This window comes from Anoplopoma fimbria, chromosome 8, assembly GCF_027596085.1.
Source record: "Anoplopoma fimbria isolate UVic2021 breed Golden Eagle Sablefish chromosome 8, Afim_UVic_2022, whole genome shotgun sequence".
NCBI classification, from domain to species: domain Eukaryota; kingdom Metazoa; phylum Chordata; class Actinopteri; order Perciformes; family Anoplopomatidae; genus Anoplopoma; species Anoplopoma fimbria.
In genome coordinates, this window is record NC_072456.1 from 12377551 (window position 1) to 12499155 (window position 121605).

Here is a 121605-nt window from a genome sequence, read left to right on the forward strand (position 1 = left end):
CTTGGTAACCAGGCGTGACAAGTGTAATAAAAATTGTTCTGCAGCCTGGAGCAAGCGTGTGCTTTCACTTCATGTGTTCGTGCTATCAGTCATTTTTCTTATAGAAGTATCACCTTGGTTATGAATCAATAAAGCACTGAGGTATTTTGAACAGGTCCAGGCAGGGTCTAAATACCTATCGGGTATATGTCACTAGGGGCACAGTTAATAAATGACTGAAACTGAAACTGTAAGAGCAATTAACACTCACATATAATATTTCAACTTAAGTTTGTCAACCTAACTAAAACTACAAAGTTGCTTTACTCATTAAAACATGTTTTATGAATTCACTCTTCAAGAACCTCTTAGGAATTTCCAAAAGAATACATTTTTATATGGTCTGCTGTTACTGCCTTGAATTTTACCAAAACGCACTTTTTAATAATCTATTATGTGGCATATGAAATCCTGTTATGTACTGCATTAACTTTGTGTATGAAGCTCTGAAGGGGATGAAGACAAGTTCAGTTACTTTAAATCCCTTTAATGACAAAATTAGCACTGGGGTGGTGAGAATGTATAGCATGTTGTTAAGATTTAAAAATACTGAGGTGAGTAGTCCAAATCTTTTTTTTTTGACAAAATAAATATCAGAACTGTTAAAAGAAAAACCTCTACGTGTAGTATATTTGTAATGTAGAACATAAACTCTTCTTATTATCATTACAACCCACAAATCCCCACAAAAAATCTCAGGGACATGGCCTCTGTGTTTTCAGAGCACTGGATGGTTTCTTATATCTTCAATATCATCAATATCCTGATTCCTGACCTTCTTAATGACATCGCAGTAAATGCTGCCGTGCCCCTTGCTGTTTTGTATTATATCATTTTGCACCTTATTCTAATAAAAATGGAATAAGTCAGAGGTCAGTCTGCTTGGTCATCTCTGGATTTCCCAGGATCCCAACATCCTTTGCTGAATTACATCCTGCTTCTAAGTGACACACACACTTCATGTGCGCTTGCACACGTTCAACTTTCTTTAAGTATGTGTTGGCTCCATCTGCTGACGGTCTTTAACTAAGGATTACACCAGTCAACACAGAGGACAAAATCCACATTACTATTTAACTATTAATTTACGATGTAAAAAAAAAAAGTGATTACAATTGATTCCATCCTGTAAAATGATCTGTAGAAGAAATGCATTGATTAAACGTCAATTACTCACCTTGGAAACAGTACTACAACCAACAAATATGAAATCCACTTAAACTTACTAGCTTTTATTTTTATATAATAAGAACTTGAAGGTAAGTGAACCCATAATTTCATACTTAGGTCAGGGGTTGACCACAGAGCTGTCTCAATGACAACTGAGCAAACTGAGATTTTAAAAGTCAGAGGAAAAAGCTAGTAAGTGGGCCTTGAGTTAAACTGTAGTCTTGAGATGAACTTCAATTTAAATACTGTGTGGATATTTTATGCAACATGCAAGAAAGTCCCTCGGGAATATGTTTCAGTTGTGATGGAGGCAAGTAGGAATAATACTTTGCAGGTATTTGCTTTTATTTTATTGTTACCATCGTTTCTTATAAATACAACTCCCATAATGCTCCAGGAGCAAGGACAGACTCAAATGTCAAACTGCGCATGCGCGTAACTTTGTCGTAAAAATGGCGGCACTGCTGCTGCAGGAGTTGGAAGGTTTCGAGATATCTAAACTACCAAAAGCAGTTCAAAACAAACTCGAGAGGGTCTTTTCGGATCAGCAGTATGAAATCGATTGTTTAAAAGCACAACAGGAACAGTTTCGGGTTGACAGCGGTAAGATATTGCCTGGTATTGTGTTAGCCATCGGTGCTAAATGCTAAATGTTTTGCTCTGCTCGTCATCATGCACGCTGGCCGGTTAACGGAACAAAGTGGCTAAAAGTCCATAACTTTGCTATGAGCTTACTGGCAGATTTACCTCACATTGTTAATCGCTGTACACGTGTATCAAAGGCTATGGGCTATTGGACAGAAGCTAACGCTAGCTAACCCTGCAGGTTATCTGTGACCACGACTTGACGCTAATGCTAGCATTAGTTAGCATACCCCCTGAGCTAACGACAACAAGATGACATTAAACAGTTACTAAATAACGGTGTAACTTATGAATGCCAGTCAAGTCATCATCCTGACGTTTCGTGCCGACCATCTTCTTGCAGAACAACAATTCTTTGAAAAAGTGAAACAACTTGCTCAGTGTCAAGAAGACTTTCTGTCCCAGACTCAAGAACACCTTAAACTCAAAGAGGGCTTTAAAAAGCAAGGTAAGAGTTAACTCATTGCAATATTATGTACGGTTTTAATTTGACTTAGTTTCTCTGCATTGCATTACTTAATGATTTGATTTCCTTTTAATAGAGGAGGATCTTAAACTTCTACGTGAGAAGAACGATGAATATGAATCCTTACAAGCAAGGCTGTCATCTGATCAGGTAAGAAAGACAACATTACATTACATTACAGTCATTTAGCAGACGCTTTTATCCAAAGCGACTTACAGTCAGTAGTATATTACATATCATTCACCCATTCACACACTGATGACAGGCTACCATCAAGGTGCCACCATCAGACTCTAACTAACATTCATACAACATCCAGTCCACACCGATGGCAAGCCTTCAGGAGCAACTTGGGGTTAAGTGTCTTGCCCAAGGACACATCGACTGCCGAAGCCAAGAACTACCTTGCTCTCCACTACGCCACAGCCGCCCGTGCAATAATATAGCTCACTAAATCAAATCAGTCATATTACTGTTTGGTTAGACTATGTGTCTGCGTTTGGATTTGTTAACAGTTAACAAAAACTATGTGAAATGTAGTGATGCTTGACAGAAGTAGTGCTTTGTAAAGGATACAGTTTGGGATGATGTCAACACTATGTTACACCCTAAAGTGTCGAGAAACCATGTAAATGGTAAATGGACTTGTACTATTTAGTGTCCCTACCACTAAAAGCGCTCTTTACACTACGTCATTCCCCCATTCACAGACATTTATACACGGATGGCAGGGGCTGCTTTGAAAGCTGCCACCTGCCCATTAGGAATTTCTAACCATCCGCACATTCACACTATGCGGCCACAGCCGATGGTAGCAATTTGTCTTGCCCATGGAAACATTGACATGACCACCAAACTTCTGGTTGAAGGACGACCCGTTTGCTACTGAGCCACAGCCGCCCTTATGTATTGTTGCTTTTTGTGAAAGTAAAAGCATGATAAGCAACATGTCAGGGGTTTGCAAGAGATATATCTCGTTGCGGTGTCTGTGTTTGAATTGCGTATGGGCTTGCATGCAGAGGACAATATTTGGGAAAATGCAAAATAACCAGATATGTTCAAGAGGTGGAGAATGGACCAAGTTTTTTAATTGAAAAGTTAGTTTAACTAACGGGTTGTATTGATGTCACCAAAATTCCAGATACAATCTGCAAGTTGCGTTTAATTTGTAAGCAATAACAGCAATTAATATGCTTAAATAATGCTCCTTGTTTTTAAGACTTTGCTGGCAAAGGCCAAAGAGGAACTGGAGGCAGAAAAGAGAGAACTTGTGCGAACACTGGAGAGGAGATCCTTGGAAGTGGAGCATTTAAATGGTATGTACAGATGAATTTAGTCAGGAGACCTTTGTCAAAATGTTTTATTTCTGTTAGTACACTAACCACCATTTGGACATGGCACTTGTGATATCTCTGTTGCTTCCCCAGATGACTTCAGGCAACTCAATGACAAGTTGGTTGAGGTTAACACCTCTAAGATGGCCCTGCAGATGAAGTTGGATGAACTCGAATCAGCTGAAGTCAACATTAAAGTGAGCTATATTATTGCATTGATTGAATAATATCTTTATCAGATCTGTTCGTGTTGGAAATTACTTTGTAGACAGCTATTGCCTAATACGATACTGCAAACTTTTGTTTTACCCGTAAGCAAGTAACTGAATAAAGTTGTGGTGGTTTGCTGTTACAGTACAAGGAGAGGCGTATGGAACAAGAAAAGGAGCTGCTGAATGGCCAAACATCTTGGCTGAACGAGGAATTGAAGGCTAAGAGTGAGGAACTGCTGTCCCTGTCCCGACAGAAGGGAAACGAGATACTGGAACTGAAATGCAACCTGGAGAACAAGGAAGATGAGGTATGCCTCTTTATTTACATTAAGGTGTTTTATACAGCTAATTGACAAGGAGAAAAATGCTATTATGGCAGTAGCAACAAATACAATGACAAGAATAGCATGTCAATATTATTATTTGTCAAATTACATCACATTAAATGTAGAGCTGGGTGTGATGCACCAACCATAGACCAACAGCTATGTACCTACGGTAAATAAATATGGTACTTGTGGATACTTTGTAAACAGTCACTTCCTGCCGATGCTCTGAACATACTATGGTTGTAAGCAGTTTCTCTTTGTATTGAGTTCATTGAAGCATTTTTTCCAGTTATGAATGATAACCATCATCTCCAATAGTAATTACTTAATACATTTTTTTTCCTTTGTGACTTTAAGTTGAACAGACTCCAAGACCAAGTGGCCAGTTTGAAGACTTCAAATGAGCACCATCAGAAACAGAATGAGGACATGATCAGCAAACTGAAAGAAGTATGTTTTTGGTATTTCTTACAGCCTATCCCAAGTCTTTTTGTAGTCTTGTAATACTATATTTATATTCTCCAAGAAAGTGGTCAGTATTGTAGCACTCAGTGAAGTGTGTGACCGCATCTTTGCTCATTTTAGGCCAAGGAACAACAAGCCACCATGGAGGAAAAGTTCAGAAACGAGCTGAATGCCAACATTAAGCTTTCCAATCTATACAAGGTAAGTAAATGTATGACAGATGACAAGCTGATGGGGTGCTCTACTGCGTACCACCAAAGCATTTAATCCCAGTGATTACTTCAAGTTTACGTCCATGAAGTATCACAGTTTCACATTTTTAGAATATGCCAGCGCAACTCAAATGTTTTGGCTTATTTATTTAGCTGAAATGTTTAAACAGTCTTGAAGAAAAAATAAATGCCACATGTTTCTTTCATCTGTGCTTTTATTAGCAGTTTTTATATATATATATATATATATATGTAAATGATGAAAGGATTACCTGTATGTCATAGTTAAATTGCCATCATTTTACCAGCCCTAACCCTGTTATTGTGGTTGCAGGGAGCATCAGCGGATTCTGAGGCAAAAAGTGAAGAGCTGGGTCAGGCAGTGGAGGAGCTGCATAAGCTGCTGAAAGATGCTGGAGAAGGTGCGAGGCTGTGACAGTGACAACAACTACCATTTTCTTTATTTGTACTTTACTTTTTCCTAGAAGGAGAGCGTCTGAATATGCTTGTTTGTTTATCTGAGTGGCTTGGCTTATAATTTAGTCTCCTGTTGTTAGTATTACCTGACGTTTGCTCTGTTTACTCTTTTACGCCACAGCCAACAAGGCCCTTGAGGAGAAGTTGCAAGAGATGAATGGTGCCACAGACAAGAGTGTTGCTGAGCTAAAGGAGAGGATCCAGAGTCTTGAGAAAGAGTTGGACAATGCCAATGAGCTGCTAACAAGTTCTAAACTTAGAGGTCAGTTGGGTTGATTCTGGTACAATATCAAGCCTGGTAGGGATTTTTATATAAATAACCATTGATATCTCTACTTCTTTCTGAATATCCAGGCCCTATTGGTACAACATCTATGATCACAGAAGAGCAAATGACAACAATGTCTCCAACAGCAGCAGCTGTATCTAAGATAAAGCCCGGCATGAAGCTGACAGAGGTATGTACAGCTGAATTTGAACACCAAATGACTCTATTATAAACCTTATGGGAATTTGGTCTGAGGGAATGCATTGTGGAAATTAGTTTTAGTGATGATGAGGTACAATAGACTGCCACATCGGATTTTGATTATTACTTGATTTGCAGGATATATATTCTTACTAGTTGTTGTTGAATGAACCACAGTACAGTTTTGAACAAACAGTGAGCAGAGATGTCCTCTCTGCTCATTTTCCCTTCTTTTAGCTATCTTAATTTCATATGAGATGTCATCTGCATTTTTAGTTGTACAGCGCATATTTGGAGAGCCAGGAGCAGCTGCAGTTGGAGCGATTGGAGAATAAGCGAGTCAACAAGTACCTTGATGACATTGTGCAGGAAGTGGAAGCCAAAGCCCCGATCCTCAAACGGCAGAGGGACGAACATGAGCGCATGCTGAAGTCAGTAGCCAGTCTTTCTGCCAAGCTGGAGCAGGCTGTTAAGGTGGGTTATACAGACAAGTTCTATGTATGTTCAGTGGAATGGGATTTTCCATTAGATTACATTTAATTAGTTTGTTATGGTATTACATGTGTTTTATGGTTCACACAATGAATAAATAAATAAATGCACTTCTCAGTGATGGAATATGGGTACAATTATTTTGTTAATTTGGAAACTGGTTTGTTAAGACTATATTCTACATTTCAGAATATCTTCTGCCTAACATTCTACAAATGTCAATGTTTTTTATCTACAGGAGGTGCACCGTCTGCAGAAGGAAGCTGATGAAGCCAACAAGCGCTCCTCTGTTCTGGAAAGGGACAACCAGAGGTGTGAACTACAGCTGGGAGACATGGGTCAACAGGTGGGTGCTCACTCCACATCCAGTTAAATAATACTGGTTATTTTTTATACAATATGTATAATCATATTTCTCCAAATTCTTATTTTTTATGCCATCTTTGGTGTTTCATCACAGGTTCGTGTGCTGCTGATCGAGCTGGAAGAGGCTCGTGGAAACCATGTGCTTCATGAGGAGGATGTGAGCTCAGCTGACGTTAGCAGCACATCAGAGGTGATCAGCCAACACTTGGTGACCTTCCGTGGTGTAGAGGAGCTACAGAAGCAGAACCAGCGTCTCCTGGTGGCCCTCAGGGAGCTCAGTGATGCCCAGGAGAAAGAGGAGTTTGAGGCCACTGGCAATAAGTACGTTAAAATGAGTGCTTATTTATTTTTGTTTCCCCTTTGTTTGTTTTTTGGGTTCCTTGCGGTAAACAAACAGAACTCTAAGTAGGGTTACTGTTTGTGATGTCTCGCTATCCAAAAAGAGTGATTGGTCTTAAAATTGGGGAAAAGGAATGCTAAAGAACAAGAGTGGCAAGCATAAAAACACCCAAATAAATGTTTTGGATTCATAAATCTCTTATCACTCGAAACCGAAGATGTCAAACTGGGCTAAGGCTAAGAAAGATGATCTGTTACAGGCGTGGTGAACTGGAGCAGAGTTTGGACAAAGCCCAGCTTGAGCTGGAGTCCCTGAAGGAGCAACGCAGCCAGCAAGTCAAGATGTCTGAGTCCATCGTGAGACAGAGGGACATGTATCGTATGCTGCTGGCTCAGGCAACAGGAGTCAGCTTCCCTCAGCAAGGTAACAGACAAGAGATAAACCAAGTCATAATCCGTTAGGGCAAGACAGGGTATCCTGTACAAGCACATTTAACTGCATCTATTATGGCATCAAGCAATTTAAAGTGGCAGTTTCAGTCAAATGGCAAAGGCTTGATACAGTGTTGCAGGGATTTCTTTTATTTGGCTGAACTTTTCAGTGTTTTTCCTTAAGGTACACCAACCGAGGAGTTCTCCCTAACCTCCACCCCCCGACGCTCACCTTCAGCCATTCCCACCGCAGGAACGCCCACTGCACTCGTCTCCATGTCAACAGATTCTGCCGAAGCCTTGGAGGCCAAGGCAGCTTTGAAACAGGTGAGAAAACATCAAAATAAAGCATCTCCAGGTGTATTAATCTCAGCCATTCAACAATCTGTACACCCTGTGGTTCATGTCAAGCAGTGCCCAACACGAGTTCCATGGGAATGGCTCACTTTCGTTTTCAGGCATGGTTTTATTTGATGGTTAGTTTACGGCAAAGCTCTCTCATATCTGCAGCTGTCCAGATTACCGTTTATTACTGAGTATAGCAAGGCTATCTGTGGATCAGTATTTATGGATATTGTCAACACTACAACCACTGATGAGCTTGGCTCACTTGTTTTCAATGTCTGCCACTAGATGGCAATGTGGTTAGATTGACAGATCAGCGTTTACTTAAATTATGTGCCCAAAATATTCTGACCTTTTTTGCTAATGATGCTAGAGAATGAATTGGAATGAAATGAAGAAAATGTGCAACAGTGCCAAGTGGGCAAACAAGAATGATACTAAACTGAAAACAAATTATTATTTTATTGAAAGGTCATCAGAAAATGTAATGAAGTGGTCCAGTAGTGATGTGTATGATCTACAGTTGCAGATTTAGGTTTCACTGAAAACCAGTGATTAACCTTTAGAAAGCAATCTCGTATGAATCGGTCAAAGGCCAGTATGACCTGTGTTTTCTGTCCCTCATTAAATAGTATTTCTCAGACAACAATAACTTAGCTCTGTTGACACTAAATGAAAATGTCTGGTTGCAGTTGCAGGAGGTGTTTTCCACCTACAAGAAGGAGCGTATGGAGTCGAACAAGGCCATGACAGAGCAAAACGAGAAGCTCCAGGAGCAGCTCTCTGACCTCCACTCCCAGAATGCTAAGATATCGACCCAGCTAGAGTTTGCCTCTAAGAGGTAAGTTATTTTGAAAACCCTTTTTCTGATTCACTCCACACTTAATGTTTTAAAAAAAATATTCAGGAGAGATCATAGGCCACTAAAAATGTCTCAACAATAACAGGTATGAGATGCTTCAGGACAATGTTGAGCGCTACAGGAAAGAGATTGCGTCCCTCAGAGAGAAAGGACAGAAGATGGCCGCTGACACACAGAAGCATGAGCACACCATCCACGCTTTGAATGAGGATCTGAGAGCTGCCAAAGAGAAACTCAGCATGGCTGAGGTTTGTCTTCGTTACAGCATCCTTTAGTATTTCACAGTCATGTTTGTGGACGAGTTTGTTTCTTTGCATTTTATCATCATCATGATGGAGGAATTGCAGTGGGGCTTGATTTGGATTTGGTAGTGTCCAAGGAATTGTAGATCCATCTAGACTTCTCTCCACTTAGGGCCATGCTGAGAGCCTACGTCAGGAGAGAGACATGCTGAAGGTGGTGGAGTCCCAGCTGAACCAGGAGAAAGAGTCGATCCAGAGCCAACAGCAGAGCCAGAACTTGCTGCTGACCAACCTCCAGGCTATACAGGTAACCTAGAAGTATTACATTTGTCACTCATTGGATCTCTCACACACACACACACACACACACACACACACACACACACACACACACACACACACACACACACACACACACAAATATAGTTCAAAATTATATCTGGTGTGTTCTTCTAGGCCACTCTTGAACGTTCAGAGACTGAGACACATCAGCGTCTAAATGGCCAGTTGGAGAAGCAGGAACGAGAGATCTCCCAGCTGCAGAAGAGGCTGGAGCACGAGGTGGAACAGCGCCACCTGCTCAGCAGAAACCAGGAAGTAAGCACAACATTGGATAGTTGCCCATTTGTTTTCCAGTGTACAAGATTGTTCCACCTCAATCATGTTTGACTTAGTAATGTTCAAAGGTGTTGTGGTGTACTGATAAATCAGTACTGGTTAAACTTAAAGCCCGGTTTAATCTTGAACACCCCCCCCCCAAATGAAACAAAATGGATTCAAACCAAGACACGGAAATACAGAGGATTCAACAGTTTGCTTACTTCTCAATGTCACAGATCCAGTTAATGGAGGCAAAGAGGCAGCTGGAGCTACAGGTACCAATACACCAGAGGACCAAGGAGCTGCTGAATGCTGCCGAGATGGAGCTCAACACCCTCAGGCAGCAGCTAGGCAGTGGCGAAGTGCGTCACACCCTGACCTCCCCCACCACGCCCATTTTCAGAGGTTGGCATAAACACACATACAGGCAGAAAGATGCACGTAATACAACAGAACAATACACAGAGGAATCTATAAATGTACACATCTAAATGTATAGCATTTCCACTGGTTGTGGTTAACGTCATTTGAAGTGAAATTTTTAATGGCTTCTTGTAAAGTCTCGGTCTGTTATGAAATGTCTGAGCCACACTCTTTCAAAAGATTTGGGGTTTTAAGCACAGACTCCTAACAATGTTATTAGTCCAAAACCACTCTCCCTTCCTAAAAGCGCATACTAATTGTACTGTTTTCAAATTTCATCTCTCCTTTCTGCCACTGATTCTTCTGCTTTCAGGCCTGCCGGGGTCAGATCAAGACAGAGAGGACTTGCAGGGCCGCCTGCGGCTGGCTGAATCCCGGGCTGAGGAGCTGGCAGAGAGCCTCAGGGTAGCCACCTCCAGCATGGAGCAGTACAGATCCATGGCCCAGAGCCTGGAGGAGTCCCTAGACAAAGAGAAACAGGTGCAAAACAAACCCAAACTGCCTGTCAGTGTTCTCTTAAAACCAACGATCACAACCAAAAATACATTAAAGATTAAATGCGTATATTTAAAAAAAGCAAATTTTTCAATAAACTAAGTTCTTACATGTGCATACATTTATTAACATTACTTTATATTGCATTGTTTAATTTTCTGTGCACCTTTACCATTAAAAAATGCAGAGTTTGACAAAAATTGTTAGAATGTCTTTTGCTAATGAAACAAATTTAATGGCTATTTGTAAAAATAAAAAAAATGCATCAATTTGTATTTTTGAATTAAAACATACCAAACAGACATTGGGAACTTTTTGACATTTTGATGAAGATTATGGTTGTATAAAATCCTATATTTGCAAATGCCTAATGACCAGGTAACGGAGCAGGCACGCTCATCCATTGAAGCTCGTATGAAGGAGGCAGAGAAGCAGCACCGCAGGCTGGAGGAGAAGCTTCTGCAAGCAGAGAAAGACAAACAAAATTCAGAGGAGCAGAATAGGAGAGACCTGGCCTCACTGGATGAACAGGTATATTACATTTTCTTTAAGAAAAAGCAGTTCCCTGCGGTCTTTCCCCTCACCACATTTGATCTTTTGAGCACTATATTGCTGTTCAGTTTTATACAACATCATACAAAGAAAGAAAACTCTTTTTGTTGTGTATCTGTTAGATGAGCAGTCTGAAGAGAAGCCTCAGCAGCGCTCAGGCAGATCACCAGTCAGTGCTACAGCGAGTGGCAGTGGCTGAAGCCCAGCAACAGCAAGCTCTACAAGACAGCCAGGAGCAGGTAAGCACCTATTATATCATTTATTGTAAAGGAATTAGGTTTGCTAAATTAGATTCTTCAGATTTTCAGTACCTTGTTAGCTTATCATTTACTGTTAACTGACTACATTAGTTAGCCTTGGATGCCAGGGTGCTGTGGTTCAAATGCACCAACAAGCCGCCCAGCTGCAACATTAAGGGATGCTTAAACGCCTGCTGCAGTGTAAAGTGCTAAACAGGCAACTCTCCCGAGTTCACCCGTCCAGGAGAATTAGCAGCCATATTGTTGCGGACACATGTAGCCACTCTACCCTAAAGTCTGCACTGGATCAATTCATCTAGCTGTGAGGTAGTCAGCTGGCATACTCTGTCAGAGTCTGCTCCAGTGTATTGCAACCCAGGGTAAAGTAAGTGAGTGTCTGGTCGAGGAAAAGAGAGCTTGTGTGTGACTGAGTATGAAGTCAGCTGTTACGGTATCGCCTTGTTATATCATGTCAAGCAAATATAAGTGTCCCATCTCTGCATACCTCTCTGAGTGATCACAAAGCATGTTGAAACATCAAATAAAAACCTGCCATTTCTATATCTCTTATACATCTACAATAATAATGAATGAACTGTTTTTTTTATCAGGTTTTCCAACTAGCAAGTTTCAGGACCACCCATTCATTTTTATCAGTATAAGTTTCTTCCAATTAATTAGTGCAGTATCAGTAATTAATACTCTATTGAAACTAAATTGCTACTGCACTTTTATGATGAAAATGCAATGATTGTGACAAATCTTCTTTCCCTTTTCCTAGGCTAAGCTGGCAGCTGAAGCGCAAGACAAGTATGAGCGGGAGATGATTCTGCATGCTGCAGACGTGGAGGCCCTGCAGGCCGCTAAGGGTCAGGCGCTGCAGGCCGTGGAGCTCAGACACCAGCTGGATGAAAGAGCCCAGAGAGTCAGCGCTGAGCTAATGGAGGCCAGGATCTCCTGGGAGGAGCAAGAAAAGATCCTCAAGGTGATTTGATAGAAGTACAGATGATGACGAGACACAATTAGATATAATCAAATGGAGTTGGAGACAAAAGCCCAACAAAAAAAAAAGTCAGGTCCATATGATTTCATTTTTTTGGGTTTTATGGTTTTGTCAAACAACTTATGATATTTACCCAATCAATCTTAATTTCTTTGCTTACATTATAGGAGGAGATGTCTAAGATGGAGATCCGCCATGAGGAGTTGCAGAGGCAGAACACCCTTCTGCATGAGCAGATCCAGACAATGAGCAGCAAGATGGCTGACAAGTTGCAACGTGCTGCCAATGAGAGTCCAATGAACATCTCCCTGACTGAGGAGGGAAAATCTCAGGACCAGGTCCTGGAAATTCTCAGGTAATGCATGTTAATGCCAAATCAAAAAAATCCTTTTGTGATGTCGAGGAGCCTTGCAATCATGCTGCTCAGCTGTGGTCTAGTTTCCGTCCTTCCACATTCTCCACTATCTTTGATGCCCTTGTTTGTTTTCCACCAAAGGTTTGTGCGTCGGGAGAAGGAGATTTCAGAGTCTCGTTTTGAGGTTGCCCAAGGTGAGAGTTTGCGTTACCGTCTGAGGGTGGAGCATCTGGAACGAGAGTTGAAGGAGGTGCAGGACAGCTTAAGTGCTGCAAAGGAGAGGATGCAGGTGTGTTTTTGTACTTCCATTTTTTTTTTTTCTCCTGTCCACTGAAAAATCTTCAATCATTCAATTGAGTTGAAAGATTGAGAATCTCTTTTCCTGGACATTTCATTGTTTAGTGTGCTAAGAAAATCCTCTTTTTGCTCACTTTCTTCAAAGTGTGGTCAAGAACCGTTTACTTAATGAAATACACAAGAAATGAGTCTAACCTGGTAATAAAACCTAGAGATACTCCATGTGACTAAAAGCCCAATGCTAATCCTACTCAGGTGACAGCGAAGACTCTGGCTCAGCATGATGAACTGATGAAGAAGACTGAAACAATGAGCATCCTGATGGAGACCAACAAGATGCTGCGAGAGGAGAAGGACAAGATGGAGCAAGAACTGCAGCAAACCCAAGCTAAGGTATCGGTTGCAGAAAATGTTTGTGGTTGTGTGGAATGTAATGTGCCCTCCTGTGATGCGATATGCTCCAATAATGAACTTTATTTTGGGGTTATTGTACACTCTTACTTAATTTACTACAAAATGCGCTACATTATCCTGGTATTACAACCTGTTTCACTTTCAAGAAGTATTCCTGAGTGAACCTCCAAATCCAGATGTTTCAGCACATCGTCGTGTGTATTTCAGGTACAAAAGCTGGAGTCAGACATCATGCCACTGCAACAGGCCAACTCTGAGCTGAGTGAGAAGAGCGGCATGCTCCAGGCGGAGAAGAAGATACTCGAAGAGGAGATCAAGCGCTGGAAAGCTCGGACCCAGGTGAGTGAATAATGCTGCTTCTCAGACGGGGAGGAATAAATCTGTCATCAGAAAAGCAGATTGTCATGTGATGACTATTTTATTCCAAATGTTTTATCATTTCACATCAGTAACGCACAACCTTTTCTCACATTCTTTTAGCATTTGGTGAGCCAGCAAAAGGATTCAGACCCAGAAGAGTTTAAGCGTCTGCACTCTGAGAAGGAGGCACATGTCAAACGCATTTTGCAGCTCACTGAGGAGAGCACCAGACTTAAAGCAGAGGTGGCTAGGTGAGGCAATATAAATGATATTACTATTACATTTTTATTGAGCAGGATATTAACTGTTAACCTTTTTCCTATATTTAATACAACCAGTTATTTTTCTGCCGCTCAAGCATTCATTTTCCCAATCCTTTGATTTATCTCTATAGGTCCAATAATTTAACAACATCTCTGCAAAGCCAGATACAGAACTTGCGTGACAATATGAGTAAGATAACTGAGGAGAGGAAAAGGCTGTGTAAGGACATGGAAACCAAGAACCAGGATCTCCTGGAGAAAGGGCGAACTATCACCCAGGTCAAGAAGATTGGCCGTCGTTACAAGACTCAGTATGATGACCTCAAGGTGGAACATGACAAGGTGAGAGCTCAGTAGCTGTAAGTGTCACTGCTTTAGTCTTGATTCCACATTTAAAAAACAAAATGTGTATGGCTGTATTGTTCGATTAAATTCATTTTTGAACAGTTGCCCAAAGCCACCTTTGTTTTTGGTTTTTTTCCTATTGCGTTTTCTCTAGTTGGTAGCGGAGGCTGCAGCAGCTCCATCCCAAGAAGAGGAGGCTCGTCAAGCCTCAGTTCAGGAGCTGCAGAGCCTCAAAGATTCTCTGAACCAGGCAGAAGCCAAGACCAAAGAGTTGGAAGGACAGCTGGAGAACATCAACAAGGTCAAACCTCAAGTCACAAAAGTTTAAGCCAAGACCTTTGACTGATCTGTCCATTTTAGAGTGAGACTAGTGTTCATGGCCTTCTATCAGGGAGGTAGTCCATGTACACTGATTGTTGTTATATCATCAATTATTATATAAATATTCATTAGTATCATGTCTTCCTGGCCTGTGACAGGTGGTTACAGAGCGTGAGACTGAAGGGCGTAATGCCCAGGAACAGTCGTCAAGGCTGCAGACAGAGCTGACCAGGCTAAGGCAGGAGCTGCAGGATAAAGCTTCTCAGGAGGACACGCTGAAAAAGCAGATGACTGACAAAGAGGAAAAGACCAGGAAGGCCCTCGTCAATGCCAGGCAGAAGATCAACCAGCTCATCAGTGAGATTGTGTCCCTCATATTGCAACTAAAAGACTAATGATAAAGCACTTGTTTATAGATGCCTCTTCGATTTGCCCCTATTGTACTGTTGCTTATTTGTTTTATTTGAATCTCAGACCTTAATGATTTATGTCCAGGCACCAAAGACCAGCTGCAGAAGGAGAAAGAGGAGCTAAAGCAACAGCGTGAGGAGCTGGAGGTGCGAGTGAGCGCTCTCAAGTCTCAATACGAAGGGCGCCTGAGTCGACAGGAGAGAGAACTGAGAGACCTGCGAGGACAACAGGAGAGGCAAGAGCAGAGAGACGAGCCACCTGAGGCAGGTCCCTCCAAGGTGAAAGACTGCTTTAAAGTTTTTACAAGCCAGACATCTATATTTTTGTTCAATTTTATACTCTTTTCAGCCAAAGTTTAACATATTACAATTGATAATATGCAGTGCAATAAATAGAGTAGATACTATTGAGCTTCACATGCAAAATTTGCAGTTGCATAAATGTTTTGCTCATGAGTACCAGTGATACCTTCAGTCATCTATTGTTGCAGGTTTTTAAAACAGACACAGAAACGATCTGTTAACTAAAAACATGACATTTAACGTCTGTTTTCTCTGAACATGCTAAAAACAGGATGTCAGGAAAAGAGGTGGAACTTTTATACCAACAGTGTTATTGTTTACAAATTATCTGTAAATGTCAGTTTTGTTGGTAACCTTGACATCAACTTTTCATCACTGTAAAAATGATCTAAACTCTCCAGGTTTTGTTAGCAGAGCCAGAGATCCTTTGTGAAAAGTTTGCTGCTTCTGTATCCTCATATGGAACAATGGCTCCTTAGGGGGCAATGTCTTAAGAAAGACATTTGATAAGTTCATTAGATTGGATCAGGCAATGGCAACTTCCTGTGTCTGAAAAGGGATTTCGAGTGACATTGTTGCAAGTCTGATGAAACTACAGTATCATGACTCTGCATCTTGTTTGGTTCCCAGCGTGACTCAAGTCTTTCTGTCCTGATTTTCAGACCCAGGAGCAGCAGAGGAGCACAGAACAGAGGCAGATCAGTCTGAAGACAACCCCAGCTGCAGACAGGGGCAGGTATGATATACAAAACCACTTAACTAGTTTATAAGTTTCCACTGCAGTGCAACACACGTAAATAGTATAAGTGAACACGTCATACTTTTTCCTGTAGTTCTGGGGTCCTCTTTAGGATGCTTGCTGGGACTTGTTCAAACCTTTCTTATATTAAATGTACATTAAAATGATCAGCATTCATGTCCTGATCGTTGTCTCAATCAGTGCCAGCACATCTGAGCCTCCAACTGCCAACATTAAGCCGACACCTGTGGCTGCAGCCAGCAAGCAGCCTGTCAATCCGGGAAACAAACCCACTCCAAGAGCAAGCATCAGGCCCATGATTACCCCAGCTACTGTACCCACCCCAACACCCACGGCTACGGTCATGCCCACCACACAGGTGGAGACCCAGGAAGGTAAGTTTCCCTTTAGAGTCTCACATTGAAAGCTTTAGTCTAAAGTTTAGACTAAAGCTTTCAATGTGAGAAACCAGCCAAAGGATTATTTTCCCTAAAGATGAATGTAAATAGTTATTCTAGTAAAGGTATGGCTTAACAAAGAACTTTTCCCTCTGTGTTTATTTGTGTGTGTTAAGTGATATTAATGCAGCTGCAGTCTTAATGAAAAGCTTAATCTGTTTTCCACTAACTTAAACTACCCTACAGCCATGCAGTCTGAAGGCCCACCAGTGGAGCATGTGACTGTGTACGGCAGTGCCAGCGGCTCGGTGCGCTCTGCCAGCCCCAACGTCCAGACCACGTTAGCTAGCCCCATGCTTACTGTGCAACAGACCCAGACCCAGACACAGGCCACAGCATTTGTCCAACCGACTCAACAGCAGAGCATGACCCATGCAGAGCCGGCCAACCAGGAGCCACCACCCATGGTCATTGAGGCAACACCTAGCTCGCAGATGGAATGGCCTTCAGCATCTTCCACCTCCTCTGTGTTTGGGACTTGTAAGAAACTAACCTTTGTAAAATTGAGATGATTGTTTGTTTATATGGAATTGCAATGCCTGTTTTAAATAATGTATATTTCATTTAATTTATGTAATTGTGTCATAAATTAGGAATACAGTCCATTTTGCATGCTTGGTGCTACGGATTAAACAATGATAGACATCCAGTACGAGCTACACTGAGTTTCCCTTTTATTTATGTTTTGCCACCATTTTACATGGTGTGGTTTTAAATGTCTCATTGTACCCTCAGGGGGAAGTCTAAACAATATTCATTCCTTATCTTTTAGTTTCAGCAACACCAGGAACCTCTTCCATGTCAAAGAGGCCTCGTGAGGAGGAGGAGAGTGCAAGCGTGGTCACTGACACCGAGTCCACCCAGGAGGATACCTCCAGGGCTCCTATCCCTAAGAAGCTGCGTATCATCCAGAGAGTGGGTCCAGAGGTGAGGAGGGGCAGTGCATAGAAATCTTAAGAGGTGTTTTTAATTACTCGAAAACTGGTACAGTGTTGTCTTGGCCGTCATGCAGGTGTTATGTGTTCTCCTCAGGAGGAGGTGCTGGTGGAAGACAGTGCTGAAGCTGAGGGGGTGGTGCTAACAGACAGTCAAGACGGTGCAGAAGCAAGCCAGGTAGGCCATCACCTAATATGAAAATTGATAAATTGTAAATTGTTCCTTCAGAGAGGAAAAATATACTGCAAGTGTTTAACATTTCCTACCATTGCACACAAAAGGAAACTAAATGCTCTTTTTCTAACAGTTCTGGCCTGCTGCATGTTTTTACCATCAAGAAACGATCTTATAACTAGGCTATAAGCTTACCATTAAATACTATCTCTTGGGAAACAAAGGGCTGGTAAATATAGCGTATTATTTGTAACGCACAGGATTATTTGTGTAGTTATTACTTCTTTGTACTGCATGTATCACACATTTTTGTGGAAGTTATTAATTTTTCATAAAAAGTGTACACGAGTAGAATGCATGTTGTTCATCGTGTCCATTGTTCCGCCCTGCAGACGGAGGAGTTTCCCGTACTGGAGGAGGGAGATGAGAGTGCAACCTCCCAGTCCATCCTGATTGACCAAGAGGTTACCCTGACCCAAAGTGACGCTCCTCACCAGCTACAGCAGGAAGTAATTGTCATAGTAACGGACACAGAGAGTGATGATGACCAGGAAGAAGAGGATGAAGAGGAAGAGGAGCAGGTAAGGACTTTATGTCAAGCATTTAAAAAGGCAGTGTGTAAAGTGGTGGTATACAAGGCCCAGAATTTGTATTTTTAAAAGATGTCTCTGGTTCCTGCCACTAATAATTGAATCACTGCTCAACGTAGGACTACGATGAGGATGAGGAAGAGGAGGAGGAAGAAGAGGAGGAGGAGGAGGAAGAAGAAGAGGATGAGGAGGAAGACGACGGAGAGATGGGCGAGGAAGGAGAAGACAGTAACGAGGGGAGCGGAGACGGGAACGAGGCTTACGAAGGAGACGACACAGAGGTTCGATTACCCATGACTCATAATGTTGTCACAGTTACAACATAGACCTTTGCACGCACGCACGCACACAACTGTCTCATCTTGTACACAGTTAACCCTTCCCACGCTTTCAGTGAGAGATTTATGTTTTTTTTCCGGCGCACACACACACACACACACTCAGTTTTTCCACAAAGTCTGACTTCAAAGTCATTTGCATTTTGTCCCTGTGTTGTAACTTTCTGTTTTTATGAAAGCTGCTTGTGTTGACTTTAGATGTTTACCTTTTTACTCTAGTCTTGGTTGCACATGTTCAGAAGGATGAGTCAGTGTCTACAAAGTGACAGCTAACGGTCTTTCAAATGTAATCCACATGTGGGGAATCTGTGAACCACTGTCCTGTGAGAGGGTGCTTTTGACATAACTAATACAAACATTTTCTTTGAGGGCAGTTGTTAGAAGAAAAAGGTCAAGCTGCAATAATGACCAAAGTTTATTAACATTCAATTGAAATATAAACTGTAGATGTCGTCATGACACATTTTAGACACAACAGAGAGGTTATCCTCAGCCAAACAACAAGTTTTTATAACATTTCCAAGTTATATTTTAAGATTTTTCTAGTTTTTGGTAATCTGAATCCTGTGAACCTTGATGGAAAGTAAAAAATGATACAAATCAGAGATGATCACTGAATAATGAAAAAAGCTTTCTTTTAATGAACATATTTATTAAACTATGAAAAAAAGCTTATAACACATTAAATTATGCTGAAATAATACTCACATTATTGGGCTACTCCTATTGTTGAATTTAAAACTAACTGTATCAAGAAGAACTGCTGAGACACACTGAGTCCTGAGTATAATAAAAAGGCATGTAAAAAGTAATTTCAGGTTTCCAGCTTATCCTTAAAATGTCTTCTAAAAGTAGTCTTCTAAAGGCTTAAAGATGCATGGAAGTAGAATTTCTCATATAACGCTTTTGTAAACAGTAAAACAAAGCGTTATAATTGTCTGATTTGAAATTGGTTGTGCTTGTTGTCTGTATGGGTCCTGAACATTTTTAACTAGTACATATGGATGTACATGAGTTGTTTGACTTGTAATTCCTGGCATTTTCTAAAGGGCATCTTTGTTCCATATTGGGAAAAATTGTATCATAATCTATATGTGGTTTTCTGCCAGTATATCCTGGCATTTATAGTGTGTGGGAACTTTCCCATAACTTGCTCTTCCCCTCTTCTTTTCACTTAACTTTTTTTTTTTTTTTTTTGCCCCTGTTGAACTTAAAATCACCTTTATGGTTCCCTTCTCTCTTACCACCTATCCTCCTTAAGATTTCCTTTTGTTTTTTCATTTCTCAGGGAGCTGACGTAACAGACCCGGGCACGGAGACAGAAGAGAGTTTGGGGGCGTCCGACTCCACCCAGAGGCCAGCAGATTCCCAGACACCCAGCTGTAAGATCCAGGAAACCCTTTCACATACGTAGATCCACCTCAGACTCTGTACATGCGCTCATAAACTGTCCCGCCACCCAATTAGATATCAGACACTTGGCGATGATGGAGAAAGATGTAATATGTTGTTGTCTGTTTGAAGGAAAGAGTGGTGGATGTGTCTGCCAAAATAAAGGTCATTTCCAACAAGGTTTGCTTTACTTTCAAAATGATTCAAATAACTCAAGTTGTTTTGTGGCCCCATATCACTGGGGGAACAACTTAAATTCAACTTTAGTACATTTGACGGACCGTTATCCCATGATTAGAGAAACATACAATAATGGTTTCATTATGTTACCAGCCAGATTCTCAAGTGTAAGTTTATTTTTTTCTAATTTGAAACAAAAACAATTTAGTGTTTAGTGTGTCCCACACATTTACATTTCCTCCCTTCAACTTTTTTATATTCACCTTTTGAACAGAAGTACAATGACACTTAACATTTGTCCTAACCAACCTGTTTCTTGAATATGCATAATCCGATTCAATCAACTTCTGGATGCTCTCAAACAATAATTTGTTGTTGACCTTTAAGTCTATTAATTTTAGATAGAATAAATAACAATAACCAGTGGATTGGTTTGCTTTTGATAAGTAGTTTTTATTTTTTTAATATAATTTGTTCTGCTCTGAAGTTATTTCAAATTAAATGGACCTCTGTTTATTTGAGTATAATGTACTGTTGTTTCAGTTGAGGGCAGTACAATGGAGACATACTCTACAGAACAACCTATCACAAGTTCTGGTACGCGGATGCCCCAGTCGCCGCGGAGACCAACACATCAGCTGCCCCCTCGCCATAACATTGCCCCGACATCAGAACTGGGACCACCTGCTCAGGTTCAGGTATGAAGGAAAAGTAATCTGACCCTCAGTAAAGAAAAAAGAATTAAAAATGAACATTGTTTTCAGTTATTGTTTATTTTTTATGGCATAATACAGGCATTGCTTTTCTGAAAATGTGCTTGTTCTCTGGTATTCACATTATTTATCTTTTAATGTCCTCTCAATGTTTAGATCACAAGCTCTGCTAATCAATTCTGTAAAATATAACTTCACAGCGTAACCCTGTTCGTCGTCAGTCAGTGGGCAGGGTACCACAGCTCACTGCCGGGGTGCCAGGCAGTTCTGTAAGTCCGTTACATAATTTATACAAATGTCAGTGGGGAAACTTTTACTCCACTGTGTCTCTGTGTGTGTTTGTATTCAATACTTCCTGTCATCCCTTCCCCTGCAGCAGCACTTCTTTGATGATGATGACAGGATGGTTCCCAGCAATCCCACTCTGGTGTGGCCACAGCGCCCCGATGTTTTTGACCAGGCGATCCAGTAAGTCTCCCAGACCAGGAAGTCAGAATGCCTGTGAAACATTTGAATTATGTATAAGTAACAAAATCATTGGTGATACGGTACATGATGAGACATTATTGATCTATTATGTTTTTTGATTATATTACACATTTTTAGATGACATGTTTTACTTCTATACTTTGTTTGAAAATGTTGTTTTCTCTTTTTTTAATGTTTATATTTGATTGTATTACTTTAGTTTACATTTTGACAGAAAACTGGAACTTAAAACTTCTGTATCATCTACGTTATAATCTTTAACATGTACCTTTTTTAATTTTACAGAGTCAGAGGCTTGAGTGACTATTTAGATATTATTTAACTAAAAGAAAACAGTGAGGGGGAAGGCACCTAAAACACCTTGAACTGCCCTCACTCTGTTGTGTTAAGGCCCTGAATGACTGTTTATTGTTTGTCAGTTCTCCCCAAGTAGCCGGTGTGCCTCGCTTCAGGTTTGGTCCTTCAGACGACGTACCACAGACCAGCTCCTCCTCGCACTCAGACCTGGGACAGCTCGCCTCACAAGGAGGTACACCACCACCACATGCTATGCAGAGTTACAGTTTTTGTAAAACTGCATTAAACACCCCACCAGCTAACTAACAGAAAGTTGATTTTTATTTCCCACAGAATCTTAAAGTTTGCTTTTTTCTTCTTGGCTTTAGGTCTTGGGATGTATGAAAACTCCTTGTTCCTAGCAACTCATGAAGAGGAGTCTGGTGGACGCAGCGTTCCCACCACACCGTCACAAGTTGCACCACCAGGTATCAGTCTCTTTTTCTCTGTCAGTCTGATATGAAGGTATCACTTCTGTTTTTCCTACAGACCCACCCATTTCATCTACATTCTTAACTCAGTTTACAGTTTCTGAAATAGGCAGTATTCTGAATGAAAACTTGACAGATTTCAGGGTGCTAACAGTGACAATATCAGTGAGAGTATCTTGTTCTTCTCTTCCAGTAACAATCTTCTCAGAGGTTGCTCAGTCGGACACCACCAGTGAGCACGCCTCCCAGTCGGTTCCCATGGTGAGCACGTCCACACCAGGCCTGGTTGTGTCAGGAGCAGCCGGCACAGGGGAGGACAGAGACGATGTCTTCCTGGAGCCAGACACTGATAGGTGAGGCTCACTCCCTTCTGCTTTTTGTCAATCTGTTCATTAGTGTCTTATTTGACTGCTGTTGGAATTCAGATGTCGAGCAGTCTGCGAATTCTCTCCTGCCCGTCAACTCCAACATATTTATAAATGTGACCATTTCTTTATTTACTGAAAGTGTGTTGTTCACTCATTAGTTAGTATCCATAGCTGAGTCAGAAAAGTTAGCAGGTTTATAATCAGTGTATCTTGTGCTTTTTTTTTTTAATTTTCCTGCATTCATGGTTTATACAGATGATTTTAAGACTTCATGGCTGTATAATTTCATCAGATCCAATGCATGTTGTTTTGTTGGTCTGTTTATTCCAGGCCCAGTGCAGAAGTTTCGGTAGATACAGGGATCTCGCAGGGAGAGTTGGAGGAGCCAGGCCAGCAATCTGACAAGGCCTGCCTCCCCTCCACCAGCCAGGAGCCCTCCTCCAGCTCTGCAGGTACACTGTAGCCACGTGACTGTGCAGACCCTGGCTGTGAATGACAATTTATCTCCCTATGTATCTTAATTAGTGTTCAGTTCTGATTGCTGTGTTTGTTTGTTTGTTTCTAGATACAAGCAGTGCTCCACCTAAACCCTCCAGACCTGGAACCAGCAGGCCGCTGCAGCGCTGGCCAGAACACCGCGGTGGTCGCATGAAGAGAGGAGGTAAAGTTTGCAAGCACACACACACACAGAATGGGTGGTTTATGGAGCTAATACTCAGTTTTCAAATACAGTTTTGTGGTTTATGATGCTCTCTGTACTTTGATAGAGAGAATGTTGATCAGCTTGTCGAATCGAACCAAACCAGTCTTGTTTGACAATGCCAATAAGCTTGGTTCCAAACAGACAGCATAATGTGATGCGGTTTAACAAAATCAGTTATTTTTGGTGCCAAGGTGGCCTAGGGGCTAAAGGCGCTGAACTACAACGTCCTTTGTTCCAAGTCCAGTCAGGGACTATTCTTGCATGTCATTTCACATGTCTCATTTTATCTCATCTCTGTACTGTCTAAAAGAGACAGTACAGAGATGAGCAGCATAAACCCGGTGGTGTGATACGGCAGGCTTCTACACATTTTTCTAAAACCATACTGCCATTTATTATAAATCAGATCTAAAATTACAGATCTCCAGTTTAATGTTTCCTTTTCTGAATTAATAAAATATATTATTCATCCTCTCAAATAATGTATTTTTTTAGCAAAATGTCGCATGCCTGAAAATTAATACTACATCAACCTAAACTGATCTTTGTCTCTTTAGTCACACAAATCCTGGTTTCCAGCATGTTTCATTTGAATTACCAGTCATAGCATTTAATACATTTTGGTGTGTTATAATTCACTTTAATGTTGATTAGAATAACAGAGGAAACACGATCATTGTTTTACATTTCATACAGATTTTAAACAGCCACAGTAAAAAAACAAATTACATTGGTATAGCAGGCTGCTGAGATGGGGTGGAATGGGGCTGTGGCAGCGGCTACTCCCAAACAAGCTCCGAGGAGGAGATGGAAAAACAATAATATTTTATCTCTCAACAGGTCAGGGATTTCCTTCTCGGGGTATACATGGGAGACGATTCCTAAGATGAAGCACCAGTCAGAAAACTTGGAACAGTGACCGAAGAAATTGCCATTACCATCAGAAACACATTACATATTTTCCAATCAGTGTTTTCAGATTCTGTATTCAGCCATCATAATGTTCACTTATTCTGAAGCCTGTTGATTTTAGTTTTGCTTTTGTTTGTTTTTATGTACTTGTAAAGTACCTTTTTTTTTTTTTAAATCAGTCAATGCTGAAGCAGTGTGTTTTATCAGAAATGTAATAAACTTTAAAACTGTAAGAAAAAACACTGTATATGAGACATCTTTCTTTCATCAAACTCTCGCTGGGCATTTTAAGAAGTCGTTGCTCTGAGGTGACGCATTGGCTGTAGGAGCAGAAATGATGGGACGTTCACTATCCATCCTCACGTTGTAGGATTTGGCTGCAAAAGAAACAGAATGGTTCCATAAGCATTTTTGATTTATGCATGGTATTCAGGATGTATTCTTTTTTTCTTTTTTTTTTATCCATGTACATGCCAGTTTCCATTTTAAGTTGAAAGTTGATGAATTTCATGAACAGAATCTCATTCATCTTTAAACAGTCATGACCTCAGAGTTTTAAGGACATTCACTTTGACAGCTTCTGGCTTGAGTCTTAAGAGCTTTAGTGTTTTTTGAATAACATCAACGACTAGACACTAAACCCAGCGTGATGATTAAACCGTGAAATGTTTTTCTCAAGAGGAATTACAGTATTCTTTAGATGGTAGGTATCATCATTAAAATGGAATAATTTACTGTGGTTGCTCCATTTGAGCTCTAGGTGAAAGGACCCCACCCTTAATGACCTTTACATCTGCCTAATATCCCGACCCACCCTGACACACATGGTCCTCGTTAGGCATCACAGACATGTGAATGAGGCTTACAAAATTCTTTGGGCAGACAGACAAGTTAAGGACGTTTTGTTCTTTTGAAGAGGAGCAATTAAATATTGTGAATAAAGAGGATTTACTACTTCACGACCTCTTCAACTTTTATTTCAGCAACAAGTGGTAGGAGCTAATCCAAAATAAGGCAAGGAGTTTCTCTAATCCTTAACTAAATAACAATCAGGCACTTGATGTGCAGAACACAGAGCTTGAACTTAATTTTGTTCTCCAACACATTTCCTTACTACTAGACCCATTTTAGAGGAAATATCTTAAAACACAAATCAATGACTTACTTCTTGAGAAGACGTAGTATTTGTATTTCTCTGGTACTCTGATGCTCGGGACGGACACAGCAGCTGTGATGGTGGAGGGGAAACCTCTCCAAGATGTCCGGATGTTGACTACTGGCCCTAGGACAGACACTGGAAACAAAATAGTTGAAAGTAAAATGAATGAATTTATGTACTTGTTTATCAATATTTATGTAATTTAAAATGCATTTTTGGATTTTTTCTCTTTAACATCCGACCCTTAAACAGTTGCAGTCCAATAAATGGTACACAGGCAACTTATTTTCCACTTGCTAAATATTTACAAGATGGACCTCGCTGCCCTTCTCACCGTCACAAAAGAATGACTCACTTTTTCAGAGACCTCATGTGTTGGAACTCATATTAAACGTGAGTTTACGTGAGTCTAAGTAAATCTGTTAAAATGCTCTGCAGACACACGGTACACTCATCACGTTTACATTGATAAAGTAATCTATGTCATTGTTAAAGTTAAAACATGTTGAAATAGTTCTTCTCCTGTATACATTTTTAATTCTTAGAGTACCTGCTTGTCGAACCATTCTGTTGCGGACGGTGTAAACGGGGTATTGGACTTTCCTGCCACACGATGGACTGGTGCCAAACTGGTATGAATATTTCTGGACCAATCCACCTAGAAGATCCACCCAAGAGTCATTTTCAGAATGTATTCGCTCGTTTACATGAGTTGCATGATATACACAGTATTTAATTAATACAAATTTTGTTTTACACAGTAGAAAAAATTACAATAACACAAAATCAATAAAGAAACTGAAAGATATTAGTAAGCTTGACTATGTAACAGCAGTGCATCACCTCTCTTAAAGAAGTAAACTGACTCTCCCCTCCTCTGGTACTGAGGCACAGACAGAGCAGCTGTGATTTGGCCCCGAAGTCCACCAAAGCCTGCTTCAATGGCCTTTGGATAGTTAGGATCCAACACATCATTTTCAAATCTCCAGAACTTGGATCCCTGCAAAGATCACAATCCAAACATTAACACTAAGGCAACAAAATAAATCTTTCCAGCAATTTACAGAGGTAAGTAAATGGCCAAGAGGGCTCAAGAGGGAGATCAAAGAACAGCCAAGGTTGTGTATTTAGCAGCAAAAATGCATCCTGATACAGTGCAAAGGCTCTCAGCCATGAAATCCTCCAAATTCAGATTTGTCAAATGCACTAATTGGTTTCAGATGGGATGGATAAATATACCTTGAAAATGTATGTTTTGCCTTGGCAGTTGCAGCGGGTGAACGCAGTGTCGATGGGGGAAGGGACACCCCACACTTGTGTGATGCCACGAGCCGGACCAGGCACCATGAATCTGTCCAGAGACCAGAAGTAGTGCCCTGAAAATTTTCCAAAAATTAAAAAAAATAATCTCTGTAGGTATATAAAGATTTATAGGTACTTAAGTCTGGTGGTTTTCCAACCTAGGGGCTGGGCCCCATAAACAGATTTTTAAATTATTTTTTATAAGCAACTGCTCACAACTTTATTTCAAAAGTACTTCTATCTATACATGTCAGAGAAATGTTGTGAAGTAAAAGTAGTATTAAAAAAAATAGTATAGTTCTTCACAAAATATCTACCGTTAATTGACTGGTATTTGGCTGAACGCATGTTACAGTTCTCAGATCTAATGATCAGCTGCCTGGCTGGCACTAACCTCTGAAAACCACCATTGTGCCGTTCCTCAGCGTGGTGACTGCACCGACCGGCCGCCCACTACACAGATTGGTATCGTTGCTGTCATCTGTGAAAGAGGACACAATTTGTCAGAAAAAAATACATGTTTGGATAAACAAGCAACAAGACAAAAAAAAAAGCTGCAATCACAGAGGTGTTACTGGGTGTTAATTGTTACGTTGCGCTCCAGGAGCTGTTATCATTGTTTTCAATTCTTTAAAATATTTAAGCATTATTTTAAAGCTTTTAATTATTTACAGAGTGGAAAAACAGCCACTTCTGTCACTTAATATAGTGTAGCTACGCTTTGAAGAGCATAATGACAAAACAACCAAGCTCATAAAGCAGGCTGAGAGCAGTAATAAGCAGTAATTTGTTTTCTATGATGTGCTGCGTTGAGAATCTGGGCCAAGAACATTTCCTACCTGCTTGGTAGTCTCTAGAATTGTCTATGTTGAGAGTTTGTGCAGTGTCCAGAGGCTTAGTCTCAGGTTTGGAGCTGGGTTTAGCCAGAGTCGGTTTAGCTGGCGATGGTTTGTAGGGGTCAGGTTGGTCCTGGGGTTTGGACGTGACTTCGGATGGTGCAGGTTTGGTTGGATCTGGTGTGACATTTTGTGGATGAGCAGTGGTTGTTCCTGGTGTGACTTCATCTGTAGAATCATGTTGCACTGCATCTGTTGAAGGAGGAATGAGGGTCGTCGGAGGTGTGTTGGAGGTTGATTCGGATAGGGTTGTTACCTCTGGTTCATCAGAGGGAGCTACAGTTGGATCCTCTGGTTCATCAGAGGGAGCTACAGTTGGATCCTCTGGTTCATCAGAGGGAGCTACATTCGGATCCTCTGGTTCATCAGAGGGAGCTACAGTCGGATCCTCTGGTTCATCAGAGGGAGCTACAGTCGGATCCTCTGGTTCATCAGAGGGAGCTACAGTCGGATCCTCTGGTTCATCAGAGGGAGCTACAGTCGGATCCTCTGGTTCATCAGAGGGCTAGCCTCTGGTTCATCAGAGGGATCCGGATCCTCTGGTTCATCAGAGGGAGCTACAGTCGGATCCTCTGGTTCATCAGAGGGAGCTACAGTCGGATCCTCTAGAAGAAGGCCATCCTCAGGCTGTAATTCTTTCGGCCCTGCCGTCTGGAGCTCTGTGGGAGGATACTCTGTTTGGGGTACTGAGGTTGGAGTAGGCTTGCTGGAGACATTGTCAGCTGCTGTTGTGGGCTGGGGGAGAGTTGTTCCTGGGACGGATGAGCTGGTTGAATCCCTGGCATCTGGAGGATGACAGCATGTCAAGAAATGTTTCCACACAAACATGGAGCAGGAAAAACTTTATGATTTAAAATCTTAAAACATCCCTCTAGTGGAAATATAAATAGCAGAAATCAATGACAAGTATATGACATTAGTCACTTGATGTGAAAACTTCTGCATTGAAGTGGTTTTAAATGTTTTTGAACAAAGATTTTGATGAAGAATGAAAGTATTTTATGTTAAAACTACAAAAATAAATAAATATGGTGAATATGGTATTGCCTTTCTTGTCATAAGAATTAGACATCTATGTAGGATTTTGGATCAACATGTTAAGCAGCGCTCTCTGCCACCATCATCAGGAAGACTGGTCTGCATCTTCCAGTAGAGTAAAAAGACTGTGAAGCTATTTTGCTAGCTGGTGGTGTAACAACATCTTACTTGGGTTCTTCATGTTGTTTTTTCTTTTAACTTGTCACCTATCTATTTGTGCCTGCCAGGTAATCCCTGGATATCACGTACCTGTTCTCTCAGTGGGGACTTCAATGGTGGGGTAAAGTGTGTAGGGGCCGTCATAAGCCTGCGTTGGTTCGTTGTCTGAGACAGTTGTTTGTGTCTGTGAGAAGACTGTAAATGTCTCTGTACTGAACTCCAGAGTATCTGGATCCTGGATGGGTTCAGTAGAAATTTCTTCCAGCAGGTTAGCTGTAGACAATCCGTAGCCACTGGTGCTCTCTGGGACTGGACTTGCCTCCAGATCCTCCACTTCATTGTTGGGATACTCATCATTGGGAAAAATCTGGCTGTTCATATCTAGAGGAATTTTTACAAGTGGGAAAAGATGCACGCCTGGATGTCACACTCATGAAACTTCACTGGGGAAAACATCTTAGATAAATAGTAAGATAAATTGGAATTGTTAAAACCGTTTTTTAATCAGTACTATCTCTAGTTTTCTAACATCTGTTTTCTTGAGCATCTACTTGACGGACTCTAAATGTCTTGACATTACAGATGGAAATGTCACATGATGTCTTCCTCCTGAGAGAGAAGTAACACGGATGCAAGAGTATAACCAACTATAACACTATTCCAAGCCAACCACTAAAAAAAATCCTTCTAGAATATGTTCCGTCATCATTTCTTGGCTTCATTTTGTGATTTCCTCTCTTGTGACTGAGCCTGTGCCCGTTACCCTCCTACACACTCATGACAACATTGCTGCCTTGTGTTTCTTTTGGCTAGTGGGGCTTGTACTCTTGGCTTGTTCTGGTGAGACTTGGCCCCGAAAGCCAAACCACAGCAACAGAGCCACAGTGTGGCGGTCAACCGTAAACATCTTTCTGCCATCTACCTGCCATATGCCTCATTAAAAAACACTGATCATTTGAGTAAACTAAAACAAATGATCATTGGTGTCTCTCTTTGGAATCAAAATGCATTTGTTTGAGAAATTAAGTTTGTGTGGCTTCCCACAGTCAAAGGCATAGTCACCTGCATTGTTTTCCTCGCTGAATGTAGAAGGCTCCGTTGCATCATTCAGAGTCGGCTCTGTGGGAATGTTTATGAATAAGTCATAAGAAATAAGTTTAAAAGTTGAGCCTGGGAAAAACAATTTGCCTTAAATCCTAAATGACTGAACATTGAGAAATAAATAAACCTTTTAGCCAAGTCACATATACCTTTGGGTTTGTTATCATTTACATTATGGCATGAATTAGTCTTCACTGGTGCTGCTGCACTGGCCACTCCACTGATTTCTTCTGTTGTAATTAACCGAGACAGAAAGTATTGTCAAATTTAGCCTGAAGATGCGGTGCAGATTACTGCATGCATTTCATGCTACTCCACATGCTGGTGGACATGCCATGCCAGATTAATCCTGGCGTCTTTGCACTTCACCATTCATACACATGTACTAATCTGAAATTATAATTGATGCATGTCAGTACAACAGAGTAGGGTGAGGACCCACTTTAACATGCAGCCATGCTATCACACCACCTTCACTGTATTTGCTGATCATGTGTATCAAATGATGAGCACATTTCAAAAGAAGACACCGAAGATGTAAAACCACCTTTAACTTAATCGGGACACCAAATATCATGGTGATACTAGAGCGAACAAAACTGTGAGGGAATTCTGTCAGGTTCAACATGCAGAAAATATACACATGTACAATCATGCTGTCTTTGCGGGACAAAGCTTACCCTCTGCATCACAGTAGGTTTCGCGATCTGGACAACACTGTTTGTATTCAGCGCAATTAGAGTCGCAGCTACACAGTCGGCCTCTTTTGAAGCTTTCTCCACACCGTCCTTTACATGAGTTTTCTGTTGCACACAAACACAACAGACTTGTACAACATGACTACACAGTGCTGATTAGAGTGATATGATTATTTTATGGTACTCATATGGAACATTCTGACAGTATATGAAATGTTGCTCTCTTCGGGTATGGGGATTGGTAAAAAAAATAGTGCAAACTTGGAAAATTAGTCAGAAATTAGCATGAAACCACATTTGATGAGTGTAAAACATTGTGATGAGTGACTGACATTTTTTGGATATCAGTGTTGTTACAATCTCTGGTATTGATAGTATGTCAGAAGGGAAAACTCTCACTTGTCGTGCATTCGGATTCAAAGTCTTTGCAGCACTCTCCATAAGACAGGCAGTTGTAGTCACACTGACACATGTAGCCCCTGTAGTACTCAGCACCACATTGACCTTTACAGCTTGCTGTTCATTAGATATGAAAACAGAAAAAACAATATGTCAGAGAGGGATATAATGACATATGTGCCTCAAATGTGCATTAACTTCTGTCCAATAACTTGTACTCTAGGACATAGTGCATGTTAATAAACCAACTGTGCCAGAAATTGATTTCTGAAGTAGTGACAAATACACACATACGTTCCCCCTCTGGTAAATGATTATAAACAAAATAAACAGCACAAGAACAGAAAACATCCTGGATACATTCCAGGAAAGTCCTTCATTAAAATACCCATTCCTGGCATTCAGAATACTGAAAAATACATTTTGGTTAGATGTTTCTCTATGCTGTACAAAGTTCACACAAATTGTACTCACTCTGAGCAGTATTTAATGTCAAGGCACACACCAGCAAAATAACAGCACAAAGTACAGTGGAAGACATCCTTCTGTAAATATGAAACAAAGCAGGAGACAAACAAAGAATAAATACATCAGAGCAGAAATAGCATTTATTAGAGATAAAAGAGGAAATAAAAGGTAACCCACCTTGTTTGAGCCTCCGTCAGAATCCTGCTGGATGTTTGACTCGGCAGCTTTTAAAAGGCTGAGAGAGACCGGCTGACTTCACGTTAATTGGTGGATCCAGTCTAATTAAATCTGTGATGATCTCACAGGCTGAAGGGAGGATCCTCCAGGCCAGACCAGACCAGACCATTGGTCCAGACATCATGAGTCCCCACAAACGGCTGGAAGCACATCAACAACATCTGCGCCAGGCAGACGGCTGACTTCACACACATTGAGCAACAGGGCGAAAAAATGGTTGTGAATGCTATTCAGTCACACTATGGGTGAACTGGACACTTTTACATCCACCCAGACTGGGCTGGTCAAATCAATACCACATGGAAAGTCAAGTTGTTTCTTTAACTGCGAATTACATGAGTGCCATCATTGTTAGAAAAAGTATTCAGATGATTTACATAAGTAAAATGAGCAATACCACTCTATAAAGATATACAATTACAAGCAAAAGTCTCACATAAAAAAAAATGTACCCAATTAAAGTACATATTTTCATCTAAATGTACTTAAGGTAACAAAAGTATGATATATTAATTAGGGAAAATTAGCCCTTTTTGTATTATGTTATTTTATCATCTGATCATTATTATTAATCCATGGACATTAAAGAAGAACCTTTATCTCATTTTTACTGCTTACGTATATACAGTTTAATCAAAAACGATTATTATATTTTAAAACTGATCTCTTTTTTGTATGTAAAATCTCAATCTGAAAAGTATATGCCTAGCTGTTTGTAATGGAGTAATGAAATGTGACAGAATAGAAGTTTAAAGTAGCATACAATTGAAATACTCAAGAAAAGTACATGTACTTTAAGAGTGTCCTCTAGAACAGTACTTGAGTAAATTTGCTTAGTTACTTTTCCCCTGCTGAGTGGGGCATTGTACGTAATGAAGGATGGTTATGGTATAGTCAGTGAGTTTATAGACATTTAAGTAGCCTGGTTACCATTTGGCTTGGATTGGTAACCCTCCGGTGCAGTGACCAATTTAACCTTAGGGCAACCTGTTGGATGACCCTGTTTGTCCCTGAATATATTCACCACTGCGATTATGTTATTTTTCTGCACATTGTAGTTTTTATTCTGTAGCTAGCTAATGTAAAATTATTACTTTTCCTGTCAATACGCATGTTAGCTGTTTAAGGCTAAAAACAACTATAAGTTTGTGTTAAGGTGCAGCAATAAAGTTACTCCTTAAAGCAAAGCAATGTGTTCTCGCGACTCCTCATCAGTGTGCCTGTGATGTGACCATTTCAGCCAAGGATATATATATACAGTATATATATATATATATATATATATATATATATATATATATATATAATAGATGTAGATTTTTCACCTGTAGATTGTGTTTCGTTCGAACGTTTACAGAATTATCTAAGGGCTTTTTTTATTACACGGGGACAACAGGCAGAATCTCTCTAACTATGCAAGACTTTTTAATTTAGGGCTGGTCTGCTCTGTGGGTATTTTGTGGTTGGAAGTGCTGATGTACAATATCATGCCTGTGTTATTTTCCCATCATGTCATGTTCCAATTAAAGGAAAAGCGCTCATTAGTGTACTTGTGTCAAGGCAATAATGATAACAGGATCTGGTTTAAGTGACTGGGCCGACCAAACATTCAGGTAAACACAGACACTAAGGGTCAACAATTCCCCCACTATCACACCATGAAAAGAGGAAGTATCAAGCCCTTCAGAGTTTATTATAAAAAAATCCCTGACAGTGCTGCACTGACAAGTTGGCTGCTCCAGTCTGAAAGTTCTGAAAGTAGAGGCAGTGCTCCCCCTTGTGTTTGCAAGGTTGTCTGAATTTCCTGGACACACCTTCTCATTCAATGTTTTTCTTTATTTTTTTTAAAAAAAATTCTACATTGTAGATTAATATTGAAGACATCCAAACTACGAAGGAACACATATGGAATTATGTGGTAAACAAACAAATGCCAAACAAACCAGAATATGTTTTAGATTTTAGATTCTTCAAAGTAGTTGAATGAGAAGGTGTGTCCAAACTTTTGACTGGTACTGTATATATATTTGTTTTTGCCTTTTTTGCTTTATTTTATATCATATATATAATTCATGATTATCTAGATAATCATTTAAATTTTTGACATTATTATTTCAGCTGATTGATGCTGCATAACCCTGTCTATGTTATATTCCTTTAGTTTATTTTACATATTTTTCCCAATTTATGTTTTTTATATTAGTTATTTATTCTTAATTTAGGGGGGGAAAGCTAATGTGTTATTGATCTTTCCTGTCACATCTTATGCCTTTGTTATTGTACTTTCTGCTGTTTTACATGCGTGAAAAATAAATAAACTAATGTTCAAATTGTACACTATACTTTGAGTTAATAAAAAGTCATTGTTGAGGCACTGGACAATATCAGTCTAATGAGACAAGAAGAAGAAAGTGCATATGGATGCTAAACAAGGAATACAATAAATAATGCATACTGTAAGTAAAATACATACATATGGAAAATTATATGACAATACAAGAAATATAAAGTTATGATTGATCATGGGTGCTACTTTAAAAATGGTCCTGATGGTTTCGTAGACATGAGCAGCAGTATCCCTGTTCACCTCCTTGCAGGCCAAAAACCCCACTGAGAGGAAGAGCCCTGACACAGAGGGACAGCCAGCAAAAGGCAGTACTATCACTCAGATGAGGCACAAAGCACTTATTATCACAGAAGAATTTTGTACACACTGGCTCTCCTGGGGAGATGAGAGGTCCCCTAACGGCACAGTCAGCTTCTTTTTCTGGATCCAAATGGCTTTGTCAGCAACAGAGGCCATCTTCTGTCTTGGCAGCTTTAATCAGTCAGCCTGTTCAAAACACTTGATGCAAGGCAGACACACAGAGACACTCAGGAGGAAAGGTTATTTAGAGCATGTGGGTGTGCATTTGACCTCATTCAAACGATGCTCTTGCCATCTTCCGAGTTGAATAGAGACTCAGTAACTTTCTGGCTGTGTGTTAATTTAAAACTGGAAATAACACAACAATCTTCTATCATCACTGGACAAGCCCAACATTTTGTCTGGAAAAGCTTTAGTCTTTTTCAGATTGATTCCTGTTAAATTTATATAGATTTGAACTTAACATTCTTAATTTTTCAGTAAAAAACATGACGGCTAGTGGTCACACAGCTATGGAAGCGGAGCCGTTGAAGGCCCTTCATCTGCTTTCTGCAAAATCTACATGAAATACTGAAAATGCTGTCAAACTAAATTGTTTACAGTGTATTAATATAATAATAATAATAATAATAATAATCAATCCTTTATTAGTCCCACAATGGGGAAATTATTTCTCTGCATTTAACCCATCCCGGAGGAGCAGTGGGCTGCAATGAAGCGCCCGGGGAGCAACTTGGGGTTAGGTGTCTTGCTCAAGGACACCTCGGCATGTTGCCGGTAGAGGGGTTTGAACCACTGACCTTGTGGTTACGGGACAAGCGCTCTACCTTATGTGCCACAGCCACCCCATATGATGAATGAAACATGATAACAAATGACCTTTAGAGGGAGACAAATGAGAGACAGCTGGTGAAAGAAGCAAAGAACATGAACACCACCAGGTGACAGCCACTGATAATATATTATTAAATTCGACAGCTCATTTCATTATATTTGGAAGTTTATCTTTGAATTAAAGGCTTGTTCTCTCTTCCATTTCCATAAGCAGATGGAAACAAGGGACAGTGCTAACAGAGAGAAAGACATAGTTTGTATATAACCACGCAACTTGTATTTTACCTTCCTGTATGCCATCTTACACTTAACTTGGATGGATGGATAAGTAATACTCTTCATGATCTTAAGCTTACTTTGTTTATGTGTTAGTTCAAACCCTCTGATATATCTTATATATCTCGCCTTGTGACTTTGCTGTATTGTTGCAGCTCAATGTAAGTCTGAAGGAGGAGGTGATGATAAATTTATATAACCACAGGAACTGCATTCTAACTATAAACCTGTGTGCTGTGCTACCCCACCGTCTTTGACATTATGATCCGTTGCTTCCTGTCTAGCTTTTAATATTGCCTCACTAAGCATCACGTCAAGCATCAACACCTCCAGCTGAGGCCTCTCACCGCTCATGTCTTTGATGTGCCAGAGCACCTGAAAGGACATGTAATGTTGAAGGAATGAGTCATAACAGCTGTCAAGACGCCAGTTGCATGTGCATTAGATAGAAAATGGCCACATTTATACGTATTAAATATCATCAAAAATAGTGAATAGTGAGCTGCAACGTTGTTCTAAAATACTTACTGTAGTCTGTGAGTTTTTGCACAGATATTAGCACCAACCCCTTTATCTAAGTCCACAATCAGGTTGTTGGTTAGTTTGTTGGGTGCAGGTATTCAACAAGTCCAAAATATCATAAACACATGCAGCTTTAGAGTGCTGCCCTTATTTGACTGAACCTCTATCAACTAGTCTTTGCATAACTTGCTGATGTTAAAATATATATGACTTTGCAAACCAGTCACCTTTTTCAGACCAATAGTCAATCTTCAGTTTTTCTCCTGTTACAAAGTCATTATGTAAGGGCTCCATGTGTGAAGGACAGTACTAAGAGTCGCTAAAATTCAGTTAGATTTGCATTAAGGTTATCATTGGAGATGCAGCCATGCTCCATGTGTCCTGAGTCATTTAAGAGTGACCCAGTATAGACTCGGCTGTTGATGGCAAGGTGATGACATCCTGCTTGTTTGCAAGAATTTGTCATACACTCATGAGGATCAGAGCTTCAGGGGTTTATTTCTACCTCCAATCATCCACAGCAAGCTTTACATTGAGAGCAAAAATAACTGCACCATGTGTAACAGGAAACGTTAAACGTTACTTCCTCACTATCAATCAACATGCACTCACCAGTGTTGCTGCTATAGCCTCCTCTAACACGACTGCCAGCAACTTAGCCATCTTATCTGATTTTGATAAGGAGGTTGACCTGGAGGTATTTTACCAACTCTAACCCCCTAAAATATATCCTGTGCAAGTATGATGGACATGTTGTCTTAGTATCCTTCAAGCTGCTATTCTATCACATGTACATTTGGGGATTTACAAGTCAAAGCCATTATTACTGGGTAATATGTCTTTTGACCTGCAAATCACTGAATCAATGCTAACTAGGTTGTGTATAAATTACATTTAATTTGCTTGTATGGTCATGGTCATCATTAGCTGTACTATAACTATGATTATTTGGACTGACAGTGATATTATAAGAGAAATCAATACTGCAGCTTCTTTTGATAACTTTTAAGAGCCATGTTAGAGGGGCACATTTCTTGGTTATCACACTGGTACTGTGGATACCCTGGAGCTTTAAGTGTGACTGAAGGACAAGTATGTCTCAAAGATACAAAACATCCTGTTGTGGTTATAGGTTACACCTGTTTTCACTGTATGCAAAAGGTAATGTGCATGCCTGTCTTTCTGTATTGGTGGTAAATAACAGGGTCTATTTAGTGTCCCAAGACACCTGACTGCATGAATATACAGAAGTCAATAGCATAGATGAGCATTGATTTAGGATGAATACAAAGATCTGTTCCCTATATTCTTCCGAAGCTGCCTTTTTAACCCCTAAAACCTCACTTAACAACCAGCAGGTTAGTAATTATAAACTCATGATGTAAAGCTTAACGTTGTTCAAACCCACAGAGTTTAATTTTAATAAATGGACATCCTAAAGGATCCAATCATACCAAATATAGTATACCAGGTTACATTTTGGGAAAATGTACAGAATGATGCGCAAGACATGAATAGTATTTAAATTGGATGGAATGGTGCAGCCATGAAAAAAAAAAAGCATAAGCATAGAGTCTAATGCTTGAATAATGTTACGCAAAATATTTATTTGTTGGTTTATTTAACTTGAAAGACAATACAGCTTAACATTGTTACATGGGAAGATTTCAACAGTGTCAGGATAAAAACAACCAACCAGCATGTGAATAAGATAAAATAAGATAATCCTTTATTAGTCCCGCAGTGGGGAAATTTGCAATATGCATGTGCCTAGGTGTTGTAAATGACATGCACTGACATAAGTCTGTGAGTGAGTGTGAGTATATGCTATATGAATATGTGGGGGTGATGATATGTATGTGAAGTGTATCCTTTTAAAACCCATTCAATCATCATTAAATAGCTTCTCTGTGGGGCTGGAACAAGATGATACATAATACACATAATGCTGTCAAACAGTGTGAAGTTAAAACATTGGTAAACAAGTTATTAAATGACTAAACTTTCTCACTCGTTGCTTCATCTTGTTCCAGAAAGGCAGAATACAGAAAGCCACGTCCTTCGGGTCCCTTTCATTTCATTTCTACGTTCTGTATTTTGTGGGCGTTGCCCTGGAAAGAAATACCCAATGGGCTGCCAGTATACTCTGTTAGACCCGCCTTTTCACATGGTTGCTATGCCTACTACGCGTTACTCTCTGATGGACGGATGGGGCGGCCAATCTGGGCGGGAGTTTGCGCGCACACTGAAAACTGCCTGGTTGAATTTCTACTACTATGATCAAACCGCTCGGGGTGCACACAAGTGTCGGACCGTGGCTGCCGAAAAGACCGGGGATGGGAAATGTACTATAAACGCAGTGGGGGAAAGTCCATACAGGTATTGAACTATTCATTTTATTTTTTTTATTTTATATATATACTGGATGAATATAATGCAGACATTGGATTGCAAGACTGAGCTAATGCTAGGCTATTTAAAACAGAGGTGGTCATGCAGGGCTGTGACATGTTGCATTGAGACCCGCGGCACTAGTGCACACGTTTGTTTGACACATGTAAGACATGGAGCTCGTTGGACGAAACACTTAACGAGAGACATGCAAATGTATGAGCTTAAAAAGGAATTTAAAATATCACGTACAACTTGGCAGGTAATTTCCACTCTCACAAACCGCAATAATTAAGAATTTGCATCATCTGTCAAGGTAGGACAGGGTGGACTCTTATATATTCATTTACCACTCTGGCTTCCGCTAAGAAGACATTTCTGTCCTCTGGTGCTACGTTTGATCTGGTCATATGGTCCTCCTGCATCCTCAGACAGCTTGTCTTTTGTATTGGGGATTTTTTTTTACTATGACGTTTATACAAATCATGTGAATCTATGACTTGATTCCTACCAATACTGTGGCTGAGAGTTTAAAAAACCTGCAAAATATATTTTTGACTGGACATATTACAGGTGACAAAAAAAAATGTATTAGTGCTTTCCTGTGAACTGCTTATAAATGACCTCAAATATCTCTTTTGCATTTCTGTACTTGTACATGTATTGATATTCAACTAATCTAAGCTGAATTGGCTGATAATGATGCCTTGGGGTATAACATGGAGAGGAAAAGTGAAACCACTGTCTATTCATCCACCTTATAAACTGAATCAGAAACCAGTTTTCGGTTTACTGTTGGGGATCACACATCAGAGAGTCATCTTGGGGTTTCTGGGTTACATGGGGAGGGAGCTGTTCATGCCTGCAAATATTAACCGGCCTGTCCTGGATGAATGCGAATTCTAGAGGTATGGTTGGTATTTATTTATTTGCTTCTATTGGAAATTAGTACTCAACTTGGAGACACTCATGGTCCAGCTCGTTTTAACAAACTTCTTCGCAGAAAGGATCAAACATAGCTTTTGATAAGAAGTGGCATAACTCTTTGGATCATAGTTTCATGATTCAGTTTGATATTGTCTTTTTGAACCGACAACACTTCAGTGGTGCCGTTGTAATGCATTATGGGCATAACTTTACCAAATGGACCCTTTTTAGGTTTTTTTTATCTTAAAAGACACAATTTGTAATCTGAAAATTTTGACCAACGCCTGAAAATCAAATACAGTAATGGAGCCTTCCATCACTCTAAAATTGACCTATAGGTCTTTTAATATGCCACTAAACAACTATTTACATGGTTAATGTTTTTAGATATCAGTAAAGCTTGTAAATTTGTGTAAAACTAGATTTTGAATAGACAACCTTCATGGTAAAACTGTATATATTGGGGGGTTTCACTCTGGTTTCACTTGTCTATGACCACAACATCCCTGATTTCCTCTCTCTCAACATTTCCTGTCATGCTGGCTCTACTGTATGTATGCTATCAAATGCAGTAAAAATCTGATTAAAAACAATCTTTAAAATACAGATTATCTATAAATTCTCAGCAAGTAGTATGATCCCACTTGATTCTACCGATATTGTTTTTTATTTGTATATAAAATATCTCAGCAGAGAAAGTAGGAATGATCATTTTGCTAAGTTTAGGGTTTTGAGGTAGGCACACGCTTAAGTGCATCACTCTCAGGAGGTTGCACCAAAACAACCAGACTGGAATTCCCCTTTAACTGCCTGATAAATGTTTAATTTTTAGACCGCTGTAACATACGCCACAGTTGCATCTTCACACTGCAGCACATCTGTTTTCTTGTGCTTCAACGGTCTGTCTGCCAGTGTTGCTGCACCTCTTTTTATTCATTAAATAAAAAGAGGTGCAGCAGTGTTGGGAGGAAGAGTTTTTTTTCTCTCACATCTCCTCAGTTTACAGGCCAAATCTTGGCAAGTCATTTTTGGCGATGCATAGTTCTCTACGATCGATGTTCATTCACTGACCAAAGGCTGTTTTCTAGCTCCTGTCTGTTGAGGCTTGTTAGTGATGTGTATCTAAAGGAATGCTTTTACTTAGACCTGAAGTTAGATCTCGACCTCTCAGGACATGTATTTTAGCTTGAATAAGAGATACTTGGTCTTATTTTGCGAATTCTTATCTCCGGAGGAGGAAGCTTGATGATTTTGGCGATGTTTCCTCCAGCAGAGTGAAATATCTCAACCACTGTTGGATGGATGACCTTTCAGTTTGTTGTAGACATTTGTGGTTTTTGTAAATGTTGCTATCCTCTTTTCATAGTGCCAGTATCAACTTAAAGTTCATACTCATCACAGCCCAATAAATATAACCAGAAACTCAGTTTTGTTTCAAATAACCATCATTGAATCATACTGTGTTGCAGAGAGTGAGTGAACTCCAGGCTAGATCCTAACCTAGTCACTATCCCAGATATTATGATAAATATCACAACAGTTATCCAAAACTGTGCGACAGGTTTACTGGATTCATAATAGTGAATCCACTCTACATTTTTACATTATTACCAGTGTCTTACTGGTAATAATGTAAAAATGTAGAGTGTAGTAAGGGTAAAAGCACTTAACATCCAATTTAAAGCTTGGATATTTTCAGTTCCCAGTGTTAACACTTTTTAATGTTGGTGTCTTCAATATGGAGGTCATTATTTAATTTAAAACCCTGGAATTGACGATGTCAGGCTGACTGTTGTGTAGATATTTATACTACGATTCACTGGTGTGCGTTTTGTAGTCATTTTGTGAAATTGAACACAGACAGAAGGGACACTTGGGATTCGCTCCAGAATGTAGTTACAGTTTGTCATTTAGGCGGTCACAGAAAGTGAGGAGTCTGGCCACCTGAGAACATGTTAGAAAAGTGTCCAACCCTCTGGTGACAACAGCTTTTGTTGACTGGCTGCTTCCTCACAGCCATGCAGCATGCAACCAATCACTAAAACCACAAACACCTCTGTAAAGCCTGGTCCTTTTTGAGGAGTTTTACATCTCCAGACATCGAAAACTGACAGAAAGAGAGGAGAGAAAAAAGAAGCAGGCGAATAAGAAGAGTGTTATTTGTGCACAAAATTGCAGCCATGCAAAGTTAATCAGCCGGACTCTTCACCTTCCACAATGACTCCTCTTTCCCTCTCTTTGACCCATAGGGATCTTCTTACTATTACTTATTGTGATCCTCCCACCCCCCATTGGCTCTCCTACAACACATTATATGGTGCCAATGACAAATATGAATTATACATGTGAAACCCGTCAAATGTAGGCTACAGTGCTGCAAGGCCTTCCCTCTGCTTTGCCAAGCAGGGCAGAACCCAGAGGCAGGAAATATGAGGCAGGAAACAGTGATGCTAACCTGTTACATAATGACAACACAAACAAAACTCTTAGTACTTTCAATTCAGAGCTTTTGATTAACAAAGCGATGCATTCAGAGTGCAATTATAATAAATGGTTAGAAGTTCACCCTGCTGTGAATCGTGTACCTTCGTGTAAAACCATGATCAGAGCACCCAGCCAAGGTCTCCTCATGGCAGATGGGAGGATCCTGGGGCAGAAAAGGTCCTGGATCTATATCTGGGTTACTGGTCCGTTTTATCTGTGATCAAAACAGCAAGACCGAAAATGAGCGGTGAAAGAAAATGATTTTGTTGATATGCTTAACAGTGCAATGGAGGGTGATTTTCAATTTGAGATTATTTTAATTAAGAATGAATCAGCCAGCCCAGAGGAGGGAAACCTTGAACATAATGACGAGTTAAAGATGTGTATTTGATTACAGTTTGACTGCATAATGATGTTCATTATCGTTTGTTTCAAAATTTAGTTTGATCTTTTTACTGTTCATTATTCATACAGATGGCAGTTTATAAATGGAAAGAAAATGAATCTCTCCACAACTATCAGGCTACCCACGTTACAATGAATGGGAAGACTGGCTTTTGTGTGTTTACTTAAGTTGTCTTTTTTACAATTATTTAACAAACATCAGATGAACTGTGTGTAGTTTGTCAAGTATACAAATGTATTGGTTGATTAGATAAGTTTCACTAAGAATACTTTTCTAAGAATTGAAGATAATACAACTTAGAGCTGTAAATTTGTCCTCAGTCTCTCCTCAGATACAATAAACCGCAGTGTTAGACTTGTCTCTGTCTTCATTCGCAGCTGCACTGCTGCAAACATGCTCATCTCTAGCCGTGTAGGACGTCAACGTGTATTGTGAGAGTGTCTGCTGTCACGCTGTGCGCTCTCTCTCTCTCTCTCTCTCAGCCGGTCATGCCAAGGCTTGGTAGTGATGCCCGCCTGGCACGTTGACATAGACTGGACTGGACTGGACTGGTGCTATATGATGCTGTGACAAAAGCACATTCAGGCCAGGACAATGGGGAGCTGACAGCCTGGGCTGTGTTTATCCCCTTCTCACTCTCTCTCTCTCTCTCTCTCTCTCTCTCCCTCTCTCTCACTGCCTCCTGTGTATTGTGTTTGCCGTCTCACTGTTCCTCTCGTTCGGTCTCAGTCACTGAAGGCCCGGGCACACGCTCACCCGGCAGCCGTTTTATCGCTTTAAGAGAATAAGCTCTACGCAGTGTTGCCGAAGCTGCTTTAGTCATTAAATACAGGGTGTAATTCTGTCATGAAGTTGGCGGTGATGTGATTGTTGGTTCCAGTGTGTCATTGTTAAAGTGCAGGCTCTGGTTTTTAGTCCTCTAGTGTTTTTGTTGACGCATTTGGCTTTGTGGGCTGTGATGATAATTTAGGGGTGCTGAATATGTTGTTGATGATGGTCATCTTTCTTTTCATAATAGACACACAATGAATCATAGATTGAATCAATAGATCAATTATGATCAGGGTCTGATGCAGGCAGGTCATTAGTTCTCTATTTCATCTTCATACATAAGATTGTTGACTGACTTCTCTGTTTTTCTTTTGTTAGATTTTTCTATTGATAAATCAATTCAACTATTTGTCTATAAGATGTCAGAATTTTCCCAGAGTGCAAGCTGACATGTTCAAGTTCCCAAATATATTCACCGATATAAAACAGAGAAAAGCTCATCCGTTCAGAGAATGTTTGGCTTTATAGCTTGATAAATGACTTGAATGATTAGTTGACTGTTAAAAATGTTTAGAACTAAAACAATTTGTCAATTGTAAGACAAAAAAATTGATGATTGATTAATCGCTTCACTCGTTTTTCAAGTAAAAATGATAAACATGAGTGTCTGACCTCTCAAATCTCAATATTTGCTGATGTTTTTGGTCATAATATGATTAGTATGCTAAGTAAACTGGATTGTTGTGGTGTTTGGACTAAAAGATAGAATTTAAAAAAGAAATTTGAAAATGCCAACTTGTGAGCTGGAATTTTATAAAGGCCATTTCTCTATATTTTCTTAGATTTTATAAACATGAAAATAAACTGTTTGATCAAGAAAATAATCCAGTGATCAATGGTTAAAGAAGTAATTGTTAGTTTGAGCCCTAAAATTGTTCTTCTTTCTCAGACAAGGGTTTATGGTTTATGGTCTCTCAAGCCAGCTCCGTTCACAGCATGAAGACCGTGGGATTCACTGAAAGCTCTGAATCGTTTGTACGTTGACCTTTTGAGCTTCACCATATGTTGTCCCCAAATGTCAAGCGTTTTGCTACTTCCAATCCCCCTGGAGATCATGTAATTGTCCTCACAGGCAAAAGTGACCATGCACACATGTGAATATAGTTGGTCGGAGAGATAAGAGGATAAAATGCTGAAATTATGTTTTTGTTGTGCTCTTCTTACAAATGGAAAGAGAAACCATTGAATGTCATCAGTAGAGATCAACTGAAAGATTATATGGAGCTTGACTGATCATATCAACCCACATAGGTTTTATGTTTATGCAAGAAACATCCTAAATGTCCACAGTGAAGTCTTGCTCTAAATTACCAGCAACAGCAGTGAGTCATCACATGCTGGTAGATGTGGCAGAGGAGTGCAGAGAGCTGTCTGGTGGCAGTGAAAGGGAAATTAGGCCTGACATGAAATGATCTTTTCTCCACGGTTCGCCAAATCAGGTTTTAAACTAATACTGAGGGACAGACGAGACGATCCTCAGTGCAGTAGACCTCTCTATAATCCTCCAGCTGCTCCATGAATTCAGCTTGTCCTTGTCTTGCCTCTCAGTGCCACACACCTGCACTTTAGAACTAGAAATCTGACTGCTTTGCTGCTATCTCAATTAGTAATGACCGTCAATTATTTAAAAGGAAATGTGTGGAGACACTCAGGATGCAACGAACCATTATTTTTATAACAGATTAATATGTTGATGGTTTTTTGTGATTAATTGAATTAATTAGTTAAAGACATTTGTTTCCAAACGATGTGTGTGTCAAATCCAAAAATAAATACAATGGGCAAATCCTCATAATTTTGAATTGGATGAATATAATCATTTAGTTGATTCCTTAACTTTTCATTTAGCGCTGTCATCAGATAAAATGTTGAATGTGTCCAGTGCTTTATGATCAAAAAACTAATGACATTCACATCACTCTTAGCTGTACTTTGTGTTTAGTGCTAATTAGCAAATGTTAGTATGCTAACAGGCTAAACTAAGATGGCGGACATTATAAATATTATAACATCAGCATGTTAGCATTGTCATTGTGATGCATTTTAGCATGCCGATGTTAGCATTTGGTTGAAGAACAGCTTCACAGAGCCACTTGTATGTCTGTAAATGTATGTATGTGAATGATTGGGACACAGCTATTGTCTTGTTTCTTCAAGGTGCTAGCTTAAATATTTAGAGCATTGGTTGCGAGACGCCTGCTCTCATAGAAATGATCCCGGTCCTGTATATAGCACCTTTTAATAAATTACTTGATCAATGATTAGATAGTTGACTTTTTTTTCTTCTGATGATTGAGTAATTAACTAATTGTTTCAACACTCATGAAAACGTGCTGTTTTAAGATTAAATAGATTACATATACAGATTTTAGCAAATAAAATACACCATATTGTGATCATCCCTCTGTCCTACCTCTCTTTAACCTCGCTACAAGTCTTATGCTGCATGTTTTGGGAAATACTTTTTATCCGTCTTACTTATGCCACCATGTCCCCTCACTTTTCGTCTCATCTTTTCATCTCGTCCTTCACCTGTTTTAGAGGCTTGTTTATGATTCTGCAAGACTGCTGTGTTAGTTTTTTCTCTTTGAGCCTCACCGCCCGCCCACCTCGCCTCACTCCTCTATTTTTCACCTCTAACTGTCCTTTTCCTCTATTGCTCCATTCCTTTGTGTCTTTTTTCTATCTCCCTCCTGCTTTGCTGCCTGAGCTTGTGACAAATGTGCCTGTTCGGAGGTTAGTGAAGCATCTTTATTCCACACTCAGCTGTGTCATTACATTTAACCCAGTTCCATTTTTATTTTGCTCTTTAAGCCAGAGGAGGAGGTTGTATTCTGGCTCTTTCTCCAACAGTGGGAGGAGAGACACGGGGTGTAATTCCTGTACAATCTCTCTCACCTCATCTCTCACCCAGAGGAGGGAGAAGGGCAGGTGGAGGTAGTGAGGAGGCGGGAGTTTGTGTTGACCTACCCTTCCTCTCTTTTTTCAGCGAGGCATCTGTTAGTAGTTCGCTCTCTGGCAAAAGAAAGAGGAAAGGGAAATAAAAACAGAATTGCTTAGTGTGGGTGGAGGGGATGCACTGTAGGAAATAAATGGATTGTGGATAGTGTTTGTCTCTGTAAAATACTTTCTTTCACTCTGCCCCATCTGCTTTCCTTATGTCCTAATTTTTCATGGCAGCCATCTGTGTGTTGTCAGGCAGTGTGAGGGCGGCAGAGAGCAGGAGAGATCAGTGTGTCTCCTTAGATAAGGCTGGTGTCCTTGTGTCTCTGTGACTGACCTACTGTTTGTTCGTTGATGATATGAAGCTCCCCTCAAACCTTGCGTAGTTTTGTTTTCACTTTCTTTTCTTACTTTACACTAGCCTGACATGTTGCCATGTAATGTGTGGCAGAAGGGATGGCACTGCTGGTCTGTCATTCCAGATCCTCTAACTTTTCCTCCAGCACCATCATGAGCTTCACATTTGTAGTCTCAACAACTATGGGAGGGATTGCCATGAAAATGTTACAGACATTCTTGACCCAGTGAGGATAAATTGTTAAAACACTTTGGTGATCGCTTAACTTTTCTAAATTAATAACTCAATACCTCATTTATCTTCAAGCATGACTGTAGAGTCTTAGTCTTGTTTATTATTTCTCCCTGTGGAAGATCCTATTGGGTCAAAACCATTTGACGATTTAAATGATATATATAAGACTAACTAAAGGCCTTTGTTTTACCCTCTCCTCGCTCCTTGCCTCAGAGTGCCTGAAGACCGCTCTTTTCTTTGACCATTTTTGTACCCTTGCTACATAAAAAGTAAAATATAATTTAGAAAGCTAACCTTTATATAATGAGTAAATAAATTTGGATAAGCTGCTACAGATGTAGAAGTCTGTTACTTGTGGGTTCCCAGTTTACTGCATCGATGACCACACTGGTTTTTCTAATAATCGTGGTTCACCACCGCTACATTCCATTATTTTTAATTTATTCATATTGAAGTAAATTAAGTTTTTGGATTGACCAGTTTGTTTTTCCACTCTCGGTGCAATGTTTGTTAACAAACCGTAGTTGACAGGAAAAAAAGGCAAGTTCTTACTGATATTCTACTTTGACTTTTTCTCGCATTGAAACTATTGAATGAAACTATTCTATATTAATATGTCTGTCTGTGCCCTGATTACACATGCGGTGTTCATTTGCACTTGCAGGAGATGAGCAGCTACAATCAAAGGGCCCAAGTTGTTGGGCTAAAGTATCGGCTGAAATTCCATTATTGGAACAATTACATTTTCTCATTTATCAGCCACAGATTTATGAAGACGAAGAGCTTCCCTAATGCCTGTCTTTTGTAGCAGACACTGTGTCACTGAGAGCGATGCCCTGCTGCAGCTGAGAATCATCCCATATATTTATATTTATTTATATATCTAGGTCTCGTCTTTTTCTCACAGTTTTGGAACTGTCTGCAGTAGGTTGCAATTTGCTGCAGTGATTAAGCCATATTTTCATTGGAGACACATAGAGCAAGACCAACATTTGTGCCGGCATTTAATTTCTGAATAAAAAATGATCTTGAGTTTGAGAAATCAAGGTCACACTGTGTCCTACTTCTTCGTCTGGGCTTTGTTTGCCTCAGAGCTGATTTCAGCTGAATGTTTAGTTGGAACCATATGGAGAATGCTGGATGTCAGCTACTTCTATACATCCCACCGTGGCTGCTATCCACATGGGGTCCCAGCGCACACCTCTCTCTGTCTTTGTGTTTCTGGATTGTGCTCTGTCAAAACAATCAGGATTAAAACAAAATGGCTAATTAGCTCAGTTCTACACTATGTTTCAATATGGTGCACCAGGCTGTCACAAGAAGGAAACAAGAGGATTCTGTCTCACCTTCATGGTGTATCTGTTTTATCTGTTGTCCTCCCTCCATCCCCTGAAATCCATCTGGTGGTTTGGTCAGGATCACTGTCCCCCTGCATGGGTATTTATTTTGCCATGGAGATCAGCCCAGAGGGCATTTATTGGCAGGTGACTGGTGATCTTAAGAAATCTCATTTCACTGATTGGCTGTGTTTAAGTTCCTCTTTAGTTTGTTTCATTTACGGCCTACATTTTCTTTAGGTCTAGGCACTATATAGACTATATCAATATCGGCATTAATCAAATTAGATATGATGTAGAATTTTGGTATTACAGTATTTATCAAGATATAGCATATGTTTTGACTTTTACTCGTCTAGGATGCTTCATTACATTTAAGTTTAGGACTTATCATTCTGTTATGTAAAAATTTACAATGAATCAATGAACTGTCATGTTTGCTTGCCCCGCATTTTACTTTGAGAAAAATTAAAATATAAAATTAAAAAAAGTTAACAATATTGTATAAATATTACAGATGGGCAGTAAATTGAATTTATTGACATTATGTATATCTTACCCATTGACTTCATTAAATGAATGGTCTGAATTCCATATAATTGAAAATGACTTCAATAACCAGTGATAAATAACCAGAAGGTCAATCAGCCCATACTTCAGTCCAAAGATCAAGAATCTTTTGGTGTTAACACTGTATTAATCAGGAGATTAAAACAGTGTTAACGTGTAAAACAAAAACTTCAATTTTGTTAGTTTTGGATTGATTTAAACTATGAAAGGATATCATCTCTAATATTTCGCTAAAAATCAATAAACTGTAAAGAATTATCTCCGAACTCTGCTCTATAATATTTCTGTCCTTCTGTATCTTTCTCCTCTGTTGAGCTGCTCTGCCAAACAGAATGGTGTCTGCAGGGACCTCCAGTCCCACTGCTGAGCTAATTAACAAGGTGTGAGTGGTGTGTGTGTGTGTGTGTGTGTGTGTGTGTGTGTGTGTGTGTGTGTGTGTGTGTGTGTGTGTGTGTGTGTGTGTGTGTGTGTGTGTGTGTGTGTGTGTGTGTGTGTGTGTGTGTGTGTGCGTGTGTGCGTGTAGCAGGTCTTGCTGTGTTTGTTTCTGTGTGTATTGCTGCTGCCAGGTCACCAGTTCAGGCTTGAGTCTCTGCCAATGCAGGAAAAGGGCTGTTGTCAGCACACACATACACACACACACACAGGAATGTGGTCCTGCCAGGGAATCCATAATGCAAGCGTATCCCCAGGGCTGCCCTCATACAGGGTTTCTGTTATGGGTTATTCTGCTGACTGACTGACTGTGTGTGCGTGTGCGTGTGCGTGTGCGTGCGTGCGTGTGTGTGTGTGTCTGTGAATATGTGTGTGTAGAGGTGGGCAGAAGGTGTCAGCTATGCTCAGAAGGTGTATGCTCAGCTGCTGCTAGAGTGTATTCCCTCCTGAACATCAGCCAATTAAAAAGTGTCTGTCATGAAAATGCTGAAACTCCAGTCATGACTTTAGTTAAGGAGACACGTATTCTTCCCCAAGTTATTTTTTTTATTTATCTCTGAGACTTAGTAGTTTAGAATAAGACTTTTGAGTCTGAACTTCAACGTAATGTCCTATGTAGTCAATTCAATTCTATCAAATAATGAGATTACTAAATCCGTGTGTGCGACTAAAAATGTATGTTTGTGGTAAAAGAGGAACTAGCTTGAACGGCCTAAAGGTTCCTAACGGTAGTACCAACATGTCCAACCCTTTCTTTAATAACTATTCATACAACAAAAAGGCATGAATTTGTTGTTCTTAACAATAAATAGATAAATAATAATACTAGTGCAGTGTCCGATCAGAGGGGGCCGGTTGCTTTCCACCTGAACTGCTGCTTGCAGCTCTTTGAGTACTGACAAAGAGTTTAGTTGTAATGTTAGTATATTCTGCATTCAGCAGCAAAAGTGAAATGCAGTCCGCACACGTTGCAAATGACATGCTGGACTCAGTCTGCAGATCCCTGAAGCCCCGCCTCCGCTGCTGCAGTTGAAACTGAAACACTGCATGTCCTTAGGTCCCCAGTAACACAGCCGTGAAGTGTGAAGAAAATCAGGTGAACAGTTCTAGAGATATGCGACGGACAAACCCACCGACAGACAGAGATGCCATTCGATAAAAATAATAAGTGGTTGCTAGACAGAAACTAGTATGAGTACTAATCAGTCAGCTGATATGAAAATGTGGTCTCAGAGATGAGCTGATCAACCGCAGCATGGGGCAGAAAGTGTCTTAGCCAATCAGAGTAGACTGCTCCAACCTCCCGTTTCACAAGCTTTGATCGTCTCCTCGGTGGCTACCTCCCTCGTTCCCTCCATCGATTTATCTCTCCTCTCCTGTATTCCCTCACTGTCCTCCCCCATCTCCCCTTGCACTACTCCTACCTGCTTCCTTCCTCAGCTCCCTCCATCCTCAGCGTTTATCCATTGAAGTCATTTGGTAAGCTCTCCTCTGTTGTCCCTCAGGACCCTCCTCTCTGCATGGAAGGTGTCCAGGGAGTTTTTTTATGAAGTCAGCTCTCTCTGGAAACTTGTTTATATGTCATTTTCAGAGACTTTAATGCTGTGAGTTATTGTCAGAAGGAAGGGAAAAGGCTGAACATAAACATTTTACAGATTGAACCAAAAAGGCATCCCTCCAGGTTTTTCTCCCAGGCACTCACACAAAACACACACAAAATGGAGGTCAGGATCATCGAAAAAGGAAAGGTATTAATGTCACCTCCTGTCCTAATACTTCTTTTTTCTCCACCTCCTTAACAGATTTCTGTGAATCTCTGAGTGAAGATGGCCCTCTTTAAGAACAACTTCTGGGTAAGTGTCTGGATAACACCTGGAAATGAGTCAATATGATGATGGAGATTATGCAGAAGGACACCTGCCTATGATGGCTCTCAGTATTTTACAGCTTGATCCACATATCACTCATTCACCTGTTAATAACTGAATATCAACTGTAAGTGACTAAGCTTTTCATTGATTATTCTCAGTCAAGCAGCCCTGCTGCTCATCAGGTACGCTCAGGAACCCTTCACCGCTCACTTGCAAATAAAATTCATTTATTTTTGTATTCAGCTACATGGAGAGCTCCTTGAGTTTGAAGGCAGATAGAGTGTTTTCATCTGCAATGTTATTAATGTAAAAGGTTATTTTCTGAAGCCGTTTCCGAGGCTTCAACTTGCTATCGGTATCTGTTACTTATTTCTGGGAAAGTCTTTACACTTGTTTGATATAACTGTGTGGTTCCTAATATGTGCAACATTGCTTTGTCATGAGTGCCAATAGTATACCTGATTTTAAGTACTAATACCGTAACAATACTGAGCATCTTATGCTCAGGTTGAAACAGTTTCAACTCCCGAGGATCTGGGTGAATTTGCTTCTAATCATGTCTTTCCGTATTCTTTGTATGATGCCTGTAAAATGTGCTTCCCAGTCTGTATGAACACACAGTATGACTCTTAATGATGCATTCAATTTCAATTTACCAATAGGCCCACATGACACTTTTTGATACTCAAGGCTAAGGACAATACCCTAACAAGTACTCATAAAGTACTTGAAAGGTTTGATAACAAGCTCTACTCTCTGTTTGAAGAATTCTGTAATCACAAAAATGTCATGCGACTTGATACTAGCATCAGGTGTTCCCATGTATCCCTCCCCAGGCTTTATGTAAACTTATACTAACTGTATAATAACAAATTAACAGAGTGGATTCAACACCTATGTAATGCAGTCAACACGAAGCTTATCATGAGTAGCCTCACAAAGTCAGGATCTATAATAGTATTACAATTTTTAGATTCTACAAGTGTACCTAATAAACTGGTAACTCAATATAGCAATACTGGTTAATTATGGGCTGCACGGTGGTGTAGTGGTTAGCACTGTCGCCTCACAGCAAGAGGGGCCCGGGTTCAATTCCCGGGCTGGACAACCCTTCTGTGTGGAGTTTGCATGTTCTCCCTGTGTCAGCGTGGGTTCTCTCCGGGTTCTCCGGCTTCCTCCCACAGTCCAAAGACATGCAGCTCAGGTGCATTGAAGACTCTAAATTGCCCGTAGGTGTGGATGTGAGTGTGAATGGTTGTTTGTCTCTATATGTCTGCCCTGTGATAGGCTGGCGACCTGTCCAGGGTGAACCCTGCCTTCGCCCATTGACAGCTGAGATCGGCTCCAGCACCCCTGCGACCCTTAACTGGATAAGCAGGTTACGGAAAATGGATGGATGGATGGATGGTTAATTATGGCATTATTAGCTTAATTTGTGCGGTAATTAACAGAGTCATTAGCAACTCTCCACAGATGTGTGAAGTGGAGAGGGAAATCTCTCTTTCATCCCCCGCCAACACCACCCTCATACCCCAGTGACTTTATCAGCTGTTACAAGGTTTCTTTCTCTCCCTCATTTTCTTCTCCATCTTCACGTTCTCCTCTCCGCTCCGTCTTTGCACACCTGGTACTTCTATTTCAGGTGTGCCCTACTTTTTCTTCTTTGCCTCATCACACTTAGAAAAGTCCCCAGTGATATTTTAGCAGCTGAACTAATATTCAGATAGGACATTTATAGTGCCGGGAGGGGCTTTTAAGGGTCTATTATAAGATTATTTCCCCATGCAACGTGATTCAATAGCAATACGAGAAATGACCAGGATTTCTTAACAGCGCGTAATGTTGTGGTGGCACCTCTTGTGTTAAAATTGGGTGCAGCCACCACAGAAACAATTTAACGTTAGGTTTAGGCAACAAAAACACATAGTTAGGTCTAGGAAAAACATCGTCTTTGGGATTTAAAATTAGTAAAAGACGTAAACACTTCACAAACATACATTTACAATAACTCCACAACATTTTGGGAACAAAGGTCTCAAACACCAGTCTCTTGGTCGAAAATCAAGGTATGCATGTGTGTTTTTAATGGATGAATAATATTGTGAGCATAGTTTTTTAGCCTGCTAAACATATATCTATGATCCAGTCTTTGTGCTATGGGCAGAGTAGCAGACAGGCAGAATATAAGAGCAAACTTGCTGGAGGGATCAAGCAGACGGATAGTCATGCAGCAGAATTTCAGCCAGCAACTGCCGTGCTGTTTCCGTATCAAAGAGAAGATTCAATTTAATGTTTTGTCAAAATTCTTACCCCTGAAATACAGCTACATTTTCTTGGTCATTTAAGTCTAATATGTGTGATTTGTGTGCCTGCATTGTTTTACATATTAATAACTGCATTCCCCACCCAGCATGCCTTCAGACACAAATAGCTGTGTAATACAAATCAACCCTTCAGATAATTAGACAACACAGCCACTCGGGAACGAGTCGCACACACAGAGCCTCGTCTTGTTTGGCTCAAGAACATTCACAGCCGCTCACAAAGCCTCCTCATTCAAAGCACGCTGTCCTTCCCCATTAACTACATAAGAGCTGTGGTCATGGCCCACAGGGGGACCACCGGCTGTAATTAAGTGCATCCTTAGTAATTTAAGGCACCATTAAGTCTTGGGAATATAATTTCTTAAAGGATTGATGCGGCTTAGTGGTTCTTGGAATTTAGATTTTTCATATTATGACAGATTTTATGCAACACATCAGAATTTCCTTGTAAGAGATGACGTAAATAGTTGGTTTCTTCTTTTTCATAATGGGAACTGTCTTTTGGAAGGCTCCGTAATACTTACTGCTGTTGTCTCTGTTGCTTAAAATAGTTCGCCTCAAGAAGGGATAACCAACTATTAAAGCAGTGTCCAGGGCCCCAGACTTTTATGGCTTCCAAAGGCCTGAAGTTTACTGTGGGGTAATTTGACTGGCTGTTCGCCTGATTTTGTACCTCTGAGTCGGATTTGTTCAGCCATTCAAATGTCGTTGATAACGTAGACAGAAGAATGGTCTCAAAAATGGCGTGAGAATGTGGATTGGATTGATGGAGCTGAACAAGTTTTTGTTTGCCGACATACAGACATGAGAACTCTTAAATTGACTAGGTCAACTGCTTTTAGCAAACGCGACTCATATTCTGTGTCGACTGAAACTGCTGTTGCCGAGACAAATTGGTCACTTGCTACTGAATGGTTTGAGCAAAACAAAAATAAAACAAAACCCTACCCTATTAGAATGTGTCTCACATGAGCTCAGTGACAAAAACAGAAACGTTATGGTCAGTCTTATCATTGTCCCAGCAGTATTTGAACTGGTTGTGTTGAGTCATTAAACCCAATAGGACATACAGTATACACAATGCAAACAAGCTATTTTTACAACAAATATAAAATAAGGTCACTAGCGGGCGGCCCACAACTCAGATATGTCCTGAGGATTTGGCCCTGTTTCTAGTTATGTCATTTATGTATCAGTATTCTGCAGAGTACTGTTGATTTAGTTTTATCATGCACTTATTTTGGCAACCAAAGATGATGATCCCACCTAGAATTACAAATGCTTTGTCCCAATTTCATACTCCATTCTATGAACTAATCTGTATCAGGTTTTGCAGTTGGTTAACAATCATTCATACTTACAACAATACTTAACCATTTAAAACAAGAAAGTATACAATACTTGTACCATCATGTTATTTAAACTGCAACTTTAGTATGTTGAGGCATCTAAACTTTATAAAGAGACAGCAAAATGTTTTTTCAAAAATCTTTGTCCGTCCTGATATATATATATATATATATATATATATATATCTATATATATATCTATATATATATATATATATATATATATATATATATATATATATCTCTATCTATCTATCTATCAGGGATGGCACAATGGTCCCCATGAACATGAAGCTCACTCATCCACAGAAATAAAATGAGATTTTTTTTGATGATCATTTTGCTTTAAATAAGAGGGAATACTTGATTATTTTCAGTTGGGACTCCATTGTGCCTTTTGAGCCTGAATAGTTTCACTACAGTAGCAGTAGTAGGAAATGAACGTCACAACTGAAAAATGCTTGTATTCATTATTAAGGGGACCTGTAGATGGATCTTTAACAATATTCCCATCTCTCCTCTCAGTGCAGACTGTGTATTCTCTCTCTGTAGTGGTAAATAGACCATAATATGGCCTTGTTATGAGTCTGCATGATATCTCTGGGGATTTAAATAAACTATTTTAAATAATAACAGTACAGGTCAGCAAGCTGTTCTGCTTTGAGGCAGTACAGTTTACAGTATTGTTTTCTATTTATTTACTTCTTAGAAACATCTCTTTTCTTTGCCAGCGGATACAACAGTGTCGGCATAGAAACACACACAAACAACGGCCAGTGTGTTTTTATTAAACACACAGTAGGAAACTTTTTTTCTCCTTCCCAAGTGTCCCTCCCTCTCTTGCCTCTGCATCTTCTGTTTCTCACCACCAATCCTCTGTTCTTAACCGCCACCCTTTTTCCTTTTTTCTCAATCGTTCCTCGTGGATCTGTTCCTTGCATAGTTGGATTAAGAACCAAGATAGAAATCAGTAAAAGAGTTACTCTATTTGTGTTCATATCCCTATGTGCGTAGCAGTAAATGGGGTGTATAACAAGTGAAATCGGATACTCTCAGCACAAAATGATTGTGAACAAGTCGGAGTTAGTGACAATTTGTCAACCATGAGAGATTTTACAAAATGTGATGAATTACCTTTTAAAATATTTAATTAATTTGATCAGCTGGATTTCATGTGTTTGTTTGATCTACAATGTAACTACGTTACTTACATTTTCTGGAAATAAACTATATTATTTTAATATCAATATCAGTGAAATGATCAGCGACCATGACAGAAGATTGGTGAATCGCTTCAGGAACCATTCATTTAGCCTCTACCTCCTCCTCTGAAACACAGCAGGCAAAATAAAAGCCTCTTAGACCAGCTGAGGTGAATTTCTCAGACAGGCCAACACAGCAAATTAGTCTAAATCCATCAATGATGACGGGTTGCTGCTACCTGCTCCTGATGTTATTGACACCTCTCTGCTGTGGGACTGTTTGTGCTGCTCGACCTGCCCAGTCAGCGAGAAAAAGTTTCTGTGAGTCAGCGAAACTCACAGCAGTCGGCTTGCTCGATGTCTCGGTGATATGATGTCTTATGCAGGGGTGGAATGTTTTCAGATTAACTTTTGACAGCGGCCTGATATATTGCAGCTACATTGTGTGGCATACAGAGCTGGATCATATGTAATCTGTATTTTGATCCATTCGCAGCTTGTCAAAAGTTGCTGTGACAAAAAGTAAATTGACCTGTGAAAATTTTGGCCCTACTGCAACTTCATAAGAATAACAAAATAAAAATAATTTAAGGTATATAGGGTGATGTTTAAAACCAGTAAAGTACAAACAAATTTCATGACTAAATGCAAAGTTTTTATGACTCCACGGGGACAGCCGGAGCTGGAGGCATCATGTTTTGGTTCTTCCTTTGGTGGTCAAAGGTCACTGTGACCTCACAAAACACGATTTTGGCCACAACTCAAAAATATGCTAATTTTGACAATTTAACACAAATGTCTAACATTATAAAATGATCAAGTCACACCATTTTGGACAGGACGTAAACGGCAACAACCAGAAGGCGTTACTTCTAGTTATATTTCAATATTTATTGCACACCTGAAATGGACACAGAAAAAAGTCACACACATTTGTGCAGCCCCAAGAAGCATAATTGTCTTTTCTCTTTTGTTCTGCTCAGTACCTAAATTTCATCTGACTGAAGAGCCATGTTACCCAGCAGGAATATCCTCAGACACTTGATCCAGTCACAGACAGACTGTTAGGGCAGTTTTGACAAATAGCCAGAACTAAAGACACTGCTCTGCCAGAGAATGAAGCACTGTAACGTAAAGCCGGAGCCAAGCTGAGCAACACTTCACTTTCCTGGTCACACATATTTCGAAATTAGAAGAAATAAATCATCAAAGAAAAAAAACAGAAGTCTAGATGAAGCAACGTTTTCCTCTGGGACTGGGCAGTGATGGAATAAGTACTCTGATATTTTACCTAAGTAAAAGTAGCACACAGTACACACTGTAGAAATACTCTAATACAAGTCTTGCATTTAAAATTTTACTTTACATTAACATTTACTTAAAGTACCACAAGTAAAAGTAGTCATCATGCAGAATGACCCATTTCAGAATAATGTACGTCACATTATTAAATTACAATTATTGATGCATTAATGTGTAAATTATTATCAGTCAGTTGATTTACTGGTGCACATACTGTTGTGTTTACAGGTTGTGCAAGTTTTCTTGAATATCCAACGGTCATTTCCTCAGGATGTGGGAAAGGAGATCTGCCAACTGTTTCCTAATTTGATTCGGATATATATTTATGCTTGTTTCACCCTGGTCTACACCTCGCTTTGTGTGTGTTCTCAGAATTAGAAGGTACATACTGTCCAAATCCATCAGGTAAAGGTTTTCTATCACAGTCTGTTTGTTGTACTCACAGCACCCCTTTTAGAGCATTCTTTTTTTGTAGTAAGATTTGTGTTTTTTCCATTTATGCATGGCTGATAATGTATTTAAAATTTTGTGGATATTTTATGAGAAATTAGATTTTTCTGTAAACAAAATTCAGACATCTCAGTGAGTATTGTCCTCATCCAGTCAGCTGTAGGAGGGGTTCATGCTGAGTGTCAATCATCTATAATTCAGTCTATTTGAAAGCAAATTCCCATTGTGTTCTGAAGACAATAAGGAAAGCAATATTGTGGGCTGATGTTGGGGTCAAAAGGACCTTCGTGACCTTAAGTTTCAGTTTAACTGAGCCAGTTTTGGTTGCTGTGAACCATTTTTTTGTGGATGAAAGTTTGTTGCATTACAGCACATTTAGTTATTGAGAAATCTTCAGCTGAGATCCATTGTCTCCTTCCAGTTCCTCACTCACACATATTTAGGCAAACATGCAGATAAAATATATTTTATTTGTTGTAGGAAGCAGGCCCCCAGCACCGAGTTCACCTCAGCCCAGGTTTACTCACCGACTGTAGTTAGTTTCGTTCAAGCCTGAGAGGAAGTCTGAAGATTAGGTGTCTAATTAGAATCAAGTGAGAACAGTTAGAAAGATAAAACTCTGGAGAGGCATTAAACACATAGGCACTCACACACACACACACACACACACACACACACACACACACACACACACACACACACACACACACACACACACACACACACACACACACACACACACACACACACACATTGAGGTGGAAAATTGTGTAATTTCTCTCAAATAGTATAGTAAAGTAAGCACTTTTGATCATTTATCTAAAATATTGTATGCCAAAAATGCTGTACAATAGCAGCATACATCTTTGGAGAGTTTAGGCTCTTTTTACACGACCCTACAGTTAAGCTTTGAGAACCCTTGCCTTATGACATGGAGCACGTTACCCTTTATAACAGCAATGCTGAACCTCTGAGACCTTCTTTGAGCAGCAAGTTGATGCTGACGATCAACAAATGGTGGCTTGTTGGCCAAATGTGGCCTTTGATGCAAATTATTAAGCTTGTTATGAAAACAAGAAATGCTCCTTCATTGAGCTGCAGCTAAACTTTTAGGCATGATTTGGAAAATGACTTTAGATAAAACAATATAAATACAAATTCCACTTCACCTAAGGTCCAATAAGCATTACTGGTGAAATATAAACCCACTTTTTCAGAATCACACAGTACGCATTTTTTTCATTGTCCCATACTTTTTTTTTCTTATAATTTTCTAACAAAAATAAAACTGCATCTTAGACACAACTGACATTTGGCTTTTATTATTTTCAAATAACATTGTTGTTGCAAAACAACACAGTGGCTTTGCATGGACAAATTATAAAATCCCGGTTATACTTTTCTATCTATTCCTTTGTTCAGCATTTTGCATGATTTTGAGAGCAGCAGGTCACAATATGGAGACAGCACGTCTTTAACTAACCGATGGCTAAACAGAAGGCCTCATTGACTGATCAGACATATAGTGTCCAATTTGTCAGTGGCCAACTTTGCACTGAAGCTAGAGCAAAATTAATTCAAACGTAAGTCTTGGTTTCTTAATCAAGAGGTGTTTATTTGATTTTAGTTTTTTTTTTGCAGAAATATAAATAATAAACGTTTATTCTTTACCAAAGAATGGTAAATATTTAGGCCTGTGTCTCCACAGCACACATAAGCCTAGAATGCTTGCAGTGTCCTAAAAGACCTGACCCTTGGCTGAACCTAGCTGTCCAAATGTCTTTTGATTTTATTTGAGATTGAGATTGAAGATCAGCACACCCAAAGCTCAAAGATTTGAATAGCTCTGACCACCTTATAATAAACTATTTGAGGAAGTGAGGGAAAACCAGGGGTCCTAACCTCTTAACAGAGCAATGTTGGCGTTTGATTTACTGAGATAAAATGATAATTTCCCTGCTACTTACCATCCCCCTTAACAAATTTCAACAGATCCCCTACAGCCTCTCAGTCGTCTTCAGAAGTCTTCATGAGAATGTTGCCCCTGTACAGATTTTACACGTCCCCGTGCACCCCCCTCCACTCCTCTCTTCTCCCATCATTCCCCTCATTGTTATGGTAATAGACTCCATCCATGCATGAACAAAACGGTCAACTTAATTGATGAAAAAGAGATCACCAAGAGGGGAGAGAAGAGGGGGCCTGCATACATCAGACATGAAGCATTCCTATTCACTGAAGGCTTAAGGAATATATTAAAGCACTTGAGAACACTTGAAGAAGACCCTCTGTGGATTGGCCGCTCTCATGTTGCGTGCCATCAGATTGCTTGGCATGACTCAACATCCACAAGTACTGACTCGTAGATGTCTGCACAATCAGGAACATGCACACTTAAACATGCAGGAATGTAGTTTTGTATCTGAGAAGAGAGAAGAAGGACTTGTGATCATTTCATTTTTGTTGCACCTGCCAGTCTGAGACAGGTGTTCCCATACAATGAGCCTTATTATAAAAGCTGGTTGAGCTATATTTTAATATGAGGCATTCATTCATCTATAACCAGCATAGTCATTGATGTTTAAAGAATAGGAAGGCTGTTATTCTAAAGATGTGTAATTCTATACTTTCTGAATTTCCAACAAAGTCTGTGGAACCATTTATTACAACTGAACACACAAATCTGTAAAACCATGTCACAAATATATAAAAACATTATCATTATCAGCTGGGGGCTGTAATCTTCAGCAAATATGACCAAAACTGGAATAAATCGTGCATTTGTTGGAGGCTTTTTTCAGCTGCAGAGTGATAAACATTTGGTGCTCTAGAGTGTTTACAGCAGCAGAGATCATAGTCAGTAAGTGATAGTTATATTTATTTCAGGGAAGAAAATGAATGATGCAAGTCATGTGAGAGTAGTGGCACCATCAGCAAATGCCATGGATCACATAGTTCAGAACAAAAAAAACAACTGAGCGAGCATTGAATATTGTTATTCTCAGCCAACACTTCTCAGCCAACATGCCCGATAATTGACCAATCTGAAATTGTTTACGACAGAATGACAGGAGTTGTGGGAATTTCTCTACCTCAACAATATGTTTCTCCCTGAAATATGCTGCTGTTTAGGGATGGTTTGTACGAGAAGTGGTTCATACAATGTGTTGATTCAGTTGGAAATCAAAAGTGTTTATATTCGAACCAAAGGGACACACTAGAGGGATGGTGAAAAGCCAAGCCGTCTGTTAGTGAGAAGGGTGGTGTGATATTGTTTACATATGGTGAAAATAACAGCTCACAGTCTCTAATCATAATTTTGCACTTGGTTGTACACAGGAAAGTGACAGAAATAGACGTGTAACAAATAAATCAAAATAGATGGTGAGAATGTTGGACCTGACAAACACTTCTGATGACATATACTAGCAGCTTCGGTGGTGTCAAAACCAGAAACTTGACCGTGGCCTAAAAGGGTAATGTGATGCCGACAATTAGAAACTACTTCATGTGAAGTCATGATGATGATAATGAAAGAGTCTTTGTTAGCAGTTTTCCTGACAAGATCATAAGTAAATATAAGGGCATTTGCAAAGGTTGATATAATATGCTAAGCAGCTCAAATGCTGCTGCAATAAAGTTACAGCATATCGCTCAGAGCATAGACTGCTCTTATTTGCGTGTTCAAATATTCCACATGACTTCTTACTGACTCATCGTTATCAAATACTGTTTGCAAAACCATTAAAGCACTAAAATATTCTTTGATCTGTGGACATACAGCCTACAGCCTAGCCTGGTAGCAGTGGTGGACAGGTGCTGTGTGTGTGTGTGTGTGTGTGTGTGTGTGTGTGTGTGTGTGTGTGTGTGTGTGTGTGTGTGTGTGTGTGTGTGTGTGTGTGTGTGTGTGTGTGTGTGTGTGTGTGTGTGTGTGTGTGTGTGTGTGTGTGTGTGTGTGTGTGTGTGTGTGTGTGTGTGTGTGTGTGTGTGTGTTAAGGGCTTAGACTGTCAGCTCACCTTTCTGTGGAAGGGTGGAGTTTCAACAAAAGGCGTCTGCCAACTGCCCCTGCCGATGAACAGCACTATACTGCTGCAGAACGCCCATTGTTTATAAAATCCTCATGTCAAAGTATTCAAATACAATGTAATAATAAAAAACCTTATTCCTTTGTTAAGAGGAGGAGAACATCAGACTGAACATTGACGACAAAGAAAACAGCTGAAATTGGTTGTTTTATGCTGTGTTTAGTGTTGTTCTGGTTAACAATATCTTGTAAATCAAACTTAAAGCAGTGGGAAACGTCTTGTTATACATAATGGTAAATAGGAGCCATTATTTTTAAATCTAATTAATTTTGTGATTTACATTGAGTTACAAAAAAAAAGACATTAACTTGTGGTGCTCACAACACTGAAAAACTAAATTCCAACAAAGAAAACAGTGTCCGAATAAATCCAAAGGATAACACAACATCCTTCATTAAAAATGTATAATGTCTTTTTGTGTTTTGGGGGAACTGACATTTTGAAAACAGCAGATTTGACATTTGTCTCAGAAGATGCAAATATTACCCTAACCTTGTTATTTGCTTTTTTATTATGGAAACAAGATTCAGAAAGGCAGTTGTGTGCACACTCGCCCAATATGACATTTTCAGATTGCTTGTTTTGTCTGAAGAACAACCCAAAGCTGAAAGATATTCAGTTTTTTATCACATGAGTAAAAGACAAGAAGAAAATCCTCACAATTGAGAAGCTGGATCTTAAGGTACCATGGCCTTATTGCTTGAAGCAGTTTATTGACTAATTCATTAGTCAACTGATTCCAGGTGTAATCTGCACACAGGAGTAAAAACTGAATGAAGGCAATGTTTCTACCCCATCTTTACACTATGAGATAATGCTCAGGGAAAGTGACCATTTGATGACCGAAGCTGATATCACTTCCTGTAAGTCGCTTTGGATAAAAGCGTCTGCTAAATGACTGTAATGTAATGTAATGTAATGTAATATCAGCAGTGATGCTTCACTGGCTGAGCTCGCTTTGTGTTTTCTGTAAAGTGTTGTGTCTGAAACGGCTCCTGTTTCTCTTCCTGACCGCTGGGAATCTAAAGTCCAGTGACTATGTCTCTGCTTTGCATGCTCACTGAGCAGGTAGTCAGTCAGTGTGTGTGTGTGTGTGTGTGTGGTTTTGGGTGACCCTTGGCATTCCAGCCATTCCCCTGGTACCTGGGAACTGGTCTGTTCTCCTCCGACAGGGTATTTTTAGGTCCTAAGAAGCAGCTGTCTGTGTCTCTGTCTGCACAGACGTCCCGGCTGTCTCTCGACTGAAAAATGTGGCGAGGCTCAAGAAGAAACTACACACTCTATTTGTAATAGCGCCGCCTTAGTCCTGCTCTTTTTCGCTTAATAGTGAAACATCAGCAAAAAAAACATGGCCCCCATGGTTTTGTCCCTCTAAATTTCATAACAGCCATTGTTAAACCAAAAGCAACAAAAATGCCAAATGCATATGAGATATGACCATGATTGGTCCTTTGGTTTTGTGATATTTATCAACATTTAGACTGTCCCGTTTTACATTTAGAGTGCCGGTTAATGTTAATGCATCAGAAGTTACAAAGCAAGCATTGAATAAATATGACGGCTGACCCAAACATTGGAAAGATTTCTAATTGTATAAAATCACCAAAATGACTGTATTCCCTACAAGATGGTCAAGTATATATTAGCACAGATAAACAGTGTCAATATCTAAACAAAACTGGTATTGTATGATATACTTATGAGCACTTCTGATTTAATGTTAGAGGCCACCAGTTTCTTATTATGAGCATTCACTATTTTCAGACAAACAATTTTGGTTTTCACATGAGAGATGTCTTTATTGTCCTCAGTCACAAGCCAACTCTCTAAACGGAATAATAAATAGGTTGTATATGCGAAAATTAAATGATCAAATTTGTTTTCAAAAGATGGTCATAAAACTCAATGTGTGTAATGTTGGTGAATAAAATGAGTTTCTCTGTTTGTGTCAACAGTTGCACTAATACATTCTCCACCTACCGGGAGAAACAAATACACAAGCACAGGATGATGTAGAGCTCTTAATAAATAATAACAAATCATGTTTTATCTTTATTTTCACTCTTCCTTCCCCACACATAAATATGCTGTGAAATCAAGTTGTAAAATGACAACACCATAGAAGGCTGAGAGAAAAAAGAGAGTGAACAAGAGAGAGAGATTGAGAGAGCATAAAAAATTAACTCAACAGAAACTGAAATGTAACTTTATTTGGTTTGTGTTTGTAAAGTAGTGATGATGGAACGGTAACCTCAAGTATTGATGACCTACTTAACCTAAAATCTGTATATTGTTGTGTGATGTGTGACAGCGAGTGATGAGGAAAAATGTAACACAGACTGTGCCAAATAACCTGTAAAGTTAAATAATAATTATGCAGCTTTTTCTGGCCAAATCATATCAGAGCACAACGGCCTTGAGAGGTTTCTTTAAAACAAGCATTCATATATATTCTGATCAGCTCTGAAAAAAAAACATCATTATTTTTGATCTTAAGTAAAACTTTCTTGACATATTTAGTTTCCATATATTACATTATCAGCTATATAATATCAAAGATGGACACACATCTTGAAGGTCTATTGATGTAAATGTGGTTTTCAAATCTAAACAGAATCCAAAGCTGGTTTCATATGAATGTTTGCAGAGACCTAAATGTTTATTTCCTGGGATGAGTCTGACTGTCTTTAGAGGAACATCAGTGGCAAAAAATATAATAAGGCAAAGTTTAAACAAATGTGATATTGCTGCACTGAAGCACCAACTGACATCACTCTCTAACTTTCTAGTGCTGGTTTGATGTTCCTCGTTTGGGTGCTAACAGACGGTGTGTTTTATATTTCTCCCTTGGCAGGGGGAGAAAAATGCCGGCTTTGACGTGCTCTACCACAACATGAAGCATGGCCAGCTGGCAACCAAGGAGCTAGCCGAGTTTGTCCGTGAGAGGTAAGGTTTGTGTGTATTTGTGAATATCTGTGTGGGATGTGGCGCTCGTGATGGGATCCGGGTGGAGAAATTTCACATTCTTGAACTTTATATATACTTGGATGGAAAGATGAGAAACTGTGGCAAGGTTGGGTGAAATGCACAGAGATGATAAAATACCTGTTTTGGATTTCATCTCTCGCTGTATCTATCAAGGTGTTTGATAGTCCTGTCGGAGAAAAAAACACGTTTTTTCTTTGTTAAAACAGCTTCAGTCTCTCTACTCTGATCTCTGGCCCTTGTCCTCACTACTGTGCTACTTTTGGAGCTCACTTTCTCTCAAACTCTCACACACACACACAAGCCTGAAAAGATGGATTATCCCTCAACGTCAGAGGTTTATATTTTATCCATGTTGGCAAATGCTGGGTTTAAATAAAAATATTTTTATTTATTTTTTGCATTTTATTTTACAGAGGACTATGTGGAGTGTAGAAATTGGGGGGTAGATTATGATGCAATATATTGTGATATTTGGATCTACATTTGCATTATCACAGTCCCTGTAACATCCAACATCATATCACTACTTATTGATAGATTACAACATTCATAACTAGCATTTTGGGGTTTGCGGTGTATACAGTGTTTTTGAGAATGGACACAGTATCACAAAACATAATATTGCAATACTCTAATGATATTATCTTACACCCCTACTTGGCTATTAAGGCCCTTGAAATGGGCCTTTTCTCTTGTAAAATAAAGAGTGAAACATAGTGAGGAAATATGTGTGTATGTAACATAAGCAGCAAAACAAAAATATGATGGAACTAAATTGATTAGAAACAGGTGATCATTATTATTTTTTGCCTGGGACCTGTTAGCTTTAGCCTAAATCTTTTAACACATTATCATGTATGCAGCCTTCAGGTGTGTATTTATTTAAGACCCTTTAACAAGATTCACCTTTTCAAAATGATTCAGCTGAAAACCTTAAAAAGTCAGCCGGAGATGACATCACACAACTCATTAAGAACATTTGCATTATATCAATTAGCTAGCTGGCTACAGCTGATGAGATCTGTTAGCATCTATGGCAATTTCTGACGGAAAATCCACGTCAACAAGAAACAAAGAGCCTGCTTTTGTTTACCTCTGTCTGAAACCGAGGACAGACTGTTTAAATATTATTATGAATTACAAATTTTAAATCCTGCCACCATAATCATTGTGAAATACATGAATGCTGTGCAACAACTGGAAGCTTGACAGGCTTAAAACAGTACCTAAGGGGGGAAGTCAATTATCTAATTAGAACTGTCCTCTCAAAGTGGGTAGTTTGTTATATTATATCCTCTAATTAGGAACCTATCAGTGAGTAAATTGAGGGTAGTAAAGAGGTTCCCACACAAGTTTGTGCTCTTCCAGCTGGAAGTTAACACACACACACACACACACACACACACACACACACACACACACACACACACACACACACACACACACACACACACACACACACACACACACACACAACGCTCTGTCAGACCAGAGATATAATCCTGACATTGATTCAGCCTCTGTGCACATTCCTTGCTGGAGGAAATTCACTTATCTTCTCGGATAGCAGCAGACAACATATCAGCAGTCAGGAAATGAAATAGAGCCACTGTTGGTAAAATAGTGTGTGATCCCACAGGACGGAGGAAAGGCAATTGTTTTGATAAATCTTCTCTCTTGCCACTTGCCTTAAAGTTCATTTTGATACGGGACACCATATAAAACAAGTTTAAGTACCACAACAACCCCAAACCACACTCTCAAGGTTTCTCAGTGACTGCATGTTATATTGACTACAGTGAGTCACCCTTCTACTCAGTTTAATGGAGATGTATTGCTACTTCTTGTTAGTGGGGCACCATTAACAAGTGTCCCGACAGGAAATTAATCTGCAACTATTTTGGTAATCAATGAATTGTTTCAGTAATTTCTTTCAAGACAATAGGCCAAACATTCACTAGTTACATCTTTTCTCTTTCTTTCATGATAGTAAACCTTATTTATTTAGGTCTGTTAATCAGACCAAACAAGACATTTGGAGATGTCACTTTGGGCTTTAGTAAATATCGATGGACATTTTCACATTTTTTCTGACATGATATAGACTAAATGATTAATAAATTATTGGAGAAAATAATCATGTGGAATTTAATCATTAGTTGGAGACTTAAAGCAATTAATTGGCCAATGGTATGGTCCTCGAAGACCATTTTTGAATAAATTAATGACATTTATCTAGTTAACTCCTAGTTGTTTGCTGGTTCCAGCATCTCAAAAGTGAGAATTTGCAGCTTGTAAGAAAAAATATTTTGAATGTGGAGAGAGTGTTATTATACACCCATCACACGTAGGTACTTGGGTAAGTTTACTGGAAAAGAGAATCAATAAACTAGAGTAGTGGCTGCACACTGATTCCACCTAAAAATATATTTAGATAGACAAGGTTTGATCCCAGGTCAAAACCAACTGATTGGGATTGAAACTTTGTCTATTTAATCCTGCAATAACAGATTTTTGGCAACTTCAGGGCAGCAGAAAAAAACAAGTGAACACAGCATTGACTTATCATCCCCTTTTAGGTTGATATGGTATCAAGCAGGTCAGTTAGCAAACAGTTCATTTATCACACAACATTATTATTCATCTGAAGTTGTGTTTGTGTCCACTTGTTGAATTTAATTTTTTATTAACTCCTGAGAAAATATCTGTCTCTTTATCTGGTAAATGCTTCAATATGTTCATCAGCTTGTCTTTTTTGGGTGAGTTTTCTGTTCAGCATTGGGCAGAAATTGTACATTTTTATTGGAGCTATTTTACTGATAACAGCTGCCTGATGCGGCAGAAAACACCACTAGCAGTAAGTGTGAACCAAAACGGTAAAGTTGCAGCCCCATTCCTTAACAATGAGCTGTGAGGTCGAGAAAAGCTGCAGATTGGAGTGATAATATCAATCATAGCTGCTTTGAATAAATATGTAGTTTGGAGTCATTGTGCAGGTATCCTTTTGTTGCATATAGACAAATAAAGAATTTGAAAACATCACTTCAAGCTTAATTGATTAAAAATTCAATATTGAAAAGTAAGAAAATATAACAAAACTTTAAAACATTTAAAACAATGGATATAATTGAAAATAAAAATATTTGTTGTCCTTTCTTGTGATCCAATATGAGTTCCAACAATGTCGCCATCACTTCTTGTTTATTGTTAATGATTTTCTGTAGCAGGTTGTTCTGTTCCCCCTCAGGATATTTGGAGCAATACTCCTTCCATCTTTCTCTTCAGGGTCAACAGATGATGGTTATTAAAGTTTTATGCCAGCCTTGCAAAACAAGTCCATCTTCATTTAAATGTGGCTCATTTCAACAATTATCCAACACTGATGAAAATTAATCTTTATCCGTCTGACTCTAATGATGGATGCCCAGAGTTTGGGACAAAGTAAGATGCAGATAAAGAACATATCATATGAGCCCATTAGCAGAGGCATTGTGAGGAAGTGTTATGGAGTACATTATATTCACCAGTCTGAAAGTTATTAAGAGGAATTTACATTTTAAAGAATGCACACAACATCACTCTTCCTGTCGAGTTACTGGCAACTTTAGCAGAGGAATTAAAAGAAAGAGACTTGTATCTTATGAGACACATAAACACAAACACACACATAAGTTAGTATATATATATATGCATTATACAGGTTTAAAGTTGTGTGTCCATTATTTTAAGGCCCTTTTTAGAGTTATTGTATTTGTTATTCTGCTAATGATAATGTATGTGTTTGTTTGTTTGCAGTGCTGCTATTGAAGAGACTTACTCCAAATCAATGAGCAAACTGTCCAAGATTGCAAGCAACGGAAGTCCACTTGGGTAAGAACCACCATGTAAACACAGGACAGAACAGCAACTTCACCCAATAGAAGGTCCTCTTCGCTTATAGTTAAAAAATGTTGCTATTGTATTTATACATGTAATTGTCATATGGCTGCATATGAGATATGAATGAGTACCATCTGCATCACCAGATGTTCAAATTCATGATTAAAATAATGCAATTTTCTCTATTTAGCCTATTTGTTTTAATACAAGACAGATTTTCTTCAAAATAGTAAATATATATCTAGTAATGAATAGTTGAAATCCTGCAAGTGACCACAAAGCAACCATCGAAGAGCGCATTTGGCCATTAAAGGCACTAAAAATATATTTATTAATCTTCTTTGAATGATGGGCTCCATAATGAACGCACAAACTCTGCCCAAGTTTGAAGGTGGTTTCTTTTATTGCTCTGTAGAAATATCTGTAATTATATTTTAATTTGGGCTCTTCTCATTGTTTTGAAATGGACGTGGATTGGTCCACACCCATGCTCCTGATGAAGCAGAGTTTTTGAATGTTAAACTCTTAATAAATCATACATATGGATGATTTTACCTACTTCAAAATGAGATTGTTGCTTATTTAGTCTTGACTGTTAAATGTTGAAAGGGCATCTTAACTTCGTCAGAAAATCTTGTTTTTACTGACCTCCGGTGCCTAGTGGTTTAACTAACTCACCTCGCTCGTCAGTGCGATAGAGGATACTTTGCTGCTTCGCTGCCACCAAACCCCCACAACCCCACCTAAGCAAAATCTGGAAAAAAATAATACATTACATGTCCTCAATATTACTGTTGGTTTTAGAGTAAATCTTAAATGAATAGAGAGTTTTTAACAGTCTCCTGTGTGTGCTTAATGCTTGTGTATGTATTTCCTAGGACCTTTGCTCCAATGTGGGATGTGTTCAGGGTGTCTTCAGACAAACTGGCCCTCTGCCACCTCGAGCTGATGAGGAAGATGAACGATCTCATCCGGGACATGAACAAGTACGGAGACGAGCAGGTCAAAATCCACCGCAAGGTACTTACCTGGGATCAGGATGCTTTACCCTTATCCTGACCGCAAACTGGCGGATTTTGTGTGCCTGTGAGTGTTTCTGTGAACATAGACTTAGATAGATTTTCTCATTACTTGCCCTTCATCATGACTCTGTCGTCCTGATCTAATTTATCTCATAGAAAATCCTATTACTGTCTTCTCCCTTCATGATAATCTGTGCGTGTCCCCTTAAAGTACTGTGATGATCTGTTCAGCACCTTCATGCGTTGTCTTTTTTTGTGTGTGTGTGTGCGTGTCACCCAGACAAAGGAGGAGATGGTGGGAACAGTGGAGGCGGTTCAGGCCCTGCAGGTTCAGAGCGGCCACCTTCAGAAGTCAAAGGAGGGTTACCACGGCAAGTGTCTGGAGCTGGACCGGCTCAGGAAGGAGGGAGCTCCACAGAAAGAACTGGAGAAAGTAAGCCACACATTTCTCTATTCAAGATTGTTTTCATATTTTCAACACAATAAAAGCTTATCAGTGTCCTTTGAATAGAGGGTTGTTTCACATAAATTGGGGAAAAAACCTTTGCCTGTTATTTTGTTAAGCCATGCGGATAGTTTTTCTTTCATTAGCTCAGGTTTTAAGATATCTGCCTTCTTCCCGATACAATGAAAGTGAGTTAAATTGAGCAGCAGCATCTCTTTCCAAAAACCATGTCGCATTTACACGGGACAAATCCCGGGCTTAAAAGTCTTAAGAAAACAGTAGTGATCACTCTCTTTTACTTTGCGTGTTTCAATCAGCAAAATGTCGCAGAGCCCAACTGAAGGTCAACTGGTTTGCACTCAAGAATATAATAGTCTTTTGTTCACATTGTTCTGTCTTTAGTCTTTGTGACGCAGACAATTCTAACTGTCTCAGCAGATGGAGTATGAATGTCATGTTGTTGTCACTCATTTTACATTCTGATCCTTATTCATAATAATAAATCTGTGTTATTCCTTTGCAATGCAACATATACTTAGTGCCAGTGTGCTGATTATTCAATTATTTGTTAAATAAATAATAAATAGTATTCTTTAAACGCATCCTCAGGAAAACTGATTTGTGTTGATTTAGTGATTTCGTGGTTTCAAAACAAACACTTGACCATGATTTCTTGATTTCACAATTTCATAAAAAGCATAAATCAAAAAATACAGCTTTTTGTAAATGTGTAATAAAAGTGTATTCCACTCCAGAGCTACTTAATGGGTCTCTCTCAGTACATCTTCTGGACAGCTGGATCGGAACTGGGACTTGTCAGATTCAGTGTCCCGCCTCACTGTTCCTTAACTCTGGGATTTCGTATTATTATTGTTTGTCTTGTGACCCTAAAATCCATTACACGCTTGTCTCTTGTTTTCCACTTATGTGACAAGAGTGTTTGTTATATAGAGGTTAAATTAGTTAATTAATCTTGACAATTATGGAAAACATTTTCTAACTGCTCTGCTCTAGACGTCTGCCCTGTGAACAAATTGCTGTTCTTGTTTTAAAGGTTCAGACTGAATACTGAATGGAGTAGTTGTAGTCATGGGGTAGAAATTGTTCTCATTCACTCACTGAGGTATTCATATTTATTTCAAGATTGTGAATGAGAGTTTGTAGCCAAAGGCCATCATTTTCCTTTTCTTTCTCACTAGGCGGAGCTGAAGTCTAAGAAAGCGGCTGAGTCATTTGCGTTGAGCATTGAGAAGTACAACCGCGTGGGTGGAGAGTTTGAGCAGAAGATGAGCGAGTCCTCCCAGGTCAGCTCCGACTCCAGCTGGGCTGAGGGCCACTTTCTTTCTCTGTCTCTCTCCCACCCTCTGATGTGGTGTTTTTTATTTATTTATTCTTCTCTTGGGCTTTATCTTTCTCTTTATCTCCCTGACTCACCCTCTCTGTAACCTCCCACCACACAAGAACTCCATCTTATCCTTTCATTTATTCTCTTATCATGTCTTCCTCGAAAATGAAAACCTCAACCCCCGACTCCTAAACACCCGCCCACTCGCACACGCATGCACATCCTGACCCTCGTTCATTACCTTTAATCACTGCCTCCACACTTCCATGGTTACTACTGCTGTTTCCATGGAGATCTTCAACAAACCCAAATGTGTGGGTCTGTGTTTTACATTTGAAATGATGACTGAAATCTTTGTGTCCAATTATTTCTTGTTATAGCTTTGAGGGGGAAGATTTGGTCATTGGTATAAAGGGGTATGTTGTTCCTGATAGAGAAACCTGTCTAAAGATCAAAGAGGAAGTGGCGGTAAACCAAATGAAGAACAGATAAGTAAATAAGAGATTAAGATTCTTCTTTTATCAAGCATAAAACTAGAGGGGATCACAATATAAATTCTATAAAGGCTGCTTTCATGCCTGAAGCTTTATTCATTTGGCCTGGATCAAGGGAAGATAAAAGACACATTGTGGTCCAGTTGTATTCATACTGGCTCTTTACAAACGAACCAAGAGACCTGCAGACATGAATTCACACAGATCGACAGGTGGCTCATTAGTCTGTTTCCATTCATCTTTTTTTAAGTAATGCATGAGAAAAGCTGTGTGGAAACGGCGAAATTTGATAAATCCTGTTACCTAAAAAAGTATTTATGTTGCTAGAGGTGGTTTTTGCCCGTGTTAAAAAGAATTGATGCCCTAAATACATTATGGAAACAGCTTTGCCAAATATTGTGATGCAGCAAACATTTAACCAACAAGCTCTTTCTGCTGTCGGCGTCTTCCCGAATATTCCCATAACGTGCGATGGCTGTCTTCGTCTCCGGACAACATGAAACGTGGCTGAGACTAGCCAGCATGAAGAACAATTAAATTTGCCCAATTGAAACAAATTCTTGAAGGCCTCTCTCCATCTTTGTTTATTAGATGAGTCAGGTGTTTAACCACAGCTCCGCCCCTTTATGAGACTAGCAGCAGGTCCTGAGTCTCTTAACTCCAATGGTGAAAGTTAACATGAACACATACAGATTATTTTGCACCATAGTCCCCATAGTAAATACAATTAAACCTAAGGTCAAATACAATAATACAAATGATATGCTCTAAATTCTGTATAGAGCTCCTTTAAAATAAAGGAGCCTTTAAAATAAAGGAGCTCTATACGGCGCAGGCTGAAAACTCACCTCTTCATGAAGTACTACCCTGAATCTTCCTCGTAGCACTTATTGCATTCGTATTAGTTGTTGCACTTACTGTATTCGTATCAGTTCGCTGCACTTATTGAATTCGTATTCGTTTACTGCACTTATCCTATTCGTAGTAGTTTGTAGCACTTGTTATATTCGTATTAGTCTGTTGCAATTATTGTTTTCGTAGTAATTTGCCTCTGCACTATACTTTTGCTCTGGTTTATGCTTTTAGATGCTTGTTTAAGAAAGGAGATGCACTTATGACTTCTGGTGACTAGTAGTTCTCTTGAATACCTATGTTGAATACACTTCCTGTAAGTCGCTTTGGATAAAAGCGTCTGCTAAATGACTGTAATGTAATGTAAAATGTAATGTAAGTCACAGTCTATATTTCGGTTAGATTGTCGAACTTGCATTAGACAAATCAAACTCTCTTCTTGAATAAAAGCCACTGGCATTATATCAAGACAATTCCCCTGAACCAGACAGCGACTAATGAGTTGGCTGAATTAGAACCATGAACAAACTTAAACCACAGTGGAGTTCTGAGATTTCACATTGGGACGTTTTGGGGGATTTTCCTCACCATGGTGTGTGTTTGTGTGCGAGCAGAAATTTCAGGAAATAGAGGAGACCCACCTGCGGCAGATGAAACAGCTGATCAAAGGCTACTCCCACTCCATAGAGGACACCCATGTTCAAGTGGGACAGGTATGATGTAGCGGACACTGAACCATGCAGCATTACTCTCCACCACAGGCATGTCTTTTTCTTTAAACTATATATATTTATAAAACCTTTTTTTCATATTGAAATTAAAGTATAAAGGATAACATACCACTCAGTGTGTCATAGTTTAGGACCCAAGGAACTCTTGTGTCCACTGAATCATGTACTGTCATTGCCAACATTTTTTTTTCTGTCAACACAATCAGCAGCATTTCAGTTTAATGTCCAGCTCAACACTTCACATGCAGCACAACTTTTTCATGCTAATGTTCACAGTAGATCAAATGGCCTGTTTCAAGAATCATACATTACGCTAGATGCATTGTTAGATCCTCTTGGACTCAATGAAAACAAACAAACAAACAATAAATTATAAGATTATTAGTAGTAGTAGTAGCAGTGGTAGTAGTAGTCCCATAGAGATTAGACAGCATTATCACACAATTTTCATGTCACCTTTTCTGATGTTAAAAGTTTTGTTAAGAACCAAATACTCATTCTGCTCTGCTCCAGGTCCACGAGGAATTCAAGCAGAATGTGGAAAACATCGGCACCGATAACCTCATCCAGAAATTTGCGGAGCAGAAGGGCACGGGCAAAGACAGGCCAGGTACAGCTCATCTCACCAGGATGAATTTTTCTATTTGTTTACAGTAGGAGTAAAATAAACACACAACTTAAATCAGCAGCTTACATAACAATAGAAATATGAATACACCAAAATTGAAAACAGAATTGTGGAGGCGGAATAATTCATAGTGACACAAAACAGTGAGTGAATGGTTTAACTACATGCATATATCGGTGTGTTTTTTATTTATTTTTTATCAAACTGCCTGCCATCTGCAGCTGTGGTTAGTTTTGAGGAGTACATGACAGCTTTGGCACCAGAAGGTGGGAAGAAGAGTCGAGCAAAAGCCTTCAGGATCCCCGGCCTCGGCAAGAGAGACAAGGAGCCGGACTCTACGTGAGTGTGCGCACAAACACACACACTGATCTTCTGACTATTTAATCTAAATATTCTTCCTTTGTTACTGGCTACAGTTTGAGTAATTACTGATCAATGAAAACAAAATACATGTGTTTTTATGGTGTTTTTGCAGAGACTCGGCTGTGACGGAGACACCGGTGAGTATCAGTTATAACTCACACTAAAACACTGCAGCTTCTAAACCGTTGACTCAATTATCATTCCTGTCTGACTCCTAAAGCTGCAGTAATCCCTGCAGACAAATGTGTTTGATAGAACTTCTGCATAGTGACAAGAGTGTGTGTTTGTTTTTTGGGGTTGGAGTGGGGTGGAAAGAAAATCATGTACAAGTTGAGCGGGAAATTGTGCGTGTGTGTCATGATGACTTGACTGACGGTGTGGGGTTTCCCAGGTTTATTCCGGTACTTCTGAGAAAAGGTTTTTGAGATGCTTTGGCAGTGTGATTGTGTATGTGTGTGTGTGAACGGGCTTTGGACACGGCCTTCTAACAGACTGATGTGTAGGAGGAGAGTAAACAGAAGATCACAGAGCAACTGTTTGCAAGGGCAATACGTTTCTGACTTTAGCATGAGAGGAACAAGTGATGTTAGCAGAGGTCACTTTAAAACATGTTGCATAAAAATGTATACACACTGACACGGCCCATTCACCTTCTAAGTTCAATGTTATTAAAGTTATTACTGAAAGAAAAGTCTGCAATGTAACTAGCAAGTTAACTGAAAAAACAAGCGAGTCTTCTGCCTTTAGATCATAATGGTGTGCTAATTGTGTTTTCCCCAAAAATATATTTTTTGGGGGAAACCTGGAGTGCTGCTCCCCTCCCTTTCCCGATTCCCTGTCTCTCTTTGGCTGTTTTAACGAATAAGTGGCAAATGCCAAAAACATGAATAAGTAGCTTGATAAAAGAAAGACAGGAATTTAGGGCAAAGTGAAGTCTTTTCTACTTGAAGCTGATTTCAAGAAGAACTCCAACCCAAGCCCACTGACAAACAACGCTGACATATCGTTGCCCTACACAGGTCAGATCAAACTCGTTATAAAGCTTTGTAAAGCTGAGAGGAGATGCAGATTCCAGTGAGTCTAATCACTCCAGTATGAAAAAACTTACCTGTTCTGAGTATTCATAAATCAATTTTTTATTATCAATGGCTACAGTTACACTTGTCATGTGAACTTGACCTACTGAGATCTGTTTACTGAAATCGGATCTCATCGAACACCATCTGTATGTGTCCACACTCTGTCTAAAAATAACTGCTCCCACGTTGTCCGGACTGTAAAACAGGCGTCCCTCATGTCTTATTTTGAATATCGTATGACTGCAGCTGACGTGTATTCAGACATCCAAATGATTTAAATCAAACTAAAGGCACACCTGTATCTTTAGCACACAGCTTTGTTTGACCTGTTGCTAGAAGAACTTAGTTACAGGCTCGAACCATCAGCATTGGTAGTGTCTGTTTATTCTCTCACACACTCTGATAGAAAGCTCTCAGTGGTACATGTAGTCTGCAGTGCTGAGTCGACCATTGTGACAAAGCACTTCTGTGTGTCCGATATGAGAATGAAGTGCCATTTGTCCCTGTGTTGCTGAGCCAGCTGGTGTCTGACTTCTTCTCTTTCTCGTGTGTGTGTGTGTGTGTGTGTGTGTGTGTGTGTGTGTGTGTGTGTGTGTGTGTGTGTGTGTGTGTGTGTGTGTGTGTGTGTGTGTGTGTGTGTGTGTGTGTGTGTGTGTGTGTGTTTTTCTCTTTCATATAGAATTCACCCCTTGAAGTAGATGATGAGGGATTTGTCATCCGAGCTGACAGCACACACAATGATATCCTTTTTTTTTCTGCTTACATGTGTTTCAAAACAATATAATATTTAAACTGTTTAACATTTCCTTCTTTGATTAATGATTGTTTATAATCATTCTTTGTTTTAGGTGAACCATGTTAGTGTCAACAGATGTTTGGTGCCACATTGTGAGAACAATTACAAAAGGGTGTCAAATTAAAGGAAAAACAAGGGTTCAAAGCTCCTTGGCATAAATTCTCCGAGCCGCTGGAGCTCTGTTAGATGATAATAAGTCTTACGTTTTTTTGATGATGGTGATGAAGAGTGTCGTTCAACATATAGGTCTAAAATCTCCCAGAAGTCTTCAACAGGTGATTCACATATTTTTAATACTTATTAAATCATTCCTTGTGTCCAGTATGGGAGCATTTGTGTTTATGTTTCAACAAAAGGCAACCAGTTGAGATGGAGGCATTTTTAAATGAAGCGTAATCAGAGGGTTGGAGGTAAGAGGTGGGTTTAAACAATTTATTAACACAAATGTCCACATTCATGGCCTCATTAACTGTTGCACTCTAGACAACAATAAAGGTCTCTAACCTATTTGTTGACGCGAATGACTCGATGCTTCCCCCTATTTAAGTAGAGACGAGGTAAACGCCTGCATGGGATATGAATGAATTGTCCTCCTAACCTAACACTCCAGCCCTGATCCATTTATCAGTAACAGCTCTCCGTCCTGACAGCTCCGAGATAACAATTCTTCCTGACTTTGTCATCCTGCGCATCGAGACCTCCGCCTGCTCAGAATAAATGGTTCACATTCATTAAAACGCCCTCATGCTGCAGACGTCCCTCAGTTTATCTGAATCTTCTAATAAACACAAACACACTTCACATGACGTGACGCAACTGTTCCACGTGCAGCAGAGTGCAGTCCAAACAAAGAGGAAGGGGAGGTGACTTTTATTGGGGTGATGCAGGATTGCAGGATGTGGCAGTTTGGCTATTTGAAGCTCTGCAGCGGTCGCCTCCTGCACACTCTGCGGTCTTTCTGAATTCTGTTTTCATATCTGTCTGTCTTACACGGCACTCTGCTTGCCTACATTTCCCCTGATTCAGTCTTACAGTGACTCAAAATTTCTCTATTTGCTCTTCAAGGAAGTCACAGCATTTGTCGAAATAGTAATATTCACCGATGAGCAGCATCTGCTGGTTTTGAATGTACTCTAAACTATTTTCAGTCTCATATTAATTTTATTTTTGAATATTGTTCTTGTTGGATTCTGCAGTATTTTAAAATTGCTTTGCAATTTTGTTAATTTTGTCCTCAATGTCTTACATAGCACAAAGAAAAAAAATTAAGCAAAACTTCACGCAGTACTGTTGTCAAAGCATCAAATCAGCAGTTTACATTTGCATTAAGAGTTTTGCATATTGAAACTCTGTGGGGAAATTTGAGCCAAAACAACCGTTACATATTGTAACCGTATCCTAAACAGGGCCCTGTCTTTGTCTCTCTGATAGCCACAAATGCTTTCCTATCTTGATGTGTTCTTGCCAAACAGCATCACTTTTCATTTCTTACATACAGTATGAGCTTGTTCTCCTTGACCATCTTCTCCTCTTTACGCTGCTCTGAGGAGAAGGAGAACAACTTCTACTCCAGTGACTCGGACTTTGACGACGAGGAGCCCAAGAAGTTCCACATCCAGATCAGACCGGTCGCCAGCAGCAGTCGCAGCAACTCCGCTGCCACAGAGAAAGAGCTGAAAGCCACCGTTGGGGCGCTCACTTTGCCGCCAAACAGAGTGGTCCGGCAACAGGTTGTGTTTGTTTTGGTGTTTCTGTCATGTTCTGTGTGTTTTTCTGGATCCCTCTGAGAAGACCGGATCATTTTTCCCAATATGCAGAAATCAAACACTGTGTGGTAAATTTTATTAATTCAGGTTCCTCTTACTAAGCTATTCTCTGATCTAGATTCCCCTGAAGAAACTGAATGTAGCTACTGGATGTAGCCACATGTACCTCATTTTTTAAATATTTACCTCAAATAATCCGTCCTCAAGGTCTACAATGAAACTCCACGCTCAGATCTAAACCTTTTCTAATGTCAAAATGGATAAGAAATTAACTTTACATGTTAAAGGATAATCCTTGCAGTATAATTTTAGGTTTCTTGCCTGTGTAGCCAAAGCCCAATATATCTTGTTCATCCTCTTTTTGTCCAATAACTATTAAAACACATCACTGTTCCACTAGGAGACATGTCCCTTAATTGCAATAAACATGCGCTCTATATTTTATTTTGAGCCCTGCTGCTTAAATACCCAGTACAGACCTAAATGCATGTTCATTTGCAGCTGAAAATAACCCTGAACAAGCACTATTTATTCCTGTTTGACGGACCAAAATCTACAGTGTTCAGCTGTTGTAAGAAAATATGTCTTTGTTTTCATAATTAAGAACGTAGCCATAAAGCTGAGCACCACAGACAATACAGGGGAGTCAGAAAGTTCTTAGGGACTCATTCACTGTTTTGTCTCTTTCTGTCTTTTCATGGGATTTTTTGAAAATAACAAACATATAGAATAACACCAACCTTTTTCTTTAACATGAGTCCACTGTATTGACCCATCTGTCCCCCTCTCTTGACTTTCAGGTGTCAACCAAGCGGCATCTCTCCAGTAAGTTCAACCAAATTTGTATGAATGTTTTTCTCTGTTTTTGGAGTCATTTTTTGTGTTTGTTAATCAGTGACAAATCTCTTTCCTACACCATAAAGCAAAGAAAAATATACCATAGGTTGTAGTCTGTGTGCTGTATCGTATAGTACAGACTTCTGAAAGCGGTTCTGTTCTGTTGTGTCTCTGCAGGAAACTCGAGTACCGCAGGAGGTCGATCAGAAGACGGCGAAGGTGGCTCCCACAGGGGTAAGTCTGGCTTTAGTCTCTAATTTTCAATATCTATCTGTCTGTCAAGCTCTCCTTTCTATATATTTTTGCATAGTGTGGAACGATGATTAATCTGGAAATGAGTCTGCAACTATTTTGATATATGGGAAATTGGGCTCTGGGACTTTGTAATAGGATTGTTTTTAGCAATTTTTTGGTGTTCTATAGACCAAAAGATGAATTGACTATCAAGAAAATAATCTGAACAAAATAATTATTAGTTTAGAATTAGTTTTAATTTTGTGCCAATCTGTACTGTAATGATATGAGATTATCTTCAGTCATCTAATGTTAAAGTCTGTCATGTTGCCTGCAATGGAGGTTTGAAGTTTCTATCCTTACATTTGTTTGTGGTTAAATCGAAAAAGATGAAGAGCATTTCTCACACACGCTCGCCCAGAATCACATCTGCAGGATTAAAGTCATTTTTCCTTCCTGCAGCATCTCTCTACCTCCGGCCTGTGTAGCCATGGTTCCCTCTAGACAGAAAATCTCTTCTCTGGTTGACCTTGCATGAACAGCCACCGTCCATTAGTCACACCCGGTCCTCTGCTCGTGCTCCACAGCGTGTTTTATCACCGAGAGGTTTGTTAGCTGCCAGTAGGTTAGGCTGGAGGCTACAACCTGCTGCTTCAAAGCAGCGGGGAGTCTCTCTCTCATGAGTCCAGAGGCAGCAGGATTAACGATGAGCGTCTGATTAAAACGGTTGCTCTGCAGCGACAGCAGCAGCAGCAGCTGGAGCTGAGTGAGACCGGTCTAATGGCTGGTATTTATCACAGAGAAGGTACTGGCTAATGGGTTTTCCCTCATGTCGTCCCATCTCAGTCGGCCTCAGCCTCCCATCAACGCTGTGACGAAGAACACCATGCTGCTAATTAGTCCTGATTAGGGTAGATTCTCTGCGCTGACCCACTCATTGTGTGTGTGTGTGTGTGTGTGTGTGTGTGTGTGTGTGTGTGTGTGTGTGTGTGTGTGCGTGTGCGTGTGTGTGTGTGTGTGTGTGTGTGTGTGTGTGTGTGTGTGTCGTTGCAGATGGAGAGCAGGAGGGCCTACGCAGGTCCACCTCCAGTCCTGATCACAGCAGGTGAGATTGCTCTAGCTCTTCATATCTCTTGTCTGTCTCTGAGTGGTGCAGAGAGGTGGACATATTTGGAGGTTAAATTGCATCAAGCCTTTTCAGAGGTTTGAAGCAGGTTTCCTCCTCACAGTCTCTCCACTGTCACCATCTTTGTTTTATTTTTGACCATATGCCAGTCTTACCTTCGTCGCCCAACTTCTCTCACTGTTCTCTGCTCTGTCTTCAATTCCTCTGCAGCTCAAGTAGAGCACCAACGTTTACTTTTAATTGATTAAAGTTGAAATACTGACAGAGCACCTAATAATAATACAGTGAGTAATTACAGCTTACCAGCTTTTGAATACAGGTACAGCATCTTTGTTCCACAGGCTCACAATGTTCTTACCAAGCTTTATTTTAGTGCCATTGTTCAAGACCACGATGTGTTGTGACCAACCAGGATTGGCTATTTCTAGGCAAAATTGCATTTGTATGAATTTATTGAGCTTTGTGCATGATCCATCTGCACATTTACATGTAGGGCAGGTTGAAGAGACTGAAGGGTGAAATTAGTTTGACACAGGAGTAGTGTGATCTATAAACTTCCTTTAAAAATAGATAAGCTGGTGCTTTAATTAATAAAACTCGAGTTTCTATTCTTCAGGCACTTATTCCAGTCCTCATCTGAGATTTCTACCCAAAGAGCCGCCTCCTAAGTTTCTTAAAGATTTCTTTGTGGGAGCTGAATAGCGCTCTCTATGCTATTTGCCATATTTCTCTTTCAGTTGAGCAAAGGAGGCCTTCCCACACGTTTGTTCTCACTTTATCACCTCTCCTCCTCATCGCTCCCTCAGTCACTCCTTTACTCTCCCTGATTTTCTTTCTCTTTCCCTTCTTGTTTCGTCACCAGGTTGAGTTCAACAGCATCTGGTTCAGACAGTCTGTTCGGACCACCGCTGGAGTCGGCCTTCAAGTCCAAAAGCTTTGACAGTCGGGAACAAATCAGAGAGCAGAGCGCTTTTGGTGCCTCTGAATGTAAGAGTTATATATTTTCTTTCTGTTCATATTGATATAAATATAAGTCAATCATCCCTTTTTACGGGACTTTTTGTTGAAAACGAACTTTTTCAATTTCATTTTGAACTTTTAGAATAAGTATAAACAAAAACACAAACAAGAGTCAATGACACACGGGCCCCCCACCCCTATACACCCACCGACATAAAATAGAAACCAAACCAAACAAAAACAAAAAAGGTTGCCAGAGTAGCAAACAGTCAAAGCATATCTGTACATTGTCACAGTCCATAAACTGTACATTAAGCAACATAACTAAATAAACGCTACTTAGTTGCAGCTGAGTCAATTTGCTTTGTGATATATTCAATAAATGGACCCCAAATGTACAGTATGAGTTAGATAAGGAGTACTTAATCTTCTCCAAATACAGGCAAAGAAATCACATCAGTGAGCCACTTTTTAAAACAAGGAGTGGAGGTTGATTTCCATTCTCCTCTAGCTATAATCATACAGAACATTAAACCTGCTGGGTCTCTTATGGCACTTTTAGGAAACGTTTAGAAAAACAAAAAAGCACAAATGTCTGGATCAATTTGTTTCCCAATAACTATACTAAATAAATGAAATATTTCCTCCCAAACCCAGAAAAGATGAGTCTTTGTATACATTTGTCCTACCATCCTATCAAGTCTGGTCTTTGACAGCGTACTAGCTGAAGTCTCTTATTAATGGAAGTCTTTAATCCTCCATCCCATCATCCCAAAGTTCATCATACCAATTTCTAAGCCTCCATTAGATGAATAAAATAGATTGGGATATCAGATGTTTATAGGTAGGTAATGTGTCAAACTAGGGTTAACGTGTCAAACTGAACCAGAGACTGCGTAACAACATTTCTAGCCTGCAGGAAACTAAAGAAATGTAGGCTGTAGCTGCCTGAAAGAGGTTGATAAAGAGGTCTCTGAGGTTTCTTGGTACTATAACTTTCATGAATATTTAAATGTGTAGTCCTCGAATATAATATGAACCCCATTTTTCCAAATGTAATATCCTGTGGTAAATTGAGTTTTACTTATTTTTCTTTTCAGTACTGAAAGTTGAATTAACCACTGAGTTCTCTGTTTCCGACTGGTGTTGATCACCTCTGATGTTCTGCACTGTTATGATTCCCTGTAATGTGTTTGGTGTGACAGATGCTGCCTTCTCGTCCGACTCCTCCTCTCCGGAGAACGTCGAAGACTCTGGCCTGGACTCCCCTTCCCATCAGCCTCTTGGGCCCTCCCCTGAGCCGGTGGGTTGGGCGGCTTGGCCTCCTGTGTCACAGAGTAAAGAGCAGATGCAAACACTTGGACGACCTGTGGACCCTTTCCTCTCTGTTTTCCGTGACCCCTCCCCTGGTCGGAGTCCTCACATGCAGGAGGACCCTGTCAGCGTCTGGTCCGTCGCCTCGTCTCGTCCCTCTCGTGTCCCCCCAGATATGGACCCTTCATCTATTCGGTTCCCTGCTTTCTCCCAGTCCCTCCCCCCGCCCGAGGTGGAGTCAACAGTGTGGAACTGCAAACACATCCCCCCCGAGGACCCCTTCCTCGCTGCGTTTGAGAGGGGCGTCACCCAGGAGACATTAAACCTGTCTGACGCCTGGGCGCGCCCACCGCCTCGCACAACCCAGGAGGGCAGGGGTATGGATGTGCGAGGGGACCCATTCTCCATCGCCCTCACCGACACCAAGACACTCCCAACCTCCTCCTCCTCCTCCTCTTCATCCTCCTCTAATCGCAAAAACAGAGACAGGAAACGAGACCAGAGCCTCCCTCCTCCTATCACTTCTGATGACCCGTTTGCGATCACGATGATTGGCAGCCCAACGCACCAGTCGACGCTGGCTGCAGCAGCTGGGTTAATCCCTCTACACAGCAGCAGCAGCAGCAGCGTTGGTGGTGTTGGCTCTACCAATAGCAATAGGCTGGTAGTCAATGCCAATTCAAGCCCTTTGCCCACAGCTCAGCCCAAGAAGGAGCTGATTCACTGGAACTCTTTCCACAACCCGTTCAGTGAAAGTGTCTCTGGAGGGCAGAGCAGCTCCAAAACACAGGAAGGAGGAGGGAAAGGAGAGGGAGGTGGGGAGAGGAGGAAACATCGGTCATCAGACGGTGAGCCACGCAGGAACGCCCCTCCACTCACAAGGCATTCAGGACCACAGGAGGATCTGTGTTTTTCCACAGATAAGGATCAAGACTGCCTGGATTTGAGCACTCCCATATCATGCAGTATCGGCTCGCACAAGGGTACTGATCTTTTTTAATTATACATTTTTTTGGCCATTAATTTTTTGTGAGGTTGGCAGCAAGTTGATCTTTTCCTTTTTTCAGGGTTACAAGAGTAGACATACCAAATATTAATATAATAATATATTACATACATAATGTTTTTTTATAAAATAATAAAAAATAAGGTAAAAACAAAAGGGAAATACCCAGTTAACAATATGATGAAATGACATATAATAAATATGTCACAATCACATGAGGTTCTTAGCTATGATTGAAATCTAAGTCAGAGTCCAAACAGGAAACTTTCTTTTAATCTGAAATAGAGTCATAGGATGCTATCTCTCCCATACATAGACATTTATCTATTTCCAAAGCAACATACAAATGAGGTACAATCCAAGCCACAGTAGATCAAGGAGACGCCTAATTACTGCAACATTCAGTTGCATGTTCCAACGAACACAAATATCACAAAGCTGAAGGTGTATGAGGTAACACATAGGTGCATAGAAAGTTAAAGTTTTCAAGAGAGAGATAGATAGAAAAAGGAGAGAGAGAGAGACAAAAATGATATTAAATGAGTAAGAAGAGAAGAGGTATGTCTTAAAAACTATTTGTAAAATGACAGATCGTACTGAATGAGCTAGGTGGGTGCTGTGCTAGTGGCCACTATATACACACTTATATAACATAATATATATATATATATATATATATATAACACTTACAGGTGATCATTAACAACTTGAGCTTAATGCGAGCAGCAACAGGGAGCCAGTGGAGAGTAATGAAAAGTAGAGTGAGTGAGTTTTGCTGTGCATGCTGGCAGTCCCTTCAGAAGGGCGTTGCAGTAGTCAAGACCAGAGACAGCCAGTGCCTTTACAAGGAGCTCAGCGCCACAATCAATCATTCAAATCTGGTGTTTTAGCTGTTTACAAAATTCACATAATTCCCAAGCTGTAATCCAACCAGTCATAATAACTGAAAATGCTAATTATGATAAATTAATATTTAAGATTTACCGCTTTAATAAACAAAACCGTCTAACCAGAACTTTCAGAACGGTTCTATGAATAAAAACATTTTCATTTACAATGCAGTACGTTCACTCTTTATTCTGAACTTCATCAGTTAAATTCAGATTTCCAATAAGAGCACACGTCTGCATTGAGGCAGCCTTTTTAATTAGTCAATATGAAGCCTAATCTTTCCATCCTGCTCAGTCATTCATTTAGGGCTTATTCAGCTAAACCCCTCTTTTATTAATAAATTAATGTATAAATACATTTTTTTTAAAGCATATTACCTCGATGAGAACAGAAACCCTTAGCTGGGATAGTTTTATGGTTATCAGTCCGCTGAGTATTATTTAATCACAGTTTGACAGAGTGATGATGACGCACTGATTTTGGAGCTAAAACGTTGAGTTGATGAATTGCTGAATCAACAGAAACTATTTTTTATTGATTAATCATCCAAGATTTTCAAGCAGAAAGGCTAAACATGACCTGGATCTTTGTTTAAAAATGTGAGGATTTGCTGCTTTTTTATGTTTTAGTGATAGTAAACTAGATATCTTTGAATTTCGAACTCCTGGTCATTGCACTGGGCTTCAGGAAATTGTGATTGTGTAAAAAAAAAATGTCATTATTCCACTATTTTCAAAAATCGATTCATAATTGATTCATAAAAAATCCTTATTCGCAAATGATTTTGTAAGGATTAGAGTTATAAATCATACTTTAAAGTCCTTGCACTTGAGAAGTATATCAAAATCGAAAACTCTGACTCTGAAATTCCATCCACTGTTGTGTACTCAACTAATTAAAGCTGGGGTCAGTAACATTGGAAAAACCAGCAAGAGCACACCAGATTAAAAAATGTATCCAACCAAAACACACAGCTAAGTGCTGCAAACTCTTTTCCGATGAATGTAGCTAGCCGCACTAGTCGCTAAATCATGGATAAAGTCGCAAAGTCGGCAACACTGAACAGTCCCATCAGGCCTCCCTCCCAAGCCACTCCCCAAAATTGATCATAATGAACATAAAAAACAAACATGCCTATTGTTAGTACTCGAAACTTCAATTTAGCAACTTGTGGAAGACTGGTGAGGCACAAAGAGTGGAAAATCTCTTTGAAGAATATTCAGATACCAACAGGATGCTAAATCCCTCAATTAATCCAATACAAATAAAATGTGATTATGTTTGTGCCAGCTTGTATTTGGCAGCGCGGCTTGTTCAGCACGTCTCCATCTGTTCTGAACACGACTTCTGACTGATTTTAGAGGACGCCTGTCTTTTATAATCTGTTTTACTGTGAGATTTCAGCTTGATGTTTTGATGTGTTTGTAAGGGTCCAAGCACAACTTCAGACAGGACACAACTGAAGTGGTTGCAGCTGCTCTTCCAAGAGCAACCCGAGCTAAGAGGACGTCAGGCCGACTCAGCGGCTGCGAGAGAGTAAGTTAACAGCTCAGCTAATTTAATAAATTTATATTTTCTTAACATTATGTTCGCCCTGATACTCTTGTATTATTTAAATATGAAGAGTTTCAAAATGATGAACATAACCAATGAAAAAGGAAAACTCTTTTAATCAACTCACTCCAATATAATAGTCTTTTCATTTTGTATCAATATTACCTTTCTGATGGTTCTCACATTTTAACCAAATTCATGTAAACTTTTTAACTGATAACAGTCCCCCCTGATCATTAAGTGTTCTATATGAAAATTTTGCCAATATTGCCATTTCTTGTGTTTCAGTCCCGTTCTCTCTGCTCCTCCCCGCTGCCGGAGCCCAGCCCTTCCCTCACCTCCTCCTCCTCCTCCAGCCCCAGTGAGTGGGGTCCTCATACCAGGGACAACGACTTGAGGGGTCAAAACCGAGCGTCGAGTCCCGCCAGAGCAGGACAAGCCTCACCTCTGCCTTACCAGCACAAGGACCACCAACCAAGACAGTGTAAGCCTGAGCACAAGGATAGAACGTTTCACTACAGGATAGCAAAATTTCTAACTATTCCTTTAATGGTGACTTAATTCATGAAAAAATCACTATAATAACAGCATGATTATCACATTTGTTCTCCGCAGTGCACCTGTCACGAGGTCCCAGTCCCATTTCGCTCAGCATACAGGAGGCCTGGCCGGTGGCAGCGGCCATAACAGAATATATCAATGCCTACTTCAAGGGTGGTCAACACAACCGGTCAGCATGAAATCCTTTTTTTCAAGATCACAGAAAAACAAGTACATTCTCTGCTCTTAAGAAAGAACTCTGATTTTGCCCTTCAAAGTCTGTTTACAGGTCTTGCAGAGTTTTAGAGACGTGTCTGAATGCAGCCGAGGGGCGGCGTTCCTGTAGAGAATGACATGAACATAATCACATAAAGATCATTGGTTTACGTAGATTAGGAACTCAAAGTCACTACTGACTTTTCTTTTTGCCCAGTAGCTTTATTGTTCTGTTCGTGTCAGTCAAAGACACCATCTACATGTCATGACGTGATGTTCCTGTCATGCTCTACAGGAACGCCCCCTCACGGCTGCAATCAGACTCTCGCAGGGTCTTTACTGCACATGTATCTCCAGAGGGAGCTTTAAGTGATGTCACTTGAGTCATCATTGGTGGGGTCTGAAGACTAACTTTTTAAGGTTGCTATAGAAAGAATCTGGTGGTGTGGAGTAAGAACGAGGTGAGATTATCAGACCTCTGAAGCTTCCACCTCATCTCTGCTTGATGCTATCGGCCCGAGGCTACATTAGCCGTTACTAGCATAACACACCTGAATCTCCAATGGAACTGTCGACCGTGGAGTTGCATTGTGGGTAAAAAGGAAGAAGAGTACGTGGAATTAAAAATAATTATATCTCTGATTCTGCTGCATCGACTGGTGGGGTTCTAATTGTATTTCTATTTTTGGGCCATTTGTTAACAGGATTCATTTAAACTTGTGTTTCCTTCTCCAGCTGTCTGGTGAAGATCACAGGAGACCTGACGATGTCCTTCCCTGCCGGCATCATCCGGATTTTCACAGCCAACCTCAACGTTCCAGTTCTCAGCTTCAGACTTGTCAACATCTCAAAGATCGATCACTTCCTGCCAAATCAAAAGCTGCTCTACAGGTCAGCTGCCGCCAGCATGTTGAGACACAACTGAGTTTTTAACTGTAATGCAATCCTTTACAGTCCTGCCTCTGTGTGTCTACAGTGATCCGTCTCAGAGTGACCCAGACACCAGAGACTTCTGGTTCAACATGCAGGCTCTGCAGCTCTACCTGCAGAGGGAGGCTGAACTCAACCCTCAGGCCTCGTACTACAACATAGCACTGCTCAAGTATCAGGTCAGGATTCAAAATGAGTATTCTCTCTAACCATTTTTTTCTGCATATTTGGGCAATAATAATACAATTCTCCATATTAGTCGCACAATTAATTTAAGCTATGTTGGATGGTGTTTTTTAAAAGTTAATAAATATTCAATGATGCTCCGTTTTGTCAGGTCCCTAATACACACATTTTTACAGAAGTTTATTGGGGAACAGGAATTTACTTGAAAGAAAAGCTCCTTTTAAGTAAATCTTCATTCACTATCCGTTTATTATTGGAAACTTAATTCTTAATATCTTTTGAATTTAACTTTTCCTTGTAGACAAATATCACATTTCTTCTGTGCTCTGACTTGAGGCCTGTTGTGTTTTACATGGAAACTTTCTCTATTTAACTGTAAATTTGGTACCAGTCATCATAGTTGCTTGCATTTTAAAATATTACATACTGTTCTCAAAAACTTTTTGACAATAAAAAAATAAAGTGTTACCAAATCTATTCCTTCAGTTTACTTAAATCAAATTTATACAACCTGAGGATGCCACGAAACATGCTCTGGAATCTTCATTTTGTCTTTAACCCATTTAAACTAAAATTGTCTTCCTCAGGTGTCATCTCAGGACCCGGGTAGGGCTCCCCTCCTTCTGTCTGCAGAGTGTCAACGCAGCGGCACAGTGACCCGGGTCTCCCTGGATTACCACTGCTGCCCCGCCACCGCGCCCTCCACCCAGCTCGCCGCTGTCCAGGTGCTGCTGCCACTAGACCACACTGCCACAGATCTACAGTGCCAGCCTCCCGCCTCCTGGTGAGTGATGGTGTGATAATGGATGCATAATGAGCAGTTTCTGTGGACTGATGACTGTCAGTTGCCTGTAACCAGAACATTGGTCTGCCCTGTTATGGACTTGATTAGATCATTTGTAATGCACAAATAGAATTATAAATTGACCATGTAATCATAATATAACCACACAAGTCTTCATCACGGTTGAATGTATTTTAATATTATGCACTTAAGGGCGCTTGTTTTTGTTATTGAGTAATCTGTTGATCATTTTCTTAATTAATCGCTTGTTCTATAAAATGTCAAAGTATTGAAAAATGACATTGTTAGACCAACACTCCAAAACCCAAAACTATATTCAAATTAATCAAAACAGTATCAATCAACGTATTGGACAAATTAAAACGACTTGATGATGGTGCTAGAGGAAAAGATTGACGATCATGAAAGGTTATAACAGTGAGTCCTCAGGGGGACATGAATGTGTGTACCAAATTTAAAGGGCAATCCATCTACAAGTTGTCAAGATATTTCACTGACAAGGACAAATGTCAACCTAATGGTGGCACTAGAGGAAAAGTCAGAGGATCACAAAGGTCAGTAGGATTCGTCCTCTGGGGACTAATAATGTCTATACTATTGTTCTCTGGGTTTTTGTCACTGTGTTAACTGAGAATTGATCCAACAAATAAAAAGCGGTTAGAAAATACAGTAGAAAATAATAAACAGATTAATTGCTAACAAAAATAATCTTTGGTTACTGCTCTAAAAATAACAGACTGATTGCCACTGGTAACACGTCAGTTAAGAACTTGAGAGTGACGGGGATGTAACGGGAATAGATGAAATGTGTAGACTGAGAAGCCGGTTAGGCCTCACTGACTGTTTATTTTCTTCTGCAGGAACGCTGAGGAAAGACGTCTGCTGTGGAAACTACCAAACCTCTCCCCGACCAACCACAGCAAAGGTCAGAGCGCCGCCGCTCTCTTTTTTTCCTCTTTGCTTTTAGTTCTTTTACCCCTGTTTGAACAACGAAAGGGAAACTTACACACACAGATGCACATACTCAGTCATCAGCCTGTTTTGTGTCACTCATAGGCTGCCATCTGATTCTTATATTTGCCTCATTAAAATTAGTGCCAGAATTATTTTCTACTTAATTTCCTTCTTGTCGGGTTCACATCTCCACATTGTGTCAGACAAGAAGTGAGTAATTAAGATCTCTGCATTCCGCATCCTTCTCTCCTGAAAAAGCTAAAGTCTGAAGGCGTATCATTACCTTTTGACAGCAGCATTTGCATTTGAACGTACCAGCTGGTCTCATCCACTGACACAAAGACAAGCATAAAATGTTCCTCTTTCATTTTGTGTCAAATGGATTGTGCATTATGTTTCACAACGCTAATGGTGCACAGATAAGAGACGCTGTATAAAATAATCTTTCAAAGCTTTATTTTAAAATGGGAAAGTCTAAATTTAAATAAAATTGCTTGAGCTTGAGGTTTACTACATGTATCAGACACCAACATTTATCATTTTTATTTCATAGATTTTTTCATCTAATGATATATTACAACCTCGACGTGAGGCTGCAGGCTTGGAGAACACAGAAAAAAAGAGTCTATTCATAGTTGTCAGTGATGAATGGGGTGTAAAATGTTTATAGTTAGAAGTCTTCTCTGGTTTATGAGCCAATGACAAATGACTGAGAGATCAAGGTAATGTTTCTTTCTCACAAAAATGTTAAAAGAAGTTCTGCTTTACACAAATAACATCTGGCAGTGTTAGTCAGTGATTTAAGTTATTTACTGGACTTCTTGTAAACCGCATGGCAGCTTGATGACGACTAAAAGGAAGCTGTTTCTTGTCAAACAACTTAAAGTATGCGCTGTTGTGAAGTGCACGAAGAAGCTGCTTCTTTATGATAATCACAACCATACTTGAAAATCAAAGTGTTAATTATTATTACGATTTATATATAATATATTTGGTGTTGCCCCAGGCTCAGGGACTCTGTGTGCCAGCTGGCAGTGCCTGGAGGTCCCCCGCGGTCCTCCACCCAGCCTGGCTGTTCAGTTTGTGGGCTCCGGGGCCTCGCTGTCTGGCATGGACGTGGAGCTGGTGGGCAGCCGCTACCGCATGTCGCTGGTCAAGAAGAGATTTGCCACAGGTGATACTGAACTCACACACTTATACACATAGGAAACTGTTTTATTTTATTCAAACACTGCACGTGTATTTATCCCCCTGTGTATAGAAATGTAACTCCTGATATCAACTAATATTTAATTTGACATAAATTTATGGTTAATGATGGTATAAGTCAGTCTGGTCCACAGTATAATGTGATTTCATAGTATGTACTAGTGATTCATTCAAGTTAATTGCTGATTGTTTTGAGTTGTCTGATATGTAGTATAGTATGTCATAAATAATGTTATTAAAAACGCAGAAAAATTAGCAATGTATGTCATAAAAAGTCATATTATAGCATGCCATAAAAAATTCCATAAACATGTCATAGTAAAGTAACGTCGTAAAAAAAAAACAAATATCATTAAAAGTCAATATTAGTGTAATATTTCATAATTAAATTTTGAGTTTGTTAAAGGTGATTGTTTTAGCACACTGAATATTCTATGTTGGTTATTCAGTTTCACTAAATAATAAAGTTGCTGAAATGTTTTAACTTTACTGTATGTGAACTCTAGGCTGAGGCATTTCCTCTTTGTAAATCTTTTTGTGTCTCCTGTTTCATAGGGAAGTACATGGCCGGCTGCTCCTTGTGAATCGTGTAAAGAACCATCACTGCAGGTTCAGAGAACTTTGCACTTTTTCCCCCAGTGCCGGACGGCGGAGGAGAGATGATTCGTGGTAACAAAATAAAAGTGAAGAATGACAGCTCAGCCTTGAAGGACAATGTGCACTTACTTCTGACAGTGTCCTGCTGTTTTAGGACCAAGCCTTTTCTTCTCCTTTGCCTCTTATTTCGTTTGTGTGTTGTACACTAAATTGTCCTGCCTTTAGCAGGAGGAAAACTCTTTTCTATTGATCTCCTCTGTTCAGTGTGTTCTGAGACTGCAATCTGAGCTAATGGCAGAACCTTTCTTGAATTAAAGAGAAAAGGAAAACATGTTATATAAAGTTATATGGAACCGAGTTGCCATTGAAACTAGGATATTTAAATTATGTAAATATTGTTTGGAAGGAATCTCTGAAGCATCTCAAAAGATCAAACGAGTCACTTGTGAGCGAAATATCTTCCACCAAACCTTAAATAAGGAAATGTTTGTAAATCTGATGTTTGTTCCACATAAAGGTTTTGTGATGTTGATGTTTGATAAAAATAAATGTGCTCAAACATTTTGGTTTACACCAATTTATTACACATTGTGACCAAGTACAAAATACAGCTGAACTATGCAGTTTATTACAGACCATCATCTGTCCTTGGGATAGTTAAAGTGTAGTCAAGAACAGGTTTGAAAATGCACAAAAATAAGGGTTCAGTATACTTGTAAGAAGAACCAAATCTAGTTCAATAAAAAATAATCCTCCGCCAAAAATCTAAAACAGCCTTACAAAACATTACAAAGTACATACAGAAATTACTTTTTGCTCCAAAGCACTTGAAGGCAAATTACTGTGACAGGCACAAGTTACAAAAAGCCTTTAACAACTCAAGCTCAAGGATTCTCATCGCTACAACAAAATCATCTGGGGGGGGGGGGGGGAGTAAGTCAACCAAACCAATTTCAACACAAAGCTGATGTCAATCAAATCAGAATATTTCATATAAATAAAAAATTATTTTGCGCAAAGTTTAATAGCGTACTCGGGCACAGTAACGCCACAGTAATAATTGAATTTCACACATTGAACGATTGAATTGGAAACAAATTTCTAACACACACACCAGTCTAATCGATTACACATCAAAGCATATTCTTCTGATACAATGTGACCCACCGAGTACAGTGTGAGGAGAGAAGATTAGGCAAAGACCGAAGGCCACACAGCACACACTTTCTACATCATACAAAGATATATATATTTAAAATTTATTATGGACAAACTCCCCAAATAACACACTGTATTTTTCTATCTATCTTCAACAGAACATAAGACTTTAATCTGAGTAACAGCATGAGGTCAAAATATCTGAAGTCGGGGAGCGTGTGCCGGCTCAGATGCCAACGAGATCCTCTTTCCATGTAAGAGTTTTGGTTTTACAGGTCCATCGCTCTAACGTGTATTGATTTATCTTCCTTAGATGAAATGTACAACCAATTTTATAATCAGAAAATAAGGCCAGATTCCAGTTAAGGTAAAATACTCTGGGTTGATTCCAAACTCTGTGGCAGCTGAGTGAACCACCACAGGTCTGCACATATCAGTCACTGTATTACAGTTTACTGATGCATCCTCACACTGAGGAGCAATCACAGGATTGAAACCATTTGTAGAGAACTATTTACAGTGGGAGACACAAAACTGTAAGTGGTGGCTACATTGTTTTTGTAATACTTCCCTCATGTCATCTGAGCCGAACAGCGTATAAATCTATTGAGGTAAACAAACCAACATCTTACACAGCCAGGGTAGCACACTGAATTCCCTGCCTTCCTGACTACTGTGAGACTATGAGGCCCTACAGAGCCATGACTGTGGCTAAGCTGGTGGGAACGACTGAGGGAAAGGTCCTTTGGGTCAGTAGGTTGCATGTTGTTATTTTTTTTTTTATTGTGCGTGTGTGTTTGCTACGAGCTGCAGCAGAGGCAACAAGGAGTATACACACCTACACACTTCTCAATGTTAAAGGTGCTTTGACTGTCTGAGGTTTGGAGACGATACATTCGTACTGCGGTAGAGGCACAGCTGAGGGACTGATAGACATCGGTAGTGGTGGTTTCAAAGTTAGCGATCTAAGGCACTCAAATGACACTATGGCACAGCTAGTTAAGATAAAAAAAACAAAAGAAGAAGAAGAAGAATCACAAACACCACACACCACCACTCAAAGTTACACATCCAATAAAAAGGTACTGCACATAGTCATTCACAGTTGCAACAAAAACGGAAAGAAATGTAGACCTGTGTTACGCCCCTGTGAGTAAAAAATTATAATAATAATAATAATAATAATAATAATAAATGAGCTTCCTGGGAGAAAGATCACCATCCGTACAGTTGCTAGTGAGTGGAGGACTGACATTGCTACTTTCTTCTCTATGTACATTGCACACACTGACTGAAGGAGGACACCTTGAGCTCAGCCCCAAAAGCCATCTCAGGGTCACCTTTTTTTAGGGAGAGATGCTGGTCCTTGTAGCTTTCAGTCAGGCCCCGTTCAGACTTGACTCACATCTCCTGCAGAGGGTGGCTCATTTCAATCCTCTCTCTTTTTACAGCTGGTTCAGTAGGCTCCCTGGACGCATCAGCGTCACTGCCAAGGTCACTCATCTCATCAGAGAAGGACGCATCTAGTGGCACAAAAAACGGCGAGGGAATGTTAGAATAGTTTACTTTCATGTCCACTGTGCCCTAAAACCGATCAACTTATTACCCGTGCAGAGAATGTAGGACAGCAGGAGCAAAAGGACAAATACAGCTGGGTTTAAAGGATTTAAATAGCAACTCATACCTAACATATATTCTTATCATCAACAAATCCACCTAAAAACACACAAATATGTAGCTGATCTATCGCTGACTTGTTTTGTGGTGTGTTTTTCATATATAGGTAAATCTAGACAAACCCTTCAGACAGCAATGATCAGACTGAGATTTGTTAATGTCCACAGCTGTTATTGTCCTCAAGTTTAGTTTTGTTAAACCAAGTCGTTAGATATTTGGCGGTTATTTTTATATTTGCCTACACAGGAAATACTTGTTGGAAAGACATGTTAAGATTTAATATACAATTGTCTGAACACAGTTGGTTTTTTTGGAATATTTTTTTGGAAAACCCAGATCCAGTTAGTTAGGACTCTCAGTTAGCACAACCAGACTAATATCAAAACTAACAGTGTATAATATAGGCTTACCTTTTTCCATTAGTGATGGCATCATAGAGGTCAGGTCGCTGAACTGTGATTTAAGAGATGAGAGCGCATTAGTCAACAAAACAAGTTTTTTTTTAAACTATAACAGTTTATGCAGAAATGTCTTATTTCTCACCTCTCCCATGACGGCAATCGGAGTTTCTCCGGTGGCTTGAGCCACTCGGTGCTCCACCAGGTAAAACATGTATTCATCATACAGCAGGCGAATCAGGTGGAAAGAGCCAAAACTGGCTGCACTGCGTAGGGTCAGGTCTCTGATCACCATTGAGCTACAGGAAGGAAAGAACATTTTTTACAGATAATGTATAAAATGCTGTTTGTAGTGAGGAAAGTGAAAACAGCCTCCCTGGTCGCCCCTCGTACCTGTAGAAGGACCATTTAAGCAAGAACTGGCGTGCAGCTTTGGGGAAGCTGGGGCTGCCCTGGTGAGGCTTCAGGACCTGAGAGACCACGTTGTCGAGCCAGGTAGCCCACTGATCCAGAGAGCTCTGCTGTTGCAGGGTGACCTTAAAGTCCTGCTCCAGACGCTGAACCACGCTCTCGTCACACTGACACACCCATGATGCCTGCTCCTGTTAGACATAACAAACACACCCAACCACATTCAGAAAGAAACTATAAGCAAGAAATGGAAAACAGAGACTTGGCGGGAGTCAGCCGTCGGCACCATCTAATATTTTATAAGCAGGGAAGCTGTTAACCTGGACGTTGGCAAAGTCCACCCGGTTGAGGTCAGAGAGCATCTGGTTGATCTGGGAGGTGTTCTGGAGGACGGCACGGGCTGCCTGGGCCAGGTGGTTCAGACTGGTGTAACGCCTCAGCGTCTGGGCAAATGCACTGACCACCGCCACCTACAACACAGAGACAGAGAGTCAATGATAAACCCTGGTGAGATATTTGATGCAACTATGTTTTATTATTATAACCAAATGATGTCTTAAATGCAAGATGTTAGAAACCAGTATTGCTTTCTAGGGTTCTCTGTCAGAAAATCACCAAAATGAACATCAACATGTTAATGAGATGCTCTTTAATGCAAATATCTAATCTGGTGTTCAGCATCACTGAGTGACAGACGCTGTGCATAGTAATATATGACACTCATGGATCACAAATCAGCCACAAGATGATTATGAGTAGTTGTCCAGGTTAAAGATCTGAGGAACTGATCTGCGCACTCGAATATTTTAATAGCGAACTGTTGAAAAGGAGATTTTCTTGTTACCTTGGTGCGAATAATCTCTTGAGGAAAGTTGGTCATGGCATTAGTCAGCCAGCCCTCCAGACTTTTGGCAAAGTTACGGATGGCCTGAGTGAGAGTGCCTGAAGACACAGAACAGCCTGGCTTACAAACAGACTTTACCACAATGAAAAGCAGAGTTGTGCAAACACAGCCAACTTCAACACAAGCAGATCTGGAAAAGAAAATGACAAACTCCCTTATTACCAGCAATGTTTTATTAAACACCTAATACTTTGTGCTTCAACATTAATTTAATGGCATGGCGGATACCTGAATATTTGACTGTTACCATGACATTAATAAATAAATAGATGCCCTACAGTATCGGTTTACAACTCTGCTCAAAAAGGGGACTCCTTTATCTGCATGAAAGTAAAAAACGTTTTGTGTTAGTGCTGAACTTTAACATGATGTTAATAAAAGGATTGGCTGTTGTTTTAACTGGTTAACTGGGGGGGAATCAGGAGTTTTGGGGGATTTTGGTGACCACTGACAACAAACACACGTCTTAATACCTTGTACTATTTCCTAGAATCTTATTAAATCACAATAAATAAAAAATATCAATAGTACTGACTTGGAACAGGACGTAGCACATCAGGGATGAGGATCTCTACCAGAGCCTGGTAGAGGATGTGGTCACAGCTCCTCATCCATAGTCTGACTGGTTCATATTTACACAGAGCCACCAGCTTCTCTCTGGGGATCACACCCTCCATGTCATCATCACTACACACAGACAGGAGGGGAACAAAAAACATATAATAAATATAAATACCGTCGTCTATTAAATAAAACTCAGCAGACAGTCAGGTAAAAATGCTAAAGTTTTTGACTTGATATGCTACAAAAGAGACTTAATTTAGCTCAGACATCAAAAAGTCATTATGCAATAATAGTTTTCATTTCAACATTGAGGCCTTGGCTCTTCCTGTGTATGTCATCTGACCTGTTGGGGATGGTGTATTTCCGTCACTAGATGGCGGTGTTGAATACCAAAAGGTCTGCCAGAGTTTCTCAATGTAGTGGAACTGGAGGTTCATTACCACATCCAAAGTAGCCTGCAGGAGAGGGGGGAGGAAGGGGGGACAAAACATACAGAGCTGAACCATGGCAACCAGACACACAACAAAGTTTCTGCAGGCAGGCAAGCAGCCTCTCGCTCACTCCGGGCCCTCCTAGTTAGACAATGAGCCAGCTCAAACACAGCTCCCTGCACAGTATTCATCAAGAGGAACCTAGAAGCCACGTTTAGCCTTCACATAGAGTTTTTTGTGCTATTCAATCATAAAGTTATTTTTGATCTGAGTTTCCTTTAAAAAGCAGATTAGTTTTAAAGATTTATCTATGCATTTGCCTCCTTTTAGCGGCGAGGCGCTGACCTGAACTAACCCTCCTGATTTCATCTTTCCTGTTCATATGTATGAGGCTCTTAGAAAGCAGAGTATACTGCACTCAAGTGAACACTGAAAAAGTGCAAAGGAAGTAGTGTCAATCCGGTGAACTCAAAGGATAAAACTACCGTTTAGGGCTTAGTCAGAGAAAAAGCAGCAACCTGGTTCTAAAAAGAGAGTGAGCGGAAAAACTCTAAACCTCAACACGCATAGATCATAGTAAAACAGAAAAACACAGCGCCTTAGAAGATGTTCAGTCAGCCTGACTCCACATTAATCAAAAGGTCAAACTCTATTGTTTCTGGCCACAAACAGTTCTGTATATCTACGTTGAGCGTAGGATTCACACCGTGCAAAGAGATTCTCTTCTTTCTCTATCTGGCAGGACATGCACTTGCCGCTGGATCTTGTTACACAGCAGTGTGGGCTTTAATCACATGATATGTTTTTGCTTCCTCTCCAGCTGTTGCCATGGCAACCTTGTTTACGGTTGCCCCAAGCAACAGGTCAAACACAGAACTCCAAAACAAAAAGGAGAATTCCCCATCCCCTCTAAACAAGAGTGTTTTGCCTCCACAGTTTAGCGCCACACAGGAAAAACAACTTGCCTTACAGAGAGAAAAAACCAGTGCAGGAGAAATAACACATGTTCATATGCACAGTCACACAAACGAGCGACCTGCGGCAGAGATTCTCAGATCTTAACCCCCTCACATCTGTGCACATACTCATTCTACTGTGGTCTACAGTGTGATTTATTACCCTCAAAGTTTTATTAAACACCTAATCGTTTGTGCTTAACCATGAATTTAATGGTACCATTGACACCTTAATATTTGACTGTTGTTACCATGACATTAATGAATACATGACAGACAATGGATTCAAGTCCAATTAAAGCCCTGCTCAAAAACTCTAACTTTAACAGCATTAAAGTAAAATAAGAAATAAGATATTTTATGAATAAGCCAACTTTATTTGTGTTGTAACTTTAAATGATGTCGATAAAAGGCTTGGCTAATGTGTTAATAGGTCACTGTTGGCTCACAAAAAAAGTAAAATGCATAAACATTACACAAAGAGGCAATGAGAGCTGTGAGAGTGACAGAAATGCGCTGGCAAACAAAGACAGGAGCCCATGTGCCTGTCCACAGACAAGGCAACACAAAGGCTCAAGGGGAGGCCACCACAAAGACACCAAGATGTCCACCCAGCGCGCTGAAAGGTTAATTGGCATGTCTTGAAAGCTGCACAGAGATGAAAAGACGGCTGGAACAAAGGGAGCGTGGTGAGGCTGGACAAGGGGAGGGCAGGGATAATATGATAAGCCAGAGCTTTGCTTCTTTAATCACAGCCCCTCTCCTAGGTAAAAGACCAAAATTTTAATGTTCAATATTATTTCTACCCTTTCTCATTGCCTGTGCGTTTCATTCCAGTGGGTTATTCCTCTGCCTACTCACATTCATTGTCCTACCTAGAGACTATGAAATATGCCCTGCAACCTGTGAAATGTCATTATGCAATGCACTGTTTCTTCATAGCTCTTTCTGCATCCTTTATCCTCATACAGCTCTTTAAAGAGGTTTCTGTTGAAGCTGAACACCTCCTGACTGCTGTAGTTTGCTTTCATTGTGCCTCCCATTTCCGGATATGGACCTGCCCTTACACCATGATAAGGCCAGCTTTATTCTAGATTTTCTTATTGTCAAGAAATTCCACTAACAGTCCAAAACTAACAGTGATTACAATACTTTTACAGCCACTTTACTTTTCTTGAAGATGTCTTTGGCACTCAGCCCCAAGCACACCTGTCCCTAATCAAAGATTATCTTTAAAAACATACAGTACGTATAAATAGTTGGATTTTTCTTTAAAGGCTAAGTAGTTATTTACAGCTGCTGGGCACTGTTGTTTAAAGCAAATGGTAATCATAAAGGAGTAAATAGTGGATTTGTTGAGGACTATTTTCAGCAGTGGCTCACTACACATTTGGTGCTCTAGTGCAGTCATTCCAAAAGACTGAGTCAGGTCCTACGGGTGGGACGCAGGAGATTATTTGGGTCCCCAATTATTTTTGTAGAATTTCCTCCATAGTCTATTATTCAACATTCAGACCTGCAGTACAACTTGGAAAAAACTACCCTATTTCCCACTTGATTTATTACCTCAGTAAATATTGTAAACATGAGTTTAAGTCTTCTTCAATACAGCATGATGTTCATTAGTAAATTATCATCCCCTTAAAGGTAAAATAGACCATAAAGCAGAGTATGCTTTAGGGCTGGCTACCTTGTGATTGACAGGTCGCTGTCGCTGCCAGAGCCGTATACAGTGTCACTATGTCACTCCTCCGCAGTCCAAATATGGTCACTTACGGTCACTGGTTGCAAAAATCCAAGATGGCTACGGCCAAAATGCCGAACTTTAGGCTTCAAAACCACAGTCCACCAACCAATGGGTGACCTCACAACGAGTGCGTCCACTTCTTAAATACAGTCTATGACGTTGACAAAGTGGTGATTTATCAAACGTATACCTCTTCAACTGCTGGTTAACGTATTCAAAATGATATAAGGTCATGCGGTAATGGCAGTAAAAATGTTCACGAACGTTCTTTTAGACACAAATTCGCTCTGCTCCCGATTTATAGATAGGTCTTATGTTAATTGGCTCGCATGTAAAAAGTCCTCAATGTGTAAAATCATTGGATTTTACACATCCTGTTCATATGATATCCACATGTTAATGTAGCATCAGTTACAAACATATTCATAGATGTACCTCACAGTGGTCTCTGTAGAGTGTCTGCAGTTTCTTGATATCATTCATGTTGATGCGCTCAGGCAGAGGCTGGGTGCCCAAATCAGGAATAGGAAATGGAGGCAAGGAGTGGGACGTATCTGTATGGAGCAAAAATGTGGACAGGTGTCACTCATTTCACCCACACAGACACACACATAAAGGCTGATAATTCTGGGGACAGGAACTACAGTTCCTCGCAAAAGTATTCCCCCACCTTGGTGTTTTCCTATTTTGTTGCATTTAATTTATTTTTATTTGGATTTTATGAAATGGATAGTGTCAACACAGAAACATATATCCTATAATTATCCAAACAAACAAGAGGCTTGACACTCAATGTTTACTTTTTTTTGACATATTGTTGTCATGACAACCACCCTGTTCCTGTCCTTACCGATGTACTGCTGGTGGTGTTGGCTCTGAGCTGCCACAGACTGCTCCGGAGTGCTGTTACAGTTCTGAGAGCTCCCGCACAGGCTGTCAGACATACCGTCCACCTTCTGTAGAGGTTTGAATCTATACACACAGTAGAAGACACAAAATGTATGTTAGCTGGGCTTTGTAGGATTAGCAAAGCAGGAATAATAAAGAATGTGCCATTGAGGACTGGGACTATGCAGGTTTTCATACCGAAGAAAAAAAACACAGCAAGCAGCAGAGTATTGGCTATGACAGTGAAGCAGCTGTCACAGGTTAAATGTCATCAAAAGTGAAATTTGATTTACACATGATTTTTATTCAAATAGGCAGTCAAAAAATATTATTGCCACAGAAATAATTGCCATTGTTATTTCTATTGCCACAGAAATAACAAACAAAATGGCATAAGATAAATGGAAAATTGCTGACAGTTGTGGCAAATGTAACAGAGCAAGACAAGAGAATCAAGGAAAAGTAAAGAAAAATGGCAGACAGGGAGAAATGCTGACCTCTGTTTCTGGTGGACAGGCTGTTGCCTCATGGCCATGTACTGGGTGTCTTCCTGCAGCCGGTTCAGCGGTGAGTCTGGCTTCACCCGGATGCCATAGTAATGATACTTAGAGTTGCCTCTGGTAGATTCATGAGAGAAAAGCCAGAAACCAGTGAGGAGGAGAAGACTTTCCATCAGTCTAATCACTATCATTATCCTCTTCCATCAGCTAGTCTCCAATGCCTATAAGCATCATCATAATCGTCACATCTATAATGATTACTTGATTACTGTAATCAGCATCGGCAACAACCTCTTCCTGTTTGTACCTGGTACCGAGGCGACGGGTCCTCAGGCCCATGAAGACCGAGCGGATGAGCTTGCCGAAGGAGGCTGCGTTGACCGGATCCAGTTTCTGTTCCTGACAGTGCCTTAAGTAATGGTTGTACAGGGAGCACCGGGGCAGGCTCACTCCCTCCGCTGTCTCATAGTTGTCCAGCAGCCACTGCAGCTAAAAACACACAGATGAAGATACAGTTGCACAATCGGAAATACCCAGCAGACAATCTAATCTCTGTGATACTTAGCGAGAAATGAAGAGGAGGCATATCAAAAGACACATAACACACACCACGCACATACACACATCACATAACCTCCTGTTTTAAGGAGGTTAAACACCAAAGAGACCACTGCACTCCGGCTACGCTTAGGCCTTTGTATTCTTGACCTAACCAGTAAATGACTACAGCATAAGGAATGGCTGATTGAGTGAACACTCAAACATCTGAAATGCTATTCATTCTATCGGACAAATCTCCAAGACAAGTCAATATTGAGGCAGACACAATTTCAGCTCTGTCTGTAACAGCACTATCAAATATTCTTATAAAAAGCTAAAATAAGACATTTTCAAATCTGATGTAAAGCAGATACTTCACACACTATTCATACAAATGATGTGGAGATGTGAGATCCTAAATGAGGTTAGGAGCTGGCCGGGGGTAGAATCTAAGCCACAAATTTCCCATGTGAGTTAAGTCAGGATGGAAATACTACATGAAACTTCTTAGGTTTCATTAGAACGGAGTAACAGGGAAGTGTCATGCAATAATGGTTAATGACACAGAGTGCATGCCTCAGTGTAAAACACATCTTGGTGAAAAATCAAACATTTTAAGTCCATGCAGGGTATTAAGAAATAAATAAAGATGCATTATTAAGCAAAAAGTGATAGGGTATGCAAGTTAATAAATAAAAATGAATTGGAACAATTATGCGTGTCAGTGGGACAGTGCAGAGTAAGTAAAGTTAGCAGTAGGTAGTGTGTTCAACATTGCAGAGCACAAGTCCAACACACTGCCTTTAGGTTCAGCTTTTGTTTTGTTTTTATTTTCATTTTCCCTCATGTCCTTTTTAGAGAAAGTTCCTGGTTGACTTACATGGCTGTTGAGCAGGCTGCTTTTGTGACTTGCAATTCCTTCAGACTTTTGGAGGTTTTCAATCGCCATTTCAAGCTAAAGAAAGAAGAAGCATGCAAAAAAAAAAAAAAAAAAAAAAAAAAACAGAAGAGGGAGGAGGCAGGAGAGTGAGAGAGATAGAAAAAACAGAAGGGAACAGAAATAAGCAGGGGTATATGAAGAAAAACACAAAAAAAAATTAAACAGATAAAGGAAATAAGACTGTTAGCGAGCAGCCAGATCTCTGCATTTCCATTAAAATCAGTCAGTGTTGTTGCCAAACCCATTATCGGCTGACAAAAGCATGCAAATCAAGGGACTCATTGGGTTAAGCTGCTCAGTGAAGGTTTGCGGTCAGACACTCTAATGTATGCAAATAGAAACCACAAACAGGGGCACAGGTCACGTCAAGTTTGAGGACAACCGGTCAACAATGCCTAACTAACCGCACCCGACCCCACCCCCAAAGATGTATCAAACAATTTAACTTCGGAATAATGTTTAGATAAGCTAAAAATCTGATGGAGTGAGCTGTACCTACAACATAAGCAGCAGTGCCATGGTTTAAACACACTGGCATATTATAAAAAGAATGGAGTCCAACTGGTGGGCAAAGTGAATGACAAAACCAGGGACATTCTGTTGAGCCGCAGAAGAAAATAAAGTCAAAAAAGAAAAGATATGTGGTATTGCAGCCAAACTGGAGACATAGAAGAAAAGGAAAAAGAAGCAGGCAGCGCTCCAAACCTTAAGAAGGCTCCAAAGGGCTCATGGCCAAATGGTAATGAGCCCCAGGGGTTGCTTTGTTTCGCAGGGCGCTCAAGTGCCTGTGAAAACCTCTGAAACAAGGCATTGCTGAATTATTTAAGCCAGTGTCCTGATTCTACAGGCCCTCTGCCCTGCACTGCTCTGCTCTCTATGCGGTACTGCAGAGCCGTGAGGCCCCAACTCAGGTTGCCGTAAACCCCGTCAGTCTTTCAGGCTTGTCAGCGAGCCTGGCCAGTCTGGACACAGGCTCAGGTAGCAGTAATGACAGTTTGGCGCCATATGGTAGTGGGGATGTATGCTCAGTAAGCCATATTTTGCTAAGAGTAATTACTAATTAACAAATAAAGTAAGTACTTATTTACATACTTTAGAAAATAAAACTTTAATTTGGGCCACATACTAGCTGAGAAAGACAAATAATCACAGAAGTATTTTTGGTCAGTCCCTCAGTCTTTGTAGGTTGTGAACCTCTGATTTCGAGTTTGTTTGTAGTTTTTACTAGCATATAAATCCCTCTCTATTGGAAAAAGTGCTTTAGAGTATCACAAACATTGGTATGGGTGTTGCTCACCATGGCTGAGGAGGAGCGTGATGAGTGTGATATGTGGTTGCGGCTTCCCTCCATACTTCCTCCATGAATCAGATAGGTGCTTCCGCTGGAGATGATATGGCTGCCGCCCACGTCCATGGCGATGCCTACCATGCCATGAGGGGGCACACCACCACCGGCAGAGGAGACCACCGTGGTGACATGAGCTCCACCAGCCTGTGAGTCAAAGTAGGTCCCTCCACTGCCCTGCCCATACAACTGAGCCTCAGGGTTGTAGGAGTAGGCTGTTCGGCTGGGGAGAGATCATTTTAATTAGGACTTTTGATGTCTCTCCGTAATTATGCTAAACAAAGCACATTTCATGACAAATGATCATTTTAGGAGGCCGATTAAGGGCATTTACAATCTTCTGATTTGTACTTATTTCCAAGGGCACAGAATGGAGTTTTGTTGATAAAGTACTTACAAAGAGATAATTATAATAATAGAGCCGGTATCTATAAACTATTTGGCCATGCTGGAATCAAAATATATTAACTGAAAAAAAATCACTTTGGGGTCATAAGCTTAAATGGTGTTTTTAATTAAAGCCTATTGAAAAGCAGTTGGCTGTTAAAATGATGAGAAAAGTGTTGTGGAAAGCCTTATTTGTCATAATGCTTTCCAACCATTTCCATGGAGCGGAGCCAAATATTGTGCAATATAAGTGCTGTGTCTGTTTTATTTGAAAAGCAACAGTCTCCCACAGCCCTTTAGCATCTTAAATGAACACAGTGGCAATTTTTTACTATGGTTAACAACATATTTTTTAGGTTATTCCAATTATCTATTATTATCTTATTTCATTGTCTACTTGAACTACACAATGAAAAATATGTATCCTTTGATGTTGATGCTTACATAGTTCCATTGGTGTAAACAGTCTCTCCACTTTCTCCTACATATTGGACCTGGGATGGGTAGACATGTTGCACCTGCTGCACCTACAAAGAGACAACAGGAAATCAAAGCAGGGAAAGGAAAATCTTTATTTATACTTCCCTATTTGTACACACGTAAGTCAAACTGGAACTAGAATTTTAAGAGTAGCTGACCCTCTTAAATTATAAAAGTACTGTGTGAAATGAAAACATTTGCTTCTGGGTGTAGGCATGTGCACACTGTTGTAACCTGTGACATCACCGGGGGATATAAGACAGGTAACGAAGACAAGCTAATAGTAGACAATCAGGTCAACTCCTGGTTTTCACCATTAGAATAGACGCTACACATCACACATAATACATGCTGGGATTTGGTCCAAGCCCCTAGGAATCACCGGACTTTGCCATATTATACCCTGCGACTCAGAGACTTTTTGCCATATACATCATCACAAATAAACAGCTGTAAAGCTAAGAAAGCTAAAATCACACACATTTAAAAATGATTTGTTTAATCACCAACCATTGGGGCTAATGTTTATATAAAACCTACCAAGAGTTGTATTAAGATGTTATTTTCCTGTTATTCATGTACGCAGGCAGTGGGCCAGGCTCAGCCAGAGAAAGACAATTTCGCACAACCATGAGGGGCACAGGAAGCAGGGGAAACAGTCTGGCACAGACTAGGGATAAGCAACTTTCGGGGCGGTGAATGTGCTGCAATGTTTAGGATCTTCATATAATTAACATGGTTTGGTTACTGTTTAACTTGTTTATTACTAAGGCCAAAACTACAAAGCCCCCGTCTGTTATTATTTAACCTGAATGTAAATGATGACCCTTAATGAAAAACTCATCAATCACATATTAGTTAGTGACACAATTAAGCCCTGGTGAAGCTAGCTATATGCTTACTTGCTTATTTAGTGTTTGTGTTACTTTTTTGTAAAAGAAAAACACAGTAAAGGTCTCAAAGTGAGTCACAAAGTCAAAATAGGCTGAAGTAAAATAATTGTAAAGCGTCAAGGGGTGTACAAGTATTTTCACAGCACTGTATAAGTATGTACAGCACTGTGTACCTGCTGAGAGACCTGTTGAACCCTGGGTACTGAAAGCTGCTGTACTTGTCCTCCCTTCTGAGCTGAGCCTGTAGCTTGAACCAGCACCCTCTGTGTGGATACAAGACATAACTCAATTACATAGGTATGCACGTACAACCACACACATACACACATAATTGTAAACATATGACAGTCAACAAAAGACAGCCCCCCCCCCCCCCGACTTTAAGCTGGTGCTGATAGATTTATGCTCATATTACAAAAATAAATGACAGCGCACACCTCTCTCTATGCCAGTCCCATAACCTGAATGTCATTACAGGACAGTGGTGTGTCTAGTACAGCCCTGCCTTTTCTCAGTGTACTCCTCTGTTGCCGTGTCTTTTCAGACACCATGCACAAGCACAAATAAAGAAAGTAGCTGGTTTGGTTTCCAAAATTGCTAGTCTATTATACTTAACATTTGGAAAGAAATATGATGGAACAGTTAAAGCTAGGGTTGGTGGAAGACTCAATGCACCAGTGCAATGAGTCTTCCACAAGCTGCTAGCTTGACAGCTGTGCTTACTAACAATAGTCATATTCGTTGTATACGTTCATAATAACAATTTTAGGGAAGTGGCTTTGGAGGGAGGACTGAAGAGACATGCTGTCAGTGTTACTAACTTGGCGATTATCTCGCTAGATTTAGCGACTTTTACTAGATTTTCAAGTTTACCAACTCTTGCTTTAATGCATTACAGACTTTCCCTATTGTTCTGTCATTACTGTAGCAGCACAGTAGAGGTAGTACCTACCTGTTGGGAGGCTGGCACAGGCTGTACCACAGGGGCCTGAGCTGAGGATGATGTCCGCAGCGCGGCCACGCTGGTCGTGGTGTCTGACCCTCCCTCTGAGCTCTGCATGCTGGGTTGCATGGGACATGAAGAGGTGGAAAAGAGAAAAGACATGGAAAGTTGGGATTTATTACCAGACTGAAGAAATAGTCTTAAAAAGGTACACTGAAAGAAAATAATAAGAGCATTTCAAGTCTATACACATGGACAGTCGTGCTAAATAAATGCTCTTCCAACCCACCCTTCCTCTCTTGGAGCTACCAGGGCATTCAGTGTGCCCCTGTGGGTTTCTGGCTTTACCAAGTCAAGCTGAATCAGTGAAGCTCTCAGAGCCCAGGAGGCTGCCCCCCATTGGCCTTAATCACGGGCAAAAAAAAAGCAGCCTAACAGTTTTACACAGACCAACCTGGTCCTGCTGACAGATCAGACCCAGGTGGAAGAGTTACAGTACAGGAGTCCAAGTTATCAACAGGACTGAATTGCTTCCTGAGGACCAAACGTACTGTCGCCACTCGGCCTTCCACTGGGTGACAATGTGCACAGCTTAGCAAAGGGGAACTAAAAATGGAGTGACACAAAAGCTCTCTAAAAAAAAGTACAGAGAGGGAAAGAGCAGGAGTAAGGCAGGGACGAAAGAAGAATGGAACTTCGAGGGGGAGTAAGTAGATAAAAAACAACTTCCCCAATCCCTCCAAAAAAGAAAAAACTAAGGGGGAAAAATATGAAAATGGCAGTGGGGCTCCAGCCCCTGCCAGGGTCCTGATGATATCCAGCGATTGTTTAGTATGAGAGCTGTTCTCTGAGGGCTCCAATAATCCAGCTGATATGAGGAAATTCCTCAATGCTTTGTCAACCTTTGTCAGTTGCTATGGTGAGGAATCCATGACGACCACCCCCAACTCAACCCCCCTCCTCCCCTCCCCATTCTCTCTCTTCTTCTCCTCCTCCTCCTCCTTTCCCCCCCAATAAAGCACTTGCACAGGAACTTTCGAGTGTGACCGCAAAGAGAAGAGGGGGAGGCGGACAAGAATAAGGGAGACGGAGATAGGGCACAGTTGGGGGTGGGTTGAATTGATGAGCAGAAATTCAGGAGCAACAGGAAACGTAAGTAGGTAAACGAGCCAACAGTGAAAGACTGCAAGACACAACCTGCTTTAGACATGCTGTGATGAGTCAAAACACATGACATGCAGTATAATCTAATTTGAATTCACTGGAAAGATCAAACAAACAATACTTAATCATCTGGAGGCCGAGCTATTAGATACAAGCAACAGGTGCAGCCAAACTTCTCTTTTGGCTGCACCCAACCTAAAGTTTCTGATGGGGCTGAACCATTAAAGCCTCTGCTTACAAAATTATTAAAAAGACCTTCCTGCAACCATTGCATCAAATCAAGTGCTCTGAATTATTTATCAATAAATAACACTGCTGCTTTACATCAACAAACAAATATAACTTGGACAGAAACAAATCTAACAGATAAGAAAATAACTAAAAGGGATACATTAAACTGAATCAAGGAAGCAAACAGTTGATGGATAGGAAGAAGATTGTTCAAACCAAAAACTTGTTAAAAACTATGCCGATACAGGATAACACCACTCATTTATACAACCACCTAAATACAACAAGATGAAGCTATCACAGACGCAGCAACTAAATATTTTCCTCGGGCAAAAGGAGACGGTAAAGGCATACGTTTTACTAAAAAGTGGTTTCCTGATGGATCATGTAATCTCTCCTCTGGACTACAAAATAGTGATTTCCATTTTGCAAGACAACTTTAGACATAGCTCAAGATATTGTTCAAGTCTGTAAAACTACAAAATAGTGATTTCCATTTTGCAAGACAACTTTAGACATAGCTCAAGATATTGTTCAAGTCTGTATCACACTACATGTTGACTCACAGGAGGCACTTTCACTTTTTATTTCTGTTTCGAATGTTAATTATGGCATCAGTCCACCAATTACAGCTCTCTATGGAAGGTGATCAAAATACAAAATACAAATAAATAAAAACTGGCTATGAATGGAACATAATACTTACACTTACATTACCTGAAAGATAAAAAAACTTGACCAGATTGACCTTGATAGATTAACTACTTAATTTTTTTTATAAAAACAGCACACAAAATCACATAACAAACATCCCTGCTAGCCGCACAACTAATATTTTCAAACTCAACTCAAAACAGTGTTCAGTTTTATCCATCGGTCGGAACTTGGAGGGATAATAAGGGTTTGGGGGCACTAATGTATGCTCTATATACCCAAATCAGATAGTATACCTTTAAGACAGAAAAACAACAGATTTGGGTGTGCCACCACTTGCATTTTCCGTGTGTAGATACTTTGCCAGAGGCAAAGACACTGCTCTGCTTTCATGACTAACAGTTTTAATGGAGGAGGCCTATGTTGAAATTCCTGATATGTGTCAATCTTCAGACATGCACTTGGTCCAACACCATGTCCAGTGTACCCTAAGCAGCCTTCTGAGTCCATCTTCAACGTATTTATTAGAACAGGGCACAATTAGCACTTAGTTGTCAAAGCTCTCACATTCCATTTACATTTTTCTTCACACGTCTTTCTTGTATGCCATTAAAGTACCAAAAGACTATTATTGAGATGATGCTAACTAGTAGTAAACATTTTAAACGTCACTACAATGCTAAAACATCTTTATAAAGCAAGGAATTTGTCTACGGAGTGTCACTTGAGTTATAAATACATTTAATCCCATCATTTATCTTCAGAGTTTTCATTTTCACCAGAGGAAGTGACACAAAACGGAGGGCTTCTCTATGCCATTACGGAATGGATGGGAAGATGGTGGGGGATCAGGAAAGAGAGCACTGACCTGCACGTCTGCTTCCATTAAAGCTCAATTAAAGCACTAGGGTTAGCATTAATAGGTGTGGTAAAGTGTGCCAAATCATTGACTTAGTGGGGGAGAGACAAGAGAGCAGGCAGAGAGGAGTATTTCTGCTTAGTGCTAAAGAAAGGTCAAAAGCCACACAAATACCCCACCAGCAGCTCTGAAAGGCACAAAGGTAGAACACAGCAGGAGACACTGCCACAAAATTGCTACTTTGGATGGGCTGCCTTCAACCCAGAGACAACTTCACACACACACACACACACACACACACACACACACACACACACACACACACACACACACACACACACACACACACACACACACACACACACACACACACACACACACACACACACACACACACACACACACACACACTGTTTTCGTGTCTGGTCTGTGAGCCTGGTTTCATTCAGGAAAATCACAGATGAGCACTTAAAAACATTACAACAGCAGCCACTCCTTTCAAGAGTTACCTGAGTTTTAAAAGCTATACGGAAACAAGAAAAGACACATTTTAAAGAAGCTCATTAATACTATAGCCTACAGTGGTAACAGTGCAGACAAGATTTAAACATATGTCACTGACAGATCGAACTTAAACAGGCCTCAATCAGAGAAAAACACATACAGATGTTCAATTAAAAGCAGGAGCCCACAGTCTTGGCTCATGTTTGCACTGGCCCACATTGTTTGCAGAGCAACAACGGTTGCTACTGGCAACACCGTCCACTCCCGTTTCCAGGAGCCTGTTGCTATGCAACCAACAGAATACTTCCCAAACCAAACAATGCCATCCCCCCACCTGATCCCTCTATCTCACGCTAAGTAGAAACTTACAACAATAAATACTATGTAAGCTATTAATTTCAGACACCAGGGGACATGAGGTAGACTTATTCCTATGTCTCAGCCATATAAAAATATACAGACTTTATGCTGGTTTAGACTTGATTGAAGAGGACAGGACAAAATGCTCTGTTTTTTGTACCTACTTGGTGCTCAAAAAGGAGGAATGTTTAAGTAATCAGGGAGACAACAGTCTATTCTTCAAGGTTGCTTATCATGCCACCCAAAAACAACACTTCAAAAACCAGTAAAGTCTTCCCAAAGTTCCTTGGGCAGAGGAGATAGTAAAACAGTTTGAGCAGAGCGATCCTTTTTCCAACTCAGGGGAAACAAAATAAAGCAGAGACAGAAGCTTTTAAAAGGGACATTGTTCAGCACGTTGTATATGAATCCCTTTTTCACACCTTTAATATATGTACGAGGACGTGCAACAGGTCTCTGTTTAAGTGTCAACATTTGCTCCCTAATTTGAGAATATCTTTTTTAATCGTGAAAAAAAAAAATAGTAATTTAGATCTATTTTCTTTGATTTAATTAAAAAAAACTATAAGATCACAGAGGCACACGCGCTCACACAAAGAGGGAATTAAGATATGATAAGAGATTTCCACAACAGAGGCTGTTCTTCAAGCCTGTCGCATTAATTCATGGCTAATCCAATCAAAGCGGCTCTTGGGGTCTGTAGATGGCAGGGTTTAATGGAGAGAGGGAGAGGGGGAGAGAGAGAGAGAGAGAGAGAGAGAGAGAGAGAGAGAGAGAGAGAGAGAGAGCGCAGAAATAGGAGGCACAGACCGCTGTCTCTGATCCAAGCGCCCCCCTCCCCTCTTCAGCTCACCTCCCCACACTGGTCATCAGCACAACCTGTCCACTCGGTCACCATGTGTGCTGCAGGCCCAACAGCCACAGAGAAAAAGATCAAACCGTTGCCATGGATATTGTGTGTTCGTCCATGCTCTACACTAGCAACTTCCTCCCCCAACGCCCTATCCTTCTAACCCTTTCCAGATTTCCACTGCCCCCCACCTCCAGCTACCCCCAGCCCTCATCCTTAACATTTAACATCTAGAGATACAGAATGAGGATTTGAAACTTAACATTTTGGGAAATGCCGACAGCTACAGTTGGGCTTCTTGTTCTGGTTTATTCCCCATTTTTTTCACAGCATTATTAATGTGTGGCCTACCCCCAAACATATTATGATCCTGGAATAACTTTTCATATTTACATTATTATCTGCAAAATTAAAAATACCTAAACATAGTCACAGCCACAGCTGGGCGATAAGGCCTCAATGTTCTATCGTTATATAGGTGATTTCATATATTGATAACAAAATATATCACGATAAAATGCTTTCAGGTAATTCAATAAATAAATTGTCTATATGAAATAATCACATGGTTTGTTTACTCTTGTGTGACTAAAATACTTGACAAATTTAAAGTATAGAGTTTTTCCTAATTCTATTAAAAACTTTAGTGGAAAATATTTAGATTTTTTCTAAGAAATTGGAGTAAGAGTGTGCTTGTTATTATCAATATAGACAAGGTAATTATGTGTCACAATATCTTGATAAATTATTTCATCCTGATAAGATTCCACTGAAATCCGTTAACATGTAAATTTGATTTTTCCTGATAAATAACAGACAAGTAAAAACATAACTTACTCGCTGGAGGTAATGTTGCGGTCTCTTTCATTGCATTAAAATCACCTATTTGGTTGACTAATGTAATGCTTTAGCATCCTATTGTGGAGTACAACGATACTCACTTCAAACGCAACACACTCACACTGAATTTCTTGGAATCTGCTTTCACTTGCTCTTTTATGGTGTTTCCAACCTGTAGGGTAATATTTCCCAGGGAACCACATTCTACGAAGATGACCTAAGAGGCTGGCAGCGCGCTGCCTCGATCCTGACGGTGAACCTGCGATAAAGCATTTTATTACACTGGAGGAGTCTGCCTTTTTGGCGAGCGTTCTTTCCACACAGATAGGATTTTTCAAAAATGATAATACTGTATGTACAGTATGCTTTAACATGTACTACTTGACACGAACAATGAGTCATCAGTAAATACTTGAAATTTGAGAGCGGTCCAGGTTTTTCCTTCATTGAAAACTGCATCATGCTGAATATTTGCAATCAGATTTAAGAATTTCATAACACACATAATATAATAATACATACAAATACAGACATTGATAGTAAGATATTAACATGGGTTTACTCTGCTTTTGACTGACATAGCAGAATAGCAGTCACAACTAACTGGGTCACTGCCATTTACACAAGTTTGCAACTATGTTTTTTAGTTAATGATACTGCTAGTAACTACAGGTGCAACATTTTAATTTCATTTAATGAGTTTAACACTGGGGATTTAACATTATACAATTTTACTAAAGCAACTTTTAATCAAAACTCATACTATACTACTTACTGCAACCTCAACTTTCAACCTTTCATATAGAAACTGAAACTTTTCTGCAGCCAGCAGCCCGATTCAGTGACATGCTTCAGATATGAAAAAGATTGTGAGTTACGTGATATGAGCAGCATTCACACTAACTTAGCAAATTCTATTCGGTGTCATTTCCAGATCATTAAACATTAAATTACTTAAGGATCTAACAAGTGTTCCTGCATAGCAATTTGCATCAAGATGGCAATAATAGATCATACAGTAAAAGGTGGTGACAGGATACAGGTGACATCCTGTCTCTTGGTCTATATATGGGTCTCTTTAAGTGAGTTTTTAAGTTTAAAAGAAAAACTCATCCAAATGTTATTTCATTTGGGGTTTCTTGACTGAATCCTTTTTTTCCAAGATGAGAATCCAGATTTCTTTGACTATTTTGTCAGTGGCAACAGTTCGATACAATCAAAGTGGCTACAATTTGCAACACCCGTCAGTCAGGCAAAACCAAATTCTTACATTAAAACAATTAGCATACAATGCTGCTTTTAAATTGAACATTGCAACATTAACATTTGACCTCCTTTCAAGCTATTGAGTGGGAAAAGGGGGATTTCAAAGATCAGGAATGGGATTTCCGGGCAGCACTATAAAAGGACATACATTATTTCGGGGTTTTTCCACCTGTGACATAGTGTCCTCTGCACCAAATCTCCTAATTTAAGACCTTTTTAAAAGCTACATTGAAGACCCTGCTTATTCCATTTAAAAAATACTGTCTGGGTCTATACCTTTGCAAAGTTAGTCAATTCTCACTTCACCAAGTGCCTAGTCTTGGTTCCGGTAATTACTTTGTGGCAGGTTTACACTAACAGAAGTTCTTTTTTTTAAGCCAAATAAACATCTCCTAACAAGCTAGAATAAAACTCTACAAAAGAAAGGAATAGTGAGGAGAGGATGGGGGGCTGCTGCTATGCCTGCCTGAAAGGGGGGGGGGCTCAGCCATTGTAATGTAAATGTCACTGCCTTGTCTGCTGTTTGTGGCAGGAAATTTAATTAGCAGTTATGCAGCTACGATACAAACAGGTGGAATGTTAAGAATGCTCCTGATGACACATAGACAGACAGAAGAGACAAACTGAAAAACATTTCATTTCACAACGAGTTTCAACTTGTTGCCATGTGCGAGGACCAATCAGTAGCAACATTTTTGGGAATATGACAAGATTTGTTTCTTTGTATCCTAGCAGCGTAAGCCTACAATGATTTCCAAAATCTTTATAGCTGGAAGACGTGATGTGAGAGCCACGAGGACACTTAAACTACTTTCCTTTCAACACATTCTTAGAAAAAGGTAACAGCACATCCCTTGAATGAAAGCCCTTCACAAATAAATGAATTATAGAGATTATGAAACTGTAACATTGGAAACAAATGGCACTATTAATTTCCACTTAACAAGCCCCACAAGGCAGTCTCACTTCCTCTGCTTTGCTCTGTGATTTCCTGACATGCCTTTGACTGGAGTTATGGGATAACCCATTAAATATGTGTTAATATCAGACAATGAAATGTGCAAAAGCCAGGCAGTTCAGTTAGCACAACAGGAGGTAAATGCAAATCCATGTTAATATGACCAAGTGTAAACAGCAATGGCAGTGACTGGGTCCATTTCTATATCTGTAGCAGGCTATTGGATTGAGAACTTCCCCCCGGGGCAGCAGTAGGCTTCATCAAGATAATCTAAATACAGCAATAACAAACACACATAGACATGCACATCCACACAGCACACTCATGTATGTGCCTCACACTCACACACACACACACACACACACACACACACACACACACACACACACACACACACACACACACACACACACACACACAGCACATGTGACCAAAAGCTGTGTCAGGACACCCACTACCCAAGATACCACAGCAGCTGTCCTATTGATAGCTGAACTGCACTACACACATGGGTCCATTAAACACTCAAAATGGCACACGAGTAAAGGTGCACACTGGTACGCACAACCATACACGCAACTCCACAGATGACAAAAGAAGGCCGGATAAGAGGAGGTAAATACATTTTTTCCTTTCCTTTTACGCGTAGTAAGAGGAAAGGAAAAAATGTATTTAAATCACAGGCCAGTGTGGCAATTGGCGCTAAAATAAAAGCAAGTGAAAATCAGGATACAGACAGATTACAAGTATCCTGAATCAGAAAAATAGAAGAAATAATTTTACCACCCCTTTCAAATTAAAACTCTCAGAAAAAATTTCAGGTACAAGCCAGTTAGAAATGTCTAAATAAGTGTCCAACAAGCGACTGCTTTCCACTTTGTCTCCTTTCTGAGCACCATTTCTTTCTGACCTGAAACTATTAATTTACTACAAAGAGAGAGATGAAAATAACCTGATTAAAAACACAGACTTTTAAAAGAATAACATTTCGCCCCTTGGCCCACTCCATCGCCTTTCTTTCCATGACTTGGGTGTATTTGTATATCAAGTTGCCATGTAAACATAACAGTGTCACGCTCATTTTGGGGGTAGGGGTTGGTGGGGGTTACACGCAGAGTTTCATTGCTGTCATCTCTTTATTTTCTATGTAGCTGCGGTGAGTTGTCTGACCAATCAAAGTTAAGTTTCTTTCTGCGACACTTACTTCAAAACAAGTGGAGTCTTCTGATAATTTATGTTCAATTCTTTCCAAAAATATTCTTGCCAAAATGGAATAAAAGCATGGCGGTGGAGGGAAGCTTCATAAACAATATATTTCAACCTTGTACGTGGCCAAAATATAAATTATCATACTCAGCCCTGTGTTTTGACCCGTTTTCATGTCAAAGGATGTGATCAAATATCCTTAAATCCTTTAAAATATCCTTAATCCTTTATCTCTCGTCTTTTACCAGAGACTAAGACTTACTGTACACATCTGAAAGTTTATGGGTCAATTCTTTAGTAGCAAGCACAAATCAGAGAGGGTTTTATTTAGAGAATTGTTCATGCTGCAAAGACTCTTCCCGCTGCTTCAATAGCAAATAACATTACAAATAACCGAACACCTGACGGCTGTCTCTGAGAAGATACAGTAGACCATAAGAATGAACATAACGCAGGGGACAAAGACAGACACAATCCCAACAAGGTATGCAAAGAACTTGGAACCAACCAAACCAAACAGTAAATGAAAAGGGCGATTCAAAATCACTGGCGGGTCATTTCCTTGTTTTTTCATTATTGCTATAGCACAGAGTGATATGAGCCTTCAGCTCTGACGGGAGGTCAAAAAGCATCCCTAATGGGACCTGCCATTTAAACAACGCAGCAGAACCACTTTGCTTTAGGCAAACAGTTTGCCTTTGGGTCTGCCCGACTGGCATAGTAACATTAAAACTGGAATCATAAGTAGATGCAACTTTATTCCCACTTTTGATGGAATCAGTAAGATTCATTCAGCTTAATATAAATTGCACAAGTGTCTACTAAATGGTGCTTAGTTTAAAGCTACTTTAAATACTAAATCTCTCACCTAAGACTGTAAAAACAATACAGAACAGTTTTAAAGGACCATCACAGCACCACCTAGCTGTTTCACATCCAGTTATTCAATCTGCTTCTGAAATACCAAAAACACCCAAACTTTGTAAAGTGTGTTGCTCCATGTTGATAGTAAACGTGTAATAATCTCCCTCACAGAGAGGAGTTCATTGTGAGAGTGTGTTTGTGTTCATATCTCTGCTGATGAAGACGGTTTGAGTTCATGTATCTCAACTCCTCTTATGATCCAAGTTAATGTATGAGTGGAGAGCACACCAGATGACTGCCTGCTGAAATGAAAGTGATCCTCCTGCTGAGTTAACCCTCCCTGGTCCCATCGTTGCTAACGCTAGCTAGCCACATGTCCACCTGTTTGACTGAGTATCTCTAGACAGACACGCCGATCATCTAGTGTACTGTGTGGTGGCGACCAGGACAGAGCTGCCGTAAACAAGAAACAACCCCCACCGCCTGAGCTCACAGCTGAGCTCGCCCTCGTCGCTGTCGGCTGTTAGCATTAGCTTAGCTTGGACGGTAGCCTTCGGTCCATCCTGCTGCCTCGGAGCAGGAAAAGTTCTGCTGTGGAAGATAGCCGGGAACCTAGCAACGCACTCAACGCATTTTCCTCCAAAATGAAGAATACTTCAGGATTTATAATTGTATAAAGGTAATAGTCACCTTAGTTTTGAGTAAAGTTCTGCCCCGGCTCTGCTATCTTTTCCCTTCTCTGCCACTCGCTCGGTGACTTCCAGATGCTGCTGCTGCTGCTGTTGCTGAGTGTTGCGCCCGTTGGTAAGTAACTGTCTCCACGGCTACAGTCACTATGGCGCAACGGGGTCTCGGGGCAACTGTTGCTACCCTCGACTGTCTACGTCATGGCCCTCACTATTCAAGGGAGGGGCCAAAGGGACGAGGGTCCCGCCCAGTTCCATAAGAGCTAAATCAAACCGCTAGGGGGCGGTGTTAGATAACTGGTGGAAGGGCTTCATTCTTATTCATTCAGTTTATTCATAAAGTCTATGATTGACATTTGTTATGTAAATAATGTATGTGTATAGTTAAACATATATGTTATCTTCTTAATTAAACTGATAATCACTTTATTGGGGATATTCAGCTATATTCCAACACTTGAATTAAGCCACATTAAAGGAGAGTAGCCACGCACTTAAATATATTCCAAATCTGTAAGAACACTGATCCTTCATTTAAAAAACTCTTACATTGTACATAATGTTCATTGTGATTAGCTCTATACATTTTTTTTTACTTTTGCAGTAGTGTTCTTGCTTGTTTATTTTTTCTTATTATGTTCAGTGTTATGCACAAAAACACCAAGGTATATTACTTGTGAAAACCTACTTTGCTGCATACCTGATTTTGATAGTGATTATCAAGAGATTTTATTAGAATGTAAATCTTAACCTCTTTTTTTCTTACAAATATTGATTTATTTCAATTGAAATGCATTATTCTTTCAATTACTAGATTTATACAATAAATTGTGTTCTTATAAATGTATATATGTTACTGTATACTTTATTTTTATTTTGAGAAAAGGTTTAAAAAAAATAGCCTATTATACATAAATAATATTTTCGATTTTATTTTCTTCTTGCAAAAAGTTGCAACCAGCCACTGCACATCAGATCTTCAGCACATGGTGGCAGCATATATTGTGGCACAAGAAAGTCACAGTGTGTCAGATGAATAGATTGCTTTATCAGGTCTTCTTGTCAGACCTGAGAGAAATGCTTTACTGAGCTACAGGTCGTGCAATGCAAAACAATATTGAGTATGCTTCCCTGTGAACTTGTTATTGATTTGCCAGTGCAAAAATTATCTCAACATTAGTCATATTTTCATAAAGTACAAAAACACCAAAAAAAACGAATTCATATATAGTTCTTGATTGTTGACCTTATATGAAAGAAACAAATAAAGTTTTATGGCCTTCTAGTTCTTACTAAGATTCAATTTACATTAGATATATACTACAAGTGACATTGGATAGACTGAAGTTTGGTTTTTGGTTTGAACTTGCTGGTGTGCGATGTGAAATTTGCCAAATTAAAAAGCAGATTTACTATCTATAAAATATCACTGACTATCCTTTCCTAATTTAAACGGCACACATGTTGCTTTACAGTCCACAATCACTTCTTCTTGGAAGAAAGTTCATCACGTCAGTCCAGAAATATTTTCACAAAAATAGATGAACTAAAGTCTTGCCACATCTTTTACCAAAAGTAAACAATGTGTTTGGGTCTGTTTATATTTAGATAAAAAACATTCTCACTCGGTAACACACATGCCTCGTTTTAAAAGAAACCTCTTTCCAATTGAATTTTAACAAAAAACTCTCTTGGAAACAACCAAGACTGTGTCCAAATAATGTTGCATTTCTAAGAATATTGTTGTTGTTTTATTTTTTGTGTTTTTTTGCTGGTTGCTTTGTAAACAATCTTCATTAATATGTTTCTGGGATTTAATCTGGATATGTCTTTGCCTGTGAGAGAATAAAGTATGAAACATTTTGAGATTCTCTTTTTCACTTGGATCCATGTTTCCAATGACTACAGCAGTGGCCTGGGCCATACAATATAATTGTATTTTTTCCATTTGTTTATGACAGGACTTGAAGAAATAAAATGTCCTTTGGCTCATGTGGTTGTTTTTTTTCTCTTGTCAAATGAGAGTGTTGTCTGAAGCTGTAAAACTGACTCAGACAGGTGACACAGAGAAGCAGCTCGGCTCAACATACCATAAATTACATTCTCTGACTGTGAAGACAGAGGCTCGCTAGCAGCAACGGTCAACACTAAAAAGCCTCTGCTCGTGGTAAGTCATGCCATCTTTAATTGATTACAGGTGTAATTTATCAGGTAATCATATCACTTATCTTGCTAATTTCAGCATCAAACCATATAATATTGACTCTATCTGTTAAGGGATTATTTGTATGTGGCAGTAAAAGTTAACATAATTAGTGTGTGTTCTGTTAGTTTAAGATACATTAAAAGCTGTTAACCGCTAATAACGGTACATGATTACTTTAACCTTAGTTCATTACCTACAACTGTGGCCATTTATCTGTTTCCAACAAGAACAGGTGACAATGGCAGGTCTACAGATTAAATCCCACCCCTTGGCTATACCACATGCTCTGCTATCATCTATAACCCACTTGGTTTTCATCTTTGAATCTCTAAATTTGAAACACAATACTGATGTATTCTGTCCATAATCCAACCTAAATGGGTTTGTAATACTGTACTGGTTGGTTATATTTGAACACCTTACTGTACCCAAGGTAAAATACTTTTTTTTTAACACTCAACAACATGTCCCATTAGTCTTAGCAAATATTGCAATGCCAAAACCTTCTGGTAGAACTTACAATATATTTATTATTTGTTACCTGGACATTTAACTGTCCAGGTAACAAAGAATAAATAATAAAAGTTTGGGAGTCCGGTACAGTCCAGTTAGTCAGTTTGCGTCTGTGTAGAAACTTGAATTTATCCAGTTCAAACCCCCCATATAACTGCATATATATGCAGTTACATCCCCCCATGGGATATAATCCTGTGGGACTTGGGTCCGTGTACGTTTTGTCTATTTATCATTTGAACCAAAAAACGAAAATACCATGTTCTTTTTCATTTTTTGTTTAAAATTAAAAACAGTTTGAAGCTATAAAAGACTAATAATTGCTATTAAAACTGTGTATTTCTCTATTAAAATCATCGACATAAAACACTTTTTCTTAAATGTTATCATGAACACATTACATCAGGACAGTGTTATCTTTGTAGATAAGACCGATAAGAAATCCCTCCAGTAGCTCAATAACCCCCTGTTTATCTGAACATAATGTCTATTTAGTGTGTGTAAATGTTCAATGTTTTATCATTGGAGTTTGATATTTGATCAAACAGAAAAAAAGTCAGTTTACAGCACTGCCTCAGCAGAGCGTGGGACGAGACAGAGGATGTCACTGACCGACTATAACCTCCGTGCAGGGTGCATCAGCACTAAACACATCCTGCAGCATTTCAGCGTTTGCGCATGAGTACACTGGATCAGCAGGCCTCAGTGTACCATGTGATGCTGTGGTGTGGTGGTTCTGCATTTTCGTCTCTCATGGCTATTGGCTGAGACTGATCTTTCTATAGAGTAATGATGTGAGCAGCTTCCCACGTGAGATATTTTCAGACTGATCTGAAAAAGTAAAACATAAATAAATAAGAAGATAATCTTCAAATAATAACACCTGCTTAAATTGATGTCGTGTGCATTTGGTCGCATTCATGTCCAATGCAAAATGTATGTGAATTTGTTTTTCTCAGATTTTTTTCAAACTTCAACTTTGCTGTCATTATACAATACAGGATTGAAGAATTAAATTCAGTTGTACTCCATACATGCCACAAACAGAAAATATATAGATAGATGTTAAAACATTTAAATTAGAGTAGAATAAAATAGTGATACCATAGGTCAGAGTATATAAAAGTAACACTAAAGGAAGAAATGTGTATGTGTGTGTATGTATATGTATATATATATATATATATATATATATATATATATGTATATGTAGTGCTTTAATGTTAAACGTCAGCTTTCACATTTTAAAGGCTAAGGGCTAATTTAATAATATATTCTAATCAGTTAGAGTAGGAAATGTGTTTTCTGCTTCCTCTACTTGACATAATGAAAGCTGGAGGCGAAACTTGTGTAAAGGAAATTCCTTTGGGTCTAATTCACCAGTAAGACTGGTTATCTCTACCCACATTGTCTAAATTAAATGTCTTCATAGCGGTGACTCCCACTCACACTTCCCCTCACAGAGGCAGGCACGTTTACAAAGGGTCAAGTTGCCACACCTTTATTTTCATAGTTGTAGAAGTACAATGATTGCCAGTAGCAAACATGTTTGATATGAACAGTTCTTTAAGATTTGATCCTCTTGCTGCAGTTGTTTCCTCTCCAGAGCTGCTGTCTTTGTTTTAGCACCTTGTATATCTGGTCATGGCTCACAAGAACTAGAAGTACAGGATTGGCTTGTCATGTTGTGTAACTGGGCTGAGCTTTGATTTTCAGCCAGTGGGCTAAATTTAGGTTTGCAAACAATGTTACGAGTACTATTGTCACAATGTTGGTAAATGAAGGTTAACAGAAAAGGTTAATTCAGGTATTTTTATTGCAGCTGCGATGCAGTTAGCATGGTTTATATTTTAGAAGCTTTAGGGTGCATTGTGTGATACTATTTTGCAGCGATGGAGCAAGTATTCAGATACTTTATTAAAGAAAAGTAACAATACACTGTAAAACTACTGTATTGAAAATGTTACTATTGCTAAACTAAAAGTATAGAATATTATAAGCAAAACAGAAGTATTTAAAATGGTCCCTGTGACTGTTATGTTCAGTATTATACCAGTAGATTATCATCGCTGATGCATGAATGCTGTTGTTGGTTGAGCTGATTTTTAACTATTTTATATTAGACAAACCTCCATATTTTTCAGTATAGTTTAATTCAAGACAAGCAGCAAATCCTCACAATCAAAATGTAGTTTTGACTTTTTTGCTTACAGTGGGTATGGAAAGTATTCAGACCCCTTTAAATTTTTCACCCTTTGCTTCATTGT

At 39.8% G+C, this 121605-nt stretch overlaps 4 protein-coding genes across 5 annotated transcripts; 2 read left to right on the plus strand and 2 right to left on the minus strand.

Annotated features, from left to right (window-relative positions):
* The first annotated feature begins 1625 nt into the window (after positions 1 to 1625).
* Positions 1626 to 24052, plus strand: tprb (translocated promoter region b, nuclear basket protein). Of its 2 annotated transcripts, none has more exons than XM_054602100.1 (51): positions 1626 to 1812; positions 2198 to 2302; positions 2397 to 2470; positions 3540 to 3636; positions 3748 to 3851; positions 4010 to 4174; positions 4553 to 4645; positions 4781 to 4861; positions 5207 to 5294; positions 5471 to 5611; positions 5704 to 5807; positions 6095 to 6292; positions 6549 to 6656; positions 6771 to 6997; positions 7276 to 7439; positions 7632 to 7774; positions 8485 to 8633; positions 8740 to 8902; positions 9069 to 9203; positions 9353 to 9493; positions 9733 to 9901; positions 10233 to 10399; positions 10793 to 10945; positions 11089 to 11205; positions 11987 to 12190; positions 12376 to 12563; positions 12705 to 12852; positions 13116 to 13253; positions 13482 to 13613; positions 13755 to 13885; positions 14029 to 14239; positions 14397 to 14543; positions 14722 to 14920; positions 15059 to 15252; positions 15939 to 16012; positions 16217 to 16410; positions 16660 to 16953; positions 17246 to 17400; positions 17506 to 17586; positions 17976 to 18164; positions 18293 to 18454; positions 19800 to 19893; positions 20627 to 20781; positions 20997 to 21065; positions 21173 to 21264; positions 21705 to 21814; positions 21951 to 22049; positions 22246 to 22405; positions 22751 to 22872; positions 22986 to 23081; positions 23964 to 24052. In XM_054602100.1, exons 1-51 carry the CDS (start codon positions 1662 to 1664, stop codon positions 24011 to 24013), a joined length of 7125 nt encoding a protein of 2374 aa, XP_054458075.1. In that variant the 5' UTR covers positions 1626 to 1661; the 3' UTR covers positions 24014 to 24052. The 2 variants fall into 2 exon arrangements, with proteins under 2 accessions (XP_054458075.1, XP_054458076.1); XM_054602101.1 differs by having other exon boundaries at positions 21176 to 21264.
* Positions 23715 to 31541, minus strand: prg4b (proteoglycan 4b). The gene is given in 14 exon segments (XM_054602102.1): positions 23715 to 24412; positions 25201 to 25329; positions 25745 to 25852; positions 26038 to 26194; positions 26434 to 26570; positions 26891 to 26977; positions 27336 to 27899; positions 27902 to 28177; positions 28680 to 28970; positions 29652 to 29708; positions 30371 to 30493; positions 30788 to 30904; positions 31262 to 31332; positions 31433 to 31541. Coding segments are annotated over 13 exon segments (2223 nt in total). The 5' UTR covers positions 31329 to 31332; positions 31433 to 31541; the 3' UTR covers positions 23715 to 24302.
* A 6521-nt stretch (positions 31542 to 38062) lies between these two features.
* On the plus strand, positions 38063 to 91564 carry fcho1 (FCH and mu domain containing endocytic adaptor 1). The gene is made up of 27 exons (XM_054602066.1): positions 38063 to 38150; positions 50487 to 50537; positions 64123 to 64214; positions 68052 to 68126; positions 69014 to 69155; positions 69438 to 69590; positions 70802 to 70906; positions 72908 to 73006; positions 73538 to 73634; positions 73874 to 73991; positions 74128 to 74152; positions 75774 to 75834; positions 77427 to 77620; positions 78457 to 78481; positions 78671 to 78727; positions 79781 to 79832; positions 80716 to 80840; positions 82019 to 83110; positions 85454 to 85560; positions 85867 to 86062; positions 86194 to 86308; positions 87070 to 87225; positions 87311 to 87443; positions 88038 to 88234; positions 89116 to 89180; positions 90216 to 90383; positions 90974 to 91564. The coding sequence occupies exons 2-27, from the start codon at positions 50511 to 50513 to the stop codon at positions 91000 to 91002; spliced, it is 3705 nt and encodes a 1234-aa protein (XP_054458041.1). The 5' UTR covers positions 38063 to 38150; positions 50487 to 50510; the 3' UTR covers positions 91003 to 91564.
* Positions 91565 to 91587: 23 nt separating this feature from the next.
* rfx2 (regulatory factor X, 2 (influences HLA class II expression)) lies at positions 91588 to 116838 on the minus strand. Its single transcript, XM_054602067.1, is given in 19 exon segments — positions 91588 to 93696; positions 94261 to 94303; positions 94394 to 94547; positions 94642 to 94850; positions 94980 to 95129; positions 95504 to 95601; positions 96099 to 96250; positions 96471 to 96486; positions 96489 to 96582; positions 99697 to 99815; positions 100112 to 100233; positions 100647 to 100766; positions 100957 to 101138; positions 102070 to 102144; positions 103427 to 103697; positions 104306 to 104388; positions 105408 to 105497; positions 106187 to 106295; positions 116624 to 116838. Coding segments are annotated over 18 exon segments (2208 nt in total). The 5' UTR covers position 106295; positions 116624 to 116838; the 3' UTR covers positions 91588 to 93574.
* Positions 116839 to 121605: the final 4767 nt, after the last annotated feature.

Coding starts and splice junctions, on each gene's coding strand:
- fcho1 (XM_054602066.1), top strand. CDS start 50,511: ATGGCCCTCTTTAAGAACAACTTCTGG. Junction 75,835..77,426: donor AGCTGACAGCACACACAATG/ATATCCTTTTTT, acceptor TCTCCTCTTTAC/GCTGCTCTGAGGAGAAGGAG. Junction 78,728..79,780: donor CGAAGGTGGCTCCCACAGGG/GTAAGTCTGGCT, acceptor GTGTCGTTGCAG/ATGGAGAGCAGGAGGGCCTA.
- tprb (XM_054602100.1), top strand. CDS start 1,662: ATGGCGGCACTGCTGCTGCAGGAGTTGGAAGGTTTCGAGATATCTAAA. Junction 6,998..7,275: donor TTTGAGGCCACTGGCAATAA/GTACGTTAAAAT, acceptor GATCTGTTACAG/GCGTGGTGAACTGGAGCAGA. Junction 7,440..7,631: donor AGTCAGCTTCCCTCAGCAAG/GTAACAGACAAG, acceptor TTTTTCCTTAAG/GTACACCAACCGAGGAGTTC.